The 144179-nt window shown below is 36.1% G+C and overlaps 6 protein-coding genes and 1 non-coding gene across 7 annotated transcripts; 2 read left to right on the top strand and 5 right to left on the bottom strand.

Moving 5' to 3' along the window:
- The first annotated feature begins 22418 nt into the window (after positions 1-22418).
- On the top strand, positions 22419-37577 carry LOC131150586 (FRIGIDA-like protein 4a). The gene is made up of 3 exons (XM_058101401.1): positions 22419-23340; positions 35929-36104; positions 36642-37577. The coding sequence occupies exons 1-3, from the start codon at positions 22500-22502 to the stop codon at positions 37248-37250; spliced, it is 1626 nt and encodes a 541-aa protein (XP_057957384.1). The 5' UTR covers positions 22419-22499; the 3' UTR covers positions 37251-37577.
- Positions 37578-38959: 1382 nt separating this feature from the next.
- On the bottom strand, positions 38960-41738 carry LOC131150584 (putative pentatricopeptide repeat-containing protein At3g15130). The gene has a single exon (XM_058101399.1). The coding sequence runs from the start codon at positions 41736-41738 to the stop codon at positions 39657-39659; it is 2082 nt and encodes a 693-aa protein (XP_057957382.1). The 3' UTR covers positions 38960-39656.
- Positions 41739-42069: 331 nt separating this feature from the next.
- Positions 42070-43749, top strand: LOC131150585 (pentatricopeptide repeat-containing protein At2g20540). Its single transcript, XM_058101400.1, has one exon. The coding sequence runs from the start codon at positions 42070-42072 to the stop codon at positions 43702-43704; it is 1635 nt and encodes a 544-aa protein (XP_057957383.1). The 3' UTR covers positions 43705-43749.
- A 1037-nt stretch (positions 43750-44786) lies between these two features.
- Positions 44787-57823, bottom strand: LOC131150583 (uncharacterized). The gene is made up of 2 exons (XM_058101398.1): positions 57444-57823; positions 44787-45723 (listed from the first exon to the last, which is right to left on the bottom strand). Exons 1-2 carry the CDS (start codon positions 57628-57630, stop codon positions 45044-45046), a joined length of 867 nt encoding a protein of 288 aa, XP_057957381.1. The 5' UTR covers positions 57631-57823; the 3' UTR covers positions 44787-45043.
- Positions 57824-76336: 18513 nt separating this feature from the next.
- Positions 76337-76420, bottom strand: TRNAL-CAA (transfer RNA leucine (anticodon CAA)). Its single transcript has one exon. It is a non-coding gene; the product is annotated as a tRNA-Leu (tRNA).
- A 1179-nt stretch (positions 76421-77599) lies between these two features.
- On the bottom strand, positions 77600-86322 carry LOC131150582 (DDT domain-containing protein DDR4). The gene is made up of 11 exons (XM_058101397.1): positions 85883-86322; positions 85643-85753; positions 84662-84748; positions 84534-84571; positions 84344-84425; positions 80703-80809; positions 80459-80621; positions 80295-80387; positions 80025-80148; positions 78971-79013; positions 77600-78469 (listed from the first exon to the last, which is right to left on the bottom strand). The coding sequence occupies exons 1-11, from the start codon at positions 86027-86029 to the stop codon at positions 77872-77874; spliced, it is 1593 nt and encodes a 530-aa protein (XP_057957380.1). The 5' UTR covers positions 86030-86322; the 3' UTR covers positions 77600-77871.
- Positions 86323-102578: 16256 nt separating this feature from the next.
- Positions 102579-134168, bottom strand: LOC131150581 (aspartate aminotransferase, cytoplasmic-like). The gene is made up of 12 exons (XM_058101396.1): positions 133754-134168; positions 132933-133004; positions 125603-125664; positions 125440-125523; positions 122590-122689; positions 122388-122508; positions 121742-121905; positions 121466-121603; positions 121236-121357; positions 120827-120921; positions 104225-104345; positions 102579-102890 (listed from the first exon to the last, which is right to left on the bottom strand). Exons 1-12 carry the CDS (start codon positions 133943-133945, stop codon positions 102806-102808), a joined length of 1356 nt encoding a protein of 451 aa, XP_057957379.1. The 5' UTR covers positions 133946-134168; the 3' UTR covers positions 102579-102805.
- Between the last annotated feature and the right edge of the window lie 10011 nt (positions 134169-144179).

The raw sequence follows: 144179 nt of genomic DNA, 5'->3' as shown, positions 1-144179 counted from the left end.
GGGTGATTACCCGCCCATACAAGTAGCACCTACCTGCTTTGATACCTTAACCAACCTACGGTCACAACTAAAGCATATCAGGACACTTACCTTACTCAATAAGCCCTCAGGCGGTTAGTTTATCTCGTACTCAAACATTCACACAAAGGTTTATCGACCAAAGTTCCCGAGAATATGGAAGATTACCCACCTATACAAGTAGCTTCCCTCTGCCCTAACACATTATGCAGCTTAATATAGCTACATCTGATACCTATCAGGGCACTCGCCTTTCTCAGCAAGCCTTCGGGCGAAGAGTATACCCCGCCCCAAATACATGTAATACTTGTAATGACCTGATTTTTCATGCCATTTTTTTCCCAAATATAAACTGTAAAGCTGTAAAATTTCACTGCTCTGATACCTTTCAATATAAAAACCAAACCATCATCACAAACCAGATAGGGACCGTGGAATTTGGGACTTCATGAACTACCTATGCAGCGGAAAGAAGAATACATATAACCACATCAATATATACAATACCCGAGTGTCAGAATTTTCCCCAAAATATGCATACACAACCATTCTCAAAATACCCTTATCTGAACCTGGGGACTACTAAAAAATGACTTCCCAAAAACACTCACCCTACAGATAGGGCAGGACTGTATTCCCCTTTATCTGCGAGCCTAATCTGCTCGCCTAGCTGGATCGCCTGAAAAATGTTAAATCGCTGGGATGAGACAATGCTTAATAAGACGAAATATGCTATTGCTAGTGTGTGGTAGGTGAGTTTACATATTTGTAAAATCTGATTTAGAAATACCATAAATAATTGAATCTGAGAAAACACGTATAAATAATGTACAGTATAGCTCATACCTATGTTACTTAACATAAACTATTTTTCTGAATTTTCTATTCATAATACTTCTAATATTCATAGGCATATCTACGGTTTTTATAAATCTGGATATATATAATAACTGAGAAAAATTCCCTAGATGGATAACTAAAAGTAATGATTTAACCCCTCATGATAGGGTTGTGTGGCCAGCAGGCAGGACCTATCACTGGTTGGCCAACCAGGATAAGTCAACTGAACTTTGAAAGTCAGATTGACCTCCTCAACCCTAACTGAGGGGGAGCCTGTCCACAACATAGGCACGATTGATTGTTGAAAATCCTTATACTATCTAAGTTATATGGTTGCACTCTGAACTGAAAATAGCTATGGTACCATGCTCTGTTGACTGAATCTGGTCCATCAGGGTCTGATACTATATAGATATGTAACTGATATGTCTATATTAGTGTATTACCATGATTTTAAAATAACTATAACACTGTAAAACTGATTTGAATAATTTGAAAATTTGATTATCTGACTGAATATATATTTTCTATATATTTGAATATCTGTCTAAATAACTGAGTGTTTAGGTGTTATGGTTATGAAATCATGGTATTCTGAAAATGCTGAAAATATATGTTTCTATACGTATACTGTAAATCATAGTATCTTGGAAATACTATAAATCATGTTTCTGAATATTCTGTAAAATTCCTATCTGGATGTGTACTGAAAATTCATCATTCGATAGAACATGTATATTCCATGATATTTTCTATCTAATATACTTAAAACATGGTATTTGTAAACTGTATAAATACTATACTAATCTGTTACAAGCTCATGCCACACAATTAAACATTAAATTCTCCTACTTTAAAATCTGTATTTTCTGTTATACTAATATTTTATGATCTGAATAATAATATGGTAAAACATATATTATTACTGATAATCATACTAAAACTTCCTAGCATTGCATATTTCCCTTACCTGATAATTTAGGCTCGCCTACTAACGTTCTAAATCACACCTCTGGCATTTTATAATTCCATAACCCTGAAAATAGTATATATATATATATATATAGTCAACCAACTAAATACCCAGAAGTTTCTTCATTTTTTTTCTATTTTTGGAATTATAAACTATTCATCATATACCTGGGCTTCCGAAAAGATGTCCACTGGGATCCTCAACCCACTCCCGTAGGGTCCTCAACACACCCTATTCCTAAAAATATTACACATTGATTTTATTTCACAAAACTCCAGTATATTCTTATATAATACAAAATCTAGGCTTAAATGAACTTGGTAATACTAGAAATACTCAAATAATTCACTTACCTTGGTTTTGAGATGGTTCCCAAACTTCTCAAATCAATATTTCGCTCCGGCTATGTTGTAGAGAATCTCCCCAAAATCACCGTGGTGGCTTCTGATCGTCGAATCGGGAAGAGATGGAGCCGGAAACTTAGAAAGAAGTGAGAGGATGCATTTTCTAGAGAGAGAGAGTGAGCTGAGTTTGAAATTCCCGTAGGAAAAATAATTTTCAGCCTTATATAGAAAGCTTGTCTATGTGAACTCGTCGACAAGACACGTCGCCTTGTCGACGAGTCAATGAAGGGAGCTTATTGAGGAACACCTTCTCCTCGTTGATGAATTTTAGGTTCTGAAAGCGGTCCGCTCAGTAATTTCTCATCGACGAGACATGCATCCCCATTGACGAGCCTAATAGCCTACTCGATGACGAGCACTTCTACTCTCGTCGACGAGGCCCTGCTGAACCTTTTTATAAAATTCCTTTTCTCTCATTTATTTTATTATTTAATTACTATATTTCTTCGGGTCTCTACATTCTCCCCTCCTTATAAAATTTCATTCTCGAAATTTGTTATCTGAATTGAACACCATTCTTAAGATAAAATGAACTACTTATTTTAATACTAACCCTCACTTATGGCGGAGGAATACCGTGGTTACATAAGTAGTTCTGGGAGATTACAAATATACTCATAAAAGAAAATTCTCCCAAAACTAAAATACTACCTATCCTATATTCTGCATTACAATTACACATTCATTACACTGTACTAAACAAAATAAAACTGTCATCATTTGATCTTTACAATCACTACTGTACCCTGCCACCGCGTGATTCCTCCACAAGACTTTTACTAGTGGTATTTTCTTACTGCGCAATTCTTGTTCCTTCCTGTCTAAGATATGTACTGGATTTTCCTCATAAGTTAGAGCATCACTGAATTCCAATTCTACATAACTGATGACATGGGAAGGATCTGAGATGTATTTCCTTAAAATAGAAACATGAAATACGTTATGTATTCTGAATAGAGCTGGTGGTAAAGTTAGCCGATAGGCAACTGACCCAATCTTCTCAAGTATCTCAAACGGGCCAATAAGCCTAGAGCTCAACTTATCCTTCTTTCCAAACCTCATGACTCCCTTCAATGGTACTATTTTCAAAAACACATGGTCACCCACTTTAAATTCCAATTCTCGGTGGCAAGTATTTGTGTAGCTTTTCTGCCGACTCTGAGTTGTACTGATTTTATCTCGAATAAGCCAGATTTTATCATATTCCTGTTGCACTATTTATGGCCCCAAAACTCACCTCTCACTAATCTTATCCTAGTATAGAGGAGAACGACACCTCTTACCATAAAGCGCCTCAGAAGGTGTCATGCCGATGCTGGCATGAAAGCTGTTATTATAGGCAAATTTAACCATCGACAAATATTGGGTCTAGCTACCCCCAAAATCCAATACACATGCTCGCAACATATTCTCAAGTACCTGGATTGTCCTTTCTATCTGACCATCTATTTGAGGATGAAAAGCAGTGCTGCATGCTAACTGAGACCCCAAAGCCTCCTGCAAGCTCTTCTAAAATTGTGATGTGAAGTATGGGCCACGATTCGAGACTATAGATACTGACACTCCATGGGGTCAAACAATCTCCTGAATGTAGTTCTTTGTCAAATGGTTAATAGAGTAGCTAACTTTAATAGGTAGAAAGTGAGTTGTTGTCATTAGCCAATCAATAACTACCCAGACAGCATTCTGACCATGCGGCACCGACGGTAGACCTTTCACAAAATCCATAGAGATGTGGTCCCACTTCCATTTCGGTATGAAAAGTGGCTGCAATTGTCCTACCGACCTCTAGTGCTCAGCCTTAACCCGCTGGCACGTCAAGCACTGCTGCACAAATTCGGTAATCTCTTTCTTCATGCCACTCTACTAGAAATACTCTTGCAGATCCCTATAGATTTTAGTACTACCAGGATAAACTGTGTATAGAGATCTGTGAGCCTCCTCTAAAATTTTTCTCTTGATATCATCATCTACAGGCACACACAACTTGGTGCGAAACCTTAGAGCTCCATCATCAAAAATGCTAAACTCCTCTCCCGGACCATCCTGTACTCTGGCTATTACGTCTACTAATTCTAGGTCCTCTCCCTGAGCGGCTTTAATCTTTTCATGTAGGGTAGGCTGAACAACTAGGCTATCAATAAATGCCTAGTGACCATCCTCCACTAACTCCACGCCAAGCTTTTCCAAGTCCATCTAAATTGGGTGCTGAATTACTGTTGTTAATTGCATTGTACCCTCTGATTCACGGCTTAGTGCATCAGCCACCACATTTGCTTTACTTGGGTGGTAGCTGATGGTGCAATCATAATCCTTGATGAGCTCTAACCATCTCCTTTGACCCATATTCAACTCTTTTTGCTTAAATAAGTACTTTAAACTTTTGTGATTAGAGAATATCTCGCATCTCTCACCGTACAAGTAATGCCTCCAAATCTTTAACACATGTACCACTGCAGCTAATTCTAGATCGTGGGTAGGGTAGTTCTTTTCATACTCTTTCAACTGTAGGGATGCATAAGCTACAACCCTACCATGTTGTATCAACACATAACCAAGTCCTTTCAAAGACGCGTCACCATAAATTACATAGCCATCACCTCCAGATGGAATCATCAGTATTAGTGTAATGACAAGCCATTGTTTTAATTCTTGGAAGCTTTACTCGTATTCATCATCCCATGAAAATTTGGCATTCTTCCTGGTTAGTCGCGTCAAAGGCCCTAATAGTCCTGAGAATCCCTCTACAAACTAACGGTAATATCTCGCTAGTCCTAAGAAACTCCTAATTTCCTGAACATTCCTCAGCCTTTCCCAATTTACCACTACCTCTATCTTACTGGGATCTACTGAAATTCCATCCCCTGATATAACATGCCCTCAAAACGCAACTTTCTCTAACCAGAATTCACATTTACTAAATTTGGCATACAGTTTCTTTTCCCTGAGCATTTGAAGTACCAGCCGTAAATGTGCCTCATGCTCCTTAAAACTCCTCAAGTAGGCCAGTATATCATTAATGAAAACCACAACGAACTAGTCTAAATATTGATGAAACACCCTATTCATTAAATCCATAAATACTATTGGTGCATTAGTCAACCCGAACGGTATCACCCAAAAGTCATAGTATCTGTATTTGGTTCGGAAAACTGTCTTAGAGATGTCTTCCGCTTTAACCTTCACCTGATGATAGCCTGATCTGAGATCAACCTTAGAATAGACCAGTGTACCTTGAAGCTGATCAAATAAATTATCTATACGGGGTGGAGGATATCTGTTCTTAATGGTTACCTTGTTTATTTCTCTGTAATCTATGCACATCCTCATAGACTCGTCTTTTTTCTTTACGGATAGCACTGGCGCTTTCCAAGGCGATACGCTAGGTCTGATAAACCCTTTATTCAATAACTCCTACAACTGGTCTTTTAATTCTCCCAATTTAGATGGAGCCATACGGTAAGGAGCCATAGAGATCGCCACTTTCCCTGGAGGTAAATCTATAGCAAAATCTCCCTTGCGATCGGGAGGCAACCCAGGTAGCTCTTCTAGAAAAAAATCTAGAAATTCCCTTACCACTGGTGTACTGTAAAGTTTCGATTCATTTTTTGACACCTCCTTTACAAAAGCCATAAACCCCTGACATCCGTCCAAGAGCAGTTAGCTTGCCTGCATGGCTGACAATAATTGTGGCGAGGCACGCACACGTAAAACAAAAAATCTGTATTCTTGCTCACCAGGGGGTCTAAAAATTACTTCTTTCTGATGGCAGTCAATATTGGCGTGATTAGCTGCTAGCCAATCCATACCCAGTATTATATCAAACCCCTGCATGTCTAATATCACAAGATCAGCTGGTAATACTTTCCTTTGAATGGCTACTAGAAAATTCCTAAGTACCTTCCTGCATCTCATAGTAGATAAAGTCAGCATGGCTACACCTAACTCAACATCTAACAACCGTGCTTCAATCCCATTTAACTTAGCATACCCCGATGAGACAAAAGAATGGGTGGCACCTGTGTCAAATAAAACAATAGTTTGATACAGAAAAGCTTTAAAGATACCTGTAACGACATCTCCAGCTACCTCAGCGTCTCCTAGAGTCAATGCATATACCCTCACCAGGGCTACATTCCTCTGCAGGCCCCCATGAGGTGGCTGATAATCTCCCCGGTAGGGTCTGGGACTTGGGACCTGAATCGGCGATCCTAGGCAAGCTTGTGCCATGTGTCTGGGTCTCCCACAATGATAACAGATGTCTCTCCCTGCTTGGCACTCTCCCTGATGTCGTCTCTCGCATGTCTGACACACAGGGTAGGTCTGCACACCTTGATTCTCATGAGGTCCTGTCAACTGCCTCCGACCACCACTATAATGGTCTCCTCTCCATGGGCCCCGATTGGAACCTACCTGAAAACCCTGAGGTGTGAGCCTTATTTTCTGACTCTAAGCTACAATGCCTCTCTGCATGCCACTCTCAATAACTGCAGCTCTATCCACGACCTCTACAAATGTCTGAGCCTGGAAACCGATAATTTGTTCAAGCAAGTCCTGCCTCAGGCCTTCTTCAAACTTTCTTGCCTTTTCTCCTCGTTTGGTGCCAAATATGGAGCAAACCGAGACAACTCCAATGCAAGCCAACTATCTTAAGTACCCACACTAATCCCTTATGCATGGTTGCATTGTACTGCCAGCATCGGAACCGTGCTTATAATAGTTTAGAGTATTTTTCAACCCCATCACTGAAGTTTTTTCAACTTCTTTTGGTAGCAAGTTGTGTTTCCATATATCATACATACCATTTATAATGAAAACATAATAACCTGTGCAGTTCTAGTATTTTTACAAACTCATTCAATCACTTCGTGTATAAACCGACACACACTCTCTCGGTTTACCCTTTTTAGGTATAAAGCTCGGTATATAACCGACACCTATTTTCCACATTTCAGTATAGCAAAATGAAACTCCAATTCCTATGACTCATATACATTGTATAAAACATTCCCACATACCATTTCAATACATATGTCACACTAGTTTAATCCAAAGATCCGCTAAATGATAAAAATCCAGTAAATACCATTTAAATGAAAAAGTGAAAGATTCAAGCATCTCCCACTACAGTATAAATGCAAATAAGTGATTTTTGTAAAATTTGGAGATCATATGCCACAATCCTCATTTTTACCAAAAATCGTAAAATCGTAAAATCGTAAAACCGACATTTCTACTCGGTGGAATTTAGCAAATAAGCAGTCAAATCATACATATAAGCATAAACTAACTTTTTAGCAATTTAGTTTTTCCAAAAATATTGTTGTAACCAAATTCCCTTTACCTTAAACCCAAAACGAAACTACGTACAAAAATGGTCCAACCGACAACCCGGGATCCTCGAAACCTAAAAACCACCGAACATAACCTTACTATAATTTTGAATACTAACCAAATATTCAATCGAAATTGAAATCAAATCCTTAACTCGATTTTTGGGAAAACCCAAAAATCCCCCAAACAACGATTCAATCCACTAAAGTTGTAGAACTTCCTCCTCTGATCCACGTAGGAACCTCCATTTTTAGAAACGGACGTCGAACGAAGAAAAATATTAAAGAGAGAGAGGATTTTCTAAGAAACCGAAATGGATATTTATAAAGTCTTTGACCGAGTCAAACTCGTCGACGAGGTGGCATCTTTGTCAACGAATCCACCACATAGATCGTCGACGAAGCCATACATTTGTCACTGAGCCCAATTTAGATATTTCCTTACACCCGCTTAGTATTTGCTCGTCGATGAGGTCTGAATTTCGTGGACGAGGCTTTGAAGGACTTCGTCGATGAACGTGACCCCTTCGTCAACGAACCCAGCTTATACGGTTTTGGGTCTCTACAGTCTCCCCTCCTTATAAGAATTTCGTCCTCGAATTTTACTAACCATTGCTAAACATAATCTTTTCTTATAATTCCACTCTACAAAAGAGTCGACAGTTACCTACAAAGCGACTTTGGCCCAAATTCATTACATATCCTCACATATGGTGGAGCAATACCATGGTTACATAAAATATACTTCATAAGATTACATACATAAACCAAACTTTCTCGAAGATCGTGCTATTTAGTCTAAACTATCTACCCTACTATATACCTACGTACTATCAAATAAATGCGGGTACTTCTGGTGTATTTCAGATTATAATTCCCATGAAACTTCTTCCATTGAATGGTTACGCCATAATACCTTCACGAGAGGTATTTCCTTAGTCCGTAACTGCTGCACCTTTCGATCCAATACCTGCACTGGTACTTCCTCATATGATAAGGCATCACTGATCTCTAGAGGTTCGTAACTTAGTACGTGCAATGGATTTGGTACATACTTCCTTAGTACAGACACGTGAAATACATCATGGACTCTGGATAACGCTGGAGGTAAAGCAACTCGATAAGCAATCGAATCTATCCTTTCAAGGATCTCAAAAGGCCCGATATACCGAGGACTTAACTTTCCCTTCTTCCCGAACCTCATCACCCCTTTCATCGGAGCGATTCTCAGGAATACCATATCTCCTACCTCAAATTCCAACTCTCGTCAATGTGTATCAGCATGACTCTTCTGTCGACTCTAAGCTATATTGATTCTTTCCCTTTTCAACTCGACCTTTGCAGAGGTCTGCTGAACTAGTTCTAGACCCAATATCTGTCGCTCACCTACCTGATCCCAGTACAACAGAGATCGACATCGATGACCATACAAAGTCTCATAAGGTGCCATCTCTATGCTAGCCTGGTAACTGTTGTTATATGCAAACTCAGCAAGCGGTAAATATCGTATCCAACTATCACCGAAATCCAGTACACAAGCCCGCAACATATCCTCTAACGTATGAATAGCCCTCTCCGATTGTCCATCCGTTTGCAAGTGAAATGACGTACTTAATGTCAGTCGTGATCCCAAGGCATCCTGTAAACTTTTCCAGAAACGATATGTAAAACGCAGATCCTGATCTGAAACAATAGAAATAGGGACACCATGGAGTCGTACCACCTCCTGCAGATAAAGTTCTACCAGCCTATTCAGAGAGTAGCTGACTCTGATTGGATTGAAATGTGCAGTCTTCGTCAGTCGATCCACTATAACCCATATAGCATTCTGCCCATGCACCGCCGTAGGTAAACCTTTCACAAAATCCATCAAAACGTGCTCCCACTTCCACTCAGGGATGTCAAGTGGCTAAAGTGGTCCTATCAGTCTCTGATGTTCTGCTTTGATCCGCTGACATGACAGGCACTACTCTACAAAATGGGCGATCTCTTTTTTCATGTTGGACCACCAGAAAGATTCCCTTAAATCCCGGTACATTTTTGTACTACCATGATGTACAGTGTAAAGTGAACGATGTGCCTCCTCCAGAATGACCCATTTAATCACAGCATCATTTAGTACACAAACCTTGCCGCGAAATCTCAATATTCCATCGTCAAAGACACTGAAATATGGCTTCAACCCCTTCTGAATTCCTTCCATAACCTCAACCAACTCGGGATCCTCCTTCTGCGCCACACGGATCCTCTTCTGCAAGGTTGGCTGTACCACCAAGCTAGCAAGGATAGCCTGATGGTTTCCTTCTACCACCTCCAAACTCAACCTTTCAAGGTCCATACAAATTTGATGCTGAACCTCCACTGCCGAGACAGACGCATCCACAGACTTTCGACTCAGGGCATCGACTACCACATTAGCCTTTGCTGGGTGATAGCTAATAATACATTCGTAGTCTTTAATCAATTCAAGCCATCTGCATTGTCTCATGTTGAGTTCTTTATGGGTGAAAAAGTATTTAAGACTTTTATGGTTGGTAAAAATCTCACATCTTTCACCGTACAAGTAGTGCCTCCAAATTTTCAGTGCAAACACTATCGCTGATAATTTCATATCATGCGTTAGGTAGTTCTTCTCATATTCTTTGAGTTGACGAGAAGCGTGAGCAACTACTTTGCCCTGCTGCATTAGAACACAGCCGAGACCCTTTTTCGAAACATCACTGTAAATAACAAAGCTACTATTACTGGATGGAAGAGTCAGAACTGGAGCAATGACCAGTTGCCGTTTTAGCTCCTGGAAACTCAGCTCACACTCATCCGTCCAATCATACCTCACGTTCTTCCATGTGAGTCTCGTCAAAGGATTTGCTAAATTGGAGAACCCTTCCACAAACCAACGGTAGTACCCTGCAAGACTCAGAAAACTTCTGACCTCCTGAACATTCTTCGGTCTTGGCCAGTCCACTACTGCTTCAATCTTACTCGGGTCCACGGATACACCTTCTTTAGACACCACGTGCCCTAAAAATGCAATCTAATCAAGCCAAAACTCGCCCTTCTTTAGTTTAGCATACAACCTTTTATTCTTAAGCATTTGAAACACCAACCTCAAATGAACTTCATGCTCCGCAGTACTCCTAGAATACATTAGAATATCATCAATAAATACCACAATGAACTGGTCTAGATATTCGTGGAAGACCTTGTTCATCAAATCCATAAATGCTATAGGTGCATTAGTCAAATCAAAAGGCATAACCATAAATTCAAAATGGCCACACCGGGTTTGAAATTCAATTTTCGGGATGTCCTCCGCTTTCACCTTCAGCTGATGATACCTAAACCATAGGTCAATCTTGGAGACGACCTGCGTGCCCTGGAGTTGATCAAACAAATCATCGATCCTGGGTGGTGGATATTTATTCTTTATCGTCACCTTATTTAGTTCTCTATAGTCGATGCACATTCTCATCGACCCATCCTTTTTCTTCACAAATAACACCGGTGCTCCCCAGGGGGAAACACTGGGTTGAATATATCCCTTGTCTAGTAGCTCCTGAAGCTGTTCTTTCAACTCTCTCAATTCGACTGGAGCCATACGATACGGAGCTTTTGAATATTGGCTCCGTACCTGTATCTAATTCTATGACAAATTCCACTTCACGATCTGGAGGTAAACCTGGCAAGTCCTCTAGAAATACGTCAGGGAACTCGCACACTACTACAATCCTCTCTAGATCTCGTTCCTTTGCTGGTGTGTCTTTCACGAATGCTAGATAACCCTGGCACCCTCTAAGGAGTAACCTTCTAGCTTGCATAGCAGAAAGGATCCGTGGTGCAGAACACACACATGACCCTAAAAACTGGAATTCATGCTCTTTTAGTGGTCTGAACAACACCTCCCTCCTGTGGCAATCGATACTGGCATAAATGGCCGACAACCAGTCCATCCCAAAGATGATATCAAAGCCAAGCATGTCATACACCACAAGGTCGACTGGTAGCATCCTCCCTTGTATTTCAACCAGGAAGTCACAGAATACACTACTACACATGACCGCAGACCTGAAAGGTGTAACTACTTCCAGTTCATAATCTAGCAATCGCACCTCTAATCCACACAGTTTAACAAATCCACGGGAAATAAACGAATGCGTTGCCCCAAAATCAAATAATACAATAGCTTTATGAGAAAGCATGTAAATGATACCTGTGACAACATCACCCGCGTTCTGAGCATCGGCTGGAGTCAGAGAATACACCCTAGCTTGGGCCGTACCCCTTTGCTAACCACTCTGCTGTGCCTGAGTATTACCACTATATGGCTGCTGCGAGGTTCCATTGTTTCTCTACACATGAAAGTCTTTCATCTGATGCCCTTGTTTACCACACCACATACAAGCCCTCGTAGACAACCAACACTGTCCAGGGTGTTTCTTACCATACAAAGAACAATGTTGAACATGTGCGGTGTTTTGGGACGTACCGCCACTATTCTTCTTCTAGCTACCCTGTCTTGCCCCAGATGAAGAACTAGGAGGTGCTGGCCTCTTCTTTGGGACCTGAATCTCTGCGTCCTCCGGCAAAATCTCCTCTGCCATAGTGGCTTTGTCAACCAATGTAGCAAAGTCCTGCAACTACAAGATCGCCATCTGCCTACTGATCTCCTTCCTCAGACCCCTCTGAAATTTCCAGGCCTTCTTTGTTTCATCCGGTATCACATCAGGACAGCTCTTGGAATTTGGCAGCATACTTCTGCACTATTAGTGACTCTTGCGTCAGATTCATGAATTCCTCCATCTTCACGTTTCTAACCATGGCCGGAAAATAACATTCAAAGAAGAGCTCTTTGAACTGGGCCCACATCAACGCTATTGGTATCGGTCGGTGCTCCTCCATCTTCTTTACAAACATCCACCATCTCTCAACCTCTCCAGCCAACTTGAACGTAGCAAAGGTGACCTTCTGCCTCTTTGTGCAGTTCAAAACATCCAGGATCTTCTCGATCTCCTGGATCCAATTCTCAGCATAAACTGGATCTGCACTGCCCACAAAGATTGAGGGCTTCAACATGGTGAATTGCTCAATGGAGCAACCCTACTTTGTCATAGGACGATCTTGCCCCCTATTCGTTCGCACTACCTCAACCATAAGCTGCTGTGCAAACTCCCGCAATACTCTAGTAGAGTCGTTACTAGCCTCAGGGCCAGCACCCTCACTACTACTAACTCCCACGTTGGCAGTAATATCCCTGGATTCCATCCTAAAAACAATTACGAGAACCCATTAGAAAGGTAAAAGCCTAAGAATCGACTGGTACTATCATGCTATAGACTCAATCCCTTAAATTCATATTCCCGATATTGACATACTCCATTAATTAGACATTATCATTCTAACTCGAATTCAGCCCTTCTACTAGGAAACGAAATCATCGATGGATTGCCATGATTTTCTGAACCTTTTATTGATCCAGAAAAACACAGAAGTCTATCAATGAATTTCCATCTCCAGATATACAAAGCAAAACCCAATGTCTTACCCTTGTCATATACTCTGGTATATTCTAGACTATGGAACTAGAAACTCCTAAGTCTTGAACATATCCCTAACCAAACAGCATGCATCAAAATACACTTCCGACTGGTTAAGGGCTCTGATACCAACTGTAATGACTCAACCCGTTATACGGACCAGAATCGTTAACCCAAATACAGAACACCTGTACCTGATAGACATACAGAGACAACCAGCCCTAAACAGGGATATACGGGTGTAAATCATACATGATTAGGATGTAAATGTTGCGGAAAAACATAAACATCCATTGAGATTTCTACTAGACTTATACCAGAGTTTACCTGTCAAGGTTATAATTACAAACATTTACCTAACTCATATCCAATACTTACAACCTACAAAAAAAACATTCCAACTAAGTTCAAAACATCGTCAAAACACTTACGTAGACCACACCCAAAAATACAACCTCCCGAGTCCCTCTAGCTACTAGGACCAACGTCCTGATGGACTTGAAAATAAAGGGTAATTAAGGGGTGAGACACTTCTCAATAAGGAAGAAGATATTATAACAGTGTGTGACTGCATACGCATATTCTCATAAAAACCCATATATATGTATATATAGAACATTTCTTTATAACATTGTAACATAAAAAATTTATTTGCACATTCTAGTCTTTAAATCATACATATGAATATTAGAACGACTATCATCTTGGTATGACATGTTTGCCTGTTTACCCCCGTGGCACGGGTTGTGCACCGATACCTCTGATAATGTCCTGTTCGTACAGACACTGTCGAGCATCTACTATAGTCCGACCGCTCCCTAGTTTATTTTTACTAGCAATTACAATTCCAACGCAAGCCGACTATCTTAAGTACCCACACTGATCCCTCATGTATGGTTGCACTATATTGCCAGCATCAGAACCGTGCTTATAATAGTTTAGAGTATTTTTCAACCCCATCACTGAAGTTTTTTTCAACTTCTTTTGGTAGCAAGCTGTGTTTCCATATATCATATATGCCATTTATAATGAAAACATAATAACCTGTGCAGTTCCAGTATTTTCACAAACTTATTCAATCACTTCGGGTATAAACTGGCACACACTTTCTCGATTTACCCTTTTTAGGTATAAAGTTCGGTATATAACCGACACCTGTTTTCCACATTTCAGTATAGCAAAATGGAACTCCAGTTCCTAAAATTCACATACATCGTATAAAAGATTCTCACATACCATTTCAATACATATGTCACACGAGTTTAATCCAAAGATCCACTAAATGATAAAAATCTAGTAAACACCATTTAAATGAAAAAGTGAAAGATTCAAACATCTCCTACTACAATATAAATGTAAATAAGTGATTTTCGTAAAATTTGGAGATCATACGCCAAAATCCTCGTGTTTACCAAAAATCGTAAAATCGTAAAATCAGCATTTCTATTCGGTGGAATTTAGCAAATAAATTGTCAAATCATATATATAAGCATAAACTAACTTTTTAGCGGTTTAGTTTTTTCAAAAATATTGTTATAACCAAATTCTCCTTACCTTAAACCTGAAACGAAACTACGTACAAAAACGGTCCAAACCGACAACCCGGGATCCTCAAAACCTAAAAACCACCGAACATAACCTTACTATAATTTCGACTACTATTCAAATATTCAATCGAAATCGAAATTAGATCCTTATCTCGATTTTTGAAAAAACCTAAAAATCCCCAAAACAATGATCCGATTCGCTAAAGTTATAGACCTTCCTCCTCTAATCCACGCAGAAACCTCCGTTTTTAGAAACGAACATCGAACGGAGAAAAAATTGAGAGAGAGAAAGGATTTTCGCTGGTTTAGAGAGAGAGTGTGTTTGGAGAGAAACTTAGCCTCTAAGCAACAAAAATGGATATTTATAGAGCCTTTGACTGAGTCAAACTCGTTGACGAGGTGGCGTTTTCGTCGACAAATCCACCACACAGATCGGCGATGAAGCCATACATTCTTCGCCAAGCCCAATTCAGATATTTCCTCAAACTCGCTCGGTATTTGCTCGTCGATGAGGCTCTGAATTTCGTCGATGAGGCCTTGAAGGACTTCGTCGACGAACGTGATCCCTTCGTTGACTAACCCAGCTTATACAGTTTTGGGTCTCTACATGAGGTATGCCAAGTCCCCCCTTCTATATGCACATATTCTAACTTGCAAGTCTATCACAAATTGTCCAACTACACTCGCAACTTAAAACATTTGTCCCCCCAAACCACATAGGTGTACAATGTATATATGGGTCCTTGTTTTTGTTAAGCTTCGTCTAGACATTAGGAGATATTGAACCTTTGTACTTATTCAAAGTATCTCTCTTTGTGTGCAATCTTGACATCAATCTACACCTAACCATCTTTAACATGGATGGTATATACTTCCCTTGCATCTAAAATGCATTTGCTAAAGCATGTGCACAATTAAGGAACATAACATACTTTGAGAGTGGAGAAGTGGAATCTAGACCTAGTTTAAGGAAGCCTACTGCAAGCAAGTTATAACCCTCTTTTAAAACGCTGGAATTTCATTCATCCATTTCTAAAACTCCATAACATGTGTAGCTTTATAGTAAATTTTGAGTGTCTTATGTGGGTGATCCTTCTCAAAGTTTGTGTACATGTCTTGCACAAAAAATCTATACTTTGCACCATGGTTTTAGAACCTAGATGGAACCAACTATTCTAAATGAGTTGGATCAAAATTGGGTTCATGGGTAGCCTAGGTGATGGCAAAAAACACAAAATTGGAAGAACTAAAATCAATCCTATCAGAACTAGGTGACTCGGACTAACCTAGTGAGCCAACTAGGTTGACTCGACAACTTATAGTCCTTATGCAATATTTTTTTAAAGAAATAAGAGGAAAAGAAAGAGATAAAATGAGGAGAAGAGGGAGCTTGAACCCATTTGCTCTAGAAACACTTAGAAGCTTGCTAATGATCAAACCAACTTACTTTTGTTGTAACAATTTACAAAGTTAGTAAGTATATAAAATTCCCAATTTCTTTTATGAGTTTTTGTGCATATGGCCCATGATAAATAATTTTAAATTAAATTAAATAATTATTTTAGAATTTTTAATAAAAATAATTTTCAAAAATATTTTAATAGTAAAAAAACTAATACAATTGTTTTTTGATTTTATATCTTGTTATTGATTTTTTTACTAATATAATTTATAAGTAGTATATATGTATGTACCCACGGACACATTAGATGCGATCTCATGGACAATGCATATGTGTTCAATAACTCCCTCTTTTTGGAAAGAGTTGAAATTATGTAGTTTATTGGGGTGCAAAAGGAGATAATAGGAGAAGTGAAAATGTTTTAAAATTTTAAATAGATTAGTCAAGTGCCCAAAGGGCCTCGAACACCATTGTTTAAAAAAAAAACTTATATATCCATGTTTGTAAATTTTTTAAATAAATAATTTGTAAGATTGAAGATATTTTAGGAATAATGAGGAGAAAAAATGGCGAATAAAAATTGCCTATACTTCTAATATATATATTACCAGTTTGACCCCTAGTTCTACCCATTTAGTGGCTTCATTGGGTTGATCACTTGTTTAGGTTTTAAAACCATGCTTTGCACCAAGAAAAAAGCTCCTTTCAAACAACACCAAATGCTGCAAAGAAAATAATGATTAAATGGACCCAACAAGTAACCAAATTTAATACAGAAGTATGGCAAAACAAGTAAAATTGATTTACATTGCTTTCTGCCTATCATTTATAGAATCCCATGAATGAATAGTTTTAATCCCAAGATCATATGATAACAATGATAAAAGCCAGCCCTAGGAATCTTGCACTCCACCTTAACAACACCAAATATAAGCAATTGGAAAGATGCAGTGATTTGCATCTATGCCAACAAATGATAAAAGATGTCCAATCTATCTGTCCTTAGAAAATGACCACGTAAGTTAATCACACGCTTGAAACCAATAAGGAAACCTTTTTTCAATGCATCAATACAAACCATAATATTGCTAAAAAACTAATTAAGTGGTTCAACTTTTGAATTCTTATGCTCCTAGCTTCATCCCAAGCTTATGCAAAACCATGGTCATCTCCAAGATTTTTCTTTAAAGATATAAGCAACCAAGTCCTTGCAGATAATATCTTATAGTCCACCCACTAACCAATTATGATTTGACCTATATTGTTCCAGATATTTTTTAGAAAACCACGTATACGTGCCCATTTTTAAAGCGCTTATTATATGTATGCGTATTCATAGGACTTCACTTGTTTTTTCTTCTCTTTTGCAGGTATGAAGCTTTAGTTGTCCATAGACATCCCCTCTTGCACACAACCCTTGCCTTCTATTGCCATTTTTTGGGAACTTAATCTTACCATATCTATTTGTGATAACATACTATTTAACAACTTTCTTGAATTTCATGGGCTGACTTAAATATCATCCCTACTTTGAATTGTGGGTTAGGCATGCCAACCTTAAGATGAACTCTAAAAAACTTTGCCATTTATTATTGGAATCAGTGTCTAAATCAATATTAAGTTCATCAGATTGAGCATAATCTAATTAATATCATCATTACCACTTACAACCTGTTAGCTTTGGTGTATTCCCAAGAGGAGGGACGAATTGGAATTTTAAAATTTATTCCTAGGTTCAACCAATCTAACAGCAGTATATTTGCAACTTAGGGTCTGTCTATATAGTTCCAAATGTGCAAATAAATATAACGTGCGTAAATTAAAATTATGCGCAGCATTCACCAACTATAACATACATGTGCAGAAATAAAATTGCAGAAAGATAAACAGTGCGCACAAGATATGTTATCAGGATTCGGCCAACTGTGCCTACATCCTTGCCTCTAACTCGCAAGCCCAAGAATTCCACTAAAGGCTTACTTAAGGGGTGGAGCGGGATTGATTACAACCAGGTCAATTCAAGGGGCTGATCTCAACCAACAAGCCTTACCAGGATGGCGAACCTAATTTTCCTAACTGGGTCTAAGCCAGTCCGAGACTATTTACCAGGGATAGTCTCCCTCTTCAGGCCTATGCTTGGAATACAACAGATTTGAAATAATATTTTTGTGCATAATGAAATGCTTCTTACACTAAACTGATATGTACCAATATGATCAATCACATACACTACCAAATGATAAGATATGATAAGTTTAGTGTAGCCTTAGTGTCTACTCTCAAGGATTTGTGCAAATATTGCAATTAGTATGTGAGAGTGTAAGTGATATGATCTTTGTATCACACAATATATTCAATCACAATGCTCAAACAAAAATATTAGTCACACTTCAGATATCTCAACAGGTGATTTCTCTCAACGTATAAAGCTCAAGAGATGTATAGATTTTGTTTGCAAAAAGGATTTGATCTTTTTGTTCGACAAATAATATTACTCAAGAATATTGCAACAAAGATCTTTAGCACATAAACAATTATCTCTTCAAAGATTTCTCAAAATGAAACACACTAGATATTTGAAAATGATTTGAAAGTATTTTAGCAACCAAAATCAAATAAGAACTTCTTAAGATATTGCACTAATAGTACAATACTCAGAAACTCAAGTGAAGTCTTATTAGAAAAGACTTATTAATAAAGTCTCCTAAGAAAACTTGAGGTCTTGCTCTCAAACAAAATAATATCAAATAAGCACAAATTGAGAGAGCAGACCTATAGAACAAGAATACTCAAAGCACACTTACAAAGCTATTTGAGCAATAAAATCTGGTAAGAATGAGTGTTTGAGGCTCAAAAATGAGTATTATAGATTTTTGAATTTCAAAGAATTTTTCCTAATTAAGATTGCTAATTCGATGCTGATTATTCCAAATGAGGGGGTATATATAGACTTCCCCAAAAATATGACCATTCATGACTTATATGGAATTATTAGGAAATTTTTAATATATTTTAATATGATTAACCCCGTTTAAAAATATTAACCACAGTAAAAATAATGGGGCAACCTGAGAGCACACATCGATCGAAGGAAGTTCGATTGACCGAGTTGCTTTAAGTTCAGTCGACCGGGCATTAATTGAACTACAAGTTCGGTCAACCGGACATGGAGGTTCTAGGGCGATTTTCCATTTTAGTGCTGTTCGATCGATCGGGAGAATTTGAACTTCGTAGTTTGGTTGACCGGACAGTTGAGTTCTCACACATGGGAACTCGGTTGACTAGGGCGTTGTTATTCATTTTGGGCTCAGTCAACCAGATGGTCAATTTGTTGACTCCTAAGGAGTTCGGTCGACTGGGGTGAGAATGAACTGGGTAAGTTTGGTCGACCGAGCTGGGGTCAAAGTGTTGACCCGACACCGGTTCGGTCGATCGAGAGGAATTTGTACTTGAGTGTACGATCGACCGAACATGTATTTTTCATACATTTCGGTTCTTTTTAATTATGCAATCACCCTAGTCATATGACCATATATATATATATATATATATATATATATATGCACGTGTGAGTGTCCTAGGGTTATTCTAGGCCTTCTTTAGGATATCGAAAAAATCCGGTGTCGGTTGACCGAAGGGTGTTCCCTAAGGTTCAACTACGGTCTTGAGCTTATCCTTCCTACCATGCAAGTGATGCATATGATTTTTACAATCCAGACCCTATTTACTATTACAGACTTATAATGAATAAAGAATTTAAGTACAACATAAATAGGATCTTTAAGTGCCTTCAACTTTTACTCCTTGTGCCATCATTTTGTCCTACCAACAGTACACTTGCACATATCCTCAAGCATGCATCAAATTGAACAGATATTTGTCATTATCAAAACCGGGCATGACCTATAAGGTCAACACAACCTACATACCGTACGTACCATTTGACCCTTTAAAATTACCCTCTCCCCAACCGTGGATCATGCCTCTCTCAATCCTATATATATATATATATATATATATATATATATATATATATATATATATATATATATATATATATATATTTATACAAGTTATCATCATCCTCAACATTGTAATCACTGTCTATAAAATCAAAATATCCCTTAGATTCTTGCACATCATGATCATTAAATTCCTCTAGTACTTACATCCTATGTAGTAATTAGGATCTAGAAATGAAATGGAGCAAAAGTATGAGAAACACAACATAAATACAAAAAAAATGAAGAAAACTTTGTATTTAGAACAAATGCAAAGTGTTAGTCTCTAGGTTCCATCAACCTATTTTTTATGATAACAAACTATTATGAACTAATGGTTTTGTGTTTAAGTTGTTTTCTATAGGATTAAAGTCATTGAAGTTTGAGAATTGAGGGAAGAATTTGAAGACTTCAATTGATTTGTTTATATTATTCTTCTATTAATTATAATACACTTTAATTTGTAAATTTATGAACAAACATAAGGCATAACATTAAAGGACTTAAATTGGAAAATTGGGATCAAATGAAAGATTGAGCCTCTGCATTGTGCTAGAGGTAGTCAACCATCACCAAGGGGCGGTCGAATGATCGGAGTAAAGGCTATAGGCAGTTGAATGGTCCTTAAAAGTGGTCTACTGGTCTAGTAGATCTTGCTTGTAAAAGTCTTCTTCTTGTCTCTAATGACTAGTAAGCAATTGACCAAACCCTATAAGTTGTCAACCAGTTTGACAAGCCAAAAGGTTCCAATGAGTAGAAAATGGCTAGTCTTGATCTAATATCTATATATATGCCCTCTTAAGCCTTGAGAATATTAGAGAACAAACTTATACTGAATATTCAAGTGCTTTTACTTTCATTCTCTCACAGTCTCTCTTTATACTTTATTTTGCTCATCCTTGACATATAGTCTAGAAGATTCTTGTATCATTATTTTGATTATTCGTTGAGGGTTTATTTTGTGAGCTTGAATTGTAAATCGTCTTCGTGAGGACTTTTCTTTTGTAAGCTTTATTTTATTGGTTCCTTAGTTTCTGTAGAAAAAGAAGGATTGTGTTTTGGTTGCCTTTCTATGTTAAAACAAGGGATTGTAACTTGGTTTCCTTAATCTCCAAAAAACAAGAGGTGCAAATTGATTTCTTGGGCTTGGTTTCCTTAATCTCCAAAAAACGAGAGGTGCAAATTGATTTCTTAGTCTTTGTTAAAATGAGGAATAGTGGAACCTCAAGACAATTAGTTTTGAGAGAGTAGACGTAGGCGAGGATAGCCAAACCACTATAAAAGTAATTTGCAATCTCTCTTCTCTTCTCTCTTTAAATTTCTTACGTATTGTGTGTTTTGCATGGTGTGTTTTATTTGCTTTTCACCCTGCCTCTTGGGTTACCACTTAGGCTAACACAAAGAGGAATAATACAAACCAAATGAAATGTGGAGTAAAAAGGAATACAAATCTAATATGAACCAAACAACACATACAACACAAATGTATTGGAGTAAACAATGAAATTATATAATACACAATGTAATAAACTTAAGAGACTAGGATAAAAAAACATGTATATGAATAAAAGCAACCATGCAAACAGGGTTAGCCCTAGATAGCAAAAACTGTAGAATAAGAGATAGAGGGAGAGAGGAAATGTGATGTTCAACAACGAATAAAAAAATTGACAAATAATAGACAACAATGCATGAAGAGATTACACCTACTATGTAACCATTTAAAACAAGCACCCAGACCCTAAACATCGATATTTCCCCAATGACGAATATGAATTGGAATCCCTGAGATTTTGAATACAGGATAGGTTTCATACCATTATTTATCATTATTCTTTAATTCTTCCATAGAAGCATAGTTTTGAACACATTTGAAAATGTGAAGAGTCTAAGAACCAAACTGTTGATCTTGCACATATATAGAGTTGGAAATCATATGACTTGTTGTCTAAAAGTTCTTACTTACATTAACAAAAACACTGAATTACAATAAAATTTAAGAAGTTGAAAATTGAATAAATTAAAATTGGGGAACTAGAATGTGAGAAGGGCCATAGTTTGGGCATTGATAGCGCAATTAACCTTGATTAATTAAACAATACTAAGCCTCATTGACTCAAACTAAGCCATGGGAGGAAAATGGGTGAAGCCAAATGGGCTTCACCTGCTTGATCAATAATGTTTTGCCGCCTGAACTCGTAATAGTCAACAGTGCTTATAAATAACATTATTTAATTACAACGGGCCACCAGGGGAAACAAAAGTGCACTTAAACCTTGTTTGGCAAAAGGACGTAATAACGATTTTTGTCGCTGCATTTCGAAGCGCCGTCCAAACGGTACCACAGGGATAACAGTCAAACAGAGACTACTCCCTTTCTCTAGTTTGGGTCAGTCGGGTTTCGTTTAGGGTTTTGCAGAGTTACGGTTGCAGAAACCAAACCAAGCATGGCGACCGATGTCATCCAGGCGGACAGAATAAGCACTCTCTTCAACGAGCTCGAAGCACGCAAATCTCTCCTGACAACATGCACGGACCTATACAAGTCTCTCTCCAATCACTTCGAAACGTTGCAGCAAACCCATCATCAGAAATCGGCAGACCTGGATTCTAGAATCGAAGCTCTCGAGTCCCAGACCAAAAAAACTCTAGAATTGTTAGATCAACGTGAGAGCACGATCCCCGAGCGCGAATCCGCGGCAGCCGCGCGCATTGAAGAGCTGAAGGAGTCGGCGATAGCAGAGCTCCAGAATTCGGTTGCCAAGGATGGGGAATTTTCTGACAATTTGAGATCGTATTGTAGGAAGATGGATATGAATGGCTTGTTGAAGTTCTTGTTATCGAAGAGGAAAGAATCGGTGGCATTGAGGTCGGAGATTGCAGCAGCGGTGGAGGAGGCAGTGGATGCTCAGAGGCTGGTGCTGGATGCAGTGGAGGAGTTTGTGAGTGCGAAGTTCGGGAAGGGAGGGGTCGCGGATCGAAGGTGGGCATGTGGGGTGTTGATACAGGCTGTCTTTCCAGTGACGGAGTTGGCACCGGGGAAAAAAGCTGTAGCAGGCAGCATGGCCCAGAGGGCGCTGGAAGTTGCGGAGAAGTGGAGGGGAGTGATGGGTGGGGAGGGTGGTGTTGGGGCGGGGGAGGCCGCAATGTTTTTGCATATGGTGAGTGGTTTTGGGTTGAGGGAGAAGTTTGAGGAGGAGTTCTTGAGGAAGTTGGTGGTGGAGCATGCGGCAAGAAGGGATATGGCAAAGATTGCATTGGCCTTGGGGCTTGGGGAGAAAATGGGAGGTTTGTATGCTTGTTCATTACTTATTGATACATGTATGTACTTGGAATCAAACGTGTGCTTGTGCGAACACAAATACATGCTCATCCTTGAATGTACATGCATTTATGTGTATACTTGTGGGGTAAGACAAAACTTCATTCATAAACAAAAATAAAGTAATACAAGTATACCTGAGTGCCCAAACATCATCATGACGGAAGCAAATGACGGGGTGGGAAAACTGTATTCCAGAAGTTAAATCCATCATAAGAATGCCCGAAATTAGCTAAACAATCAACTGTTCTATTTGCTTCCCTTTGTACGTGATGGATATGAACTCTGTTAAACTGACTGAGCAACCAGCTGATATCTTTATTGAAGTTTCCATCAAACTGTACGCTTATTCGGGATACAATTAGTGATAATCTAGGAATCTCCTCTTGAATATTCGCCAGACCCTTCTCTTTTGCAGCAATTAATCATTTTTCCCAAAGCTTTGCACTCTATCAAAATTAAGTTAAGAAAATAAGTCATTAGGCGGCTCCCATTTAATAGAAATCTGGTTTGTAATTTCAGAATTATCTGTCATCGGGATTGGCTAGCTTTAAGCCTAATGGCTATTTCTTATATTATTGTTTTATTTCATTTTCTTTTTGTTTAGGAGATTTTCTTATGAATGAGAGATTTTCTTATGAATGGTAAGGTTGTTGCCGTGTGACTTGGAGGTTACAGGTTCAAGGCATGGAAATAGCCTCTTGCAAAAATGTAAGGTAAGATTGTGTACTATAGACCCATTGTGGTCCGCCCCTTCCCGGACCCCATATACGCGATAGATTTGTGCACGAGGCTGCCCTTTTAGATTTTATTATCATCCTCTTTGTATGTGCTTTCTATTCTAATGAAATTCATCTTATTTTGTTATAAAAAAAAAAAATTTGGTTCATTAACCTAGTACGTCAGCGTGTTCATGTTCCCCAACTCTTCATCTGTTATAAACTAGTTAAAATAGTCTGGAAAAAACTTAGAAGAGCAACTAAGAACCAAGTAGGCATCCAACTTCTTTGGTAGAGATCATTGTTTCTTTGCCCCCAAATATTTCAAAGAACCACTTCCTATTTCAAGTGGACTGTCATAGTTAGGGTTCAATTGTTCCCACTCATAATGCCACCAATGTTACTACTAGGAATAGGGCTCACTTTTGAGACACAAAGCCATATACCTCTTGTGTAAGAGTCGTGCAATATACGATACACTTTAAAGTTTCAATGTCAGTACATAAGGCACAATCCAAATCCTTGCCTACCACATGTTTTAAAATTTTATCCCAACTGGGAAGTCTCCCATGGTTGCCACATGAGATAAGTTTAAATAACACATTAAGAGTCTAAATCCTATTGAAGAGTCTGGAAAACCTTAGAGCACCCACCCAACCAACCCCACCCAAAAAAAAAAAAAAAAAAAATACAAAAAAGAAAAGAAAAAAACTCACAATTAGCTGGCTGATACAATAAAAGCATCATTAGATTACACTCCCAAAGTCCTAAGCAAAGCTAGTCTGCCCATCACACAAAGGTGAAGGAATAGTTTTAATAATATAAAAAAATATTACAGGGTGGCAAGGGATGGAGTTTTGGAACATACACCAATTTCTATAGAGGCAATAAAATCATTATTCTTAAGTTCCATCAAATGCAACAAATTTTCAAGAATAACCAATAAGAATTGTTGGTTAGAAAACTTAGAACAACACCAATAACCACCAAGCCTTAAAGTCCCACTAGGTGGTTTGGCTACATGAATCCTCTTTTGTCGCTCCCATGATCTAGGACAATATCCCCCAAGAGGCTGTCAAATCCCTTATCAGTATCTCAGTCTTTGTTATTCCAAGTGTAGCCCTCCTTGTCCTATTGCCACTGTTGAGAATTCCACTTGTGAGCTTGTCTCACATTGGAAAATTAGAGTGGATGATGGGTGCTTATATACATGGTTGGGCCTAAGACCCAATAGACTTAAACTTTTGGGTCAAGTTGGTGCTCACCCATGGGCTCCTTCGATCCTAACAAGTGGTTTTAGAGCACGGTTTCGATTGGGTGCAGATATGATAGATCATATTAGATCGAAAGAAATTTTTTGGATTGGAAATTTTTTCCGCGGGAGTGCTCAAGATTAGAGCGGTTTGTTCAAATCTGATTGAGGTACGCGAAGATTCAGATCAGGTGCCAGAAAATTATTCCAGAAATTTTCAATTGTAGGAGGATCATTTTTCAATTGAAGGTGTGAAAAAAAAAATCCAAAAGGAAAAAAAAATTTCGCGAATGAAGAACATGATGAACAGTGTCAGAATTGGGTGACAGACCCGGATTTAGGATCGAGTCGGGTCGGGTCGGAGTGCAGGTCGAGGCGCGAATCCTCCCCGTAGAGCACTGACGTCACACTGACGCAGGCGTTGCTAACGTCACTGCTGACATCAAAGGAGAGAAATTTTTTTTTTCTTTTCTTTTAATGGCAAGTACTTCGACGGCCAAGTTCGAGGTGGAGCCCTTTAATGGGAAAAATAATTTCAGTTTGTGGCAGAGCACTGTGAAGGATGTGTTGGTTCAACAGGGATTGATTAAGACACTATATGGGAAAGACAAGAAGCCAGAGATCATGTCAGATGATCAGTGGGAAGAGCTGGAAATGAAAGTGGTAAGTACCATTCGCTTAAGTTTAGCTTCACAAATTAAATACAGTGTGTTGAACGGGCTTTGGAAAAAATTGGAGAATATTTATATGTCCAAGTCCCTAGTTAATAGATTTTATTTGAAGAAATAGTTGTATCTGTTGAGGATGACTGAGGGCATAGAAGTCAGAAACCACCTCAATTATTTCAATAAGATAATCACGCAGTTGTTGAGTATTGAGGTAGAAATTGAGGAGGAAGATAAAGCACTGATTCTGTTGTATTTGCTTTCTAGTTCCCTTGATACTTTGAAAACCATACTACTGCTAGGTAAGGAGATTTTTACAATTGATAAGGTGACTACTGCCATTCTGGAGAGTGAGAATTTTCAAGTTCATCTCGGACATGGAGAAGGGTTGGTGGCTAAGGGTGAGTCTAGCCAATAGCGGGGCAGAAGTTCTAGTAGGGGTAATTGGAATCGAGGGAAATCTTGATCCAAGTCCAGGGGTACTAGAGGAGTTGTTGTTTTTATTGTGGGAAAGAAGACATATGAAGAAGGATTGTCTAAGGAGAAAAAGAGATTTAGAGGAAAAGAACAGGAAGAAGACTGAGCAGGCTATTGTAGTGGAGAACAGTTCATCAGTTTTTGATGGGGCTCTTTTGGCTGTTACTACAGGCTCCAGTTACTTAGCCGATACCTGGACTTTGGATTCGGCGTGCTCATATCATATGTGTCCATACAGGGACTGGTTTGACTCCTATGAACTAATCTCTGGAGGGACGGTGTTGATGGGTAATGATGCTTCCTGTGGTATTCTTGGTATTGGAACAGTCAGAATCAAGATGTTTGATGGTGAAGTTAGAACCGTCAAGGATGTGAGGCATGTTCTAGATCTGAAAAAGAATCTGTTTTCCTTGAGTTCTTTGGATAGTAATGGTTTCTCTTTTTTAGTTAGGGATGGTGTGCTGAAAGTGGCTAGAGGTTCACTAGTAGTAATGAAGGGTCGTCTAAGGAATAGTTTGTACACTCTAGTGGATAGCACAGTGATAGGTGGAGCTGCAGCTAGTACCTCTTCAGATACAGATACAGATAGAGATTATGCTACTCTGTGACATATGAGGTTGGGTCACATGAGTGAGCGTGGTTTGCAGGAGCTGTACAGATGAAACTTATTGGGAGGTAATTCTTGTTGCAAGCTTAAGTTCTGTAAATATTGTTTGTTTGGTAAACAATGCAGGGTGAGTTTTAGAACAGGAAAGCATACGAGCAAGGAGGTGCTGGAGTACATTCATTCAGATGTTTGGGGTCCAGTACAAGTACAGTCTCACAGTGGTGCTATTTAATTTGTCTCATTTATTGATGACTTTTCTAGGATAGTTTGGGTGTATTTTTAGAAGCACAGGAGTGAGGTATTTAGTAAGTTCAGGGAATGGAAAGCTCAGGTAGAGAAGCAAACATGGAAACATGTGGAAGTTTTTGAGATCTGACAATGGACTGGAGTACAAAAACAGCTAGTTCATTGACTTCTGTAAGGAAGAGGGGATCACTAGGCACTATACAGTTCCATATGGGCCACAGCAGAATGGGGTGGCTAAAAGGATGAACAGAACATTACTAGAGAGGGCGAGGTGTATGAGGATTCAGGCTAATCTGCCTAAGTCATCTAGACAGATCAGTGAGTATGGCATACTACCTAGTAAACAGGTCTCCTTCTGCAGCTATTGACGCAAAGGTTCTTGAGGAGGTATAGACAGGTAAGCCAGTAGATTACTCTGTGTTGAGAATGTTTGGTTGTCCATCGTATGTGCATGTGTAGGAACAGGGCAGATCAAAGTTGGACTCTAAGTCCAAACCGTGCGTATTTCTTGGTTTCCAAGAAAGAGTGAAGGGATACCAGTTGTGGGACCCTATAGCACGGAAGGTGGTCATTAGCAAGGATGTGGTCTTCGATGAGGAAGCCATGTTGAAGGAGAATACTGATCAGAAGGTGAAGTCTGATTCAGCGGGAGTACCTATTCAGGTGGAGCTGGACATTATTCATAATTCAGGTATGGGTAATACTCAGACTACTGTTGTTGATTCTGTTGCACAGGATACAGTGAGACAGGCTACAGTTCCTCAGGAAATTCCTCAGACAGGTGATAGATATGAGCCTATAAGGCTAGTCACTGGCAGAAAAAAGGAGGAATGTTAAGCCTTCGGTCAGGTATGGGTTTGAGGACTTAGTTGCTCGTTGCATTTGCTCTGATTACTAGTAGTGGAGATCCTTCTGATTTTCAGGAAGCAGTTCAGAGTTCTGAACGAGATAGTTGGCTTGGAGCCATGGTTGAGGAGATGGAGTCTCTTAATAAGAATGACACTTGGGGTGTTGGTTTAGAAGCCCAAGGACAGGAAGTTGATTGGTTGTAAATAGGTTTTTCAGAAAGAAAGAACCTACTTCAGAATCAAAAGGAATAAAATATAAGGCCAGGTTAGTAGCAAAAGGATACAAAGTATAAATTATAATGAAATCTTTTCTCCTGTTGTTAAGCATGCTTCTATTAGATCTTTGTTAGCATTGGTTGTCATGCATGATTTAGATCTGGAACAGATGGATGTAAGGACAGCTTTCTTTCATAGTGAGTTGGAGGAAGATATCTTTATGGAGCAACTGGAGGGGTTTGTGGAACAAGGTAAAGAGCACCTGGTATGTAAGTTGAATAGGTCTCTTTATGGTTTAAAGCAATTCCCTAGGCAATGGTATAAGAGGTTTGATTCTTATATGTTGAGGATTGGGTATGTTAGAAGTAGTTATGACAACTGTGTTTACTTCAGATTGCTTAACAGTGGTGTATATGTGATCCTTATGTTATATGTGGATGACATGTTGATTGCCTCTAACAGTACTGATGAGTTGAATGTGTTGAAAGCCAGGTTACAGGATGAGTTTGAGATGAAGGATCTTGGTGCAGCTAAAAAGATCTTTGGCATGGAAATAAGGAGGGACAGACAACAGAAGAAGCTGTGGTTGTCACAGGGTAAGTATATTGAGAAGGTGTTGGAAAGGTTTAACATGGATAAGGCTAAACCGGTAAATACACCTCTAGCTGCTCATTTTCAGTTGTTTGCTAAATTGTGTCCTTCTACTGATGAGGATAAGTTCCACAGGGTAAGTATATTGAGAAGGTGTTGGAAAGGTTTAACATGGATAAGGCTAAACCGATAAATACACCTCTAGCTGCTCATTTTCAGTTGTTTGCTAAACTGTGTCCTTCTACTGATGAGGATAAGTTGGATATGGCTAGTGTGTCTTATGCCAGTGTAGTAGGGAGTCTGATGTATGCTATGGTATCCAGTAGACTAGACTTGTCATATGCAGTTAGTTTGGTAAGCAAATATATGGCTAATCCAGGTAGAATGCATTGGAATGCGGTGAAATGATTTTTCAGATATTTGCGTGGCACTTCTAATTATGGTATCTTGTTTGAAAGTACTGATGATTGTAATGTTCAAGGTTATGTGGACTCCGATTATGGAGGTGATTTGGATAAGAGGAGGTCTACTTTTGGCTTCATTTTTACCATGGCTGGTGGTTCCATTAGTTGGAAAGCTATGTTGCAACCTACTATAGCTTTGTCTACTACAGAAGCTGAACACATAGCTTTGGCAGAGGTAGGTAAGGAGGCTTTGTGGTTAACTGGATTGATTTAGGAACTTGGTGTTATTCAGGATAGGTTACGCATATTCTGTGATAGTCAGATTGCAATCCACTTTGCAAAGAATTAGGTCTACCACTCTCGCACGAAGCATATTGACGTGCGGTACCATGCAGTTAGAGGTCAGGTTGACAGGTTGTAAGTTCCAGTTATTGAAGATCCACACAGATGGAAATGCTGCAGATATGTTCACGAAACCTGTTACATTAGCTAAGTTCAAGCGCTGTTTGGACTTAATTAATGTAGTCTTTTGTTGATCGTTGACAGAGCATTCCAGAGCGTGGGGATGGAATGTTGTGCTTGGCTGTGATTAAAAACCAAGGTGGAGATTGTTAAAAAATATGTTTATTTTTTATTTATTTATTGTGGCTTTTATCACATTCGTTGGATGGTCTCTAAATCCAACAGTTGTGTGGTGTTATATATATGTTTGTAAGCCATGAGAAAATATAGGGATTGCTTTGCAAGTAGAGCTAGAAGAGGGGGGGGGTGTTCTCTCTAAAAAGAACTTTTCTTGAACGAGTTAAAGGTGAAGGGGTGTATAGGGGATCTGGGATTGGGGAGAGACTGATCAGATTTTGTACTGTCATTGTTTTATAGTGGATTTTTCTCCAGGTGCACGCTCCGTGGACGTAGGCAACCTTGCTGAACCATGTAAAATTTCTCTTCTCCATTTTTATGTGAATGTTCTTTGTGTGATTTATTTTGTTGATCGGAAGATTAAAATTGTTGCGCATCAACAAGTAGTATCAGAGTCGACGGTTCGTAACTCTGAGTCAACGACATCGTAAAACTCGAGACGTGAAGCTATTTCTCCTGACGCGCTAACAGTTGGAGGACCAAGTGTGTGATCGAGGCCCATAAGGATCATCTAGGCCTGGGATGGATCCGAATAGGGTCAAGACGTGGGAGGTAGGATTGATTCGGAGGCACGTGGAATGCAATCTGAGACACGTAAGGCACCAGTGGTAAGGCCCACTTAAGCAACTGTTAGGGAATTGGGTTTACTTCCATAATGGATATGATTTCCGTTTAAGGGGGAGCGGTTGGAACTCACAAGTGAGGGGAGATTGTTGAGAATTCCACTTGTGAGTTTATCCCACATTGGAAAGTTAGAGTGGATGATGAGTGCTTATATACATGGTTGGGCCTAAGACCTAATAGACTTAAGCTTTTGGGTCAAGTTGATATTTACCCATGTGTATCAAGCCCACCCATGGGATCCTCCGGTCCTAACAACCGCTAACACTAACTAGCTTGTTTCTCCTCATTGATGCATTATTTGACCTATGTTTTATTTTATTTTATTTTGGGTATCCTAGAACTTGTGGATGAGCCCCTTGAACCTCCTATAACCCATCCATGTCCACTTGAGTCAACCCTTGGGAGCACATTGCAAGTGCCCAAACAATCTTAATTGCCTTTCCTCTATATCATACAGGTACTATGACGATCCTACTGTGAATGTGTGTGATCATTAATTTATCTATAGCTTGTTTTATAGCCATCAATTTTAACAATACGTCCAAACACTTCTCCATTTTACCTAATGTGCTTCAACTATATCTATTACATCTTTTTCAAGTTCCCCTTCAACATAACAGATACTAGGTAATAGGTATCTAAATCTACTATCAAGTTTAAAATTTTCTCCAACATTCATCCTAAATGACTAACATTATATTTCATGTATTTTGTCTTATTTCTACTTTCCTTAAACCTTTAGGTTCTAAAGCTTATCTCTATAGTTCCAATTTTACTCAACTTCAAGTTTCTCCAATGATGACAATATCATTCATTTTGGATATTCGTGCAAGTTCACCTTTCAATAAGGTTAAAAGATAAGGACTTGAAGTAGACACCCTTGATATAACTTACTGTGATTTTAACTTATTGTCATTGCTCTATCATACATATACTTATGGACATTTGCATACCAATTACATACTCCTTTTTCTTTCATTAGAAGTCAAAGTTTCCTAGTTATTCTATTATAGGCTTTATCTTGATTAATAAAAATCATGTGCAAGCCCCTATTCTTTTTCCTTAACCTTTTCCTTAATTTCTTAATAGATATATACCTTTCGTAGATCTCCAAAGCATAAAACAATTTATTTTCTAATCTTATTCTTTGTTCAATTACCCTTTTTTCAAAGTTTCATTGTGTGTCTCATGAGTATTCGTGATAGTTATTATAGCATCAATCAGTGTTTTAAAAGGCGAAGGCATAAGGCGAGACGTTTTACCCTCCTTGAGGCAAGGCGTAAGCCTCAAGGTGTTGAGGCGTAAGCATTTTGGGACTATATATTTTTTTAAATAATTAATAAATAAAATCAATTTATATATAGTAAAAAAATGAGAAAATTTTTAGAATAATGGGAAAAAAAAAATATAATTTTTAAATATTATATAAGCATGAGGCACATTACTAAAAGAAAGAAAACCCAAATTAAAGCATCCTCCACTAATTTCTAAATGACCAAAGTTCAGAGGCAGATCAAATTGGAATCCACGACTCGTTGGAGAGAGACGAGAAGCTTGGAGGTATCGTCAGAGAGGGAGAAGGAGATGGAGGAAAGCTGGGAAGCTTCATCGAGTCGTTGGAGAGGGAGAAGGAGCTGGAGGAAAGCTTCGTCGAGTCATCGGAGAGGGAAAAGGAGTTGGAGGAAAGCTTTTTCGAGTCGTCAGAGAGGGAGAAGGAGCTGGAGGAACCGTGGGAGAGCTACGAAAGTTTCGTCGAGAGAGGGAGGGAATAAGTTTCATCGAGGGGTTTTGACGCTCCAAAAATGCGTACGCCTTCCCCTCTGAGGTGTGAAATGCACGTTTTTCTGCCTGAGGCGTACGCCTTTTCCCCTAACATGCATTTTAGGCTTTACGCCTTTCCTCTTACGCCTTAGGGCTTTTTATGCTGAAAACGCCTTAAGAATGCCTTTTAAAACATTGGTATCAATATCTCTTTTAGTTTTGTATATAGGTATTAAAGTGCTCATTTTCTTATTTCTTGTAATTGCGTTTAATAATTCAGTTAACCATGTTATTCTATTATCACCTAAGCATTTCTTAACTTCAATTGGGATGTCATTGTATCCTATAGGAGCTTTTCCAATTTCCATCTTCTTTAATGCAAACTTAAGTTGATTGACTCAAGGTTTGTGGTTAAATCTCAAATTATTTTTTTTTAGCATTTTCCTCATTTGTCAATTCTAAGTTTAAGCCATCTACTTGGTTGTCATTAAAGAGCTTAATTATTTGCTATCTTATCATCTTCATTTTTTTAATACATCTGATAGTTCCTAAGACTTTGCTGTTTCTTTCTCTAGCGCTCAAGTTTAAATAGTCTAGTATATAAATTATTATATGCTCTATGTTCAGCTTCACTGATAAATTTTTTTTTTTTTCATTTTTCTTGCTTCTTTATGCTTTTGAAAAATTTCCATATCTCTACATTTTTGTGAGATCTTAAACAACATTCTCTTTTGTTTTAAATAGCTATTTGGCAACTCTCTTGAAGAGTCATGCATCTTCTTCTAGATTCACCTAAAACCTTTTTTACTATGTTTTTGACAAGATCATAGTACTAGCTACGTATTCCGAAGAGTGTTTGTTGATAGGTTTTCTGGTATTGTCCCAATCACCATCTTCTATAATTTTATCTTTAAATTTTATTATAGTTTCTCCCCTCCCCTTAGGTTCCTCTACCTAGTTCTCTTACATTGATCTATATTACCTTTTTCCTTCCATTTTCAATGCATATCTAACATTCCTAGGGTAATTTCGCCTAGGAATTTATATTGTGTAGTTAAAATTTCACCTAGGCTAATTTTACAACTCTTGCATGATAAATGATCTACACTCCTAGTTAAGAAAAAATCTATTTGACTTTTATTTTTCCCATTCTTGAATGTTATGAAATAATATTTTTTTTATTGTTTCTTCATTTGAAACAAAATTCAAAGTGGACTCATATCCTATTTTTGTATTCTTATTTAGTGCCATGATCTCTTTTTAAAGCATGCATTCATTGTCATAAGATCATATGACATAGGGAGGCCCAATGTCATGTCACTGGACTCATCTATGTCTCCACATCCACGTTCTATCCTTTCATGACCTTATTGTCCTTTCCAATGTGATTTATTATGATTATTTTACTCCCTGCCTTGCATAATAGTATTCACGTCTTCCCAAAATTGTCTTTTAAGATTTTCCATTGAGTCTATTTGAGGAGCATAGGCGCTAATGAAATTTATCATCTCTTGTCCTAAGCCCATATTGATTTTTATAATTCTATCTTCTCATCTTGTAACATGTACGTCACTATCTTTCAGTTCTTTGTCTATAATGATGCCTACTCCATTATTATGTTTTTTCTTTTCTGTATATCAAAGTTTAAATCCTAATTTTTCAATTTCTTTAGCTTTATCCCTTACCCGCTTAGTTTCTTGAAGACAAATTATGCTAATTTTTTTCATCTAATCATAGTGTCAACTACTTTTGCCTTTACTAATAAGGGCCCCTATATCCCAAGCTGCTAATCTAATCATAATTTCATGGACTAGCTCTCTTGTTTCTCTTATGTCGAGCTTGATTTGGGAACCCTCATATATTTGACACTGACCAAGTGCCAACATAGCATGTGGCTATGGGGCCACGCGCTAGCTCACCCTTGCTTGTTTTTCACTAAGGTTTGGGCAGTAAAACTTGTAGGATTTTCCAAACTAATAATCGGTGAGGATTCATTTCATAGAAGTTTTATGTTATCTACCAACTACCTAATATAATCCTCATCCTCTACACATGCTTGGGGCTGCTGTCTGAGATGTATTAAGACACTAATTTCATTGCACAAAGATGAGCAAAATAGGGGAAAGAGGGCCTCCTGCCTTGATCCTTTTGAAAGATGTATGTACTTTTAGCTCTATTGACAAAGTCAAGAACAAACTAAGATACTGTGTGTAAGCACTTCCTAATCCAATTAATCCACCTACAACAAAAACCAAATTCAGAAAGCACTTTAAATACAAAAACCCCATTCATTTCTACTGTGTGCTTTTATATCTAACTAAAGAGCCCTATGACCAGTTTTTCCATGTTTCAATTTAAAATCTGTGAGAATTTCACGCAATGATATTAGCAAAAATAATCATTCCCCAGACAAAAGCAATCTTATTTGGACTAATAATTTTGCAGAATATTTCCCACCAAATAACCATGACGTTTGCACTCACTTTATGAATAACATTGCAAAGACTAAGTACTTGTTCGAAGCTAGCATTAGCAAAGACCTAAATTATTGTTGAATTTTTTTTTTTGCGGGAGAAAAAATGATGGCTGTTTGATGAATTATGTTTACTTGTTTGAGGTGTTTGGATACTTTGGAAATCAAATTAGTTTTCTTCATCTTTACACAGCATTTGCAGAAAGAAGTTGGCAATATAGTCTCTAAACATCATTATAACAGTATAAGTTGTACATAAATGATACAATTTATTGATATTATGGAATGCCTTTCTTTTAAGCAACTGTTAAGCAAATTCATCTGACAAAGATGACATACTTCAAAGATTCCAATAATTAGGTGCAAATTGCGTTATTTATGTCTTGCATATGTCTTGCCAAAATTAAATAAACCTATTCCATTTTTCATGCATTTAATTTGCTGAATGGTTATTTAAAAGTTGAATGCAATTTGCAGGACATAAATAGTCAATTGCACTTGTATTTTCCCCATTAAAAAATCATAATGTGCTTGCTCTTTTTCAACTTTTTTGAAGATGATAAAATCGAGCTCCTTAGGTCCAAGCATGTGTTGGGCATGGGGTTTATGTCAATGAGTGGACTTAAATTTACTGACAGGTAAAGAGTCTTACATGTTAAAGCTACTTGATGCTTTCACTGGCACGTGTTCCCAGAACATGTCCTACTGTGCTAAGGTCTATCCACTTGATTGCAAAGGATGATAGAAAAACAAGTTAAATTAGTCATTATTGACAGCTAGTTATGCCTTCATTTTGTGTATTGCAGTCTTAAGAATATTTTGAAGCATGTAATTATCTATCCACAAAATTGAATTTTTTTTATTAGCTGATAGAACTTCTTTAGTTATAATTGATCATCAGTATGCCTTCATTTTGTGTGTTGCAGTACTAAGTTCATATTTGAGGCATGTAATTATCTATCCACAAAATTGATTGTTCTTTTTATTAGTTGATAGAATCTCTTTATGGAAGCTAATAGTTTTCTGGTCCAGATATAATTGAGGAGTTAGTCAAAAGCAGCAAGGAGATTGAGGCAGTGTATTTTGCTTTTGAGTCTGGTTTGACTGAGCAATTTCGTCCAGCTACTCTGCTTAAGTCCTATCTCAGCAATTCCAGGAAGAATGTGAATGCTGTATTGAAGAATGGCAATTCTAATGCGGCTGCAATGGTGTGTGCATGCCCCCAATGTTTTCCTGTAAAGTTATTAAAAAAAAATATCTGAATTTTGTTGGGTTAAGGATACTTCCTCTTTTTTTTTTAAAAAAATGCAGCTGCCATGGTGCAGAGTTTCTTAGAATTTCAATGTGCAGAAATCACCATATATTTTATTTACTGTTTGGCATGAGCAGTTTTGCCTTTTGAATGAGCTCCATTTCCTCCATGTATAGGAACACTAGTAGGCTATTTTGCACATTATGTTGCTTTGTCACTGCCAGCCTTTTTATGATTCCACCCTTTTTTTAAAAATAGATTAAAATTCATTTTCCAGATGAAGTTGTTCCTTGAAATGAAATTATGGTATTTAAAAAGCAGAACATAAAAAGCAGAATAGATATATATGGCACCCAAATACTTCATGAGTACCCATTTGCTTGTTTAATGGATCCTTCTTAATTGGTATCATGTGTGTGTGTGTGTGTGTGTTTTTTTTTTTTTTCCCTATTTTTATGTGCCTTCCCTCCATCTGATGCTGCTGATTTATCAGGAACAAGCCAGCGCCTTGGAGTTGAATTCCTGCAAAACTATCATAAAATGTGTGGAGGACTTCAAGCTTGAATCAGAATTCAACATTGACAGCCTAAAGAAGCGAGTGACACAGTTGGAGAAAGCTAAGGCAGAGAAGAAGAAGAATGCAGCATCTACAAATAAACCTTCAAACAAGAGAGCACGTGGGGGGAGCAACAGGGACAGTGGTCCACCTGCTTTCAGGTCTGCTAAAGCCGGGAGGTTTTCTAATTTCTCCCCTTCTTTTGGCCGCAGGAACCATCCCCAGTCACACCAAACTGCCCCTGCCAGATACCCAACACCATACAGTTATCCCAGCCAGGGTGCTTATGAGGGTCCTGGCACAGTCTCATATGGGTCTGGATATGGAGCTCCTCATGCCCAAAGCTCCACTCTTCCACAACAACAGTACTCGTATGCATCTCAAGATGTGGCTGCTGGCGGCATCCGGTCAGTGCCAGGGGCAGGAGTTGGGGTGGGAGGCTCCTACGGGGGACAGACCAATTATGGTGCCTATGATTACAGTGCTGCTGCAGCCGCAGCTGCTGCAGCAGCTCCTCCTGCTTACCCACCCTCCTACCCACAATAGAGTAGGGGTTTGGGAGGATTGAAGCAAGCAGCTGTGGATCTCTCTAGTGCTTAATATAATATTTTCAGGTTTTAGGGTAGAGATGATGGAATGCACGCTGTTGTTTTGTTTTTGTAGAAAATGATCATTACCTGGGCAGCATTTTATCTGATTTCAGATGTGGCGTCTGTTTGAGCATTGACTCTGGTTTCAGTTGTAGGGCAACCTTTAGCATTATGTCTTTTTGGATGAAGAAATACTAAATCTAATGCAATGGCTTGGGTAGGATGACATGGCGTCCAAGGAGCAGTCGTGTAGCTTTCCATCAGCCATGTTTATTTGGGTTAACCCGTTTGTTTGATTGATTGCCCCATATACATGTTTGGTTTTTGCCTTTTCTGTGCAACTGCTTTCCCAATCAAAATTTGATGTTCCCCTGTTTTTCTCTTGGCTCTGTTAGATTCTGTGGTTTTGATTATTAAAATTGCAAGATGAATGGATAGAGGAGTGATACAAAAATTGAACAGAGCTCTTACTAGTATTTTCAACAACATTCTTTTGATTGTTAAAATTGCAAGATGTATTGTTGGATGGAAGTCTTACCGGTACAAGAACAGAACAGGTATTATTAGTATTTCCATAATATTTCAAACCAAAATCTTAAATAACTGGTGTAGGAGGGTGATATAAAGAATCAGAGAGAGAGAGAGAGAGAACAGCATGACAGGAGAAGTTAGAAAAATAGAAGAGAGTAGAAGGGAGAAAATAGAAGAGAGATAGAGAGCACAAATCTGATTGTTATTAAAATATACAAAGTTCTTATACCCTTTAAAATAACTACTGACAAGGTAACCTCAAAGTACCACGGGTGAGTTTTTAACTCTTTTTTCTGTTTGAACTTTTCCTTCTGAAAAAAAGAAGTTAAACCGCAAGCTGCTATTCAACTTCTAAAGGCAATTTTTTGTTACCTTTTAAAAGTTTACAGATTAAAAATTTTTAAAAGTTAAAAGTTAATTTTCTTCCAACAATTCATTCAATTTCATTGTTGTTTTAAATTCTTTTCAAATATTATAAAACTATGAATGCATTAATTATATTCTCTAAAAATATATATATATTAATATATATATATATATATATATATATATATATTTCTATTTTAATCATTTTAATCAAAATCAATCTTTTTCTTTTCATCAACTCTTTTTTCATGGAGGCTAAACTGAACCTCCCAATCCCTTTTTTGGTTTTAACTTCTCCTTTTCAAAAATAAAAGATTGAGTGACATGTATTTAGTTTAACTCTTAAAAACTAGCTTTAAATTTTTTGGCGAAATTTTAAAAGCTACATATTTGAAACTTTTAAAAGTTAAAAGTTAACCTTTTTCCCAATAAATGATTTAATGTCATTGATATCATTAATTTTTTTTTTCAAATATTACAAAACTATCAATCCATTAATAACATTTCTTAAAAATAAATATCTAATTGTTATTTTAAATATTTTAAAAAACTTTACAAATTATTTACCAAACACTGGAAAGTCATTTTTTTTTTTTTTTTTTTTTTCAGGGGACCAAATATTTTTAAAATAATATAAAATCCTTTTCATCAGTTTCTTTTTAAAAGATTCCTTTAAAAAGTTGCAGGAAGGCCAAACTAAGCCTTAAAATAATTCCAAAATACACAAAATAATTCTAAAATTAATTAAACATCTAAAACAACAAGCGTATTTTCAAAGTAATATGAAAACCGTAATTTCTAAAGTATTAGCAATATCAGTCCTCCATTACATAGCAGATGAGCATTAAACCCATTTTTGGAGAACTTTGTGCCTTCAAATTACAGTCGATGTTAAGGAACAAGATCGGCATTGGAAATAAACACTTTTTTTTTGTCTCTTCGGATGATGCCTGCTGAGGCTAAGAGGGATCACACGATAGCTGCTATCAAGAAGTTCCAAGTTAACAGTCAGCTGTTTTTTCCATGCTCAACACAGCTGCTTGTCATGTATTGCATGATCGGAACAGAGAATCTCCTAGAGGATAGTCCAAGGTTAGAGCTTGGAACTTCTGCATTAGAAGTTTCGGGTTTAAACCTTGAGAACGTTGTCGAGTGGGCCCCCAATGGGGAAAGAATTTAAAAAAAAATAAAAAAAATAATAAAGAACAGAACTATAAACTATAGTGATTGTGTTCTGGGCATTCTTTGGGATAAAGGTGGCCACAATGAATGAGCTATGGGGACTTTGCCGAACATCTGCATATGTAGGCACAAGCTGGAGTTTTTGGAAATGTTGACAAGAGTATAGTTCAATAGCTATCTGAAAGACTAAGATCTGAATTCACTCTCCAAAAGCTTCTCAAGATTTGCATTTGAGAACAAGACTTAACAAGGCACAGTTCTGCGATGCACTGTTGAAACAGCATCACCAATAATCTCTACAGGAGCATGACCCATTTTCAAACTTGTGAAACCTGTTAGCATCTCTAACCAAAAACACCCGTTTCAAAATTTTTGACAAGCCCTTGATGAACTCGTGACAATCTCCACAAACTCTCAAGTTTTTGAAAACCCGAATCACCATTTCTCCCTTCTGCCCGCCACAAACTAATGCCAATCCAATCGCCAGCTTCTCGCTGTGAACTCTCAAACTCTCCTCCTTTGACTCCTCTTCCACATCATGCAATGCAAACTTCACTCCATAAGCATAACCCATCTCTTCTTTCATCCTACTCTCCATTTCCTTCAGGACTTCATGGATTCTATGTGTAAGGGGGTGCGCGTCATCTCCACCATAGAAAAAGTGTACCTCCTTGTCAATCTCTACCCAACTACGTCCTCCCTCCTTTTTTAGCCCCTTCCTCTTCACCAATTTTCTCAATCTCTCACATTCTTTCCAGTATCCAGCCTCAGCATAAATATTTGACATCATTACATAATTAACTGGATTATTACCATCCAATGCCAAAAGAATCTCTCCCACTTCTCTCCCTATTTCCACTTCTCCATGTACCCTACAGGCACTGAGCAATGTCTGCCATATCCCCACACTTGGTTCAAATGGCATGTTCTCTATTAGATTTTTGGCTTCTTTTAAGCGTCCAGCACGGCCAAGGAGATCAACCATGCAAGCATAATGTTCAATTCTAGGTTTGATTTGAGAATCCTTGCACAATCTCGTGAAGTATTCTTGACTTTGTTCAACAAGTCCAGAATGACTACAAGCTGATAGCAAAGCCAAGTAAGTCACCTCATCTGGCTCTATATTATCTAAAAGCATTTTGTTGAAGAGATGAATTGCTTCTTTGCCAAAACCATACTTTCCATACCCTGTGATCATAACCGTCCAAGAAACCACATTTCTCGTTGGCATTAAGCTAAAGAGTTTTTCTGCTTCCTCGGGTAATCCACATTTAAGATACATATCAACGATTGAATTGGTCACTGATGTCTCCAAACCTGATGGAAGTTTGATGGTGTGGGAATGCATTTGCTTCCCCTGCTCTACTAGAGCAAAATCCGCAAAGATACCCATTATGCTAGAGAGAACAAAGCCATCAACTTGAATGCTACTTTCTCTGAGCTGCTTAAACAAGGCCATGGCCTCAGGTAGGTTTTCTTCTTGGGCATAACCTAGAATTATTGCAGACCAGGATATGACATTCTTCTGTTCTATTTGGTCGAACACTCTCCGCGCCGCAGATAAGTTCTGGCATTTCACATAGAGATCAACAAGAGCACCTGCAACAGTTGTTCGAATGGAATATGGGAACCCACTTGTGATTAAGAAAGCATGAATTTGGCTTCCTTCCTGAATTGCTCCAAGAACACTACAAGCCTTCAAGGTGCTTGTAAAAGTGAATTCGTCTGGGAATTCCCCTTGTTCTTGCAACTTTTGGAACAGAACTAGAGATTCCTTGCTTTTTCCTTTGTGGGTGTATGCGGCTATCATGGCATTCCAACTCACAAGACTCCTAGCAGGCATTATATTAAACATCTGGTTTGCTTCCCAAATTCTCCCACATTTTGAGTACATGTCAAGGATAGAATTGCTCACCACAGGAGCCCACTCAAATCCAGTTTTGACAGACATAACATGAATCTGCATTCCATTCTCAGGAATACCCAAAATCCCACAAGCTTTAAAATTGGTCGAGTAAGTATACTCATTGGGTTTTGTACTGAAATGTCCCATTTGGCTGAAAAGAGATAATGAAGCCTTGGCATTACCCTGCTGTAAATACCCACACATGAGAGATGTCCAAGAGACAACATTCCTTTCAGGCATTCTATCAAACACAGCACGAGCCATCTCCACTCTACTGCACTTCCCATACATATCAATAAGATCATTGTTTAACATCAAATCAACACCAAGTCCCGTTTTCACTACAACAGCATGGATTTTCTGTCCTTGATCAAGCAAACAGTCCTTTGAACAACTCCTCAGGAGAGTTGCAAATTGCTGCCGCTCACTAATGAACGAAAATGAAGAGTGATTCAACATGATCAAAGAACCGGAACATCAATTCCCACCCTACTTGCAAAATTGTTGTATCTGTTGCATAATTTCAACAAAGCATTCTCAGAATGAATAGATGCTTTTTATTCGAATGTGCAACTCTCGGGTAGTTTACTTAATGAGCCCCATTTTTGGCATTCCATTTTCTGGACTCTTGATCAAGCTTTATTTTGCTTCAAGTATCATCTCCTTCAGCTCTTTCCGTAGTTGCTCTCGTCATAAGTTCTCCATTTTGGCAGTCCTTTGACCTGCAAGGACTTTAAAGTACTACAACTCAGAAGCATTATCGCAGCAGATCCCTTCCACGAAACCGTTGATGGCAACAAAACTCGGCTCCTTGATTACCAGAGAATTGGAGGATGTTTTCATTCCTGTGTTGCGTAACTGTATTAGTATGGCAGGTTTGAAGAAGATTCATGCCCAGATAATCAAATTTTCCTTATCCCAGAGCAATTTCCTGGTGACGAAGATGGTGGATGTGTGTGATGACAATGGAGACATAGATTATGCAAACCTGCTGTTCAAAGAGATGGTTGAGCCAAATATATACCTCTACAATGCCATGATCAGAACGTACACACATAACCACGTATATATAGTAGCAATCACTTTCTACAAGGAAATGCTAAGATACCCACAAGCCGAAAATCCCGTATTCCCAGACAAATTCACATTCCCATTTGTAGTAAAGTCATGCTCTGCGCTTCTGCGTCAAGATCTGGGTAAGCAAGTCCATGGTCATATCTGCAAGTTTGGGCCAAAATCGAATAATGTGACAGAGAATGCACTTATAGATATGTATGCAAAATTTGATAATTTAAAAGACGCACACATAGTGTTTGAAGATATGACTGATAGAGATGCAATTTCATGGAATAATCTCATTTCTGGGCATGCTAGATTGGGTCAGCTGCGTAGGGCAAAATCAATCTTTGATGAGATGCCCAATAAGACAATTGTTTCTTGGACATCAATGATATCTGGGTATGCTAGAATTGGGTGCTATGCCGATGCCTTAGGAGTTTTTCGGCAAATGCAAAAGGTTGGTATTAAACCAGATGAGATCAGTATTGTTGCTGTCTTGCCTGCTTGTGCACACACCGGAGCTCTTGAACTAGGGAAATGGATTCACATTTACGCAGATAAAAATAGATTTTTGCAGAAGACCTACATTTGCAATGCACTCATTGAAATGTATGCAAAATGTGGAAGCATAAATCAAGCCTTCCAAGTCTTTGATCAAATGTCTCAGAGAGATGTGATTTCTTGGAGTACCATGATTGGAGGTTTGGCAAGTCATGGAAAAGCTAGCGAAGCTGTTGAACTGTTTCGTGAAATGCAAAAAGCAAAGGTTGAACCAAACGCTATTACCTTTCTTGGCCTCTTATCAGCCTGTGCCCATGCTGGATTTCTGAACGAGGGACTAAACTACTTCGATTCCATGAGCAAAGACTATCATATAGAGCCAGAAGTTGAGCATTATGGCTGTCTGGTGGACCTTCTTGGGCGCTCCGGGTGCCTTGACCGGGCTTTTGACCTTGTGAAGATGATGCCAATGAAACCAGATGCAGCAATTTGGGGTTCTTTATTAAGTTCTTGCAGAGCTCATTGCAATCTCGAATTTGCCAACACTGCCATGGAGCACCTCCTAGAGCTTGAACCAGATGACACTGGAAACTATGTTTTGCTTTCAAATATTTATGCTGATCTTGGTAAGTGGGAAGGTGTGTCAAAGATGAGGAAACTCATAAGGAGCAAAAGCATGAAGAAAATGCCAGGATGCAGTTCAATTGAGGTGGATAGCAAGGTCGAAGAATTTTTATCATGGGATGATTCAAAACCATTTTTACAAGATATCAATTGGATCCTAGAGCTACTAGCTTTGCATCAGAGCAAAACTGTTGATGCAATTGAAACTTTTCCCGAGGATAGGAGTCAGTTTCTGTCCTAAAAACAAGACCAACTCCTGGTGATGAATCTTGGCAAGACTCCAGCAAAAATACCAAAATCTTAGAAACTGTATTTTCAGAGAACAGCTTTTACCCTTCAAAGGAAAAAAAAAAATAGCGTGGTTGCATGAATGTCTTTTCCACCATAAGAAGGAATATGACAATTTAGAAGCTCAAAAAAGTCTCACCAATTTTTGACTGCAACCATCTCTACCAGGGCCCATGATCTGGTGATCCTCTTCTGAAGTGAAAGGAGAAAGATAATTGAATTTGCTGACGAGCACTAGACTACTGCTCCAAAAGAAGCTTTTAACAGCAACACAATCATTTTTTGTATGGTCAGCATTGTTGCTGGTGAGTGATTGCTTAGTCCGCATCATTCTTCAATTAAGATTTGTATGAATGCAATCTTCATTTCTCCAAAATTTTCTTTTCTAATCCCAGTTTAAAGCAGCCTTAAAATTTGTTTGGAGAGTGGTTAGTTCATACCTTGCGAGCTACTCTAATATCACATGTACTTGAGCAAAACATAATAGTATGCCATTTCATTTACTTTGGAGTTCATCATTTTGTATCTGTTACATCTCTGGATCCTCATGTGCACTTGCATTCACCTTATCAAACTCTGTGCAGCTTGAAACTCTTTTTTTTTGTTTCCATCCTGCTTACTCCAGTTCTAACTCACATTTCGTGGTTTCTTAAAGCTAACTCATCGTAAGTGCTTTCTTAATGTCGTTAGTCTTCCCATCAGTCCTTGTGCCATCTCTTGGATATTGTACCTTTGCACATTGTGTTGCCCCACTGCTACTTTCTTGGAATAAGGGTGGGAACTGGTGCGTTTCTAGACCTTTCTATCAATTGTCACTGTCGTTCTCCAATTGTCATTGCTTCTCTATCTGTTTTCTGTTGAAGTCAACTTCAGCAGATCAGATCCAAGCGATGTTTTGCTCCCTCTTGTTGCATTTTATATTAAGAAATGTTGTCCGGCTTAGGATTATTTGCTGGAAATTTAGGGCATCTTCAGACTTGATTTCATCAAAATTATGCTTTAGTAATGATAAATATGTTTCTTTGGCATCACCCCTTTCTAAATTGCCCTTAAAACAGACAGCGACAATCAATAAGAAAGCAGACCACTAACCATTGTCATAAGCGTCAGATTAGATTACAGGTAAAAAAATTAAGAGGGCAGTACACAATGGAACTGTACTGTGTCAAAATTGGAGACAAAGAAAGGGATGTATAGCCAAATTAGCAAAGATCACTTAGGCCAAATCATAACCCCCAAAAAATTATGGGTTTATACATTATTAAAAAAAAAAAAGAAAAAAGAAATAACCATCAGCTGAATTTCGTCAAGAGTGAGAGGCCACATATGACAACCATCACATATACACTGCAATCCATGAACACTGTGTCAACGATCTTCTGAAAAACCAATCCAACCTCTAACACCTGACCGATTTGTTCAGCCCAACCATATCCATCTTCAGAACTAACCTTGCTTGCTCCTTTCTCTGCCCGATCTAAGCCTTTTTGTTTCTCAAAAAGTTGTGCAAGCACAATTGTCAAATTGGTCAGCAAAACTAAAAACAGTGGCCTGGAGAATATGAAGGTCTTCATGAAGTTGCTCCCTAGAAGTGGGAATCCTAGATGGGAAAGAACCCCTAAAGCAGCCACTATTACAGAACAAAATATCCGAGTACTCTCAGAAGCCGTGATGGCAAAACTTATTTGTTTTGGGTTGAAAAATCGATGATAAGGAATCTGTTTTTCTGGTTGTTGCTCAGTGCCAGAAGGGGAAATAGTTTTTTCAGAAGCTGACGAGAGTATGGATGAATGTACTTTGTCACTGACTTCTGAAGCAGGGTGTCTTACGGCTTCAATGCTTGCTTCACCTTTGCCTAAATGAGGTTCTACCCTTGTTCCACCATTGTTGATATCAACCAAGCCCGATTCTGAATCGGAATCATGCTTCAGCAACATAGAACCAGAGTCCTTGTCCAAAACATGGGAAGAAACTGCAATAACAGGGGACCCATGAGCAACAAGCAATAACCGGCACTTCAAATGCACAGGAATGCAGAATACTAGGACATTTAACCTATAGTAAAAAGTGGCCCCATGAGCAACAAGCAATAATAACTGGTACTTCAAATCCACACAAATGCAGAAAACTAGGGCATTTAACCTATAGTAACATGTGAAAATAGATACAACTAAATAAATAAAATTCAATGTACTGAAACCAAATCACCAGTGCACAACAAATTCTAGCTCACCCTTATTACCATGTGTTCCTCACTGCGTAAGATCCACAGCACAGATAATTTAAATTTCAATGCATTAAAAAAGAAAAGAAAAGAAAAGAAAGAGAAAAAGAAAAGAGAGAGCATAACATGGTTTCACTATTATGTCATCCAAGAGGGATTAAATAGTTCTTATGGTTGTCCTCCAGCGCCGCCACCCCCTCCCCCTCCCCCAAAAAACAAAGACAACAAAACCTCTTTTTTCCTCTTTTCCCCTCTTCTGTTTCCTCCACATCCTCCCACAAGTCAATATACAATAAAATTGAACCATAGAGAACTGCAACAGTATTTTTTTTAAAGAGAGAGAGAGAGAATAAAAGAAATTTTCAAAATTCTATGAAGTAAAATCCACACTTGGTAAATTTGATTCTTGAAGAGTTGCAATGCAGCCACATAAGAGCTTAAAGTTTAAACCCCATTGCATTGTTCACATTGTAAGACCAAGTTTAAACCCCTATAATGTTGTTCACTACATTTTGAAACTTCTCTTTCTATTGTGGCCACCCATATTTATACCCATTTCTCTTCCCCCAATGAAGTACCTGCATTTTATTTTTCTAAGATATCCCTGTAAAATTATTAGTTAAATAGAAAAATTAATGAAAATTTAGGAAAATACTACTAATGTAGAACAGCAACAGACAGAAACAGAGAGAATTGAGGGGGAGCAAAAGAGAGGAGAAAGAATAAAGGAGAAAAAAGAGAAACAGATGCAGGACATAAGGGAGTTAGAAACAGAATAGAAAATACAACAGAGCAGAGAGAAAAACAGACAGGAGATGGGAAGGAGAAAGGAGAAGAAAGGAGGAGGAAGAAGAAAGGAGAGGGAATAAGAATGGGGAGTAAGAGAGAGAGAGACATGAGAGAGAGGGAGAGAGGGACCGCTGTAAGAGAAACTAACATGAAACTCAATTAATAATTAAAAAAAGTGCTTATTCTTACATTGTAAGCCTAAATAAATGTACAACTAAGAAACTCTAAAGATAAAATTATTAAAAATTACAAAATAACCCCAAAACAATCAAAAATCATAAAATAACCCCCCCCCCCCCCCCAAAAATAGTAATTAAAAATTACTGAAAAATAAACAAATATCTCAAACTATTATAAAATCCCTAATTTTAAAATCTTCAAACAAAATATGATGGCCTATAACAATCTGCAAGCAATCCCCCATCAAACTCCCCTTGTTAGAGAGAATTCAACAATGAGATTTACAATAGCGCAACAAGAGCAGGGATATATATATCCATGAGCCTTTCAACTTTTAAATTCGCATTGTCCATTTTCAGCTGACATGAAAATATCAACAACAAAATTTATTGAAATCTTCCTTTAGATTCCCATTCCCAATAAAGTCTGTTAGGGGGAAAATTATCAGATTTTGGAAGATGATTCAAGGCTTGGGACTTATGCATCACAAACTTATCACAACATTCAACGAGTTCATACCCAAAAAGCTCTTGCTTTTAATTGAATTGCCAATTTCAACATTGAATTTTGTTGCCTGCTCCTAGGAGTTAAGACCCTTCTACAGCTTGAACATTTTGTTCCATTGCAATTGCTTGCTTTTCTATGATGGCATCATGTGGAATACTGTCCACACAATCAATATATCTTTCATTTCTACATTCATAATCCCCAACAACAATAAATTAAGGTTCACTTGCAATTTCCTCTTTTCTGTTCCATAACAAGAAGAATTTTTCTATTTCATCTTTGATAGGCTATTATGCTGAAGATTGGATCTTTAGCTCATAGTCATAAGAACTCTTTCTTCTATTAACATAGAAGATGATCTCAACATTGCAGCTCAAGAAAATATTTTATCTTTATAAACTTTTCATTCTAAGCCAAAAGAAGCTTTGAGTTTTACCTTGTCTTATGGAGTAATGTATTCTAATCCACCAGACCACAAGCTTATAAGATGCAAATCTTGTCCTTGTTTTCAGTGTCCCATTGTATTCAAAATAAATAACAAGATAAAAAAAAATATGGATGAGATTTGCACCTTCTTGTTTTCGGTGTCTCATCTTGTCCTCCTTGTTTTCAGTGTATCATTGTTTTCCTCATTAGTATTCTGAAAATCTCACAGCGAATCTTCAATATTGTGATCAGATCCAATCTCTTCAATATTCTTGAAAAGCTCACAACTATATTCCAATTTTCTTTGCACACAATCAAAATATTGCAGTTGCAGTCAAAATATCACTCTCAGGATTTAAAATATCCGCACGCCAGATACTAATATTTCAATAGTAGTCAAATCCTCTTCCCACTGATCAAAATAACTAGGCTTGGGCCACTGGGTATGGGTGGTTGAGTTGGACAGTGCGAGTGTAAATGGGCTTGAGGAAATCAGGCCAAGGAACAGAGAAAACAAAGGATTGGGAATTAGCAACTTAAGTAGAGAGATTGTAAATAGAAGGGCAAAAGTAGAACAAGGGGGCTTAGGGCTTTTGGTAACCTGCAACTGGAAAGTTGTGACGATGGAAGGGGCTGCAACATTTGAGGCTGTGAAGGGGGAAGGATTTCTGGAAGGATAGCCAGTGATGCATGGTGAATCAATGGCTGGAAGAAGGGTCTATGCAGGGCAGATTTCAGTCATGCAAAGGAGATGCTGTTGGTGGTTGATGGCTCTGATGAAGAATTTGGTAGGTCTGTAGGGTTTGGAATGAAGAACTTAAAACCTTCTTTTCCAGTGAGAATGTTGAACTAGCAGCAGCAGCAGCACTCACTACTATCTCTTTTTTCTCCCTCCTTTTCTTTTGTTTTTGAACTTTGGATAATTTTATTTCTCTTTTTCCTGCTTCAGCAATGGCTGCTAGAGTTCTCTCTTAAAAGCACCTATGAATAACCCTTTTTTTTTTTTCAATGCTTCTGCTGCTGTCTTCTTCCACAGCAACACTTTTACTGGAGAGGAAAAGAGTTGAGGCTCGTTTGGTGAAGGATTCAAAAAAATAGTTTCTGTACTGATGTTTTAGAAAGTGAAGATAAGGTATTGTATAGTTGTATCATGTATTTTTTTTATTCAAAAGCGTGTTTGGCTGGCTGTTTTTGAATTTGTTTCTGGAATTGAGTGGAAATGCATTAGGTTAAGGTTGATCCAAGTGGCAATTTTTTAATAAAATAATATAATTAAATATTATTATTAAAAAGTGGCTTCATACCCCACATCTGTGTTTCACTGTACCTGGAAAATTGCATTTGGAAACACATTAAACACCTTAAAATAGTTTGTGAAAACATGTATTTTTTAGGGGTGTTTTTTTGGATATGTTTTTGGAAACGGTTTTTTGAAAATACAAAACCAAATGACAATTTTGTGTATCCTTTGTATCCCGCATTTCCAAGTAGAGAAAACTATATCCAAAACCTTAACCAAACGAGCCCTTAGGGCTTAATTTACGGGGGCTTTGCTATAGGGGAAAAGACTTAGGGTTCTGTTTTCTGGGGGTTTTTCTAAAGGGGTTTGTATGCAGGATTATTGCTGTATTTAGAAGGCAACTACTGAGCTTTGACGGAAGTGGTTGCAATGTGGAAGAAGAAAAGGAGGAGGAAGAAGAGAACGTGAGGAAGGACAAAGAGAATAGACGCAAGGAAGGGGAAAGAAAGACCACTGCTGTGAGAGAGATTTTTAAAAATAAATAACACAATATTATTAAATAAACTAAAAACCTGAGTACTTGAGTTTAGAGGACAAGGAGACCTCAGAAAAGTAGGAAAGCAGGATGAAATAATACTACAGCAAAGAAAACTGGAGGGAAATAAAACAAAAGAAAAAATCTCAACAGTAGCCATTACAAAAGCAGTCTCCAGTCTCTTATGAGGTCCGACAGTGATAACTCCAAAAGAATCCTAAAGACGCCCCAAAAGAGGCTAAGAAGTGCGCTCTATCCCATAAAAAGCTCTGAACAGGTTGATCAGCCTTTAAAGATCCTAGCATTCCTCTCCATCCACAAGGACTAAAGAATAGTGAAAACATTGCACCCGAAAGAGCTCTATCATTTCTACTCTTTCCAAAACCCCTAAAGTTAACCAAAAGCAGCCCTCCCACCTTTCCTGGAGCCACCCACTCTTCCCCTGCCACTGAAAACAGCACAATCCAAAGTGTCACTGGCCGAATATTTCACACCATTGTGAAAGGACCGTGCGGTGCTAGGTAAAGCACTCTTGTTTGACTAGTCAACCTAACGTTTACCACAATTCACCAACAGAACACTTTCATTGTCATTCAAGCAAATATAAGCAATAAGCAACTTATGAAAGCAATGGCACGCAAGTAGTAAATATTGAAGCAACGTAATTCATTATCAACACTCTATTAACAACGTGTGTCTGGCGAGGGGGGCAAGTAGGCTAAACACGTTTACAATAGCCAGTGAGTTTTAAACCTTGATGAAAACTCACCCTCCCCTAAAAACCTTTCTCTGCTATTCTCGCTTTTGCACTAGGAAACATCAATATGACTGAGGAGTCATATTCCCCCTTTTCAGCCTAGGGAAAAACTATTTCTGAAAAATAACCTTACATTAGTATTTACATGATGGAAACTCATTCCAAACGCACAAGACAAGCAGTCATTGGCAAGCATAATGCCCTAAACAAGTTCAGATTGTGACGCTCCCACACTTATGCGGTCGACGTCCTCGTAGAATTTGATGCTAGGTACACTTCAACTTTGTCCACGAACAGTTACATATCTTCCGCAGAAACCCAGCTAATTTCTTTGTCACCGAGGCCTTTCCACTTCACTAAGAACTCCTAGCACTTCTTCATTGAGGATGTGAACTCTTTGTCTGCAAGGATGTTTTCAACTTCTCATCTGTCGGGTTGCACTGTCTTCAATTTTGCTCTGGTTGATTGACTTTTGCTTGAATCTTCAGTGTCGGCGTTGAAAGGCTTAAGGAAACTAACATGAAACACGGGATGCACTTTCATCCAAGTCGGAGGGTCACTTCTGTAAGAGGCCTTCCCAACTTAGGCCAATATGGGGACAGGTCCTTCATATTTATGAAGTAATCTCCTATCTTGTCCTCGTAATGACCTGATATGTTCAGGATTGAGCTTAGTAAACACCAAGTCACCTATGTTAAAGTACTGCGATCTTCTCCCCTAATCTGCCCACTACTTCATTCGCTTAGAAGCTTCCTATCGATAGGCTCGGGCAATCTCTACATTTTGTCTCCATTCTTTGGTAAAGATGTACACTCTAGGACTCTTTCCACTGTACAACTTGTCCACTGTGTGAGGTAACGGTGGTTGCTAGCCTATAACAAACTCAAAAGAACTCTTGTTGGTTGTTGAGCTCTTTTGGGCATTAAAACAGAACTGAGCCACATAAAGTAGTTGCACCCAATTCTTTTGGTTGGCGTTGATGAAATGGCACGAGTACTCTTCTAGTAGCCCATTGAATTTGTCCGTTTGTCTGTCAATCTGTGGATGATAGCTCAAAGAGATGTCAAGCTGTGAGCCAAGGGTTCAGAAAAGTTTGGTCCATAAGTTGGCAGTGAATCTTGAGTCTCGGTCACTGATGATATATTGAGGAACACCCCAATACTTCACAATATTCTTAAAGAATAATTGTGTCGCCTCCTCTGTCAAATAGTACTTCGGTGCGACTATAAATGTACTATACTTCAAAAACCTGTCTATAACCACAAGTATAGACTCTACATCTCTCACTTTGGGCAGGTTTGTGATGAAGTCCAGTGAGACACTTTCCCACAGTCTAGATGGTACTGGTAGGGGCTCCAACAACCCTACAATTTTCTTCTGCTCCACCTTGTCTTGTTGGCAGGTGAGACAAGTTCGAGTATATTCAACCACATCATCATGCATGTCCAACTAAAAATACCTCTACTTCACTAATGCCAAAATGCACTGCCATCTTGGATGTCCGACCTACATGGTATCATGACACTCTCAACAGTGTCTTCCTCAAATCTCTAGCTCATGACACAAAGATCTGGCTAGCATTGGTCATTAGCAATCCATCTTCCATCTAGAACTAATGTGTTTTCCCCTCTTCTGCCAGCTTCATGAGGTTCTACGCAACTGGATCTTTGACTAAATTCTCTTTGATATGCTCCCGCATCATCGTAGTAACGATACTCAGCATCAGGTGTGTTACCATATGTAAGGCCGCCAACTCAGCCTTCCTGCTTAGTGCATCAGCAACTTGGTTCATCCACCCTCTCTTGTACTCAAATGAGAAATCAAATTCTGCCAAAAACTCTTGTCATTAGCTTTGCTTGGGTGACAACTTTGGTTGTGTGAAGAAGTGGCCAACACCCGAGTTATCCATTTTCACCACGAACCTTGAAACAAGTAGATAATGCCTCGACACGTGAAGGCAATGGATCACCGCTAGCATCTCTTTCTCCTAAGTTGTGCACTTCCGTTTTGCTTCACTAAGCTTACGACTCTTGTACGCACATTACGTCCCTCCTGTAACAAGGCTCCTCCAAGGGCATAGTCCAATGCATCTGTGTGTACGTCGCAGGGTTTCATCATATCCGAAAGAGCAAGTACCATATCTCTCATCATGACATCCTTCAAGTCATCAAAAGCTCCCTGAGATTTCTCTGTCCAGTACCACCCCTGACCCTTCTTCAACAGTTCTATCAAAGGAGCAATTCTCCTTAAGTACCCCTCTATGAACTTCCCGTAATAGTTGGCAAAATCAAGAAAAGAATGCAACTCCTTCAATATCGTTGAGATCTTCCATTCTTGAATAGCTCTCACCTTCTCCATATCCATCCTAATATGACCTTGCTTAATCACATGACCAAGGAATTTGATGCTCCATTGAACAAATGAACACTTCTCTTTCTTTACATACAGACTGTTCTCCTTCAGCCTGCCGAACACCTTCCATAGATGCTCTTTATGTTCCTCTAGAGTGAAACTGTAGACAACAATATCATCCACGAACACCACGACAAACTTGTTAAGGTACTCACGAAATACCTGGTTTATCAAAGTACAAAAATGTCGCAGGCGCATTCGTCAACTCGAATGGCATTACCAAGAACTCATATGCCCCATATCGCATCATACAAGTTGTCTTTGGCTCATTCCCATCAGCAATTCTCATCTGATAGTAGTCTGACCTCAAGTCCAGTTTAGTGAAGTACTTGGCATGACTCAGCCGATCAAACAGATTGACAATCAACAAAATAGGATACTTGTTGTGCACTATCACCTTGTTGAGCACACGGTAGTCTACACACATCCGCATGCTCCCATCATATTTCCTCCGAAACAACATCGGTGCTCCGAATAGTGCTTTGGAAGGCCGAATATATCCCACTTCCAACAAATCATCAAGTTGTTTTCACAACTCTGCTAGCTCCAAAGGCACAATCCGATATGGCCCCTTAGTAGGTCGCTTCACTCCTAAGTACAACTTGATCTCATGCTCCACACCCCGTTGTGAAGGCAAGTTGTGAGGTAGCTTATCCGACATCACCTTTTTGTATTCATCCAACACAGTTTGGATGGTCGTAGGCACCAACTCTTGGCCTAGTTCTTCCTTTACCACCACCGTAGCGAGCTACGTCTTTTCACACCTTCTCAATCCCTTCTTGAGTTGCATAACTAAAAGGAACTTCTTAACATCTCCTTTCTTTGCAACAACTTGCACCATGCAAGGGTAATCCCTCATCAGACACAGAAAACTAGTAAAAGGCATCAGCACTGTCATCTTCCTCAAGAATTCTATTCCTAAAATGACTTCGAAGTCATCCAACGGCACCATTGTAAAATTCGCATGACTTGTCCACTAACTAAGCTTCACAGTGATTTGCTTGGCTACTCCCAACATAAGCTAGGCTACAGAATTCACCGCTTCCATGAGTCCTGAATCCTTATCCAAGGATAAGTTGAGTTTCCAAGCCTTTGAAACAAAATTATGGGTAGCCCTGGTATCTACCATAGCACAGGTATTCTTCCCATTGATCCTCAAGTCCACAAACATCAATCCTTTCACCTATGTAATTTTAGGTGTTTTCATTTGCTTCTCCAATGCATTCACTAGCCACATTGCACCCATTCTCAGGGTTCCTCTTCTTCATCATTCTCCAATGCCCCCTCTGCGATGGAAGCTTGTAAGGCATTAAGTGACGACTTGTGAGGGCATTCAACAACTCTGTGAGGGCCACAACATAAGCAGCATGAAATTTTACCCTTTCCATTAGTTGTGTTGAACACTTCCATCGCAGAGGGGGCATTGGAGAATGATGAAGAAGAGGAACCCTGAGAATGGGTGCAATGTGGCTAGTGATGACTTGTGAGGGCATTCAACAACTCTGTGAGGGCCACGACATAAGTAGCATGAAATTTTACCCTTTCCATTTGTTGTTTTGAATGCTTAAGATGATAAAGCTTCTTTTGAAGTTGACGCCTTATTGTCGGCTCCCCCATTTTTGGGTTTGCCTTCTTGAAAGACTTTTCACTATTTTCACTCACACCACTCTCTTTGGATGAAGCAATATTATCACTAGTGTAGTCAATCAAACATTCCACGATAGCTTATGCAGTAGACAAGTCTTGAACTTGTTGTCTATGAAGTTTTGTCCTTGCCCACGGTTTTAACCCCTCTAGAAAATAATACAAATTGTCCTTTTTCGACATGTCCTCGACAACATCAAAGAAGAAATTTTTTTCACATATTACCTAGTTGACCCAATATGTTTGAGGTCTCTTAGCTTTCTTTTAGCATTATACTCAACATTCTGAGGAAAGAATTAGGCCTTGAGCTCTCTCTTCAAGCCTACCAAACAATCAACCACATAGGGTCCATTCTCAATTTCATCATACTTGGTACGTCACCATAGTTTTGCGTCACCAACCAAGTACATAGTCGCACTATTCACTTTCACCTGTTCTGAGTCCGTCCTCAAAGCGCAAAAGTACTGCTCCATTTCAAACAAGAAGTTCTCCAACTCCTTGGCATCACGGGCACCCCCATATGTCTTGAATTCTAGTACCTTGGTCTTGCTAAACCTTGGAGTGTAAGAGTTTTCTATAGCAAGAACCATCACATTCATCTTCGCAATTAGATAAGCTATCTGAGCTGGCAAGGTTTCTACAATGTGTTGAAAGTCCTCTCACATTTTCACCATCAAACTTTATAGATGTCTTTGCGATCCCTCCAATTCATCAACACATTCTATTAATTAGGTCATCTTTACAGCCATATTGTTGGCTGCCATCTCAGCTTGTGCTTCTAGCACATCAATACTCTGGGTGTTGGTCGACAATGTCATTTACCAAAAAATTACCAATCCCACAATGAAAGTAATTGAATTTACGTAACAAATAACCGAGCTCTGATACCAGGAGGCATGGACCGAACATTTTATATTTTTGTGAAAGGACCATGCAGCGCTAGCTAAAGCATTCTTGTTTAACTAGTCAGCCTAGTGTCTACCACAATTCACCAAAAGAACACTTTAATTATCATTCAAGCAAATATAAGCAGAAGCAATAAGCAACTTATGAAAGCAACGACACACAAGCAGTAAAAATTGAAGCAATGTAATTCATTATCAACACCTCCATTAACAATGTGTGTCTAGGGAGGGAGGCAAATAAGCTTAACACATTTACAATAGCTAGTAAATTTTATAAGTTGATGAACACTCACCTTATCCTAAAGAGCTTTCTATGCTATTCTCATTGTGGCACTAGGGAACATCAATATGACCGAGAAGTCATACTCCCTTTTTTTGGCTTAGGGAAAGACTATCTCTAAAAAATAACCTTACACCAGTATTTATATGATGGAAATCCATCCCAAACGCATGAGACAAGCAATCATAGGCAAGTATAATGCCCTGAACAAGCTCAGCTTGTGATGCTGCGAAGCCACTCAGCAATGCACTAAGAGATGGGCATTCATTTCGTTGCTTTCACAACACATAATTCACATGTAAGGACTAAAAGCCTTCTACGGCCTTATCCTCTAGATAAAATCATGCATGTTAATCCTTCCCAAGATCACAGTCCAAATAGAAACCCGAATCTTCCCGGGCACTCTTGCCCTCCAAAGGATGTGGTTTCAAGGAAAAAAAGTTTTGGGGGGAGGGGTTTCAAAAGGTGAGAGCGAAAATATTTAGAAAGGAAGAAACCCAAAGAATCACCCTCCCACACTCTCTCATCCTCACTAATAGAAGGATTATGTTGGTCCAACAAAGAGGGAAGGTTAGTGAGCTCATCAATCTTCCTTCCATTGAGATTCCTAAAGAAGTAGATATACAAAGAAGAACCCCCCCCCCCTCTTTGAAGAAATGGAAGAGGTGAAGAGAGCGTTACGAAATAATGAAAACTTAAAAATAAACAAGGAGCTTTCACCTCCATCAAAGACTCCCCACACACACATCCTCCTTGAAACGAACTTTTCTACAGTGGCTTGCTTTGAAGCAGAAAAGGCAAAAGAATTTACTAGCAACTTGGAACACAGATTTTCTAGGGAGGATACGCATAAGAGATTGCCACTGCTTGTCTCCCAACAATTCATCTTGATACTATACTTGATCTTTATCACTTTATGCCATAGGGAATCCATTTCCAGAGGGAATCCCAAAGCAACTTGCCTATACGGGGGATAATTTTTATACCATATTCCCAATGCCTCCCTCCCCTAAACTCCGAAAAGGCTTACACCTCAATGCCTTGAGACTTATGTCTCGCCTTGTCAGGGGTAAAACACCTCACGACCCTTGCCTTACACCTTCCCCTTTTAAAACCCTGACTTTGTTAACATATTAAATGAAAACATATTGCTGAGCATTGCGTGTGTTGTGTGTTCAATGGCTAATAGATGTTATAAATATATCCTCTAGCAACAAACCAACCACTTACATGATCCCAACAAAAATAGGTCAACCATGATTCACAAGACCCTAAGAAATGGTTTTCTTGGGTACCTTTATACAGCAGTTAATATGATTTTTTTCAAAAAAGGAACAATCTTAAAACATTCATAATTCTAAGAAATTTCAACACACAATTAAGCACAGAAACGCAAATATTATCCATACCCATAAAAGTACTTTCAACAGCAAGAAAAAGAGCTTTCTAGAATAGTCACAAAAAAAAAAAAAAAAAGAAGCGCGTGCGCACATCCATTTAAATTGCAAAAAACGAATAGCACGCATGAGTGTAAATCACAAAACAAAAGTTTACAACTAAAGAAATGATCTATAAGTTACTAGGTCATGAAATACTAATCCTCTTGTTACAATTGGCTAAAGAAAATAAACCAGTAAAATAGACAAAAGCACAATAAATCTTCTTTTTTTCTTTTCCCCACAGAAAAGAGTTGGCCACAAAGAAAATCTGCGCAGAAGAAAAAGTTCCTAAGAATTTTCCTTTACGCGTACACACAGCCCCCACACGCACACAAACACAGACAAGAGGGATACCGGAGCTCTGATCTGTGAGATGGGAAGTCAAAGGCGTAGATGAGAGGGCGGGAAGCGAATCGTGCGGTGGGGAAGAGATGGTTGAGGGAGAAGGTAGGCTTTGGATACGACCGGTGATGAGAGCAAGACGGTCGGAGCTTCTCTCCATGATCTTCCTTCGACGCGCTTCTCGGCTGCTGGTCGCCATGCCCACTTCCCTGTATTATGATTGTTCGCTCGGATTTCTGATTTCTCCTTTCGAAGGAGTCAAAACCCACTTCGCCGATCGGGTTAGGTTTTTCGTTTTCCTTGTTTTTTATTTTTCTTTCTTGGTTGCCGGTTTACTCCCGCGAATGGCCCGTCAATTGGCTCCTATCGGAATCAAAATCAAAATTCACAATAATCCAGATGTCAGTATTATATTATCGTATTTGATCAAAAATAAATTTAATTATATACTTAATTATAATTTGCATATTGTATTTTATTTTATTTTAATATTATTATTATTTTGTTTTAACTAAATATTTTTATATTTTATAAGTATTATTTTTTAATATGTAATTTATTAAATGTAAATAAAAATTTCATGTATTATAACACTATAACATTATTTATTATTTAATATAAGATAACAATATAATAAAACAACTACCATATAATTATATTTTATTATTTTTATTCTTTTTTATATATATTATATTATTAAAATTTATTATTATATATTTTTATTAATGATATTAATAACTAATATTTTATTTTATTTTAAGGTTATACAATAATATCATAGTATTCTATAATTTAATACTATTCTATTACTTTTTATTTGTTATAATATTATTATATATAATATAAATATAAAATATTAGTAATAATGATCAAAATATTTTACATTAAAAATATTATTATACATTTATATGCAATGATGTTATAATAATAATATTATTTTTTAGATTTATGTAATATATTATATTATAATAAATGTGCACGTATTAAATATTTTTCTATGCTATCTTAGTATTAAATTTTATTATTATAATATATTTATAATTGATGATAATAAATATTAATTTAATTTTATATATTTTAAGATTAAAAATAATAATATAGTAAATCAATAATTATATTACAAGTATATCATAATATTTAACATTTAATATTGCTCTATTAATATTTATATGTTATAACATTATATTATATATACTAAAAAATATTGATACTGATGATTTAATATTTATACTAAAATATATTATAATATTTTAAATATTAATAATGATATCATAATATTAGTATTATTTTTTAAAAAATTATAAAATATATACTACATTATATTAATATAAATCATCATATTATAATAAATACTATGCTTCCCAAAATGAGATTTGATTTTAGAGCAAAAGTTAGGAATCAAAATGTAGGTAAAAGGGTTATCTCATTCTTTCTTTCTTTTTGATATACCAGGTTTCCTGAGCTTACGCGTCAAACTAATCACACGCCTACGCCAGCCGTACCCTCAGCCAACACGTAGGAGGTAAATCGCGGATATGCGCTGCAGGAGGTAGGATTTGAACCCCAGACTTCACATTTGTCCAAAACCGTCTGGTAAATCTTCTTACCACCTGGACTTATGCTCGGGGGTAGGTAAATCTTCTTACCACCTGGACTTATGCTCGGGGGTAGGGAGAATCTCATTCTTGCATGGAATGATTTAGGTTGGATCTTGAATTTTAGCAGACCATGGTGTTCGGCGAGGCAAAAAAAAAAAAGAGGCATGATTAGCCGGCCATGATGGTCGGCAAGGCAGAGAGATAAGGATTTTAGTCTACCATGATTTTCGACGAGGCACATAAAATGAAACACAGTTAGTCGGCCATGGTGGTCACCGAGGCAAAGAAGATGAAACACAGTCAATTGGCCATGGTGGTCAGTGAGGCAGAGAAGATTATAAATTAAATATATAGGATGACAAAGAAATAATATAAACATTTTTTATTTATTTTAGTATTAAAATATTTAAAAAATTAATATTCAGAGTATTTTATTTAAAAATTAAATATTTTTATAATCTTTAAAATCAAATTCACAAAGATGTGTAAAATCTAACAATTGGTTTGTTGGTCAATCAAATGAATGGTGTTGGTTTAAATAATGGAATGAATTGATTGAAGTAATTAAACAAAGGAATCCAGCTGAAAGGTGTGGAAAAAACACACAAGAAGAATTTGGGAAACACATAAGATGCAATCTGTTCACCACAAAATACTTGGAAATATATATATATATATATATATATATATATATATATATATAAATGGTAAAACTCAGGGGATCAGTTGTACACATATCACTCGGTGGTAGTCTGTCATCCAAATTATGTTCTTACAGGCAGCTCAACCTATCCATTGATTCTGTAATATTTTGGAGGATATAGTTTTAAAGGGTCAGCCCAAAAACTTAATTAGATGTGATAATCAGACCAGATGAAGGCCTACTCTTCATCAATCATCGTCCATCAATGTATCCCTGCCTTCCAAAATGACAAATATAAAAATTACCAACCATCCACTGTTAATGTTGCTGATTGACATATGGAAACTTTGGCACACATAGAATGCTCAAATTTCTCAGCCAATTACAAGAGGACAGTATAAAATTTTAAAATTTGTTGGGCCAATCAATTGCCTATTTGGGGTGTCAAACAAAAATGGTGCGAAAAGAGGTCAGTCGACTGCCTCTTGCTGGGTTTTTTTTTTTTTTTTTTTTTTGAGGGGGGGGGGGGGGGGGCGCATTTTGACCTAATTTTTTGCATATGTTCAACTCAATCTTTGTTTTATTGGATAAAAAAGGACTACCGACAACACGCATGCATTTAGTATGCAAAATCACATCGTATCCAATATGCATGCATGAACATGCGCACCAACAACGACAATAACAAGCTTTAAATCTCACTAGGTGATGTTAGTTATATGAATCTTTTTTTACCAATTCATTTTTCTATATTAGAGTAAGAGTTATTAAATCTTTTATCACTATCTCATTTCAAGTTATTTTAAGTCTACTATGCTCCCTTTCATGCCAAAAACAATAAGTATCTCACGCCCCCTCACAAGTGCTCTACTAGGCCTGCATTTTAGATTCCCGAACTACTTAAATTGCCTCTTCCTTATCTTACTTTCAATCGGTGCTATGTCTAAATAATTGTATATATGTTCATTGCTTACTTTATTTTTTAATGTTAAACCACTCATCCGCCTTAACATACGCATTTCAACTTTTGCGTTTTGTACAGGCTACTTTTTAGTTGCCTAACATTCTGAACAATAAAACATAGTTCGCCTTATAACCGTCTTATATATAAAACTTTCCTTTTAATTTTAAGGGTATTTTACGATTACACAACACACCTGACGCATTCCTCCATTTTATACAACCTATTTTGATTCTATGTACTACATCTTTTTAAATTTCCCCATCTAAATCTATTAGTGCTATTAATTTCTTGATTATCAAGTTTAATCTTTTCTCCATTGCTACTCTTTATATTACTAAAATTACATTTTATATATTCTGTCTTATTCCTACTTATCTTAAGCCTTTTAGACTCTAATGTGACTCTCTAAAGTTTTAGCTTTAATTCTACTCCGCTCTTGCTATCATCAATTAACACAATATCATCTACAAACAACATACACCAAATGATTTGATTTTGGATATTCTTAACAAGTTCATCAAAACTAAAACAAAAAAGATAAAGACTTAAAGTAGAACCTTGATGTACATCTATTGTGATTTGAAAATCTCTAGATTCTCCTCCTATAGTCCCAACGCTAGTCACTACTCTATCATACATATCCTTAACGACCTTAGCGTATTTACTACAAAACCTTTTTTTATTCCCTTGTTACTCTATCACATGTTTTTTTTTAGGTCAATAAAAACCATATGCAAGTCCCTCTTCTTTTCCTAAACTTTTCCATTAAACTTCTTAAAAGATAAACATCATAAAACCAAATTGATTTTCTGAAATATTTATGTTTAATTTTATTTTATGTTCAATTACCCTTTTCTATAATTTCATTTTATAACTCATAATCTTAATTCCAAAATAGTTATAATTTTGAATATCGCCTTTGTTTTTGTATAAAGGTCCTAACGTACTTTTCATCAATTCTTCTGACATTTTCTTAATTTTTATAATAGTATTGAATAAATAAGTTAACCAAATATTTCCTTTATCCTCTGAACATTTCCAAACTTCAATTGGCATTTTATCTAGTCCTATAGAATAAATTAGTTTTTGTATAAAGGTGCTAACGTACTTTTCTTCTATTCTTCTGACATTTTCTTGATATTTATAATAGTATTAAATAGATTAGTTAACCAAATATTTCTTTTATCCCCTAAACAGTCCCAAACTTCAATTGACATTTTATCTAATCCTATAGATTTCTCACTTTTCATTTTCTTAATGTCATCTTAACTTCAAGAACTCTAATTTTGTGAATAAATTTCCTATTTTTAGTCATCTCCTTATTTGTTACTTCCAAGTTCAATCTTTAATTTTGATTTTCATAAAGCAACTTATCAAAATATTTTCGCAACCTCTCTTTTATGTCTTCCTCGCTAATTAAAATATTTTTATTATTGTTCTTTATACATTTTACATCACTTAAATCTTTGCATTTTCTTTCTCTAATTTTAGCAATTTTATAAATGTTTTTTCTCCTTCTTTTGTATCTAGTTTATTATAAAAAGTATCATAAGCTCTATGTTTAGTTTCACTAATAGTTTTTTTTTTTTGCATTTTTTATCACTTCTTTATATTTTTCAAGATTTTCTATATTTCTACAATTTTGTCATATTTTATACTAATTTCTTTTTGTCTTAACGATTTTTTGGACTTCTTGATCCTATCACCAACTTTTTTTAGTAACCAAGTATCTTCCTATGGACTCACCTAAAATTTTTTTTGTTATCCTTATGATAGAATTAGTCATTTATTGCCAAATAGTATTTACATCTACCTTACCCCTTATTGTTCGATCATACTTTTTTTTTTTATTATTTTATCTTGGACTTTTACTATATTATCTCCTTTTAAATTTCACCGTCTAATTCTCTTGTCTCAATTTACGTTACTCTTTCTCTTCGTATTTTATATATATATATATATTGTGTAGTCAAACTTTCAACTATGATAACTTTACAATCCTTACAAGATTGACAATTCCCTTTCTTAGTTAAGAAGATATCTATTTGGCTTTTATTATATCCACTCTTAAAAGTTATTAATGGTTCTTCTCTTTTTATAAAACAAGTATTCAATAAAGTCAAATTGTAAAACATGACAAAATCTAAAATTGTATTACTGACTTCATTTTTACATCTATATCCATGGTCTCTTTGTATCCTAGCATATCCTCTATTATCATTTCCCATGTGACTATTATAAACTCCTCAATTTTTTGTTTATAGATTTAATATATATATATTTATTTTCTTTCTCATTTTCCCTGATAACCAAACATGAAAATGAGGATTTCATGATATTTTTCTTTCTTTTTTGTAATATTTTTCTGAGTTCCAAACAAAGCCTTAGTTTTTATGTCTGGAAATCGGCATGCTAAAATCCCAATACGGGGCATCCCAAGTAGAATCTGGTGTTCTGATATTGTATGGTATTTATGGTTGTATGATTTATGTTTCCGCTGCGTAGGTATAAATATTGTGTATAGGAGTACCCCAGTGCCTTTTGAGGCCTGACATTTCATAGTAGGGTATCAGAGTAGTACGTATGCATTTATATATAAAAAAAAATGAAAAATGATTTAAATTTTGAGGTTGTTACACTATGTCCCCGCCTTGGCTCACCAGCACAAAGATTACACTATAGGCTCACTTAACAAGTGGAACGACACCTAATACAACCAGGTCAATTTGCACAGGGCTGACGTCAACCTTCACAAACCAATCCTTCCAGACTGGATTAACGCCCCCTTAGGCCACGCTTAGAATATAATAGATTCTCAATATAAACTGGGTACAGTGATTATGCTTCCCAATCAAGCAGATATGTACCAATGATAATCAATCAACCACACATCAACAGTATAGGTATTGTAAGCTCGATGATGTGATTTTGTGAAAACAACACATAGCAATGTATGATCTCAAATATGCTCAAGAGTGTACAAACAAGCTAATCTTTGAAACAAGATATAACAAATCTCAATATTCAAATTAGGGCTTCAGAGATGCTGGTAAAAATATTCAAACAAACTCAAAAGATTTTCCTCAGTGAAATAAGTACAAGAGTTGTTTGAAATATAGCTTGTAAAATTTTTTGCACACAAAAATTATTACTTTAGGAAATCTTTCAATGACAATGCTAAGATCTTCAAGTTAATGAGTTTTCCAACACAAGATTTATCAAGTTAAATCTGTGGGTTAACTCTTGCTTAACTCTCCAAAATCAAACACAATCACAATAGTTCAAATGAGGGTTTTAAGCAATTTACAATAAAGCACTAGCACAATAGGAACTCTCACAATGCTTGGATGATCAAAGAAAATAGTGTATGAGAGTATTTGGGATAGTATTTGGCAAAATAGGCTTTTTAAGTTTGAGAGGATTTCTTGCTAATGATTTTGCTAATCTCTTCTTAATCTTCACAAATTAGTCCCTATATATAGAAGTAGGTCAAATTATAACCGTTAAGGCCTCATAGGGCATGATTAAAATTGTTTTAAAAACAATTAGAAATATTAACCCTTTTTAACAGTGCTTAATCACAGTAAAAATAAAACAACCCGAGAGTTTTTGGGTGCCCAATCCACTGTTCGGTTGCCTGAGCCTATTTTGAACGTGAAGTTCGGGGCTGCCGAGTTGATGGGAAAGGTCAAAGTTATGGTTCGGTCGCCCAAGGATGATGTGATTATTTAAGTTCGGTCATCTAAAACCAAGTCAACATTCTGACCGATCAGTGGTTCGGTCGCCCGAAGTGTTTTGAACACTAAGGGTTCAGTCACCCGACCTCTCACAGATTTGGCATTTATGTCCGATTCACTTTAATTGATTCCTCTGATAATGCAAGTGATTTAGGGGACTATCTTAAGCGTATGTGCAAGGACCTACAGTCAGTCTATGATCTAGGTTTTTTTATTAAACCTAAAAACCTAGCGTCGATCGACCGAATGGTGCCCTAATGACATTCGGTTCCCTATGGTTAATCTATGGTCATGTTGAGCTTACAATTACCTACATGCATGACATGCAGAGATTATTATAGACCGATATAAATTATTATAGACCCAAATATAATAAATGCATTTACAAATGAAGCATAAGCAGGTCTTCTTCTTTTACCCTTCTTTTTCCCATTGAATATGCCAAGAGTATGATCTTTAAGACTTTTAGGCTTCCATCAATCCTTTCTCATGTGTGTGCACTAAATTAATGACCTGTTCAAGTACTAGACACACAATTAGTAATATGTAGTTTATCATAATTAAAACCAGAGATCAGACTCAAAAAGTCAACATGATGGGAATCAGCAGGCCTTACCCCTTTCCTTTGCTGACAAGGTGACACGTGGACGGCCTCCATATGTCCAATTTGGTTTGTAACTCTTTTGTAGGAACATGGAGTATCTTGAAGACTTTCAGTGCAAGAAGACCCGAGTTGATATGCCGTAGCAAGTCTGAGTTCAAGACCCATGTGGGCCCCACACAGATTGGGCCTCCCTTTGACTTCTGTTTTGTATTTAATGTAATATTGCAAGACAACTTGCTTGAATGTGAGAATGTTAGTAAGTTATGTTAAGATTTAAATGTGTTAGTAAGTTGTGTGTGTTTAATAGTAAGTTTCCCCATGTGTGTTTTCCCATGCCTTGTTCCCCCCATGCTTGTGTAAGAGTTATTGTCGTATCCCTTTATGTTAAGTCTTTATATGCATGGTAAGAACTACGTTAGCAGCATATATTGATATTCAAATGGAATTCCTTTTGTTGAAGCTTTTTAGCACCTAATCTTTGCGTTCTCTCCAGAGATCAGGTGATGGGACACCACTATCTATCCAGAAACTCTATTGCTATCTCTTCCCTCTCACCCCACATCACTTTTATATTCACACAGCAGTTCACTTCGTCATTTTATTCAAAGCTCGTTCCAGGGAATTTTCTGGTGTGATCAGAGTTTGTGGTGAACCATATCAAGTTATCCAACGATTTTCTCTAGTAAGATTGATATTTTCATAAGCCCTTAACTAGTTGTGAACTATTGTTGGAAGCCCATAGTCCTAGTAGAAAATAGCCCTTGAATTCCCACATTTTATTCAAAACCTGTAGGAGTTTAGGCGATTGAACTCGTTGGCTCAGTCAACTGAACCGCTATTGCCCATTTGGAATTCTACTCCTAAATTCTTCAGGCTACTGACCCTAAAGTCTAGGCGTTTGAAGTCACTCGGAACCTTTAAACCTCAATAAATTTACACTTACTCTTGTTAATTGTGGGAATATTACTATGCTAGCATAAAACTTATGTTCTTAAATATTTGAAATAGCATCTTTACATCATATAACTTGATTCCTTTGTGAAATAACCATTGGAATTGAATTTCTGGACAAACTATACATCTTTTCAAAATTCTTTAAACGTGTGAAACATAGTCTAATTTATATTGTTTATTTTGGTTGTTTCAATTCTCAATTTAAAGTGTTTCTGGTATATGCGTTGGCATGAGGGTTACTAGTAGGACTAGGTCACCCCTCCCCGTCCTACATCACTTCTGAACTCAACATATGTTTCCTTTCTTCTCTTTCCTTGTGTTTTGAACTTGAATTTGCTCCCCCCCCCCCCCCCTCCCCACTCCACGACCCTATTCTAACTCTCTTTTTTAAGAATGACCCCGCCCTCTCCTCCCCACCTCCCCCCCCCCGGCGGCCTTTTGCCTAAACCCTTCCCTAGCCTCCTTATTTGTATATAAAAAAGAAAGTCTATGGTTTAGTAGTCCCTCTTCCAAGAGTACCTTAGAGGTAGGAAAATCACCACCTTATCCTTTAGGGTGTTTGGAACTTGACAAAACCTATTCTAAGCATAATATTTAGGATGGATTAAGGATTACTATGAATCTCACAAAATTGACACTCATATCTCATCCATTATGGAATTAAAGGTTAAACATGTCCCAAAAAGAGCTCCCTTACAAGCACAAGTTGTCCCAAATTTATAAGCAAAAACCAAATTAGAAGAATACCTAGTAAAAAAATGGGCATCAAAAATCAAATTTCTAGTATATATAAACTTTTAGGTGTCATTTGACTTTGAAGATAAAAAATGTTCCCCTAGAATGACATTTTCAGTCAAGATCACATTCTTGGGAATATGATGCTTCTCATTAGAATATCTTTGTTTGAGTCTCATTATAAACGTCATATCAATGCTTGATTCAATATAGGAATCTTGATAGATAATTCAAAAGGATTACTACTATACAACGTACATACAAATAATATTACTTTTAGTTTTTATTATTTTTTATTTTTAATATTATAATAATAATTAGGAAAAAAGACACTGACATCTCCTAAGCTTTGTCAAAAAGGTAATGATCTCCCCTAAGGTTTCAAAAATTCAAGAGACCACCCCTAAAGTTTTAAAATTTTTAGGAACATCTCCTAAGGTTTGTTAAAAAGACAAAAACACCATCTTATATTTTATAGAAAGACAAGTTTTTTTAGGGGAAGTCTATCTTTTTAGTAAATTTCAGGAGAGATTTATGACATTTTTGAAACTTCAAGGGAAGTCTCTGTCTTTTTGCTAAACCTTAAAAAAGTGAGTGTCTTTTGCCTAAATAATTGTCATAAATATAATAATAGTGTGTCGTAATACTCTATTATGGGTGCATTAATATCTCGACCGAAATAGTGAGAAAAGTTCCAAAAATAGGTTGTCGTTGGAATGAATTCTCTAAAAGATATCAGGCCATGAGGCAGTCTAGGAATGAACTTCATGTTCTATGAAAATCTTTAAGAAATATAAAATTATCATCAAAAAATGGGATGTCATTAACATCATATTCTAAAAAATGTTCACATAGACCAAATGACCATTTATAATGATCAAGCTAGAGAAGATACTTGGAGATGAGGTGTTGTTCTTCTAGAAGTTGAAATAGAAAAGCACTACATTTGCATGTACAGAAAAAATATATCTTTACAAAGGGGTCAAAGTCAAACATGTGCTACCTGTGCAAAATTTGCATTCATCTACTCATTGTTCAAATGCATCACTGATAGAGTTTTAAAAAATAATTTAAACATAAATTAAAATTTCATTCTTTGAAATTTTACTCGATTGTGGTTTGATTTTGCAATGTTCTAACCTTGACATTGAATTGCTTGAAAGCTTGCAATCTAATTATAACAATATTTTGGGCAAAATTTATAGTTGTTTTTTAGGAGACATCCTGACAATTAGAATTTGAGACTTCTATGTTGGAGGTTTTAGGATTCATATATTAAGAGGGGATGAGAAGAAATACAAAATAGAACATGAATAATCTCTAGTTATGTAATCCAAATATTTTAATATATATATATTTTTAATTGTCAAAATTGACATGGTTTGTCAAATGGGTAAATACTGATAATAATACATAAAACAAAAGCTTTTCCTATGTTTTTAGGGTGTTCATGATAGGAATCAACATGTTTTAACCATTTCTTTTGCAGATATGGTGACACGTGAACGACCTCCCGATGTACCTTATTGTTCATAATTGTTTTGTATGTACACATGAGATAACTTGAAGAACATCTACTATTTGGATGGAAGACTTTGTTGAAGACTTTATTATTACGTTGGATTTATGTCTTGCTTGGATATTTTATTTTAAGACTATTAGGTACTTGAAGACCCAAGTGAAGCGTTGAAGCAAGATCCACCTCAAGACCCATGTGGACCCCACATAATTTTGGCTTCCTTTTTGACACATATTGTCATGCCCCAAACCCAATAGTGGGGCCTAGGGGTATATTAGTAACCTAACCTATCCTTGTATCATACAAAATCAAAGATACATCACAAGGAATGAGGGTCCGACCTTGTGGGATTCCCAGGCACCCTATACACATTTACATACATAACAGATACACAGTGGAAGAAAAGTCTTTCTATACATATTCTGTACCATACCAGAGTTTATATGAAAGGAGTTTAAGCTCCATAAAATATAACACAAACTTGGGTGTCAGCCAAAACCACAAAAGACAACCCAGTACAGTCTTAGTACTTACCTAAGTACCTCTCATAGTACACCGACCACTACGCTCTCAACACAAGGACACTAGTTCCGGTTACTCAAATGACCTGAAAAATATGTTCGTACAGTAAGGGTGAGACATCTCTCAATAAGGCAGATCTAGATTATATCGGTGTGTGGCATTTGAGTGTTATCATGACACAAAACATACACAGTTAAATGCAATTCTAATATTTTCACAAAATAGTTCCAGTATAGTGCATACACGCACACACACATGATTACGCAACTCGGTGTCGTCACACCCTTTGGCTCAAAGCTGGCCCGCATTATACGGCATCCCCAACACATGGCATAGTCCTAGGCTCCCATGGCATCGTACTCATACAACTGGTGGATCCACACCCTTCGGTGATCAACCAGTAAGGCTCATGCCCTCAGATATAGAGCCGGACACTCTTGCCACACATGGCAGGCAATATTTTATGCCCTCGAATATAGAGTCGGACACTCTTTCAGTACCTGGAACAATTCAGAACCCAGTTCCTATTGCATTTCATCAAAATACAACCATGAATGCTCATATAACCAAACAAACCACACCCATTTGGTAATCTAAAAATCATGATTTTCCAAACACATACAGTTTAAACAAGTCAAGGCACGACCATCCCTATTACATAATATATATCACAATATATTTACAGTTTTCCAAGAAAACCATGGATGCAACCCAATACCCCCTTTTTCCCAAAACTGTAACATGAAAAATCCATAATTTTACTCGTCAGATTCCCCCAAATGAGTAACCAAGACGCACACAAGACCGTGAACCACAGTTCTACTGAGTCTAATTTCAAAAATAACTGACATAAACTAAAGCCCCTTACCTTTCCTCGAAAATCCAAACCCGCGCTCTATGGCCCCTAAACCGCAAACCGAGTTCCCAACACCTACAAACCACAGTATGGAACATGCTCACAATTCCATTTTCTACACAACTACTGGAACAAAATTGAAAACTGAGTCTTACCTCGATTTTGAGCTAAAACCCGAAAACATCCGAAACGAAGATCCGATCCGTAAATCTTGTAGAGAATCCTTCCCTGATCCTTGTAGTAACATCGGATCAACGATTCCCGCAACGTACAATGAAGAAATCTAGAGAGAGAGAGACAGAGAGAGAGTGTGTGTTTTGAGTTCCTAAAGAAAGAGAGTGTGTGTTTTAAGTTCCTAGAGAGAGAGAGAGAGAGATTTTTTAGCTTTCTTAGTGATTAAGTAATGAAAAATGGATATTTATAACCCTTTAACTCGGCCGCCCTTGTCGACGAGATGACATCTTCGTCAACGAGGCACTGAAGATAATTTGTTGACGAGATGGTGACCTCTTTGATGAGCCTGAGATTTCCGGATTCTCAAAACCTCTCAGCTTCTCCTCATCGACGAGCTCCTGCATTTCATCGTCGAGCAACCTGAGGCCTTCGTCGAAAAACTCTGGCTTCGTCGACGAAGCCTACTCAATTACCATTTTATCCTTCTCTTAATAAATTAAATCCATATATCACGGTTCGGGTTCTTACACATGTCTCACATTTAATTTGTAATAATGCAAGACAACTAAGTTTGCATGTGTGTTTAATAAGTTGGAGAGTATTTAATATGTTTGTCTCCCACGCTTGTGTGGGAATTGTAAGATTGTTAATGTCTTGTTCCCCCCATGCTAGCTTTATATCTTTTCATTGTAAGAACACAAAAAGAAGCTTATGATTGAATATGGAAAAGAAAATCTTTGTCCACTCACTTGATTGTGTAGTGTGAGACTACGATGTTCTCTGTGGAGATCAAGTGGTGAGAGACCACTCTATCCAGTGATACCATCACCCCTCCTCCCTCTCATCCATACGACCTTCCCTCATTATACACCCACACGGCCACCTCCTCTACACTCCATAGTTGCGTTCATCTTAGTGTTTCAAAGCTTGTACAAATGACTTACGGTGTGGTCTAAACTCGTGTTGAACAACATCAAGTCATCCAACAAATTTCTTGGTAAATTCTTACTTGTTTGAATCTTTACTTTATTTTGCGAACCATTGCTAGTAGCTTAAAATCCCATATCTGAATAACCCATTTGAATCCATAGATTGCAATATTGACACTTTTTAGCTAAATTCAATTGTGAGAATATTAGTTTGTTAACTTAGAACTTGCAATCTTGGCTTTGAAATTAAAATCTTTCCGCATAAAGTTTGATTCCTTGATAAGGAACCGATGTGACTTATTTTATGGAAAAAATCATACACCTTTTCAAAATTTGGACAACATGTGAAATGTCACATAGTTTATGGTGTTTATGTTTGGTTAATTAAATTCTTAAATCAAAGTGTTTGAATGTATGTGCTTGTGTGAGGGTTAAACCATAGGACTAGGCCGACCATACCCGTCCTACATCAGTTCACGTGACTAGTTTTCTCTTCTCTTTTTTGCTTTTTGATTATGTCATCCTCGTACAACTCCCAAAAATGTGATAGTGATCGTTCAATTAAGATAGCCATCGTAGAAAAGAACTCTCTAAGGCAAGGTGAATCACATGTTGTCTAGTTAGCGAAGTGACTAAGTGGAGAATCTCCTAAAGGAGGCATAAGTCAAACACTATAGGCAAGTCACAAATGGCCTAAGGGATGGAATTACTTATTACCTAAGTGAAATTGGAATAGCTTTCCCAAGAGGGGGGTGAATTGAGATTTAAAAATTTTATTCCTCCTTATTTTTTATTTTAAGAATTTATATCCCTTTGTAATACTTTTGATATTTATAACAATAATCAGTACTCAAAACACAATCACAAAGTTAATTCAGAGTTATCACAACAAAAACAAGATAATCAATCACTTATTCCTTGTACTCAATAGCCCTGTATCAATATCAAACTTTGCTGAACTTGTATAAGCCCTGTGTCAATAATCACAAACTCACTTCTTCCCAATGTTCAGCTTTTAAATAAACTTTTAGATTAATAAGTTAAGGATGATCAACCAACGTAGTCCCTTTCGGTTTCCGCAATCAATGCTGATCAAACTAAAACAAATTACCTTCCGATCTATTTAACAACCAAACACTTAGAATTCATAATTTAATAAAGCATCCACACAATTTATAAACTTTGCTGAAAAGTAAAGAGTAGGGAAGAAAGAAGAACACAAAGTTTTACGAGGTTCGGCTTCAACACAGCCTACGTCCTCGCCCTTGGCAAAACCACCAAAGGATTCACTATCACGTTCCTTTACCAGGCGGAACAATACCGATTACAACACTCCTTGGTTAAGGCTAGAGCCTGCCTTCTCCAAACAATATCCCCTTATTTGGTCAACGATTCAACTCTCGAACCGTCCATCAATCTATTACAAAGATTTAAAACAAGGCATACAAGAACTTGTTCCTCAAGAGCTGATTAGTACATATTGAAAATTATATACTTCAGTAAATTCACCATAAGAAATTCAAATTGAAGCTCTAGAATTTTATCACCGTAGGAACCTTTCAATAGATGAAAGAATTAACAATTGAAGCGCAATATCAGTGAGACAATCAGCAGAGCTTTTGAGAATTTCGTGAATGGTGTGAGCAGCAAAGGGCTTTCAGAATTTCAGAATACTTTGAGAGAGAGTTTGATTGCTGAATTGATTTCTTGGTGTATAAAATCAATGTATCTTGAGGGTATCTATAGATGTAGAAAAGTTTCTTTCTTGTTCCCCAAGTTTACTTGGAGTAGGGTCCAAGTTTTAAAAATAATTTGGGCTTCAAGTAATTTAAATTTCAAAAATATGCCCATTGAGTTATTTGAAATTTACCGCAAGCCAAACGACTGTGGACTCTCTGGCGGTCATCTATCCATGTATTTCAAAGACAATTTTCACAAACAGAAAGGTGGCAGTTGGCTGTCCTCTGGGTGGCAATCGTCTGTCACTAAACAACTCAGTTTTTAAATTAAGTTCAGAATGGTGGCAGTCGGCTGGAAAAGCACACGTAAACGTCTCATTTGTCACCAACAGTCGTTTGTCAAGAACTTGACAATTGTCTGTCCAGCTTCTGTCTTTTTAAATAAAGTTCCTTAAACTTGCTAATCGTTTGTCCATAGACAGACAATCGTCTGTCTAGCAGAATTTTCCTTCTTTTAAAAACATTTTTATCTCTCTCATTTTTGCTTAATCAATCTTGGAATATAAACTGGTTTAACTTTGAAAAACATGTTTCAAGACTTAAACTAAGGTCTTTAAGTCTCTTTGCCTAATGAGCTTCAAAATGAATAATCATATTTGAATTAACTTGAAGTACTTACAAAGCTTTGTTCTAAAAACAAATTTGACACTTTCTTTGTTTTGAGACACTTCTTTGTTTTGAGTTCTTTGTGTCACTAATATTGGATCTTTCAAACTTCTCTAAGCTTTCATTATGGATCATTTTATGTGATGTTCTTCTTGTTCCTTGATCCTTGTAAGCTTTTAAGATATGGCATTTGTAGTTTGAGCAAATCATCTTTGTTTGAAATAGTATCACTTGGAAACACATTCGATAACCTTACTTTATTATCATCAAAATCAAGAGTTGTAAGTCTAACTAGTCCAACACTAAGTGACAAAAAACATAGAGTCAACATGCAACGATGGTTGCATATGTCATCAACCGAAGTTTGTCCAAAATATTTAGTGTGATGGTCACCTAACCAATCAAGCAAAAGTTGCCCACTGTGAAGTGACAAGTCAGATAAGCAGTGAGCAAGCATATAATCTATAATAATTTGAACCTTTAACATTATATAATAGTCTCAATTTATGATTAGGTTTAAAATGTTTTATAAGCTTCCTTTGTTATTATAATTCATTATTTTGTATTTATGCTTGTAACGGTAGAACTAATATAGATTTGATCCCGAAAGGGTATAAATACGTATAATGGTTATTGTAAGGGAATCTCCAACTTAACTCAACAAACATCTTGTAACAGTCTGATGCTAAATAGGTCCTAGTATCTTTTATTCTTTTTTATATCTCTCTTACTCTCTTATCGCCTTAGTCTTTTCCCTTTCTATCTCTCCTTACCTCTTATAATCTAAATATTTTCACCTCGACCCTTTTCTCCCTCCTCTAATTTCTACAATCCTTACCATCCTTCTTTTTGCACCTCTAACAAGGGCATAACGAGTCCATCGACCATTTATCCATCTAAAGTCACACCATCTCTTAAAAGGTACTTAATTTTTTTTTCAAACACTTTTCAACGTCAGATGTCTAGATGCGGTAAGAGACAAGAATGACAATGAACAAAAATATAAAAAGAAAATTCCTCAATTCCTCAATACAAAATGAAATTGGCCTTGAAACTTTAAAGAGATTAGAAATTTTAACCTCCTGCGAAAGAAAAATTACATATCAAATTAAAAAGAAGAAGAGGGATATTACATGTTAGGAAGGTGTTCTTCTCCCCCACATATGTAATCTAATGCCTGCCCTAGCTAGCCTTGCAACTAGAACACTGCATGACTCCCCAAAACTCCCTCACATTTGATAAGAAAGCTTCTTTGTGCTTTCCAAAAAAGTTTAGTGCATAGGAATGTAAGGATGAGGGTCCCCATGTCTTTCCTGCATTTCTTAACATTAATTATTTTTAATATCTCAAATTGGTATTTGATAATTAATGTCTAAATGATTTTCCTTTTTCCGTAAGATTTAGATTTTTATTAAATCATTTTTTAAAAAATACTAGTGATGGAGCCCGTGATATGCACATGCCCTACTTGATTTTAATATAAATAATGATAAAATTATTGCTTTTGTATTTGATTATGGATAAAAGTATGAGACAGAGTTACAAAAAAAAAAAAAAATATCAAAGATGACAAATGAACTAGTATTGCGAGATCGAGCTTCTTAAATATTAACCGTAATCGAGCCTATTTCATTTAATAGTAAAATTATAATTTACATGAATGCATATACTTGCGTGGTGTTGAGTTTTATTATATAGCTCCACATGTTTTATTTTAATTAAAAAATTATTGCAGATATAAATTTCAAGTATCACTTTTGAATTTTTGTGACTTTTGGTGGAATTAAATACAATAAAAATAAAAAATTCAAGTGTTAGGTTTCCAATTACATGGTCAACTAATAAAATTATTAGTGATCGAAGGAGAAAAAAATTTAAAATGGAAAAGCCTTCTTGTGCAAAATTTTAGAACATTTTCTTCAAATTAATGACTGGCTCAAGAAAAAGAAAATAAATTTAATTAATTTGTATGATGTTTACAACTTTATGCATCCATCACACATGCTTGTTGACCTGAGTTTTCACTTGCATTGATCTTTCATTTCATCTTCATGTAAAATCATTAGGGGTGTAATTAGTTTGGTTCGGTTATGGGTCAAATCGAAAACTGAACCAAACCTTGCGGTTTTTGGCATGCCCGAACCGAAACCAAAACCAAAACCAAACCAAATTTATTCTCTCATGGAGAACCAAACATTCAACGGTTCGGTTACGATTTTTTTAGTTTTTGACTGATTTTATAAATATTCAACAATTAATTTTCACAAGGGTTGTTGAGAATCTATTGGGCATTTTGATTTTTTATAATGTTTCATTATTTTAACATAATTAAACCTGTTAAATAGTTTAGAGAACTGAGAACGTGTTGGTCTTGTTGGACCGATTCTTTTTGTTCCTAATTCCTACTAACTTAGTAGCTTAGTAGCTCCTACAAATCATCATAATGCAAATTAAACATCAATTAACCAAAATTAAGTAATCTGGATTAATTTATTATATGAACCAATCATAATTTAGTAATCATATTAATTTTTATATATAATTTAAATTAAAATCAATGTTTCAGATCATTTATACTTTGAAAATCAAAATCAAAACTAAATACCGAAAAACTGAACCGCTTGTGATTTCGGTCTGATTTTCGATTTTTTGGTAATTTTTGTGCACCCCTAACTATCATATTCCTCAAATTTTATGAATTTTTTGAATAATTTTATAAGTTTTTACAATATTTTTTTTTAATTTTATGATATTTTTACAATTTATGAATATTGTAGGATTTTGGAATTTTCTAATTTGATAATTATTATTATTAGTATTTTTATTGTTTATGGATTTTCTAGAAACATATTTTAGCTTTCTTAATTTTCATAGAATATATGGAATTTTTAAAATATTTTTGAATCTTTGAGTTGAAATTTTTAGGAAAAAATTAATTTTATTTTTGAATTATTTTATCAATTTTTTTGGGTTTTGTAAAACTTTATGATATTTATGAACGACTTTTTTATGAAAATTTTGCATTTTTTTTTTCTTTTTTATGATATTTTTGAAAAAAAAAATCAATATTATGGTATCTGCTAAAATTTTATTACATTTTCAATATTTAAAAATTTTAGAATATTTTGATTTTTTATGAAAATTTCTAAATTTTGTAATTTTTATGAAATTTATAAATCTTCATATAATTTTTAAATCAAAATATAATTATTTTTTTAAATTGGTAAGTGAAATTTTAAAATTTATGAAAAGTTTCTAATTTTTTTTCAGAATATTTGAATCTACACAAATTACTGTAAAAATTACTGCAAAAATTACAAACAGATGTCAGAAGTGGGATTTGAACCCACGCCCTCTCTCGAGGACCAGAACTTGAGTCTGGCGCCTTAGACCACTCGGCCATCCTGACTTTTGTTGTTGGATTGATTTAAGTAATATTAATTGTTTTCTTCGATAAACCAAAACCATTTAATATTCTACAACCATACAATGCGAGCACGAAAAGAAAAGGATTAAAAACAATTATGGCTAATTTAGATCAAGATTCCGTCTAGAGAAAAGAAAAATAATAATAATAATAAAATTATTTTTCATTATATTTTCTCTTTATATTAAATGACATTATTTGTTCTGATATGATTAAACATTAAGAAATATTAAATGTTAAGGACGTGTAAAATCAAAAAAATTTTAATTAATTTATAAAATATTTTTCACTTTCTTTTTCACTTTTCTTGATAACCAAACATGAAAAAGTAAAATTTTTCCTATTTTCCCCTCTCCTTTCCTAAATATTTTTCAAGCTTCAAGTAGGCCTTTAAGTATGCATGAAGAATTTATGGTCACGTCCTCTATTTAAAAAAAAAAAACAAAATTTGTTTAACTGCTGAATTAGGATGGCTGCATGGGACTATCTACCATAAAATCTATTATAAGAATTTTACAGGTTTCATGATTTGTTAGAGTTAAATGTGTACGGTTAAGGAGTAAAAAAAATTGAGTGGAAATTGAGTACTTGTACATATGGTTGGATCCAATACTTAAATGACTTAAGCTTTTGAGTCATGGTGATCTTCAATGCAACAATGAGCTGATGGCTTTGAAAATGCAGAGTTACTGTTGATGATTGTGCTTTTTCTGCTGATATCTGAAAAAAATAATAATAATGTTGGGAATTTGTAGTTATTAATGGAGGCAGAACAAGAGAAAAGCTGGATGCAAATGCACTTCAGCACAAAGGTTTGGTTTGCAGGCTAGAAGAGATGCTTCAGTTCTGACGTAGCTTCTCATTCATGGTGTAAAAAGAGCTGCAAAATTTTCATTTCGTTCACAAACTAAAATGAAAGGATAGATGGGGCTTTCTAGGGGTTGAGAAGTTTTACCAGGAGGTTCTGTTTTGTTAAACCAAATTTGAAGATCTCAGCATTCTCAACCCAACAGTTATCCGGGGCAGTGCCCCCCAAATCAACAGGGTCAGATACTACATTCATGCAAATGTAGTGTCCTGTGTGGTGGAAAAATATTTTTCCAAGATGCTCCACAGGGCTGTGTGACAAATGGACAAGGAAAAAAATATTCAACAAGCATAGGATGAAGCTTGACTAACTTAATCAAAGCAATTTTCTAATTTCAAAAAATGCAGGAGTCATCCTCCATTCAAACAACACGATTCTCAGAAACTGTGCAACAGAAAACAAACTCCAGTTTCTGGTTCCAAGAGATAATTAAGAACAAAAGCAATTTCCACATTGCATTTACATAGGTGAGTCTCGCATCTTTCCTTGCTGTAAGACAAAATCCAAGGAAAAGTATTTTAATTGTGGATCGATTTGCATTTTTGTCCCCCCTAGAAGCTTTTTCTTATTGATTTCTGTTGATCTCTTCAAGATCGTGACCCAAAGATGGGCTGTCATGATCCACACTCCTGCTGCTGATATTTTCTGATGAATCTCCATCTTCTGAATCAAGAACAATAGACTCGAGGGCAGTATTTCGAATTGGTCTTTGCCTCAACCTATTCTTTGCACCCACGTTTCCATTTTGCATAACTGGATGGCTAGGGATCCCAGCAGCTAATCTCCTGCTCCAGCGCATCCCCTTTGGCCTGGTGGCAAGGTGAGCTGCTTGCTTTGAAGAATGAAGTGAAGCATTCCTCCTATTGCTAGAATTCTCATATTCTTTGTCAGAATTACTAGCATCAGAATTGCTAGCATCACTCTGACCAGCATTGTTACTGTCCCATTTGTCATCATAATCATCATCACTGTCGTCATCATTACTGCCACCTTCAAGCTTGTCATTGTCAGAGTAACCTTCCCTGGAGCTTTCTTTTCCTACTGAACTATCTCCTATGTGGATGTCTGAGTCTGAGCCCCCGTTGAATGCAACTTGAATCCCTTTTTTAGGCTCACCATCCTTGCCTACATCCATTTGCTCTACTTCACCAGTCTTCCTTTTCCTGAAGCACAAAACAGTCACAGCCAATAAGATTTTTTCCTTACTCTAGTTATGAAACTATGAAAACATCAGGCTTTAATACTGGCTGATGTGAGGGCATCTTAGTTGGTTATTGTAAGAAAGCTAACAAAAGAAACATGCTCCTATCTGAAACAGGAGAAGAAGCATCAAGTTGAAGACAAGTTCAGTTTTTTCAATATGAAGCAAAATGACCATGTTTTTTGTGGTGAGTAATTTTCCAATAAGTGAAAGCATGGGTAGTGATGCCAAGTGCAGAAAGATTCTAGAAGAGCCATATCAATCTGAACTTCCGCTTAAGTCTCAGCATGCTATCATGTGTTCCACTTGACTGAATCTCTAGAAGGTACTGATCTCCATTACTTGATAAAGGTTTTTTGCAAATGAGAGAGCATATTTACATCACATCACATGAACAGAGTGTAAGCAACAAAGATAGATAAGTCATCGTAAAAGTGTAATTTGGTGTCGAAGCAGTCCTTACATCGTTACTTGTATAGCCTCCTTAATGGCCCTATCATACTCATCTGCACGGAAATTCTGAAATTAAGAGCTGCTTTCTTAGAATAAGCAGAATAAAAGCATTAAAAAAATTTCAAGGTGTATCATGATCAATGCACGGGGAGAACACTACAAGATTGAAATATTCTTGATCTAATCCATAATTTTGCTCCTATAAAAATTGTGCTTCACAAATTGTGAAATGCATGTAAAACATACTTTTTGTTACGCATTTGTGAAGTCAAAACAGCCATAAAACTTGGAACTGTTCTAAAACAAAACTAGTGCGCAAAACTTAGATCCCAGGAGACATAATTTTTTTTTTTTTTGGAAGGCAGGGGCAAACATTCTTACTAATCTAGAAACAGGATCGATGACATAAGTACATAACCTACGGTTGTTCATTGACAATAATACAACTTAATTACTATTTCAAGTGCACAATTTTGTGGCCCAATGAAGTAGATATTTTAGATATTGAGCATACAAAATAAATATATCACACCAAGGATGATCCAAAGGCAGGAATGTTTTACATAAATGGGCTAGCCCTTCTACCCCCAATAAAACAAATTAAAAAAAAAAAAATCATTAAGATCTTAAATTTTGATTTTATTGGATTTGGTATTTTCAATTTTTTGATGAGTGATTGTGATGGAAATTTAACAATCCCAGAAATATTGATTTAATTCTTGTTTTACTTTCAATTGGCAATTACATTATAAAACAACTAACTTGTTTTACAGAGCCACAAAATAATAATTTCTATGGCGACTTTTTTAACATTTGCAAATATTAACTATCCAAAATGAATAAAATCATATCAATTGCATAAATTATACAAGGGAATTTTACTAAATGCATAAAATCTTATAAGATGTCGTAAACATTTAGGGCAAGTCCTGGAGGTTGATCTTATATATGCAAAGACCAGTACCCTGTTATATACACGTTCGTATTTTGCTTTAAGACAACCAAAAGGTATAAATATTGCACAACCAAATATGATGTATACAAGCAAAAATTTCACGCCATACCATATGTGTAATTAACAGGCCTACGATTGCGACAGCTACGAGTAAACCCTGTTCCACAGGAATTTTGGAAACCATTTAAAAGCATCTCCCGTCTTTGTTGACGTTTCAGTGCTAGTTCTTTTTTCTGTTGAAGGCAGCAAGCATGGATACATCAAAAACAACAATTTAATGATGAATAAATTTAACAAAGGATTGCAGGGTATTTTGACAGCCACCTGTGCCAGCACAAAATTAAATTTATGCAATTAAAAGTGAAGTACAATGACATACCTTCTGAAGTTTCTCAAGAACAGGGATGGCATCATTTTCAATGCTCTTACCAACAGCAACTTCCATTATGTCCTTGCTTGATGAGAACTCATCCTGCCATTACCAGGGGGAGACGATGTAAGTGAGAGTTCTAGTCCCAAAACAAACAAGAGTCGTGGCCTTACCGAAACTTTATGAAATTCCTCAAGATTGGTGGCAAGTGTTTCCCATTGATAATGACATATCTTTTGAAGAGGTAAACATTCTCCATTCTTACTTTTTCGAAGAGATTTGAACTTTTTAACTTCCCTATACAATCTATGACCAGTGACTGCATTTCCATCATACCTAACCCAAATAAAGCAGAAATTATCAGTATTAATCATGCAAGTGTGTGATTTTTGCTCAGAATACATCGAACAAAATTACCAGAACATAGTTCCATTTTCATCTCCCCCAATCTTATCTTTGCGGAAACAAGAAATATGAGTTCCACTTTTAAGTCGATCATTGATGTAGGATACTAAATCATCTTGCTGCAGACAATAGGAACAGGTTATTTTGGTAAATAAGTTTTTGAAAGATAAAAACAGTGGGACCTTTTCTGTGGTGTGGGGAGGGGGGGGGGGGACAAAGAAGTACTTAACAAGAAGAGATGGATGGGACTTCTGATGTAAGAAAATTTGTAGTCATGCATATATTAGACACCATATTTAAAAAAAAAAAATCATCGAAGAATACCACAACAATGTCGAACAATCTACCAGTCTAAATGTACAACAACAACAACAAAACCAAGCCTTAGTCCCACTAAGTGGGGTCGGCTATATGAATCATTTTCCGCCAATTTATGCGATCATGGACCATTTCTTTTGATAAATTCAAAGATATTAAATCCTTACTCACTATCTCTTCCCAAGTAAATTTAGGTCTACCCCTACCCCTTCTACTGCCCCCCACAGTAACTAAGTCACTCTTCCTCACAAGTGCACTATAAGGCCTACATTGCAAGTGTCCATACCATCTGAGTTGTCCCTCCCTTATCTTATCTTCTATAGGAGCTACACCAAACTTACCACAAATATGTTCATTCCTTAATTTATCTTTTAATGTTATATCACTCATCCATCTAAGCATTCTCATCTCGGCAACTTTTACTTTTTCGATATTATATTTCTTCGTCGCCCAACATTCCTATCCATATAGCATAGCTGGTCTTATAACTGTCCTATAAAACTTCCCTTTCAATTTTAACAGTATTCTACGATCACATAGCACACTTGAAGCACTTCTCCATTTTACCCAACCTGCTTTAACTCTATGCATTACATCATCTTCAATTTCTCCTTCAACTTGCATAGTAAATCCAAGGTATCGAAATCTACAAGTGCTATTTATTTCTTCATCAAGTTTAATTGTCTCCAATATTCCTCCTATCATTACTAAAATTACGTTTCATATATTCTGTTTTATATCTAACTCTAGATTCCAAAGCTTCTCTCCATAATTCTAACTCAGTCTCTACTTTGTCCCTAATTTCGTCAATTAATACAATATCATCTGCAAACAACATACACCATGGAACCTTCTTTTGAATACTCTTAGTCAATTGGTTCATCACTAAAGCAAAAGGATAAGGACTCAAAGCAAATCATTGATGTACACCTATGGTAATTGAAAATTCTCTAGTTTCTCCATTTGTAGTCTTTACACTAGTCATTACTTCATCGTACATATCCTTAATGACATCGGTATACCTACAACATACACCTTTTTTTTCTAAAATCCACCATAGAACTTCCCTAGCTATCCTATCATATGCTTTCTTAAGGTCAATAAATATTATACGCAAGTCCCTCTTCTTTTTCCTAAACTTTTCCATTAATCTTCTTAAAAGATAAATAACTTCTGTGGTAGATCTTCCGGGCATAAAACCAAATTGATTTTCTGAAATCTTCGTTTATAACCTTAATCTTTGTTCAACTACCCTTTCCCATAGTTTTATCATATGACTCATAAGTTTAATTTCACGATAGTTATTATAATTTTGAATATCTCCTTTATTTTTGTATACAGGTATTAAAGTATTTTTCCTCCATTCATCTGACATTTTCTTAGTTTATACAATTGTATTAAATAAATTAGTTAACCATACAATTCCGTTATCACCCAAGCATTTCCAAACTTCAATTGGAACGTTATCTGGTCCCATAGTTTTTCCATTTTTCATCTTTTTTAGTACAAACTTAACTTCGTTAACTCTAATTTTGTAAATAAATTTTATATTTTTAGTCTTTTCCTCATTTGATAATTTTAAATTTAAGCCTTCTATTTGGTTTTCGTTAAACAACTTACTAAAGTAATTTCGCCATCTTTCTTTAATATCTTCGTCCTTAACCAAGACAATATCATCCTGACTTTTTATACATTTTACATTTCCTAAGTCCTTACTCTTCCTTTCTCTAACTTTAGCAAGTTTAAATATATCTCTCTCCTCTTCTTTTGTACCTAATCTATCATACAAACTATTAAATGATTTATATTTAGATTCACTAACAGTCTTTTTAGCATCTTTTCTTGCCTCCTTATATTTTTCAAAGTTATCTCTGTTTCTACATTTTTGCCACATTTTATACCAAATTCTTGTTGTCTTTATGATTTGTTGTACATCTTTATCCCACCACCAACTTTCTTTGCTATTCGAGAATCTTCCCCTTGATTCACCTAAAATTTCTTTTGCTATCTTTTTAATAGAGTTAGCTAATCTATTCCAAAGAGTATTTGTATCTATCTCATCCTCTAAGGTCCAATCCCCATCTTTGATCATTTATCTATAAAGTTTATTATATTTTCTCCTTTTATGTTCCACCATCTAGTTCCCCTACATTAGTTTATTTTATTCTTTTTCTTACACTTTTTTAGTACATATATCTAACACTAAGACTCTATGTTGTGTGGTTAGACTTTCACTTGGAATAACTTTACAATCCTTGCATGATAAACGATCTACCCTCCTAGTTAAAAAAAATCTATTTGACTTCTATTTTGTCCACTTTTAAAGGTTATTAAGTGTTCTTCTCTCTTCTTAAAGCAAGTATTCATTATACTAAAATCATATGACATAGCAAAGTCTAAGATCATCTCCCCAAACTCATTTTTGTCTCCATATCCATATCCTCTATGTATCTTCTCATAATTTTTATTATCTCTTCCAAAGTGTCCATTCATATCTCTTCTTATAAATATTTTCTCAGTCCCTGGTATGCCTTGTATAATGCTAATCATATCTTCCCAAAATTATCTCTTAAGATTTTATGCTAAGCCAACTTGAGAAGCATAAGCACTAATGATATTTATTATCTCTTGTCCTAATACCATCTTGATTTTTATAATTCTATCCCTTACTCTAGTTACATCCACAACGCTATCTTTTAAGTTTTTGTCTATAATAATGCCTACTCTATTCTTATGTTTTTCGTTTCCAGTGTACCAAAGTTTAAATCCTGATTTATCGATTTCTCTAACTTTCTCCCCCACCCACTTAATTTCTTTAAGGCAAATTATATGAATTCTTCTTCTAATCATCGTATCCACAATTTTTATGTTTTTACCCGTAAGTGTCCCTATATTCCAAGTTGCTAATCTAATCCTAGTTTCCTAAACTAACTTCTTTGCCTACCCACGTCCAGAATGATGCAGGAACCCTTGCATACCGTACCCGGATGCCGACACAGCGCGTCACTTCGGGGCGACGACCTAGCCCAAACTCGCCCACTTTTCGCTACACTCAGGTGATTCAAGTGCAATGCGTCGCTCATAAGCGACACTCCAACAAATATTCGGTAAGAATTCATATCATAGTGATCTAACAAATTTTACGTTGCCTATTAGCTACCTAACGCAACCCTCCTCCTTAACCCGAGCTTGGGATTAATTGTGTGTGAAAAAATTAGGACATTAAATGCATCACACGACATTAAGTGTCCCTATATTCCACCAGTCTAAATGTCAAACAGAAAAATACGCTACTTACAGAAAACAACAATAGAAAAAATGGATGGATTTATTACATCAGCACGAATTTCACATAGTGCTTTCAGAATCAGTAATCGAATTGTTGGATCAAGTTCTTTGTATATGGATATCTCTGCTCTGCACAAGCAATGGCACAAGAAGACGTCATATTATAGCCTCAGAAACATTTAAATTGACATATGAATGAAATATCGCCAAAGAAACTAAAGAACGCATATTTTATACCCATTAGCAACCGTGAGTGGAATCTCCCCCTCAGCAACCTGGAATAGAAGTCGACATAAGTATGCAAACTACACTAGGTAAGAGGTTAAAAACTGTACAAAGCAATTAAGCTTTAAAAAATGACCTACCCATGGCCACCACATAGCGAGTTTCTTGCAAAGTGCTGTCACCCACACATCAGAACGATTCAAAGTTTTACTTACAGGTGGTATTCCCTGGTATGCATTAACATCACATAAGAAACAATTTGTTTAGTATTTTGTCTGAGACATTAAAGTTAAAGCATGACAACAAAACTATCTGGTTTTAATTTCAATGATAGTTGAAATAAATCCATTTAGTATTTTTATAATGGTTCAGTAAGCATCTATCTCAAAACTAACTCTGAAATACTTATGTAGATTTACAGATAACTTTTTATCCAATTTGCCTTTGATCATATTGATGAGTTCATTGATGATTTTATTTTCCATCCAAATTATGTTTCTAACAACATGAACAGTGAGATTCAATAACCACATTTCAGATAAACCCAATTAAGAAACAAAACCTGCACATTGCCTTTATTTGCATCCCAACTTTGAAGTTCATCTCAGAAGTAATTTATGATCCCTTAAGATTTAAGAAACTACAATGACGAAACTAATCATTCTTCCCAATTGTCATTTCAATTACTTTGGGACCCAAAAAAAAGAAAAAAAAAAAAACATCTTTTACCACCAGCTCTCTCTAGAGCAATATACAACATTTTTTTTTTTTTTTTTTGGTCACCAATAATCATCCATAAGGGTTGCAATCATTTCTCTAAACAACTGGACTCATATTTTCCTTTTAAGTCCACCTCTGTTTCTTGACTAACACAATCGTTTCAAAGACAATAATAATGAAACTAGAAAAAACAATTACACGAGTATGCTGTATTACTTAAAGTTCCAATTTTTTTTAGTATTTCTTAATTTTGAACGGAGAGATCATATCTCTGAGCTTTTTCAACAAGTGGGGCTAACATAATTTCACGTAACCGCCCACGCGAGAATAAAAGCAGAGAGCCAATCAATTCCACTATCCACAAACCATAAACGAAAAGAAAAAAAGAAAAAAAAAACCACCTTCAACAGATTAATGTGCAAGTTAGAGAGCAAAGTGTTAGGCTTAATAAGTCCCGTTTCAATCTCTTCCGCTGAAATCTTAAAATCCATCCCAATAACAGGCTCAAAAACCTACAAACAAATAAATCAGGAAAAAAAATAAACTCAGCAACCCTTTTCTCTCTCTTCTCATAAGCAACGAAAAAAAAAACAATACAAAAAATTCAGGAAAATCGAAACCCAAACGCACACCGATCTTACATTCAAGAAATTGAGGACGGACGCTAATTCCCATCGCTCGCGAAGCCGATGCCGCGCTAGCTCTATTTCCGAGACGGCCACGGCGCCGTCGTTGCCATCAATTTGGCTTTTCACAGAAAACCCCTCTCCGCCGACAGCTTCCGCCATGGGTTCCGGAAAGGAACAGCGTAGAGAGAGAGAGAGAGAGAGAGAGAGAGAGAGAATGAGAATAGTTGGAAGCAAACGGAGAATTAGAGATGACCAGTTGGCTTTATTGGAGAGAGGGAGAAGGAGATTGAAAGCGCGGGGGTGAATGCAAGGTTTTCCCGCCTAATATTGTATCAAGCCTCCAGGAGAGAGCCATTTTTTATTTTTCTCATCTTGTGCCGATGTGAATTTTCTAGGGTTCAGTTTTTGTAGAAGGATACAGTTTAAACTTTAAACCCTCTCCAAATTTTCATACGCTTTTAGGTGGTGTTTGGTTTGTTTTTATGCCTTTCGGAAATTCAGATCTTTAGAAATCTCCACTATATAAATTCTTGAAAATATAATTTTTTTAATATTTGATTTATGAGAATTCGTAAAGGTGGTGATGAAATAATTTTAAATTTTAAATTTATATTAAATTTAGATAATATGTAATATAAAATTACATTGAAATTTATAATCTCAAATAAAAGATGAAAAAATTTTAAGTTATACATTAAATTAGGGAAAAGACTTGTGGGCCATATTTTAGTACAAATATCAACATATAAAATAAAATATAAAAAAATTACTCCACTCATTGAAAACATAATATAAAATTAATAATTAGAAGAAGATTATAAATTACTACATAATTGAAAAGCCAATTTAATAACAAAATTATTAATAATAATGATGACGACAACAATATTTATAAATATGTAACTTCATACAAAATGAATGTAAAAAAGTTATATTGTTTAACCATATGTAGTTGGGCTATTAAAAAAATTTGAAAATCAAATTGATCTGAAAATTCGATCTGATCCAAACTGAAATTTTGGTTAACCAATTTGTTCAGTTGGACTTCGGGTCTTATTTTTTATATATAGTCTTTAGATATCGATTTTTATGTTCATGAGCTGATGATAATTTGAACCAAAATTACATATGTATTTATTTACAATATATATTATTTATATTGTACATCATTATATATAATATATAATATATCTTAAAGTTACAAAATAGTATGTACAACTATTTTTGGGGTGATTAATTTATATAAATAAAGTGTACAAGTAAATACTAAATCAGAATCTAAGTAAAATATATATTGGATGAAAACAATCGGTGCTCTGATACCAATTGTTGAAATTAAAAACAATTGACACTCTGATACCAATTGTTGTTCCCGAGTGTGCGCAACGGAAGACTTCAAACAAACTCACTAAACAATCAATGGAACAAGCAATGCAATCACTCAAAGATGAACTATACTAAAGAAGCAATTACTCATCAATGAGAATAAATGAAAGTAACAATCAAAAATACAAGAATTTACGTAATTCGGCAATTTGCCTACGTCCACAGGAGCAGCAGTTGTTTTTCTCAATCACAATGTGAAGCTTGCATCAAGCTTACCCAACTAGGGTTACATAATATGATTAAATATTAATCCTATGAGTATAAAAGACTTCTACCATATCTAAAACACTTTTGTAGCAATCCCCTTGAAGGAAAATTCTTCAAAAACTTCCAATCTACTGATCTCCGATTTGAAAATTCGTGATGTCCACGAGCGTAACCGTTGGCGGTTTAGGTCAAATTGTTGACGATTTAAAGCCTAGAAGAATTATCTGCAGCACTCCCTAAAATCGTCGACGGTTACACCCCGAACCATCGATGGTTTACCTCTTGCATCCTTCTCTCATTGGTCCTCGCTTCACAATGCTTTCCCCCGGTACATGTGTTCCATTTAAAATATAAGTCACGTCCCCAACAATCTCCACCTTGGCGAATATTTACCACTTAGAAGAAATTCGAAGCATAACCCCACTGCTCCACCTAGGCTAGTAGATTGGGACTGCCTCCCGTCTAACACATGGAGATGTAAACCAAGTCCAAACGATGCTTGAACTTGTCTGTGGTAACAGGAACTTCACCCAATTGAACACCTAACTCCTTAGACAATCATTTAAACCACAATGCTACCTTGGCAAGCCTCGGCCATTGCCAAGAACTTTGATCTAGTTATAACTAGTGCAACCTGAGACTATACCCTAGACTTCCAACAATTAGGCCTTCCCACAACAAATCCTATTGTAGGCTTCCTGTCATCCAAGTCTCTTGTGTAGTCTCCATCCATGAATCTCACAACTAACGGATCACTTTGTTGCCCACCGAAGCACCCCACTGCATTGGCATAGGAAACCTTTGACATGCCCCGAACATCACCATTCGTCCTTGAGTACTGAGTGGTAAACTACTTACTTTGATTCGCCATTAATGGGGTACCAGTGGCTGATTTAACATTAACTATGTTAAACCCTTCCAACACCTAATTCACAAAACCACCATTAGATAACCACAATCTCCTTATAGTTTTGTCTACACAAGCACCCTTAAGATAATCCCAATCTCCCTGCATCTTTATCCTTGCGAATCTTCAACCCAAGAATCCTCTTGGCAGCACCTAAAACCTTCATGTCAACTTCCTTTTTCAATAAAGTCTCTGACTGATTTACCTTAATCAGAACCTTTCCAGAAATATGCATGTCACTCACAAAACATAAAAAAATAATTGCCCACTTGCATCATATCTCCCTTTCCCCCTCTCGGAGCTCCACTAACCCCCACATCTGATTCTTATACAATAACTCTATCTCCTCCATTATGACACCTATTCACCTACCCTTCTGTTGGTCGTGCACTACCTCTTGAAAGGTAGTAGGATCCTTCTTAATAGTAATGGATGCATAAGACATTAGAACATAAGATTTATACTTGGGCAATAGTCGCATAATGCCTTTTAGCCCATTGTGATCCTACTGGTCTCCTGAGCTTGAACTCCCTGCATTATGACCAATCTCATCTCTGCCCTAAGTTTGCAAGTCCACCTGCATCACAATCTCCTTTATGCTCCAGTTTATACTATGATACCGCAAGTCTCATGAGTTAGATTTCCCTACACTTCTTCTTTAAGCCTCCAACTCCACCTGCACAATATGCTCGTTCATACTGCAGCTTTTTGACACCCGTTTCTCTTCATCTACTTGAGTACGCTGTCACATGACTTCAACACCTAAAACCATCTCTTTACCAATCGTTACCCTATTTGGCACTAGATCACCCATTTTGAACCCATTTTTCGTATATCCCAAAAAGATGTACCATCCGGACATACCACCAAACTTAGATCCCACCTCACTAGAAATGTGCATGGCTAGACCTCCAAACTCTCTCAAACAAGATAAGTCTACCGTATGACCTGTTCAAGCCTCTCATGCAACTCTCCCATCTAGTGATACCTTTGGCGATCGATTAATTGAGAAACTCGTCATACTCGCTAACTTTAACAAGAAGTTCCTTGCAAACCCTGCATACACCATGCCCTGCTAACAAAACTCCTTGAACATCGGCATATTCAGCTCCAATGTCTGACACAAGGAACTCTCTCGCGGTCTGGTACTCCACCTCAGCCACACAAGTTAAACCTGAAAAACATCTCCAATTTGTGATGCATAAGATACCCCTAAACCTTTTTCGTAATAACCTCACAAAGCACCTATGTCTAACCCGTGATGCTACCATCACCTGTCCCCAAAAATCCATAACAATGTAGTTAAGAATAACCTCCTTTTTGTGTGTGGTTGTGTTATACAAAATGGCATTATTTGATTCAAAACTTTCAGCTACAGCTCCACCTACAACTATGTTACCCAGCAGTGTATAGAAATTTCCTGATATCCTATATCCCTTCATCACCGTCAAGATGCCTTCACACACCATTATTGTCCCTCATTCAGACTTGTAACTATACTCGTTACAATCCAAAGTGCCAAATGATATTACATTCTTCTATAAATCAGGTACATACCTTACCCCCACATAACATCCTTACCCCATCATCATATATCTTGATTTTGATATCCCCTATTCCAAAAACTTTGCAAACCACATTGTTTCCCATCAAAATGGAACCAGAACTCACCAATCTGTAAGTGGTGAACCAGACTTTATTGGCCGTCATGTGAAAAGAGCATCCTGAGTCTAGAATCCAAGAATCCATGAGGCATTTTGAACTTGATGAAACAAAAAGCATCTCACAATCACTGCTCATTGAGTCTCATTTTTTTCACTACGTTCATGCATTTTGACAAACTCTCTTGAGTTTTTACTTTCCCATTCTCCCACTCTAAAAACTTCAATTTTATGAGCCCTATTTTCCCACACTTAAAACATCGAACATCCTTTCGTCTTGTGGACAACGATTGAGTTTTATTATCACTCAATCTGCTCCAGGACTTGCCTTTCCCACGATCCTGATTACCCTTTGCCATGAGCACTTCACCATGTGATCCCTCATCGCTAGCCTTCCTCCTCTAATGGAATCCCAACAATGCATTCGTGATGTCCTCCAACTCTAGGGTTTCTTTCCCCCAAGTCAACGTCGTAGCCAGATTCTCGTATGTAGGCGATGTAGGTAGGGAATTTAGCAGCATCAACGCTTTGTCCTCTTCCTCGAACTTCACATCAATTCGCCCCAAATCACTAATGATCTGATTAAATGTGTTGATGTGCTGATTAAATGTGTTGATGTGCCGAGTCAAGTCCGAACCCTCTACCATCTTAAGCCAATATAATTTTTGCTTAAGATACAACTTATTCTTCAATAACTTGGACATTAACTGACGCTCTAGTTTCAGCCAAACCACTGCCGACGATTCCTTATCCATGACATTATATAACATGTCATCGGCCAGATATAACTTGATAGTGGACACAACTCTCGCTTCCAACTCCTTCCAACTAATGTTGTCCATGCCTTTTGACTTCTTTTCGTATAAACCCTTCACCATCATTTGCTACACTAGCAAGTCCTTCACCCTCCTCTACCAAAATTCGAAATTCCTAGTTCCATCGAACTTATTAACATCAAACTTTATCGAAGAGACCCCAGCCATTGCTAACCAATAACTTTGATACCAATTGTTGGATGAAAACAATCAGCGCTCTGATACCAATTGTTGAAATAGAAAACAATCGGCACTCTGATGCCAATTGTTGTTCCTGAGTTTGCTCGGCGGAAGACCTCGCACATGCTTACTAAACAATCAAGGGAACAAGCGATGCAATCACTCAATGATAAACTATACTAAATAAGCAATCACTTAACAATGAGAATAAACGAAAGCAACAATCAAAGACACAAGAATTTACGTGGTTCAACAATTTGCCTATGTCCACAGAAGCAGTGACTGTTTTTCACTATCACAATGTGAAGCTTACAAAGCTTTGTGAAGTTGCATCAAACTTACCTAACTATAATATGATTAAATGCTAATCCTATGTGTACAAAATACTTCTATTATATCTAAAATACTTATGTAGTAATTCCTAACAAGAAAATCCTCCAAAAACTCTCAATGTACTGATCTCTGATTTGATAATCTGTGACATTTGCAAGTATAACTGTCGATGGTTTAGGTCAAACCATAGACGATTTGAAGTTGAGAAGAATTCCCTGCAACACTGCTTGAAATCGTCGACAGTTAAACTCAAACCATCGTGGTTTACCTCCTGTATCCTTCTCCTGCTGTTCTTCACTTCACGATTCTTTTCCCTGGTGCATGCATTCCACTCAAAATATGAGTCACATCCCCAATAATATCTATTTTATTTTAAAAAGATATTATAATAGTTTGAAAATTGAGTCAGATCCGTTAATTGAACCGAACGGTCAATTAACTGGACCATCGGATTACCGAAGGGCTCTGGTTAGTTTCGACTAAAAAATATCAAACTGAAACTTGTAATTCGGTTCGATTTCTAGAGGTTCGGTTAGGTTCGGTTTAGATAATTAAACCATAAACAGTCCTGATATGTAGGTCACTTTATGAAATCATTTTTTTGTTTTTTTTGTTTTAAGATTTTCCTAATTTGCGTGCAAGCATTTAAGCAAGTAAACCAATATGCAGACAGGCAGCATGCAAGCGGGGTAGCACTCTGTAGAGGGGCAATTCCCTACTCGACTGCTTTCTCCCACATTGAAACTTTGCAACGTGGGAGAGCCTCCCCACCTTTATAATTTTCACTTCACTAAATTGAAAAATATAGTATTTTTAATATTGAAGTGAAGATAATGTATCATGATTAATATATATATATAAAATGAGTATACAATGAGATCTTAACATACATATATTCTACAATTACTACATGTATTACTTATTAATTTAATTTTTTTTCCTTTTCAGTTTTGTTTTGGGTTAAAAATCAAAACTAAATTCAAAATCTAATTTTTTTTTTTGTTCTTGAATCGAAATCAAAAACCAAAAAATCGAGTTGAAACTTATTTTGATATGGGTTTGGTTTGATTTTTGATTGTACTATAAATTTTTGTACGCCTTTAATTCCAAGTTCTTTCATTGTCACATTTGGCATGATATCTATTTATCGCAGTTTCCCTACAATAATAATTCAATTGATTTTTTTTTTCATGAATGTAGCCGAAGAAAAAATGTGGTTGATTATCGAGGGGTTTTTTTAGCCTAGTAAATGATCTTCATATGTAAAAGAAACGAAGGACCAATAGTCGGCACAAAGAACATCCTTTTCTTTGTCTCGGAGATTGGAAGGAGCTAGAGAGTCATGGTCCTTTGAATTTTTAAGGAGTATGAGCTCTTGTCATGTAACACGAGGAAGCTAGTGCATGAGATCATGAACTCAAGAGAGCAAACCTTGGAGTTGTTTGTGGTTGGGGACTCATTAGTTGGATTTGTGATATTTTCTCCTTTGTTTAATCTTCATCATAGATCTCTTAATTAACAAGTCACCATTTTTACTACAAATTGGTTTACTCAGATGAACCCTTTTTAGGAAGTAATCTCCAACTGTAATAGGTGCCCTTATGATTTATATCGTAGAAGATCAACCATGATCCTCAATTACAGTCATTTGAGCCCTTGGTTTCTTTCGTCTCTTTTGCTTTGAGAGAGAGTGTGATTTTATATTTTTGTTTTGTCTCTTCAAAGAAGTATGTCTTGATTTGGTAGGACTTGGCTTCCTTGTCTTACAAGGTGTTGCCAAAATCCACCCCCTTTTTCATCTTGTTAACTCATTGTCATCATTATATTAGTGCGATATGCCTTCCTATTAATATTAAATTATTAGGTTGAAGCGTCCTGAGCTAAATAAGTTGGAGGCTTGATACAAAAGTTATGTTTTGTTGTCATAAATTAAAGGACATGAAGACATATGGTTTGTAGCCCCCAAGGACTAGTAGCATGATTAGAATCAACTACATCATTAAGATTTATGTTAATTTTTTTTGGTTTTTTAGCAAACTTCATAATGAGCTCCTTAAGGACAAGGCATTTTCAGCTAGGGTGACCAAGAATCTATTGGTATTTGTTGTAGTTTGGAATGTTTACCTTAGTCATTTGCATTTTGAAATCTCAATGAGTACTTTTCAATAGTTGATCTATTGTGTGCAAGATATCTAAATCTAGGAACTAGTACTATTTCTCCTTCCTCTCATTTATGCTAATGCATCATCTCCCAGTAGTTTGGCAATAATTAAACGCTCTCTTTTCCTTCTTGCTCTCCATTGGTACATTGATGGGTGTGGTCTTCATGACCATTTTATTTGTAGTCAAGTTTTTTAAGGTTTTACAATTCTTCTTCACTACTTCTTTTCTTTTCTTTGCTAAACCATGAGAGGATTTTGATTTTGTGTCTTGTTCGACAAACAAGTTGTTTGACGAGAAGACCATCATGGTGCTGACATTCTTGTAAGTTTTGGAAAAATGACAATGCGTTGTTTTGGGTTGAATTTCCTACAGAATTGGTTGAATTTCGGAGGTTGATATTGATCATATGACATCTTTATATTATTGATGTGTTGTATCATGACTTTGAATGCATAAGAGAGCTTTGGAAAGGAGCATTGTATTGAGCTCTGATTGTGTTTGTTATTATGTTCCATAGTTGTTGGATCTAATGAGGGAAATGAGGTGGATTGATTTTTATGAGAAGGTTATAGGACTTCTTTCCTTTCCTTGGTTTTACTGATTATGATGTTAGGAGTTTTGAGGATGAATTCTCTAACAGAGTAAAACCAAGAAAATATGCAGGATCTTGACTCAATTTAGCGTATTTTGTACTTCAAAATTGTTCAAAAGTGAGGTAGCCCAAAAATCTTTATCTTTGACTATCTTGATAAAAAAAAATACAATCTTTATTTCTATTTATGTGATGTTTTCCTCCAAGGGAGTAGTGACGACTACCATTGGCATGATGACATGGTCAATAGTTCAACTATATGGATGAGATCTCCACCTTAGACTTTGAGGCAATGATCTAGAGTATGAGTTATTGGAAGGGTAAAAATATGTTTTATTATTGGGGGTATTGTCCCTAGTCTTAGAGTGTTTCAAGATTGGTGATACCTTCATATTTTAGATTTTCTTATAGTGAGGAGATTGAGCATTATTGTAGGTTTAGGCTCAATCTCCTTGATTTATCAAGGCCTGCCAAGCCAAGGACTTCAAAATTGCTGTGAGTGATTATAAGACCCTCAAATATTGGATTGCAATGGGATTTGATATCACCTTTTGTAGATCTAGAAACCAAGAAGGTATTATTAAATTCTTGTTGGTTGATTCTTCATGCAGGCCATTGGATTTGATGGTGCTGAGTTAAGAACTTATGTAAAAGAAAAAGAGATAATAGTTAAAGATGTCCCACTGTTTGTTAGAAATTGGTATCTATAAATTTCGTGCTTTTGAAAATCAAGACAAGAAATTGGAACAAATATTTAGTTTTGTAAAAGCTTCAATTTTCTAATAGCATATGCAACTTCCATGTAGTCTTTACAAAGAAAAATAAATATTCTTTGATTCAACCTCCTTAATTGACAAGATTTTCTAATACAAAAGGTTCAAAAAAGTATATTTTTGAATGAGATGGTAATGGATCTTCCAAGATGACTTATTTGACAATTTGTCAAAAAATAAATTTGTATTTGATCTTTATATGGGTGTGAGCATGATTATAAAGGACGAACGTTCAAATGAAGAACAAATTTCGTAAGAATGATCGGTAACTTGATGCTCTTTGATCACCAATTAATTTTCATTGTGTGTAGGTAACTCATATTTGATGATCTACCAAAAGATAGATTTGTATTCAATCTCCATGGGCACAAGCTTGATCATAAAGGATGGATGTTCAAGTGAAGAACGGATTGCAAAGACTCGATCATGATCAATCTTCATGCTTTATAGGCGACTCTAGTTTTGAGAGAGTCTCCAAATAATAGAGGTTAGGGTTTTCTTCACAAGTTGATAATGCGTGTCTTCCCTTTCTGGTTGAAAGCTTTTCATTTTAGAGAGACAAATGAGAGCTTTTACAAAGAAGAACCGGGGTTAAGTGAAAGCCTTGACATGTGTATATATACTGGAAGCTTGCTAACTCTATTTAACAAGTTAGACCCATGTTTTATTGTTGAATTCAAAGCCTATTTTTATTAATGATGCCCAACACGCCTATTTTATCAATCAAACCCTTTTAAATAATTAGTTAAATACATTTCGTTTCGTTTTATTTTGACTAATCAAATTATGATGTAGGAATTAGTAAATTCATAATCCATGCAAAGGTTATGATGAATAAATTCCATTGCAGGAGCACAATTGAAAAGCAAAATTGTGGCATTTACTTGTTTTTTTTAATCAAACAAAATTGTTCTTCTATAAAAAATAATAGTAATGAAATCGATTAGCTCATGATAAAAACTTCAACGTTAAAAAAATAAAATAAAATAAAAAATTCCAACATTTTAATCCTTAATATGATCAACATAAAATAAAGGCAAAAAGTTTTCATCAAGCATCAAAGGTTTCAATAATTATATAATTGCTAAACCTAGAGTCGAATAGTTTTCATCAAGCATCGATTATACGTAGTTATCCCCAAACGTATTTGGCAGCCCCTCGCGCCACCTCCAACTCTTTGCAGGACTGCTAGAAATTCTTTGGTATACCATCATGGTGAAGTTGATGGCTTGGCCAAACTCAAATTTAATGGTGTTGGGCCAAACTCAGACCGTACTTCCATTGCTTCTCCGGGCGCATCCTCCGCTCCAACTTCATCGATGACTTTAGCAAAGCTCTCGATCCAATTGCTGCTCAAGACATCCTGCCTGCCTTGACAAGGCCGCCCAATCTATCTCCATGAACTCCAGCGAGAGAGCCTTGCCGAACAATGATTTCCACGTCGTCGCTCACTAACCGCCCATGTGCTCTGACAGGATTAACCATCTACCGTTGTGTGAATGTCCCTTCGAGAGGGACGCTTCCTCCCTTGCCATCGTCGACGTCACCAAATTTTCGAGGACATGCAAACGCAACGTCACCCAATTGAAGAACTCTCTCCTAATAGGCGACAGCTTCCATGGCATCAACACATATTGCGCTCTTCAATGCCAGCGGCTCTGTTAGCAAACAGTTCGGCTCGATTGCCGTTGATTCTGGATCGATTGTTGTTGATAACTGCTGAACGAGAATGTGTCGCTGCTTTTTATTTCAAAGATAATCCCAAGGCAATGACGCATTTTAAGCTTAGGTTGAGGAAGGTCACTTACATATCTAACCCAAATGGTTGTATTATTATGTTTTTTATGGCTACTGTCAAGTTTCTAATGAAACAGAAAACTGAAGCAGAAAAATGAGAATGAAAATGAATTTTACTTAATGAATTAATTAGGTATAAAGAGGTATTTATAGAGTTAAAGTGCAATAACAGAAAGAATAACTAATTTTCTTCATGTTTGCCTACTTTGACACATGCTTCTTTAGATTTTAATTCCATTTTCTCAATTTGTGAGGCTATACTCCAACACCCCCCTCAAGATGAACATGTATATTAAGGATGTTCATCTTGCGAAGAGTGTGGTGAAACTGAAGAGAACCTAAAGGCTTTGTGAATATATCAGCTAGTTGCAATCTTGAAGGAATATAAAAGAGTTTAATAATGTTATGCTGTAGCTTTTCTCTAACAAGGTGGCAGTCAATTTGAATGTGCTTTATTCTCTCATGCTGGACTGGGTTGGTAGCAATAGATAATGCTGATTTATTATCTATATAAAGTAGTGTTGGTTATAGGTAGCTGATATGTAAATCTTGTAAGGCAAAAAGGAGCCACTGAATTTCACATGTTGTTGTAGCAAGGGCTCAATATTTGGCTTCTGCAGAAGATCTGCTAATGGTAGCCTGCTTTTTACTTTTCCATGAGATCAAAGAGTTGCCTAAGAAAATGGCAAAACCTGTTACACTCCTTCTAGTATTAATACACCCTGCCCAGTCACTATCTGAGAAGGCCTTTAGCTGCAATTCTGATGAAGAGGAGAATAAAGACCTTGTCTAGGTGTAGCCTTTAGATATCTGAGGACTCTAATTGCTACCTGATAATGACTAACAACTGGTTTGGCAAGAAATTGACTTAGAATTTGAAGTGAGTATGCAAGATCAGGTCTAGTGATCGTTAGGTACAATAATCTTCCAATCATCCTTCTATAAGCTGAATGATCTTCATAGAGATTAGAATCTGTTGCTGTAAGTTTAAGATTTGAATCCATTGGAAAAGTAGCAGGTTTAGCACCAAAAATTCCAGTGTCTTGAAGTATATCTAAGGCATACTTTCTTTGACAGATTGATATGTCCTTTTTAGACCTCACCACTTCCAAGCCAAGAAAATATTTGAGTTCCCCCAAATCTTTAATTGTGAACTTGTCATGTAGGAAATTTTTTAAGCAAGTCAATCTCTAGTAAACTGTCACTGACCAGTAAAACATCATCAACATATACTAGGAGTACTATAAAAGAGGATTCAAGTTTCTTAATGAACAAAGAACAATCTGATTTTCCTTGAGTAAAACCATAATCAAGTAGAGCAGTGGATAGTTTTGCAAACCATTGTCTAGAGGTCTGTTTTAAACCATGAAGGCTTTTGAGAAGTTTGCAAACTTTGTGTTCTCCTTTGACAGCCAATGCAGGGGGCAATTCCATATAAACTTCTTCATGTAAGTCACCATGCAAAAAAGCATTATTTACATCTAGTTGGTGAATATGCTAATTTTTAATTGCTGCTATAGCAAGAATCAACCTTATAGATGGGATCTTGGCTACTAGAGAAAATGTATCAAAAAAATCTAAGCCTTCTTGTTGAGTGTAGCCTTTAGCCACTAATTTGGCTTTGTACCTTTCAATAGTGCCATCTGCTTTGTATTTAATTCAAAATACCCATTTGCAGCCAATGGTTTGTTTGATTTTAGGAAGAGTAACAAGTTCCCAAGTTTTGTTTAACTCTAAGGCATTTAACTCATTTTGCATAGTAACTTGCCATTCAAGTATTTGGGCAGCTTGTTTGTAGGTTTTGGGTTCTTGGGAGGCTGAAATGGATGCTAGAAAGGCTTTCTGATATGTGGATAATCAATTGACAGAAAGAAAATCAGAAATAGGATAGAGAGTACGTGGATTAACAGAACAACCAGTAGAAGCAAATGATGAAATTGTATTTGAAACAGTAGAAACATTACCACAATAATAGTCCTGCGAGAAAGCCGGTCGTTGTTTAATTCTTGAAGATTTTCTTAGTTGCTGTGTGTTAGGGACATATTGGTAGGATTAAGGAATATTAGAACAATCCTGACTATTTGGGAAAAAAGATGACTGAGAATTTAAAATTGAGTCATTAGAAGCTAGATTATGATTTGTTTGAATTAGAGAATGAGAAGTTTGATTATTTTTGACCTGATAAAAAAAGAAAGTTGAAGTAGAATTGCTTGGAGGAAATAGAAACGAGTGTGTCTGAGAATATGAAATAGGTGGAAGAGCTTTGAAAGGAAAACTATTTTCATAGAAAACTACATTTCTGGAGATGAATATCTTGTTTGTATTGAGGTCCATTAGCTTATAGCCTTTTATATTAGAGGGGTAGCCTAAGAAAAGACATTTTGTGGCTCTTGGATCAAATTTATGTCTGTGATTTGTAAGTGTTGAGGCAAAACAAAGACAACCAAAAACTTTGAGATGGGATTTGTTAAAAAGCATTTCAAATGGTGTTTTATTTCTTAGGAAAGGGGGGGGGGGTCGGAATTCTGTTTATAATGTGTGCAGCAGTCAACACACAATCACTCCAAAAAGTTAAAGGTATATTTGATTTGAACATTAAGGCTCTAGCAGTGTTTAATGTGTGCAGCAGTTAACACACAATCACTCCAAAAAGTTAAAGGTATATTTGATTGAAACATTAAGGCTCTAGCAGTGTTTAACAAATGTTGATGCTTCCTCTCCATAATTCCATTTTGTTGTGGAGTTTCCACACAACTTCTTTGATGTATGATGCCATGATCATTATAGAATTGAGTTAAAGAAAATTCTGGTCCATTATCTGATCTTAATGTTTTGATAGAAACATTAAATTGTGTTTCTACCATTTTATAAAAATATTTGAGTATAGAAGGAACTTCAAATTTTGTTTTGAGCATATAAACCCTAGTGCATCTTGTGAAGTCATCAACAATAGTGAGAAAAAACTTATAACCAGAATATGAAATAATACCAAAAGGACCCCATATGTCACAATGAATCAAATTAAACATTTTATTAGAAAAAGATTGAGATGTAGGAAAAAAAAGTTTCTTTGCTTTGCTAAATGACATATATTACAAACATCTGAAGGACCAAGAGAAATGGATGATTCTAATTGTTGAAGAAAAGGTAATCTTGATGTAGAAACATGTCCTAATCTGTAATGCCATAGATCTAATTGACGTTGATTAATAACTAAAACAAAAAATGAAGAATTAAACTGTTGTAGATTGCAGGTAGCCTTTTTGAGGTAGTTGAAGATAAATGGTAAAGTCCATGCTTTTCAAATGCAATCGCAACCATCTTCTTTATTGATTGGTCCTGTAAAAGACAATAAGAATAAATAAAAAAAATATAGAGAGATTAGATTCTTTTGTTAATTTGGAAACAGATAGCAAATTGAATGAAAAACTTGGAACACACAACACATTATCAAAAATAATGTTTTCGAGAGGCAGACAGTACCTATATGAGTAGCTGGGACAGAAATGTCATTAGGAAAATTAATGGAAGTATTAATTTGCTTGGGTGTAGAAGAATATAAGAGGGGTGAACAGATCATGTGATCTGTTGCACCAGTATCCAAGATCCAAGAGAAATTATGTTGAGAAGTTGATGAAACTGAATAACAGAATATAATAATTTGCCAGAGGATTGAGAAGTAGCAAGATTCACAACTAGTGTAATTGATGGATTTGAATTTGCAAGTGCTAGTAGTTTAGTAAATTCCTCATAAGTTAAAGAAAACCTTTTATTCTCATTACTGTTTTGAATGTAAACTTCTCCAGATGAAATGGCAGCATGGGCAGTAGGAAGATTTCGCTTTCCTTTAGGTCCAGTCCAACTAAGAGGATGGTTGGAAGCATTGTCCGTTGTATGTCCATTATATAGTCACAGTGAGTGTAGTGTAAAGAGGATTTCTGCTTGTCTTTGGAGACCTTTGTCTGAGAAAATAGTTTTGACTAACAGGCATGGGTTTCATGACATACTGAATTTGTTAGTTGTCTTTGACTTTCCTCTTGAAGCAATAAATAAATAACTTTAGCCATGCTTGGCAATGGGAAAGCAAGAAGTAATTGACTCCTAATTGAAGCATAGGAATCATTTAACCCAATCAAGAACTTTAACACATAGTCAGATTGCTGGCGAAGTAGTGGGAAATCAAAAAGATTGCAGGTGCATGATGCCATTTTTCCACAGGTGTAAGTTGGCAATGGCCTGTAGCTAACATACTCATAGCACTAAAGTATTCAGTGATTGATGAAGAACCCTGAGTTATGGAACTTAAAGATTTTTCAAGATGAAAAATCCTTGGGCCATCACTTCTCAAATATCTTGTTTTCAATTCATTCTAGAGATCTACAGCAGATGCTACATAAAGCAAACTATTTCTAATATCCTTAGAAATAGAATTTATGAGCCAAGAAAGAACCAAATTATTGGCACGAAGTCAAGCAGTATGATGAACATGCTGATTTGCAGGAGGGGCAAAAATCAAACCATCAATGAAAACTATTTTGTTCTTGACAGTTAGAGCCATAGTAATCGATCGACTCCAAGCAATGTAGTTGTCTCCCACAAAAACTTCTGAGACCAATAGAGAACCTGGATTATCACCGGAATGAAGATAATATGGGCTTGAAGAATCATATGAAGGATTTACAGGGGAATCAGCTGATAAACGAGAAGAATTTAAAGAATTTGGAGGATTTGATTCAGCCATTTTTCAAGAAAATTCTTGAATTGCAGGAGGCTGATTGTAGAATCAGAAAATACAAGAATCAGGAAATTATTGAATTGCAGAATTCAAGAACAAAATTCCAGAGTAAAAAGTTTGAATTGAAAAAAAAAAAATTCAGATCAAAATGTATGCAAGAATTGTAGGAGCAGAAAATTCTGTAGGAAAGAAGAAGAAAAAAAAAATTTCGGAGCAGGATAGAAAGAAAAGAAAAATATGTGTGCGGAAGCAAGAATTCAGAAATCTTGCTTCTAATGAAATAGAAAACTGAAGCAGAAAACTGAGAATGAAAATGAATTTTACTAAATAAATTAATTAGGTACAAAGAGGTATTTATAGAGCTAAAATACAATAACAGAAAGAATAACTATTTTTCTTCACGTTTGCCTATTTTGACACATATGCTTCTTTAGATTTTAACTCTATTTTTATGAGGCTATAGGCCAACAGCTACCACACATATTCATCAGCATAGCAGAAGTTTCGGCAGCACCTCACCTGCTCCTTGCCGGCCAACTAGTTGTCGAACGCTGTGAAGACGGTGTTCGTAGATGCGTTTGCTTTGTTGGCCGCATCACGGCGTAGACGTTTCCGGCAATTGTGCTCCTTTGTTGATGCTTGATAGGAGATTGAAGACGTCAGGAATGGACATACTATAAAGCAGTGAGGTCACAATGACATTATGTCCGCTAAAATTTTTAATTTGCCACATCTCACCAGGTTGGGTTGAGTAAAATTCTCCTTGAAGGTTGAAAATGAAGCATGGGAAGGAAAAAAGATAGTCCTCTTTATTTGGCAGGGTAAAAAATGAAAATAGATATTAAAAACTATTTTACCAGTCTATGAGAAATTTGAAAAATAAATATTTAAAAATTATTTTTACTCCTCGTATGAGAAATTCTGAGTTAAAAATTGATTTATTTTGAGAATCTATTTTACTAGTTATATAAGAATTTTTTTTTAATACTTTTTGAAAACCCAAGTTGAAAATTAATGATTGTCCACTATTTGATTTATTTTGAGAATCCCACAATAATTTTGAAGATAGATTGATTTCATATACATACATAAATAATGTAATAATTATTTTATAAATAGAGGATGGAAGCAAGGATATGTAAAAGTTGAGGAATAGGGCTCATACAATATTTATTATTATTAATAAAAAATTCCTCAAAATCCAGGAATGGTTGTGCTCACGTTTTTGGGTTTGGACGTGTACAGGTATAGAGGATATTTTTCATTTTCCTTCAATTTATTTTACAACAAAGACAGAAAGCACAGAACTGTCGACAGTGCCTGCGCAAGGAAAACCAGAGAGACGGCTCCCAACAACAACAAATAAAATAAAATAAATTGAGTGTTTTAGAGGGCACGAGTGACAGCAGCGTGTATTGCATCCGCAAGATGGGCAACTCTCTTGGAGCTCAGACCTGCCATGCTAATCCTCCTGCCAAAAATTTAAAACGCCACCACAAACGCCCATATGATTAACACATGGATGGTATGTTTGAATCAAAATTTTACTAGAAAAAAAAAAATTAAAAACTTATTTTTCATTATACTCTCTCTATATATCAAATATTATAAAAAATAAAAAATATTTTAATTTAATTAAGGATTAAAAAAATCAAATGCCAATGATATTTAAAATCATATATAAAGCATACTTTTTATTTATTTTATTTCTCATTTTCCTCAACAAAAAATTAAAATTTTAGTATTTACCTTTCCCCTTTTCAATATTTTCCCAAGTCTAAGTCCTGCTTCCTATAATATTTACTTTGCTGACATTTGTTCTTGACATTTGACAAAAGGTCCCTTAAATTTTTATCAAAGCATAGGGTCAACGTCTTTTACTAAATATTTATAATGTAGCTCATACCATGGTTCAAAACTCAACCCTAGCTATCACATTTACTTAAAAGCAAAAATTACATCATGAGGGTAGGGCAATTCTCTAATAAATAAATAAAAAATGGTAACCCTGTCTCTCTCTCTCTAATTTTCGCACTTAACTTTTAGGGTGACAAAATGAATTAGCGAATCGAGTTTGAAAGGATCATAAACAGATAGGGCTTAAACAGATTTAGGTTCATATTGACTCGTTTATTAACGAGTGATTAACATATAAACCCAAACTTGTCCGTTTAATAAACGGATCATAAACAGGTACCATTAAAAATCCATTTAAAAATAGAATTTATTTATTTTTAAGTTTTTAAAACTGACATAATTTTTTTTTTTTTAAATAACACTTTACTTTATTTATTAATATCTTAACAAAAAAATATAAAATGTAGAACATCTCTTTGATTAATATATTTCTTAATGTAATATACATATATATCAAATTAAATGAGTTACCGACGGGTACCCAATCCAAACCCACCTAACCCGTTCATTAAATGAGTTGAATTTGAATTGACCTGTTTATAAACAAATCGCTAAACCCAAATCCAATTTAAACGGATGGATTACAGATCATCCATCAAATTTCGACCTGGCTTGCCACCCCTACTAACTTTGCCAAGCACAATCAAAATTTATGGCTGGCTAACACAATCCAAGGCTTTCAAAAGTGATTTTCATCGAAGATCTCTGTGGGAAACTGCATCATGTGAAGGTCTTCCTATTTGCATAGGAATGAGCTTGAGGAATTCAATATATAAGGAATGAGAAGAAGTTTTGAGGCAATTTTGTTTTATCATACGCTCCACACATGAGGAATTAAAAAAACAAAAAAAGGGTTTAAAAAAAATAGTGAGAAATAAATCACATTACCCGTCAGATGTCATGTAGATGTGGTACTCTTTCGTCATGAAGGCAACTTGCTCTGGGTTCAGTCCAGTGAAAGTGAACATTCCAATCTGCTTGATAATGTGGCTCCAATCGCCAGGTGTACCTGTATAAGAATTCAGTCAGAACTAACCCAACGCTTGTTGCTACATTAGTGTGGAAAGGACTAAAAAATTATATAGAAAAATGTAAATTTATAAAGACTAATTTCATTTAATTCCATTCCAATATTATTAACAAACAAATCATGAAGATATTTGAGTGCTGATATGGACAGCTGTGATAAATGGTCTAATTGGTTTTAAAAAAAATTTGCACTGCCATGGACAGTCGTGATAAAGGAATGTAATCGGTTTCATTTGGTTGGTTCCGAAGACTTTTTATGCACAAACCAATTTTTTCCCCACTTATTTGAATTGTGGAAAACAAATTGAACTGAATTGGCAAGAAAATTGAGCCATTCAGATCTGTCCGTAGCAGCACTCAAATATCTAGCTAGTTTGTTGAGGGGGATTTTAATTCCAAGTTTTTTCATAAGATTCGCTAACTGGAGACGTAGGAAAATAAAAGAGGTGATTGCAGATTTTTATAGAAAATTATATGCAGAAGACAGTCTGCAAAGATTGATGATACTCAAAATGGTGTCTCATTGTAGACTCAGAGAGCGAGATAAAGTTACAGGACTGGTGTTTGAGATGAAGAAAGGGAATGGTGTTTGAGATTGAGAGAGAAAAAGCTGCAGGATGCAATGGTTCTACAATTGGTTCCCCCCCCTCTTTTCTTTTCCAGAATAGTTGGGAGGTTGTTCAAGAGGATATAATGAGGTTTTTCAATGAGTTTCATCTCGGTGGGGAGGTGGGCAGAAGCGTGAACTCTATTTTTATTTTATTTTTTCAAATAAGAGAAAAAAAATTATATTATCAACAAACCAAAAGTACAATTATTATGTCCTCCCAAGGACAAAACAAAAAGAAACCAGAAAAATTACATGAGTGCTGCCTGCCAATCCCTAACAAGATCAGACATCAGCAGAAACCCCTAAAGAATCCCAAAGAACAGGTCCAGAGAGAGGCTAAGTAGACAGCTTTATCACAGCACAAATCCAGAGGGGATATGCAATCACTGCCAGTATCTCATTCTCGATCCATAAGGTCCACATAATAGCAAATACCGCATCCAATGCCACATCACTTCTCCCTTCCTGCTCCTTCCAAAACCACAATATTTCATGAGTGAAAAATTGCCCACAGCTGCAGGGCTTCACCAAAGCAAGAAGAGAGCGCTCCAGATTGCAACCTTGAATGTGGGAAGACTGGAGCACTCTTCTCATTGGACTCGTGGCACATCACACACATGTTAGGATTGAAGAGTCTTGTAAGGCCTTCTGCCTTAAAAGTCTGGATAAAGTCCAAATCTTGAAGGGACCTCTAGCCTTCCAAATGATAAGGCTCCAAGGGGAAAAGACTGGGTGTGGGAGATATTGTGAGATGAAAAAAGAAAGATTTGGTGGAAAAAATACCTGACTAATTGCTCTCGCACAATCTTTCATCTCCACCCCCCTCCACCCCCATTTGGGTTAAACAACCTCCTAGCGCTAAGGTAATATCTCCTATTCTCCTCAAAATCCGACCACATAAAATCAAGCATCATCCTCTCAAAGGCATTAGAGAGGGCAGCAATAATGAGCCCACGGAAAAGTACTCCCTTCTCCACCCTTCCAACCTCCTCCCAACTCTCTATTGTAGGACCACCAAAAGCCACAAAATTAGGGATCCTTCCAATAGGGGAGGCCCTGATGGGATAGTAGCAATTAACTAGCCATGGCATTAAACCTCTCCAGATCCCTGCTTCCATTTATGATTGCTACCGCTCTCTTGGACGAGTTGACCTTTAATCCCAAAATCCTTTTGAAGATTTTTTTAACAAGAAAATAGCTTTCGGAATTTCTCAGTAGTGTCCTTGAAAAACATCATAATTTCATCGGCAAATTGGAGACGAGAAGCCTTGATGGAGACAATCTACATCCCCTAGGCCACCCATTCAGCACACGTATTTTAGGCAGGTTAAAGAAGGTTCAAGAAATAGTGTATATGGAGGACCTCTTTGTATTTCTTTTAGTGATTTCCTTTAGTCCTTTGAAATTATGTGTTTAGTTGGGTCATATTTGTAAATATGTGTTAGTTGTAGTAGTAGTTTAAGTGCTGGACATGCAAGTTGATGTATGGTTATTGATTTGAATTCAGACTACTGCAGTTTCCCTCTCTGTCTCTGTCTCTCTCTCTCTTTCTCCCGCAGGTTCCTGCATTCTTCTTCCTTCTTTCTTCTTCTTCCAAGCTCTATTTCTGATCCTGTCTCCATCTTCATAGTGACGTACGATTATTGATTTGAATTCTGGCTACTGCAGTTTTCCTCTCGGCCTCTCTCTCTCCCGCAGGTCCCTGCATTCTTCTTCTTCGTCCTTCTTCTTTCTTCTTCTTCTTCCTTCGCAAACTCTATTCCTGGTTCTCTCTATCTAAATCTTAATATTTGTCCTACATCACACCACCTCCTCCCTACCAACAACTAGTCCCCTAATCAACCTAAGTCCTACTCGACAGAGATCAGCCTACTCCGTACATCCGTCACTAGGATAAACAAAAAATAAGGACAGCAAATCTCCTTGCCTAAGCCCTCTAAAGGCTCTATACCACTCTCTAGGTTACACATTGACAACATAAATGTTGGTTGAGCCTAGGCACCCTTTTATCCATATCCTCCACAAATCCTCGAAAACTTTCCTACACATTACGTTATCCAGAAAACACTAGTTCATCCTATCATAAGCCTTCTCGAAGTCCAGGTATAAGATAAGCCCCCTTCTGCCTCTCCTCCTATCATTATCTATTTACCTCGTTGGCCACCAATACTGCATCCAAGATCTGTCTATTTTTAATGAATGCAGATCAAGACAAAGTCACCATCTTCGAAAATCTCTCTTAGCATCTTAGGTAGGACCTTTGACAGAAATCTTAGAAGGACTAGTGACCAAGCTGATACGCCTGAAATCCTTCACCCTCGATGATCTCTCTTTCATTGGGATGAGGGTTAAGAAAGTAGAGTTCACACTATAATATCCTCTTGCAGACTCTCCTAATTCTCCTGAAAAAAAGGCCATTGTAAAACTGTTGTGGGCTTTCTCCTACACTTCTCATTCTCTTTACACATGTAAAACAATGTTTAGACTTCAACTTAAAAGGGCCTCTTGAGCCACTGAGCAGAGGTAGTATCTATGGACTCCAATCCAACACCACCAACCCTAGTATACTCAGGCAATCCTCAGCAAATTGGTCTTTAGAGAAGTTCGTAATCTCCCTCCAAGCCAGCATATGGCTCTTGGCCCCAAATATAATTTTAGGCCCTCAATAATTTTTAAAGCTTGATATACATTATTAGCCCACAACCTAACAGCTTAAGCTCTTAGGTAACGTGGTAATATAACATGGTTTCACAGCTGATTACCAGACGGTCTATGGTTCTAATCTTGTTGCCTGTGTTTATTGTGTGGTGTTTAACAAAATTATTGTATTCCATGTAATGGGCATTACCTACCGTGTATTTATCTCTCCATGCACTGTTGGGATGCATGGACGGGGAGTGTTGAAGCTTGATAATACATTGTTGGCCCACAACCTAACAGCCTGAGCTTTTAGTTAAAATTGTAATCTAACAATAATATTCTTCCTCCTCCCATTAGCCAACCTATGAAAGAATCCCGTGTTGCATTCTTATCTTGTGACCCGCCCACACAAGCAAACCAAAGATTCTATTTTCAGCCTGCTTAACATTCCCAAACACCCCTTTACTCCATTGCTCAGCTTCATCTTCATGTGCTTCAGTTTTTTCATCAGTTTAAATCCCTCCCATCCCTGGACCAGTCATTTGACCCTCACACACACCCTAAACAAAAGGTCTGTCGACCACATGTTCTCAAATCTAAATGGCGTGGGACCCCATTGCATTGGAGTTAGAATCAAGCAGCACCACCCCCTTGCAAGTCTCTTGCATAACATATGGAAAGACACCTTACCGCGTGTTGGCAAATAGAAATCTACCAATACATGAGGAAGCATGCTAGCGGAGCTGGAAGGAGTGAACTTCATGGTGATCTATCAATATAGGGAAAGCAATAGTGTGACTGATTTTCTCACTAAAGAAGGAGAAATGGAAAACAATGTCAATTACAAAGAACATCTTTTACCACATTCTCTGAAAGGTATACTTCAGATGGATAGATTGGGTCTCACTTCCTTTCGTCTTTAGTTCAATTCTCGAGTTTTGTTTGGTAGATATAGATTTGTTTAAAGTTTTTTTGATTTTATCTGGGCCTGTTTAGACTCGTTTCTTAGTTAGCATTGTTTGGATTTGTTGTCTTGGTTTGATTGGTTGTTGGTGTTGTTTTTGAGAGGGTTTTAATTTCATTATCTGTAATCTCCTAATTGCTTGTCTTGTAATCACGATATTCCTCCGCCAAAAGTGAGGGCATATCAATAAAGATTTTCAATTTTGTTAAAAAAAAAGAAAGAAAGTAGACAGCCTGTGCTAAGAGGAATATCCCTTCACCCATAGTCCCAAATTAAAAAAAGAGATCCTCCTCATTCTACCAACCTTTGGAATTAGGAATAACATTGAAATTGCCCCAAACCACCAACTTTGGGCTAACAAACTAAAAATGCTATCTTGCTCCTTAAACAAAAGACCCATTGAGAGGCGGAAATTGGAGCATAAACAGATGTGGACCATCATTACCCAGAACCCCTACAATCAAACAAGAACAAAAGAGAGAAGGACAATAGTTCTACTAAAAAAACCTTGTAGAGGCTCCCATTGAGTCCCAACTTATGATTTGACTCCTTGGCACACTTGAGGAGGGGAGAACGAACCAATTTTTTCCCTCTTGATTCCCAAATGTCATGAATCAAAAAAGTGTCAACTTCATGAAGTTTAGTCTCCTAGAGGAATAGGATGTCGGCTTAGTTCCTTAATCATTCTTCTTTTAAACCCCTAACATTCCATGGCAAGATCTTCATTTGGCACACTTAAGAGACCTTGGAGGACCTACCATGATTAACTGAAGACGCAAATCTCTTGAACTTCCTACTCAGCTTCTCAGCTTTCTCCCTTAGCATTAGGCTCCTACAACCTTAGCCTAGCTCTCTCCCCACTAGAGTTCACTATAGACCAACCTAACTTATCTAGGAGATCTAGGCATCTTGGTTTCCTCTCGTCATCTAAAAGGTCCACTATTTTGGAAGAAACCTGTGGTAGACTCCTTGTGCCATAAAGGTGATTAAAAAAATTTGTTTGGAGAAACATCAAATCTAGGAGAATATTCTCAAAAGAGATTTTGTTTACTTGATGAGCCTTAAGAAGATCATTGCCCTGGCGCCTTGACTTAAAAAATACTTGGGAGGTGGGAATCATGGACAAATCAAAAAATGATTGCATGAAAAATGGGCTCTTGATGGAAAGAAGGCCTTGTTTTTCTCGATTCAAAAGATCATCTTGACTTGTACCTCCCTCAACATAATTACCATCATCTTTGTTCCCTTATGGACATCCCAACTTCAGTTTCTAAGACAGCCTTTGAGTCGCTTTCCATATGTTTTGGTTCATCTTTCTTAGGTGTCCCATCATTCTTATGCACATGCTTGACTGCAGTCCTTCATTTTCAGGTTCAATTAAGGACTTAACTGTTGAAGTCTGAAGAGTATGCTTCTCCATCCACCTCCAAAATCTGCTTCCCTTTGTGTCTTGCAAATTGATCGCCTACCTCTACCTTCGACTTCACCTTCTTGTAAGCCTCTGGCAATCCTTATGATCTCTTACAATTCTACCCAAATCTAACTCCAAATCTTGAATAAAACTGTTCCTATGTCTCCCATTAGCCATCTTAAGAAACAAACTAAAATTACAACCCCCCTCCTTCCCAATTAACCCTTAACTTTTGTGTTGCCAACTAATATCCTCTTCAAAACAGTCAAATCCAAATCATCACTAAGAAGGGTTCTTTCTATCCCTATCCTCCTTATTCCTACGAAAGAACAGTCCAAGAAGATGAAAGATTTCTGGCCAATTAGTTTGGTTACTCGTCTTTATAAGATCTTAACAGAAGAGACTAAGAGAAACTTTTGGTGGATACTGTGGCTTTGTCTAGTTTGCTTTTGTTAAAAATAGATTTTAGACATAGTGCCCATAACCAATGAGGTGGTTGAAGATGTGAATAGGAGGGGGGGCAGGGGTGTGTCAGCATGAGCTGCATGTATGGTGTAATTATTAGATTGATTTTGCAATTAATCCTAGGAATCTGTTCAGTTAACCAATCTTGTGTATTAAATATAGAAATACTTAGTTTCCCTAGAATAGGAATGTTTCCTGCTTTATAGGATGTAATTGTATCTATATATTACCTCCGACTTAAAATTAAATAAATATACAAGTAGAATTATCCATAGACACCATTGTTCAACATGGTAATAAATCCCCCAACAAAAGATGTAATCCTTACTTTTAGTTCCCCATCTCCCAAATCTTGAACCACGAGTCTTTGGTTGTACTGTATATGTTCACATCCCAAAAAATTTATGAAATAAACTTAATCCATGTGTGAAGCGATGTGTTTTTGTTGGCAATTCTAATTTTTAGAAAGGATATAGGTGGTATGACCCTCAAACCCTAAAATTACATGTGACCTTGGATGCTTCTTTTCAAGAATTAGAGCCTTATTATGTAGGGGGTGTCTTTGGGCCTTTTCTTCAGGGGGAAGAGCTCTAGTGAAGAGAATGTATTACAAGAAGGTGGCGGAGGAGATGAGCTTATAGCGTTACAAGAAGTGAATGAACCTTTTAGGAAAAGTGTTCAACAAAGTAGTGATAGTATTCCTAAATTGAGAGTGAGTTGTTAGTTCCTCCCAGAAATGAATAAGGTGCTCCCGACATATCAGAATCACTGATGTCCTCAGAATTGCCCATGTCTATACCATTAACTAAAGAATCAACCCAGAATGTTCTTCCTCAGGTAATCTTGAACTATGTCTGATGAGTCCCATGAAACACATGTTCCTGCAGAAAATATAGCTCCTAGATATCCACAAAGACCGAATAAGGGAGTCCTAAAGAAACAATATGAACCTGATCCTAAAGCCAAGATCAAATACCCAATTAGCAACTATGTGTCCTCCCATAGATTCTATGAATAATATGCACTCACTATTAATCAATTATTCAATGTATCTATTACTAGTAGTGTGCAGGATGCATTGACAGATCCGAAATGGACAAAGGCAATGGACGAAGAAGTGGAGGCTCTACAAAAGAATGCCACTTGGGAACTTGTTCCATTACCCGAAGGAAAGAAGACGATTGGACGTAGATGGGTATTCACGATGAAACTCAAAAGCAAATGGTAGTATTGATAGATGTAAAGCAAAATTAGTTGCAAAGGAGTATACACAAAGGTATGGGGTGGATAATCAAAAGACTTTTGCGCCAGTAGCCAAGATCAATACAATTCGCATTCTTATATCTATAGTAGCAAATCGGGATTGGCTTCTGCAACAATTTGATGTTAAAAATGCTTTCCTCAATGGGGATTTAGAGGAAGAGGTCTACACAGAGTTGCCACCCATAGTTAAACGTAGCTTTTCATGTAGAAGTGAAGTTTGTAAATTGAGGAAGTCATTATATGGGCTAAAACAGTCACCTAGAGCTTGGGTTGGGAGGTTCTCTTCTACAGTGAAAGCATTTGGTTATAAGCAAAGTAATTTAGACCATACTTTGTTTATAAAACACAAAGAAGGGAAGGTAACAACTTTAATCGTGTATGTCTATGATATGGTCTTGACAAGAAATGACATATGCGAAATGAAAGCATTACAAAAGTATCTGGATGCTTAATTCAAAATGAAGGATTTGAGGCAACTTAAATATTTCTTGGGGATTGAGGTAGCAAAATCAAAATAGGTGATTTTCTTTTCGCAATAGAAATATGTGCTAGATCTTTTATTCGAAACTAGAATGCTTGCTTGCAAACCAGTAGAAACACCCATAAAAATGAATCATAAGCTAGGAATTTTTCTAGATCAAGTTCCAACAGACAAGGGTCGTTATCACTGGTTGGTTGGGAGATTAATCTATTTTTCACACACAAGGCCGAATATAGCTTATGTTGTGAGCATCGTAAACCAGTTCATGCATGCACCAAGTGAAGAGCATATGAATTCCATGTATCGAATCTTAAGATACTTGAACAGTGCTCCGGGCAAAGGTTTGTTGTTCACAAAAAATGGTGTCTAACATTGAAGGATACACGGATTCTGATTAGGCAGGTGATCAAACAACTAGAAGGTCCAAGTTTGGTTATTTTACTTTCATGGAAGGTAATCTTGTCACTTGGAGAAGCAAGAAGCAGAAGGTCGTGGCAAGATCAAGTGCAGAAGCTAAATTCCGAGGTATGGCTCATGGTATATGCAAATTGCTGTGGATTAGGAGTGTTCTAAAAGATTTGGGGATTGAAAATGCAAAACCTATGAATCTTCATTGTGGTAATAAGGCAGCCATAGAGATTGCACAAAATCTTGTACAACATAAGAATCTTGATCAAAAGATTATACAATTTCCATTTGTCCAATCTAAAAGCCAGTTAGTTGATATGCTCATGAAAGAAGTTTCAGGAAAGGTGTTCCATGGTATGATAGACAAGTTGGGCATGATAAATATCTATGTTGCAACTTGAGGGGGAATGTCAGCATGAGTTGTATGTGTGGTGTAATTATTAGATTGATTTTGTAATTAAACCTAGTAATCTAGTTAGTTGACCAATCTTGTGTATTAAATATAGGAATATTTAGTTTCCCTAAGAATAAGATTGTTTCCTGCTTTATAAGATAAGATGTAATTGTATTTATATATTGCCTGTGCCTTGAAAAAAATATACAAATAGAATTATCCACAGACACCATTGTTCAACAAAGTGTCATCCTAAAAGTGGGTTTTGATAAAAGTTGACGTAGTGAGTTGCACATTTTTTGGATAAGGTGTTGGATAAGAAGGGTTTTGGATAGCCCACAAACAAAGGCAAACGTAGCCCCTCTTTCCCTTTTTGTTTACCTTGGTGATTAATGGGTTGAGTAGAATACTTATGCAAAGAATCTGGGTGTGATTAGAGGTCTTAACGTAACTAATAAGGAGGTGGAGGTGTCTCACCTTCAATTTGCATTGCAAATGATATTAATTTTTTTTCTTCTGTGTGATAAATTTTGAGTTGTTTTAATGTGTGGAAATCTTTGAAAAGATTTCAAACTGAAGCCCAACATGGCAAAGATTTTTTTTTGGGGGGGGGGGGGGGTGGGTTTGGTATTAATATGGATAATGGTATTTTGGATAGTTCCAAGGCTTCCTACTTTTGAGATTTTGGATTGACCTATATTTTTCTTAGGTCTTCCCTTAGAGGGGAACTCCACCCTCAATTGCCTCTTGGGATTCAATGGTTGAGAAAGTAGGTAGGAGATTGGAGGGGTGGAAAAGGACTTATTGTCCTTGGTAGTTTTATTAGTCCTATAAATGCTTCCTTTTAAAATATTCCTATCTATTTCTTTTTTCTCTCTTTTCAGAGTTCCTATAAGGGTAGCTAGTGTTTTAGGATGTTAATGGTAGATTTCTTAGGCTTGGTACTAGAGATATAAAAAGGGATCACCTCATTAGTTGGGATCTGGTAAGCATATTTAAGTCTAATGTGGTTCCTAAGAACATTTCTTTAGTCACAAAATGGTTGTGGAGATTCCCTTTGAAGGTGATTGTTTCAAGGCATCTTTCAAGATTTCTAGGAATATGATATGACGTATAACACGTCATTCCCATGTTTGCTTGAGCATGAGAATCTAACATGTCGGCCATGTTCACATTCTTAGAAATGAAAGGATGCTATTCCCACCTTCCCCCCATGGGTAAGTTTCATGGGATCCTATTCCCATTGAAATCCTACTTTTTGGATTATATTTTTCTCGCTATTTTGTCTTTTGGACAATAATGCCCCTATAATATAATATAACCACTCTTTATTATTATGTTCAAAACTAAAAGTAAAAATTTTAAATTAGCATAAATATTAACTATAAGTTTTAATTAAAAATTGGTTAATTTTTAATTAGGAAATAATTAAAATTTTAATTTAAAAATATTGAAATGGCAATTAAAAATATTAATTAACATAATATTAGTTAATTTGTTAATTAGAAATATTAAAAATTTCAATTACAAACATCAATTAGAAACTTTTAATTAATTTTTAATTAAACAATATTTAAAATGTCTATTAAGAGTGTTAATATTTATGTTAATTAACATTTTAAGCAACATTTGCAATTTATTAAATAAAAGTTATGTTAGTATTGTTTTATAAAAATTTAATATAATAGTCAATATTTAGATACTATATTGCCCTCAATTATTCTGGTTAATCAATTTTTAAGTGTAAATGTTTAAAATTTATAATTGTTGAAAAGTTTGGGATATATATATTAAATTAAATACATATTCTTAGTAGGTTTAGTGTTAAAAAATCAAGTTGTTCTGCATATATTCATTCCACACATGTCCCGGGTATAATGGTCATTTGTTTTTAAAATACCTACCAAGATTCCTATGTCGAACCAAACATCAACATGAGAATCTTGTTTACAATCTTACAACCCAAACCAAAACAAAAATATGCCAATGAGAAGACATTCCGTTCCCAAGAATGAGATTCTCGGGAATGTCATTCCATGAGAATATTTTTAATATCGTGAACCAAACCCCCCTCGAATTCCCTTTGGCACAATGTCAATAGAAGTATAGTTTTCACTGGGATGGTTAGGGCACCAAAGGAGTGGCAGTGTTCCTCATGCAAGTTCCTAGAAGTTCGCTTCCCAAGTTGCTTAGTTCTTCTTTCCTCTCACTCACTCCAAAATGCGTAATGGTAATTTGATTCAACCTTGGAAGGTAGATCATAGAATGTTTGTGTTTAGTTAATTAGTTTATCGTGTGCGTTTAGTCTAATGAGTGTGTACTCAGGGTTTGGTTTGTAAATAGATGTGTGCTATAGGGGTCTCTTGTAATTTTATGTATTTTTACATGTTTATTTGTAATTTGAAGTAATTTAGGCTTCCTTGTAAATATACCATGCAAGAGTTGAGTACCAATGAATCCCCCACATCCCCTCCCCCACCCTAAAAAAAAGGGTATCTCCCTTCCTCCTTCCGTCCTCTACCCCTCCCATATTCACTCTTGCCTGTAATTCCTTGATGCTATTCTGCATCATCTTGGTGCCTCATCTTTTCAAATTAACTACCATTCATCATACATGATTCCTTCTTTTTATTCTTCATAAGGGGACACTCTTACTTGGGGTATCCACTTTATCAGGAACCTCGAGGAAAGAGGTTGATGAGCTTGGCACTTTGCTCAATGTATCAGAATCTTTTGTTTTCCTCATTTAAGGGGTGATCCAGGGCTTGGTTAGGGAATTCTTCAGGTTCCTTTTAAAAATCCAGGTGTCCATTTGGACTTTTGACCCTAAACAAGATTAATATAAATCACTTGTGGCAGGTAAGGAAGCCTTATAAGGGGCTATTGACACATATATTTGTATGATGTGATTACAGTCTAATGAAAACCAATGCACATCTAACCATACGTTGCTGGGTGGGAGGTAGGTGTGGCTGCTATGGACTACCTTGTTCTCCATTTTAGGTGAAACATGGGTAGCCTTGTAGCTGACTTTTTGTTGGTGCGGTACTACACAAAAAAGGTGACGGCCTTATGAAAGTGTGCAGTTTATGTTATTCTTCAATGCTCAGACTAAAGTATTTTGTTTTTTTTCATTTCTTGGGCACACACTGTTAATTTTTTCAGAGGATTTCATTGCCTGACCCACTACAAAGGGCAGCACTTCTGTAGTTGTTTCGGCTGAGTACTGGAGAATATCCAAAGATTTTATTATAGTTTATGTTTATTTTTTTAATGAATGAACTTTTCTTATAAAAAAATAAATACCCTCTGAAAATTATTAAGCACCTAGAAAGTCTTTTCACTTTTCATTTTCGAGACTTGAATGATCTACTTAGTTACTTATGTGCATAAAGAAAAAAGATAAATCTAAAACCTAATTTGTCAGGATTTGTATCTGCCTGCGGAGGAAATTCAACTATAGTAATTCATTGAATTGGTACCTTATGAAAATTATTTAGTACCTTGAAGTTCTTTCTGCTTTTCATTTCAAGACTTGAATGATCTACATATGTGCATTAGACAAGATCCTAGTATAAATCTAGAACCTAATTTGTTAGGATTTGGGATTGCCTACTGTAGAATCCAACTATAGTAATTCAGTGTAATTGTATATTGGTAAGGCGGTAAGAGAGTAAGAGCCCTTTTCAGGTCATCCATGGTTTCTCCGACTTGGCAACCCACCTGATGCCCATTCCTATATTTCAGCTGAGTTTTTTGCCTAGCACATTTGAGACCTCTATGCTAATATGAGACAAAAGATTGTTGTAAGTACTCACAATATAAATTCTGATACATGACGGCGAGCTTAGCCTCGTGTGATTGGGCCACTCTCTCTCTCACGAAATGACTCTCATCCTCACTCGAAATCAAACATGGCCGTGCAAATAGCAGATGTTAAGACACTCAAAGCAGATCAAAGTTAAGTCCTTCAATCTGAGTTTGGAGGAGGGGGAGACCCTTTTTTTGTGTGTGTTCGAGAACATCATCTCTAAAAATTGGTCAGTTAAACTCTCAAAGGAGGTAGCTTTTGTGGGTTGCCAATGGCTTATCTAACTTCATTTGGTTGGGTAGGGGTTCCGGAAACGCTCATAAGGGAAGCCATCTATGTTGGTTGGCTAATTGGACAAGGGTGGGTAAGTTTTTGGGGCCAGGTTTGAGGAAGAAAGGGAACAACTTTCTAGTTTCTTTTCCCTGGATGTGTAAAAGGTAATTGATGGCAAATGTTCGTGGATGAGTTCTGAGAGTTTGTGAAGGAGTTTCATCTTGTTCTTGAAGAAGTTGGTGCAGCAAGCTCTTCACATCCCAGGTCGTGGAGTAAGGTGGTGCTCGAAGGTAAATCAGGCGAAGGCAACGTAAGTTGTTTGAAATCAGATCATTTATGTTTTTGGTGTGCGGAGCATGCAATTGAAGGATTCTGGACTGACAGTTCCAGATAAATTCACATCATGCCGGGAGGAGAACATCCAAAAGGTGAAAATCAATAGGGCTCCAGTGGCCGCTGCAAGTGTCGCAGAGGCATATAGGGTTGTTGTCGGGGAAGAAGAGGGCACAAAGGCAGGGCTGGGTCAGCTGGTCCTCATCTTGAACTCAGGCCGGGCATGTGAGAAAGGAACTTCTTCTTTCTTATTAAAACTGGGCCATTTAATAGAACAGGCCCAAGGTTTAAATAATAATTCTTTGGGCCTTTCTATGGGTCCCAAAGAGCATTCTTCTCAACAGGGGTTTTCTCAGTTGGGTCTCACTTCTAGAAAGGCCGATTGTGAGGATATGGGTGACCAAGCTCATCTCATGTTCGATCCAATCAGTGATCAGGTCCATTCCCCGGGCCAAAATTCACAGAAGTCAGAAAAGGGAGAAGGAAGCAGTCAGATAATTGTTAACGAAGTCAAAGGCCTCTCTCCAATTATATAAGAAAATTTTAGAGTGGATAAACATTCAGCGTGTTATTAGGAAGATTTAGCTCGGTTTCGAAAATCATTTGGGAAAAAATGATGATATTTATAGGAATGTCAGATTGGTTGTTGATTTCGGTTTTGCAGAAGGGTTAGAGGCTGGCACATACAGAAGTAATGGAAAAAAAGATGCTGGTTTGGGTACAAAATCTGAACCTTCAGGTTTTAAATCTGAAAAATCTAAGGGCCCGAAGTTGTATGCTTGTCGGAAGGCTGCTCTTATGAGTGCAGAAATGAGGAAAATATATGATGTGAAGAGAGTATTCCGGTGAGATAAGGTCAAATATTTAAAGAAGAGATTCTGTAGGTAGTTTGAGTATCGTGGAAGATGCACTTGCAGGATGAAGGATATAGGAAGTCATGGAACTAGCAAAGAAAATGAGGTAAAGAAATGGGGAGATTTTTCAGATTTAAAACCGGAGATTCAGGGAACAACATGGTTATGTTTCTGAATCCTGTGATGATCTTGGGGACCTCTTATATGTTCATCCAGCACCTTTGGAAGGATTGGAGGTGGTTTGTATTTTTGATAATAAGGGGTTGGAGAACAAAATGCAGTGCAATGATGGAAAGCCCAAGAGATAATGGATAAATTGGATCTGAAAATGAGCGATGCTGGAGGAAAGGAAGTGCATTTATTGGGATAAATTCAAAGTGAAGAAGGGTCGAAGAGAGCTAGCAAGTCTGAAGTGCTCGGTGAAATATGATGGGAAGGGTTTGAAAAGGGGTTTCCTTGGTTAATTGGTCTTTATGATTATTGTCTTTTTTAATTTTGCTTTATTTTTTCTTTCTTTTCTTTTTTGCTTTTTCTGTTCTTTATTTTTTTCAGGTGGACTTCTTGTCCCCTCAGTTTGTAACTTCTCTCTCTCAATCTAATATACCTCCTTTTATTATCTAAAAAAAATGAACTCACAATATAAACTTAACAAAGATGACTGTGATAGTACATATATGTCATAAGCACCAAGAATTCTTTTATGAAATTGCATGTCCATGCTTCAGGCGAAGAATTTTGGACAGGATGGAGACCAGAGTTAATGACTAGGTACCTATTGATCCAATTCACAACCAGGTCAAAACAACATTTCACGATCTCAATGTGAAGTCAAATACAACCAATCAACTTGTCTTATGCTCATTCGAATTTATGATATGTGAATCTAATTTCTAGTAGTATTTCTAGAAAGTTCAATTATCACTTCCTGCAATTTTTAGGAATTTAAATCCCTAATAATTTAATCAGAGTCAAAATTAAGAACAACTTTGGAAGTAGAATGCTAAACAAAATAATACAAATTAAATAAAAAAAGATAAAAAGATAAAATATGTGAGAGTTGGAATTGGAAATAGCAGAGGGGAAGAGGCATCAAGTCAATCGACGTTTATTGTTCAAAGGCAAAAAGATACTCAAGAACATCTTCAGCACCAAGAATGCTAGTTAGATATGAAAATGTACAAACAAAATTCTCAATGGCTCTCCTTATGCTTTCTCTCACCATCCTCCCTCTATTATGCTTTCATAACAGTTGTGATTGATTATGATGAGAATGGGATCTCCAGAATGTCACCCAGATTGAAGGCAAGGACTTCAAGCCATGTCTGGTGAGAGATGGTGTATGGGAATTTGTTCATTTTGTGAATAATCTGAGATGGAATCGTTGGGTCAGGGTTTCATTGTAGGTGGAGGTGGATATGTAAAATTCTCCCGTTTTTTCACTTTTGGAGTGCTTTGATTGATAGGGTGGTTGTTCAATCTACTTGTGTTGATAGGTTTCTTGATGTGTGGGTTTGACATTAAATAGCAGGGGTTTGTCAATCTTCATTCAAGGGGGTTGAATGGGGAGAACTTGAGATTATTTCAAGGGGCTCTAAGCATGGTGGGTAATTCTTTCAATAGGGTCTGACAAGGCAGGTATCTGATTGAGGGTATTATCTACTCGTGCTGCAAAGCAGCAAAATTTTTAGAACGAAAGGTCTAATCCAGAATTATGTATGATGGCAGGAATAGTGATGCGATTTTTACGCTTGTGGATAGTCCAATTGTCACACAGAGAGTTTTCGTGTATATGGGTTGTAATGGTGGACATCTAGTGAAAGGCAACCACATGGATAATATGTCAGATGATGATAATTACGTTTTTGAGTGTGATATAGATTTATGATTGAATGATAGTCATGCTCAGTTAGGCTGCAATTCAGACTCTTCCCCCAGTGAAGCATCCCATTTTTCAGAGACTCATACACTTGATTTTCAGAAGTAGACTCATTTAAGGATGAGAGCATTAACTTATGGACAGTGATCAGCCAAACATGGAAAACAAGACTGTTTTGAAAGGGGTGACACTCTTATCAGCTCGTATCTTGCCAGCAAAGGATTTCAGTGGGAAGGATAATGAAGTTCAGGATAAGATGGGTTTGTGATTAACTGGAGGGTAGGAAATGAGGATGGATTGTGGGAAAATTAAGAAGAAAAAGAGCCAAATATAGAACAGTTAATGTTCCATTAATCATGATGGGAAGGGTTTGAAGAAAGGCATTTTGAATAAATTGTCTAAATTTTATTTTTCCTTTTTATTTGCTTTTTTAAAGTTTTGAGCAAGCTTTTTGTCCTCCTTTAGATTGTATTCTCTTCTCTCTCTCTCTCTCTCTCAAAATAAGTTTTCTTTTTGCTGTCAAAAAAAAAATTGTACAGAATTGCAAACTCAAAACCATGAATGCTTAAACTGCTTTAGAAAAGAAAGAAATAAAAACCAGGAAAAAAATAAATAATAAGATAAACAAACAAAATGAAACAGCCAGCACCATATGAAGGGAGCTCCAGATTGGTTTACCTCTAACATGTAAAGCATCAAAGAGCTGCTGGCGCATGCTGATAATACGGTCAGCCATTCCCTTCAGCTCCACAGTCCATTCATTGTACAAATCTCTGCAGGAAAAGCAAAGGCAAGGGGTATTTTTTGGAGAAAAAATTATTACATTTATGAAAAAAATGAAGCTCATAAACAGAAGAGAACTAAATGAGAAAAAGATGATGTCCTTTTTTTGTTTGTTTGTTTGGCTTTTTTTTTTTTGGTGAGTTCTCTGTTTCAGAAGTCTACCTTTTGCAATTAGAAAGAAAACATAATATCCAGTTATTCAACACTTCTAGTCAATTTTGATAATATACATGAGTTCTTACATGCAAAAACCTTTCTTGCAATTCCACAAAAAATTCAATTTCCCTTGGTGAAGATTTGGTACCTGTCCTTGAGGATAGTAGCCACAATAGATGCACCATGAATGGGTGGGTTTGAATACATGGGCCTGATCACAAGTTTCAGCTGGCTCTCAACCTTGCTTGCCACATCAGCTGTCTTGCAAACCTATAAAAACAAATACAGCAGCAGCCATAGATAAGAGTGTAATTTTTGAAAGGATTCAGATGGAAAATGTCACAATAAGCACTTTAAAAGTCGGGCTTCGAGCCTTACAATGCTCAAGGCACCAACACGTTCCCCATAGAGCCCCATATTTTTTGCATAACTTTGAGCTGCGAGGCATTCCCCACCATCTGCAACAAACATGCGAACAGACTGTGCATCCGCATCCAGACTACCACTTGCAAAACCCTTGAATGAGAAGTATCCATCAGTTCCATAAATATGGAATAGTGCTGAATGAATAATAATCATTATCCACATGATTCCATTTTGGATAAATGCAGATCAAAGATTTTTAAGTACTAGACTAAATTCAGAGTGATCTACCTGATAAGCACTATCAAAGAAAGGTAACAACCCTTTCGATCTCATCAACTGCCTGATCTGCTCCCACTGCTGAATGGTAGGATCAACGCCAGTGGGATTATGAGCACATGCATGAAGCAGCACAATTGCACCAAGTGGTGCAGAACCAAGATCTTCAACTAAACCTGTTAGGAAAGACAACACCATAAAAGATCTATGTAAGCAGGCCACAGACACCTGTAATTCTAACATTACCCACAAGAAAAAGAAATAAATAAAATGTCTAAGATCATTGAATAAAACAAAGGAATTCTGACTACAGATATATAGTCCAATATTAACTAAAATCATCCAAGTAAATCTCTCGTAAAAATATAGTGGGAAATGTCAATTAGGACCAAAGGTTTACTGAAAAACCTATGTAAGCAGGGCACAGACACCTATAATTCTAACATTACTTGGAAGAAAAAGAAAAAAAACAGTCTAAGATCATTAGATAAAACAAAGGAATTCTGACTGAAGATATATAGTCAAATATCAACTAAAATCATCTGAGTACATCTCTTGTAAAAATATAGTGGGAAATGTCAATTATGACCAAAGTTTTACTGAACGTCACATCAGAATTTCAAAAAGGTCTGCTTATACATTAAGGATGTTTCCAAACCTTGGAAGTCCAGCCCACGTGTTGCTGGATCATAGTAGCGATATGTCTTCACGGACAACCCTGCTAGAGTGAAAACCTTTGGGTGGTTTCCCCATGTGGGTTGGGGGATGTATATTGTGTGCTGCAGAATAGGATAGTATCAGTGTGGTTTCACATGATAATCATTAACAATCACTAACAGTGTGAGGGGCAGGTACTCTACTTGGTGATAATGTTTTGCCAAAAACTCAGCACCAACCCTCAGGGAGCCAGTACCAGACAAGCCCTGGACAGTAGTAATCCTGTTCTCTTGAATAACAGGGCTGTTTCCAAGCAAACAAAGCAAGCATCAGCTTAAGACCAACCATGAAATTAAAAATAGATGTAATAATAAATTGCATTGCCCTGTGAAAAAAAAAAAGGATAAGGGAAGGATAAGGGATAATTTGGAACCACTTGCTGAGAAGTAAGGGATAATTTGGAACCACTTACTGAGAAGTGCTTGTCTGATAAATTGCTGAATTTAGTAATTGCTGATTGAAATGAAAATGCGCTGAAGGTTATAAGTGTTGTTTAGTTGTGTTTAAAAGTACTGATTATAAGTGATGGAGCTGGTTAAACAAGTCGTATTTGGATACTCACATTTATCATAAGTGTTGTATGAATCTATTATAATAGTTACATTATCATATTTCAAAATATGATCAATATATTATAATATTATAAATTTACAATATATAACTAGCCATGGGCACGCACTATATGCATGCACCAGACTCTATTTTAAAAAATAAATAAATAAAAATTATAAAGAAAATAACAAAAAATTAAATAGTATAAAGATATTTTGGGATAGTGGTAGATAGTTACATGGATATTTTGGGATAATTATGAGTAGTTATAGGGATAAATTTAATATAATTATAAGAGTATTTTAAGATAGTTATAGATAGTTAAAGGAGTATTTTTGGAATAATCATTGAAAGTTATAGAGATAAATTGACATTTTTGAAAGATGACACCGAATGGAGAATCCCCTTATAGTATTACAAAATTAGAGAAAACTTAAAAAAAACTATAAAGAAAATAACAAAAAAGTACATTTTGGGATAGTTATAGATAGTTATAGGGGTATTTTGGAATAATTATGAGTAGTTATAAGGACAAATTTAATATAATTATACGGGTATTTTGAGATAGTTGTGGGTAGTTAAAGGAATATTTTGGAATAATTATTGGTAGCTATAAGGATAAATTTGACATTTTTGAAAGATGACACCAAAGGGAGAATCCTCTTTATAGTATTAGAGAAAAAATAATATATGATTATTAAATTATTTTAATAGTATTATTAGATAAATTAACATCTATTATTGATATTTTTAATTAATTTTAAATATTCTTAACTGGAAATTTAATTAATATTTATTTTAGTTAAATTTTTTAATATTTTATTTTAAATAAAATAATAAGTAACTATTATTTTATAAATTAAAAATAATATTATTAATTTTTGCTTATGTTTATAATGTTATTAGTTCTATAATATTTTAAATTCATCATTAATTATAATCAGTACAATAAAAAAATATTTTTTTGGGGTGTTTGGGGGGGGCAAAATCCTGGCAGCTTAGAGCAGCACTAGACGACTTGCAGAGGAGGATGTGGTGGCACAAGGAGGAGGTGAGAGCTCTGGCATTCAGAGGAGAGATGCCAGTGGCATTCAGCGGCAAAGGCGGCATTAGGCTAAGAGGCACAGGTCACTCAAGAAAGGGAGAGAGAGGAAAAGAGAGGGAGTTTCTGAAATTACAAATGCACCCCCATAACTTGTAAACATAAAATATTGCCACAATAGCTAGTAGACACTTATAAATGATCAAAAAGCCATACCACATTGCTTCTCAAAATTCAATTTAAAAGTGATTCTCAAAAGTACTTCTTTACAGGAAGTACTTATTTTTTGTGCAAGCCAAATATTGTTTTTTATATAAGTCGTTGCTTCTCAAAATTTACTTTAAAAGTGGTTCTCAAAATACTTCTTCACAGCAAGTACTTATTTTTTGTGCAAGCCAAGTATCATTTTTTATGTAAGTACTTATTTTTAAGTGATAAGAGCTATAAGCAGTTTTTTAAGTGCTGCCAAACAGTATCAAGTAACCTTAAACAAATTAATAAGATGATTTCCACTGATTATAGAAAACACAAATAGTCTTACTACCATTCTTGCCACAAAAGAAACATTGATCAACACTTGGTGCAAGAGTGATCGACGATTGTGATGCTTACATTAAGCTCATGATGGTCCTCGATTCTGACGCTTGATGGTAAATATTCTTTTTGGAAAACAAAAAATAAGAAAAAAAGAATTGCTGATCTTAATTGTGAGAACGAGAGAATTCAATGCTGAGAGGTGTATACTAAGCGCAGCTTGTGCATCCGTGACATTTGTGGCGAAGAGTGACCTTGCTCAACCTTTTGGCAAAGACCAGGTGTTCAAGACTGATTGAATAAGGACAGTAAATAATCTGGAATCTGTGCTTGATAATTTTCTTTTTCATTTGCTCGGGCATGATAACTTCAGTTTTTAAGGGCTATGTTGTGCTGCCTGTGCACCAGGAATGCATTGGATAAAAATCTTATTTCACCACTGTCACGTTGGAATTGCTCTGCCCTCAATGGCATTTTCAACAAGAAGATATTGTGGAGAATATAATGGCTTAGCCATAAAACTAGTAGAAAACAATCAGACTTTCTCTCCCAAGACTAGACCATCATTAATGATCATCACCAGAGGAATTTGAAGCAATGCATGCATCTTTGGTAAAAAGTAAGGAAGGTTTCACCTATATGCATGAGGGTATCATAATTTAATGTAAATTTTAATTTACAATAATAATTTCTTACTATGGATATCAATATATCATAACTATTTTCTCAATACCACGTTACAATTCTTTGAAATATTACAATAGAAATGTAGAACCCTTACTATACTACACAGACATTGGTATATTATTACTTATCAGAAGGTATTGGAATTAAACATATCAGGTAGAGTGCTGGATATTCGTACCTATCAGCACCAAAAATGAGCTTAGCACTCAATTTATTGAATTCTGCTAGCCCAGTAATAGGAAGATATTCCTTGACACGAGATCTGAAAATTATGTAAGTTGGAGCTCACTCACAAATTCATTCAAAGTTGCAATTTCTATAGAAACAAAGAAACAGCTTACTTGTCATTAACAAGATGCTGCTCTGCTCGTCTGACCACATTCAGCACAAGAGGTTTCCCTTCCTGTTATGGCATCAATAACAATGATATAGAAAACTTTTCCTTGGCAAGTAAAAGCTATGGTGTGTGAATACATGCCTCCCTAAGTTCAGCCTCTCTAAATTAACCATTTTCTTGCTTTAGGTCTGTTAATAGAGTTTAGTAGAACTGAAGAACTAATGCAGCTATAGGTCTCCCTCTCAATATATCTCATGTAGATCATAGTGGCCTCATACATCCATACCTTCATTTAACTCACACTCGCTAACATAAGTTAACAAAGCTATCTGGTAGCACTCCTCCTCAAGTTGGAGGATAGATATCATATGCACCTAGGTTGTTAAAAAATAATTTAACCCAGGCACCCCCAAAGATTTAGTGAACAAGTTTGTGCACATGGGCCATTGCTAAAACCTTTTGCGCAAGTTTCTACCAAATAAATAACAATCAAAATTAAAGTGTTCCATCCTTTGATGAGAGACTAGATTAGAGTAATATGATACAACTTGATTATCACACATCAACTCCATAGGCTTGGAATGCAGAAAATCAAGCTCTTCAAACATGTGCTTCATCCAAACCATGCTACACGTAATATTAGCCACGACCCTAGACTCAAACTTAGCAATTTCCGTGCAACCACAGCTTGTTTTTAACTTTTCCATGATATCAGGTCACTATCAACAAGCACATGGTACCTGATTTGCATAAGTGCAATAATGCAAGACACAAATAACAATAACCCAGTAACTTGTTTGAGGGGAGAGACCACACTTGGTGAAAGATATGTTTGACCGAGTGACTGTGAGCTAGTTTTAACTTCCCAACAAGTTTCTTCTACCAAGGATCAACAAGTTACCCATGTTTGCCAACAATTTGCTGTTAGGATCCATAGGTGCTCCAACAAGTTTGGACCCCTACAACCCAGTCTCATCTAAATGGTCTAGAACATACTTCCTCTGCAACAAGATAATTTCAATATGAGATTTGGATAGTTTTGTACCCAAGAAGTATTTCAACAATCCTAATTTTTTTAGTTTGGAACCTTTTCTCTAGAAAGTTTCTTTAGATGCCGCATACCCTCACTACCATCATCCATAACTAGTAGTAACAATATCATGATCACCAAGTAGGCAATTATCAAAATCATACTAACAAGTAGCAATATGGCAGTTAAATACAACGTGATCTAGCACATTGACCAAACTCAAGCACTACTTCATTGAGCATACCAAACCATGCTCCAAGAGACTGCTTCAAGCCATATAAGGATTTTGTTTTTTATTTATTTTGACAATGCACCAAATGGTAACTCCACTTGAACAAGTAACCTAGGTGGTTGCTCCATATAGACTTTGTTCTGAAGATCACCAAGAAGACATTCTTCACATGACTAAAACAAAGGCAAAGACACATGGATAAAGATAAAAAAATATGAAACAATCTTAGTTGAATATATCCTTTGGCAACAAGATTGGACCTCAAACAAGCCATAGAACCATCAGCTTGACTTTCATGTCCCAATGACATCCAAGCATAGACTTCCAAGTAGGAAGAGGCGCAAACTCCAAGTATCATTTGCAAAGCAAGCACCACTAATAGGATAAGGCTTCAAATGTAAACTTGGAAAGAAAACAGAGAATATAGTATTAAAATAGTAGTATGAGTATGAAAAAATAAATCATATGAGACAAAGTTAAGAGATCGGAATGTGCATGTGCATTTAAACTTTCCAAACAACAATTGCATGTTTAAACTTTCCAAACAACAAAATGAAGGTCAACATCATAGGACACAGATCATAAGACAACAAAACCGAAAGTGCAACATTAGGAAATGATGGAAGCTCTCCTCCCAGTCCCTTGAGTTGTTGTCGTATGTATGTCAGCAAATTAGGATGATCCAAACTACTAGAAGGACAAGTCACTCAACTTAGATGAAGACTCATAGGATAAGGATGACTAGGCAGAGTTAATAGGTCCCAATCCAAAAGACTAGGTAAGGAAAAGACTTATCAAGATCACGTCATGTACCCACAATTAACTAATATAAAAGGACACACATCCAAATACGGGGAGGTAGTGAGAACAATGCAGCATCAAGGAAAAGAATAGATATATTCACCACCAAGGACAAAAGATGGTATTCCATATCAACAAAACAAGTAATGTACACGGCATCCCTCTAAAAGGATTCAGGGATATTTCATTTGGTAAAACTGGAGTGGATTCATGAATAGCTCTGTTTTTCCAATCTGTGGCTCCATTTTGTTGTGGAGTGTGGGCACAATATGACTCGTGAATTGTTTCAGATTGTAGGTAGTGAATTGGGTGTTGAAGTACTCCTCAACATTATTACTAATTGAACAAAGTCTTTATTTCAGAATAACAAAAAAAAAAAAAAATTAAAATCACTCAAATTGATCCTTTATCAAAGTCAAGTCATCCTTGAGGAGTCATCACAAATGTAACAAACCATCTTCAACTCAATTGAATGACAACACAGCTATACCCCAAACATCAAAATGAAACCAATATAAAAGGGCTTACAACTCTTTTATTGACTTGGGACGCAAACAGAACACCATGGTCCCAAGTGATAAAACTCGCCCCCCAAACTAGATAGAACTCAAATCAAGAACCAGTTGCTTTAACTTATCCAATGAAGGATCACTGAGACTGATGGATTTTAAACAGTGTGGCAGCATTAGTATGATTGTTGATTGGTAGAAGGAGATGGCAAGTCAATTCAAAAAAGTCAACTACCCTCATGTCCTTTGCACATCATGTCCCTCATCTTCAAGTCCTAAATAACAATGGAATGAGGAAAGAAGATTATGGAACAATTCATTATGGACACGAGATTAAAGCGGAATCTAGGAATATACAAAGCACAAGAGAGAGATAGGCAAAGGGAGTAGGATTCAATGTCCCTATTACCCCAATGTATTGGCCCATTGGCAAGGGTAACACTTGTGAAAATACTGGAGGGTGGGAAAAAATTGGTTATACTTTTCATACGGTCAGTGGTAGTAGAATCTATGATCCAAGACAGATACTAGATGACAAACAAACAAGTTGTAGGGTTACCTATTTGCGCAAGGGATGCAATAGGAAGAGATGTTTCTTGTAGCGCTTGATACTGTATGAACTTTGAGTACTCCTCTGATACAGATATAATGCGCTCTTTTTCTGTAGTTAAAAAAGGAGGGGTGGAATTGGCGGTTACATTGGCAACATATTGGGGCTAACCATGGAGATCCCAACACTGCTCAATTGTGTGGCCCCCTTGTCCACAATGAGTATACTTATTTGGGGTATTTCTACCACGTCTCAACCTCCCTCCACGATTACCAAAACCACCCCAAGAGCCTCTGCTACCACCAAGCTAATTGCCAGAACCACCTTGTGTGACAAATGCAGACTTCTTGGAACCCAAAGTTGGGAATCCTGAACTAGGAGCCAAGGAATGAGGGCAAAAGGAGGCACAAATTTCATGAGTAAACTTCAGCAAAAGATGGCAACTCTGCGCTACAAAGAATCTGAGATCGGATGGGTTCAAACTCTGGCTTCAAACCAGCTAGGACTCGAAGAACCATCATTTGCTCCCTCTGCTTTTGTATCTCACAGACACCAGCTGTTATAGGTTGCAAAATCTTGAGTTCCTCATGAATACGCTTCACCTCACCAAAGTACTCAATGACACTCCTATCTCCCTATTGCAACTGAAAGTACTCCATGAACAGGTCATACATATGAGTTAAATTACCGAGCATATAAGTTTAACAAAGTCCCCAATCTCCTTACACACATCAAGATGCATACACATCCAGGCAATCCATGATTGGATTGAGTTCCACAGCAATGAGACAATCAATGCGTCTTCTTGAATCCATATTTCCTTTTGCTTGTCATCATTGGGTCCAAACTAAAATAGGTGTTCCAACTTGCCTAAGTCTATCAAATAGATCATTATAGCTTTAAACCACTGCAAATAACTATTTTCATTAAATTTCTCAGTTGTAATATGCGGCAACAATGAGGGGATCAAACTTCTGGGATTCATTGACTTATCCCAACAAAAAAAAAAAAAAAAACTAACAATAAACAAGTTGTTGGATTTCTAGATTAGGAAATTCTATTTTTTGAATAAAATCTAAAAATACTATTTCAGATTCTAGTAGTTTCAGTTTCCTGTTTTCTAGCCTAGAGATTTGGTGATTTGATTTGCTGATTTTTTGTGATTTAATTTTCTGATTTTGTGGTCTTCCTAATTTGGTGGCCTTCCTCTACTATTTATCTTGTAATCGTGTCTCTTGAACTTTAATAAGAATGGTTATTCTTCTTCTAAAAAATCCTTCACAAGTCAAACAACAAGGTTGAATCACAAACACAATAACATAGCAACTGTTACAACAACCAATTACCTCAACCACACTAACAAATAGCTTCCAAAGGTACAGCACACTCAATAATGAAGTGCTTGGTTGATAATGAGCGAAAAATTAAAAAGGATGGAACTTTGGGCTAGAAACCATAGCCGCTGACTAGGAAGATAGCCATGGGAAATCAAATCATCGCAAAAGTAAGCTTTTATGGAGCCTCATGCATCAGTACATGGCATTAGATCTGTCAACCTTCAGCTGGCAAGTGGGACGCCGCAAACAATGAGCTTTTAGGCATCCGTAGATCAGCATCATCTATGGGCAACAATGGCATTGGTTTTCCAAAAAATTGAAGATATTTGATGGTTCCGAAGATAAATGGAGTTGATTCAACTTCATGGTGGACAGCCCTCCTAAGGTGATAGAGAGGCAGAGGTCGAAGTGGTAGACCGCAATGGTACTATGAAGACAAAAGACGTTCCCCTTTGAGGCACAGGGGTCCGGAGGCAATGCCCCCAGTGGGGAGTATGCCCCCCAGATGACGGGGTCTAGGGACCAGCCTATCCAGCATGAACGGTGGGCACAGTAGGTGGGCAACGGCTACCAATGTGAACGGCAGCCGCGGTTGGTGAATGATGGTCAATGATGGCCACCAATGTCAATGATGGCTATGGTAGGTGAGCCGCCACCACCTACCATGGTAGGTGAGCCGCCCATGTGTTTCTTCCATGGACCAAAGGTTATAAATAAGACCCCCCCCCCCCAACCGGAGCAGCACACAGTCCTTTTCTGTTTTTCTATTTGTTGTCCGTTCACCATTGAAGCTCATCTAGTGAGTGCATGGTTGGACATATTGTTGTAATCCGATTGTTGTAATAAAACTTTTTATTATCTCTTCAATCATTTCTTCAAAGCAGATCTTGGTGTTGTTATTTTACAAAGGGCTGAAGGATTTTGGTTTGGTGTGGAGCTTGGCATTAAGGGCGGCTTTTTAAGGTTTCAAGCCTGGGGACCATGCTCTGATACTGTGTTAATATAGTAAAATTGGAGAAACTAATACAGTCCATGCATAATATATCTAATGTACACCATAATGACCATCATATCGTCATTAACTCACACTCACTAACATACAGTAATAACATTGAGTCATAAAGTAACCGAAAAGAAAATCGTTAGCTCAATAAGACAATGCAAACATGGGCAGGCCACATAATAACATGGTTGCATGCTACTGTCATCACAATTAAAATAAGTAATAAGTGAATTACAAAGATGCCACAAGCTTTTTACATGAATAGCTGCAGTGCCTGCATATCATGGTACAGCATGAGGTGAAGGGTGGCAAGCAAGAAACTTGGGATAGTTGAGACCAAGCCTGTGGCAGTACATCATAGGCGGAGTTCTGCCTGTAAAACAAGCATCTCTCAAGTGACATCTTCTACGCTCCATTGGTTGGACCAAAACTACTACCAAAGTTACTTTTCACAAATAAAAATTTCTGCTGAATTTATTTTCTGCAGAAAACTAACTTTTGTGCAAAAAATCTCCACTGTTTGGTTGGCATTTTAAATTTTACTTAAGAGTTACACAAATAAAGATAATATATAAATTTTCATTGAGTTTTTTTTTTTTTTTTGACATCATATAAATTTTGATGAAAAATGGTTCAACAGAAACTAAGGGCTCGTTAGTTGTGGAAAACATTTCCCATTTTCTATTTTTTAATTTCCCAAAAAATTATAAAAACTTTAGCTTATTTTTTAGTTTTTCAAGATTCTAATTAAAAAGGTAAAAAATAAATAAAGAGTTTGTTTAAATGTGCAAAACAATTGCTCTTTATTTATTTCTAGGTTCTAAAATAATTACAAAAAAGGCAATTTGTTTTCCAATTTTCCAAAAATTATATAAGGTAGTACTTGGAAACATAGATTTTGAAGCTTGAACTTGGATCTGTATGGATTTTAATGAGCTCCATAAATAATCAACATAATTTAAAGTCCAAGATTTGAATTCAATATTCCAATGTGCAAAGTATTAAAAAAAAATGTTTTCCTTGGAAAATAGAAAAATAAAGTGGCATTTTTGGAATTATTTTAAAAATTAGAAATAGAAAATAAACTTATTTGCCAAGCAAATAGTGACAAAAATAGTTATTATTATTCATGACAAAAATAGTTATTATTATTCATGGTGATCCATTAATATAGGAAAGACAATAGTGTGACTGATTTTCTCGCTAGAGAAGGAGAAATGGGAAACAATATCATTTATGAAGAACATCATCTTTTATCACGTTCTCTAAAAGGTATTCTTTGAATGGATAGGTTGGGTCTCATTTCCCTTCATCATTAGTTCATCCTCGATTTTTGTTTGGTTAGTTTAGATTTTTTTGATTTTAGTATTTTTATTTTTGCTAGGCCTATTTAGATTTGTTCCTTATTTAACTTTGTTTGAATTTGTAGTCTTATTTTGGTTGGTTGTTGGTGTTGTTTTTGGGCAGTTTTTAATGTCTTTTTTATCTGTAATCTCCCAATACTTGTCATGTAACCACGGTATGCTTCCGCCAAAAGTGAGAGTATATCAATAAATAATTGGAGGTACCGTCCTTTTGTTGGAAAAAAAAAAAAATATCATACAAATGTTGTAAAAATGGAAAATTAAATAATTTTTTGTAAAACTAAAATGGAAAACTATCATTGTTTTCTACAACTAAATGGGCCTTAATTTTTGGTAGAAAAATAATTTAGTCAAACATACAACAAAGAAAATATTTTCCTCCCAACCAAATGGAGAGCCAAGAAGAATGCACCTACATTTAATGTTCTAAATGTGTCCATATTACTGCTTGTGCTTATGCTATAACACTGGTCCATAAATGCTAGTCAAGGTAGTGAAAAATACCCACCTCCGTTCTATAAGCACCAACACCCAAGTTCAACTTCACCGGGCTTGAATCTTTATTATATGCAACAGTCACCTGTTTATTAAAACAAAACAATAGAATACATAAACAAACGAACTTGAAAAGGTCCAGGCATCAAAACCAAAGAACATATAGTTGAAATTTTTTTTTTTTAAAGCTGCTTAGAAGAGGGGTAAGATTCAACATAGAACAGCCAATTTATAGTGGTTCAAATTAAGTTCGTCCAGAGTACGAATACTGTTGTTGTTCTCCAAATAGAATAGATTATCAAAGCATGCACCAACATAGAATTCCTCTAAATGAACACTTTCTCTACCAAATCTTGTTCAAATGTTCATCAATAACACATCAAAATTTAATAAAACAAAATTTAATAAAAAGAAAAAGAAAAGAAAAACAGAGACTCCAGTCATATCCGGATGAACTGTTCAGGTCTTGGTCATGGATGAGGGTCGAGGGAGGTTTAAACGAACCCACTGAACAAACCTCTGCTAAATCCACCATCAACTCTTTTGCTATCTGTGACTCACTGAAGCATCCTTTTTGGGTTACGATCACAAATTCAAGTCATCGTGTTTCTACACAATCGTTCATTGAGAACATGAAACACAACAGAACCTTCAAAATTAAAATCGGAACAAAAAAAAATGATGAATCAATGATTATCATCCGTCGCACAAGCAATTACCACAATAAAACTGAATCGTCACCAAAGTTTAAGACTCTATCGATCCACGAAGCACAAATTATATCAGACTCAACAGAATTCCAGAGAGAGAGAGAGAGAGAGAGAGAGAGAGTACTCCTAGAATGGGATCCTCGGGAGCACGAACAAGGTGAGCAAACACAGAGTCGCCATAATAGCCCGAAGTAAGAGAGGCAGATATCGTCTGGTTAGGGTTCTGAGAAGCCATGGATGACGCAGGGGATCCCTCAAGGTGTCTCGCCAGAGCACTTAACCTCCGATGGAAGGGTGACTGCAACTCCGGGTGCATTTTAGACTTCTTATTCGTTCCACGCTTAGGCTACGCCTCGCCCGGCCGTTCGCCATTGACCGAGATACTCCTTTATAAAAGGTCGGTTCAAGCTGACGTGGCGAGCCGCGGAAGCCGTTATGCGGTGACGTAGATTCGGAGAGAACGTTGCGGTTGCGATAACGCCGATAACTTTCGTGTCCGCCAGAGGTTCACGAGGGTCGAGATGGGTTATATGGTCACCAACAGGTCACTTTAGTTTCTCCAGAAGACATGCTCAGTTAAGACACGTGGACTTCGAGCGGCACGTCTATCCCGATACGATACACGTGGCAAAAAATTCTGCTGCTTGCGTGGGGACGGTGTGGGCCAAGGCTCGGACAAGAGGCCCAACGTGACGTGGTTGGGCTACGACCCGACCCATTGTTTGTGAGGTGTTCAGTGTTCTCAACTTTGTTTCATTAGGCTTTTTTTTGTTATAAAAGGGACTTTAATTCGTCTTTATATGATTTAAATTGCGTGATAGATTTTGTATTAGTTCTATGTGTGAAATCAATACGATAAAATTATGAAAAAAATTTATTTATGTTTAGGAAAAGGTCACCCAAAAATATTAGAAAAAAATTTTGATTAGACAACAACTAATCAAATGCCTTTTCGATTCGATCCAAATACGAAAAATTCACTCGGCCCACCAACTAGCTAACCTTAAATCAATCTGAGTAATTATTTGAACGCGTCATATGTCAAATTGACATTCATCAAATTTAATTTTAAAATAAGGGATGTAAATATGTATAGATTATATAGATCTTACGATTTTATTTGAAATTTATTTATCTTTATAAGATTAAATTTTTTTAAAAAATATTTTTATCCATAATTGCACAGCTTTTACTTTATGCTTGTTAACTGGGAAAATATGTTTTTTCATATTTGATTATCAAGAAAAGTGAGAATACATATAGCAAGTTAATGAATAGAATTTTAATTTTACACATCATTAATATTTTCTTTTTCTTAATTTTTAATTATATTAGAATAAATATTTATTTTTAATAATATTTAATAAATGAAATAAATATAATAAAAAATAAATTTTCTTTTGTATTTCTTTCTTTTCTCCGAATAAAATCCTTTATACAAATGAATCCTTAATTCTTAAATCCATACATTTTTAAATTAATTTATCCATTATAATGGTTACAAAAATTAAACAACTTTATGAAACAATTTAATGAATATTAATCATCTAATTATGTAATTTAATATTTGCTATTCTTTTATGGTTGTATATAGACATATCTTGCGGGTAATATTATATATCTCTTCGCCTCTTAAAAATATATTATCTATATGAGTTGTCACATGTCATAAATTCTTTTTAGTATTTTTCTAAATTTATTTAGGATGTTTATCCCCTCCATTTCTGTATTGATAATAAGAGATAAAAGCTAAATACACCTTACTTATTATTATTATTATTATTATTATTATTATTATTATTATTACATAGAAACTCCAGTCACTAACGAGCCATTTGGATTCCCTGGTGGTACCAAACCTACGAATCAGCGTCCTCCATCCCCAGGTTTCACTGATCAGGGCAAAGTCCGGATGCGGACACGGCTTCCGTGCATCAGTTGGACGTTCGGCCAACTCGACTCCCGGGACACATCTCCATTACCATCCACAGTTCCCGCTGACTCACAGAAAACTCTCACCATCTATGGTCCTCGCTGGCTCACAGAACAAACTCTCACCATCTCCTATCCCCATCGGCTCATAAAGTAAACTCTCACCATCCATGTAATAATCCAAAAAAAAAAAAATGTAAAATTATAATAATGGTCATTTACTTAGCATCAAAATAAAAATATTTTTCTATTAGGATCCTTGATTTCATGTTTGATGTCTAAGAAAGACCTTATCTAACCGAGTGCTCAGAGACCATTGTGGCTTAGTCGCTCCTTGGAGGTCGATCTGGTCAAAATGAAATTTCATAGGATAAAATATGATAGACACTGTTTGTATACATAAATAAGTACATAAAATAATATTTTGACTGATATAATTTGTAAAAATATATGATAAAATAATAATAATATAAGTATCCTATGCGGGCCCCAAAATACTATGTGGGGCCCACATGAGTCTCGAAGCCGTGTGGGGGTCCACATAAGTCTCAAGGCTGTGTCGGCTTAATAAAATCATGTGAGAACTATTAGAGTTACGTAGGACCCACTTAGGTCTTGAAGTTGTGTGAATCTCACAAGACCAGGTGGAGTCCACATGAGTTTTCGAAATTCAAATTTAATCCTTTAAAAAAAAAACTAAAACATGACTTAAAAATAATAATAATAATAATAATAATTTTAAAAAATAATTAAAAAAAAATAATTAATTAATTAAAAAATAATTAAATGAGAGTGGTAGCAAACACTCTCACATGGCCTCCATCCTCATCCTATACTTAACCCATACCTAGCCGATCCCTTACCCATTCTTTAATTTCCCCACACTTTTACAAATTCAATTTCTTCCCCAAAGTTTTCCTATAAATATGAAGTTCTCAACCTTCATTTTTCACAAAAAAATTTCAAAGGAAGAGAATGATTAGTGAGTAAAAGAATTAGTGGTGGAGAAAAAATTTTTGAGTAAGTTCTCACTCACCCACTCTTTCCGATCTCATTTCTGAGAGATAGTCATTGTGTTCGTAGCGCAAGATAAAAGAAGAGGTAAGTAAATTTGATTATGTTAGATTTTTTTTATTTAAAATTCATACCTGAATTTATTTGTAAGTAAATTTGATTATGTTATGATTTTTATTTAAAATTTATACCCGAATTTATTGTAAGTAAATTTCGATTATGTTAGTTAGTTTCATAAAATTCCTCTGAGTTTATTTTTACACGTATTTAATTATACCATTTTTATTTTTAATAAAATTGCATTTATTTTTGTGTTAAGAAATGTTCTAAACCACTCGGGTAAATTTTCAGCATTTCTTTCTATTAAAAAAAGTTATATATATTTTTAACACAAAAATTGTATGGCATGAGTTTATTTCTACGTTACATTTTTATGAAAATATGAGTAAAGATGAAATTTTCACGAGATTGTTTTAAATTGCATAAATTATAATAAGATGATTTTTAAAACCCCTCATGGCAAAAGAAGTTTAAAGTTACAGATGTTCGGTACCGCAGTTTAAAGTTTAAATGGATCAGAGTGCACCCACATTGTTTACAGAGTGATTATTTATGTTAGTGGATTTCTCCTGAATGTATACCTGGTTCCGGACTAGGACTTAATAAGGAAAATTTTACTTAATGTTTACATACGCTGATTTAGTTTGGTCGACCAGCCAGCTAAATCCAGTCTTCGGACCGCACAACCCAGTCATGGGGGTAAACATGACTTACGGCAAACAGACCTAAGGTGGTTTTTACAAAATATATTTATACATATTTAATTACGTGTACAGAGTTATTAATGATTTGAAGGAAAATTATAAGTTTATCTGAAAAAGGCTATTCTGGTGTCCAAATGACGATTTAAAGGAAACATATAAGGAGAAGTATATGTATGTATATGATTAAATATTTTTATAGTTTTAAAATTAAAAGTTTAATTTAACGGCCACAGTATATGGTTATTAAATTTTACTGTTATAGTTGATGGTAAAAGTTTTATGCAGAAATTTTTTAAATTTACATTTATTTTAGAAACAGTTTTGAAGTTATAGTATTACATATTGTTTTACGAAATTTTTAAAAGCTTATTTTTGGTCACACACTAATAATAATCTTATTTACTTACTGAGCGTTGTCTCATCCTAATCATATTTGACATTTCAGATGACTCTGAAGGGCATATTGGAAATCGGGCATAGCAAGCATACGGGTGGGATAGAAAAATATAAGGATTTATTATAAATATTAGTATGATATCAGATGATTATCTATTGTGTAATTTTTTCTTTTTTCTTTTTAAAATAAATTATTGTAATATGGTTAATTAGCGCTCTGATTTAATAATAATTGACTTTATTTACTTCTACTATAAATTAATGGTAAAAAGTAAATATCTCAAACCCTTCAGGGTTGGGGTATTACAATCCACTCTCACCTTGTTTATTATCTTTGAACTAATAATAAAGTCATCAAAACCTACAAATAAAAAAAAAAAGGTTAAATGTTTAAAAGTATAAATTTCAAACTTTAAATTTGAATTTGTGCAAATTTGGCCAAAACTTAATATAATTTCATATTACATCTTATCCAAATTAATACAAATTCAAATCTAAAGTCTCTCTCAAACATAGAACTAGAATTTTTGTTCGGCTTGTTTAAGCTATTTGTGGCTAGTTGGTTCGATTGGATTATATGCTATGTCATTCTTTGACTAAACTAAACAATAACCGGGTTGAAGAAAGTAAAATTTGAAAAAAAAAAAAAAGTGATGAAGAGAAAGCAAAGTTTTTCACTAGGTAGTCAACTAACCTCTTTCCCTCCACCTCTATTACTTGGTGTAACCAATAGGCATTCGAGGCTCATTCATATGATTGACCGGTCCCAATAAAATTTAAAATTTAAAATTTAAAATTATTTTCTTGTAATTGGTTGAGGAATTTGGCGTGACATATGTCCTAAGGTTGTCACATGTCAAGTAACGACATTGACAATTGATGGTTGATAGTTAATTTTGAATTTGAATTTTCACAATTCAAATTGAAAAAAGGTTTTTCCCTTCATTCCATTGGAGGTTTGTATAAGGACCTTTGGAAGAGAGAAAAGGTGTGGTTCAGGTGGTAGTACGGGTTGCAGGAGTGCCTTTCACGAGATCAAGTGTTCAAACCCTTCTGGACTCGTTTCCGCCTCTGGACTCCTAAATTTACCCTCCCTTTGGAGTTGTGGGGTCAACTTCAAGGGACGCAAGATTAGTCACGTGGACCGTAAAACGGATGCGTGGATACCCGGTGCGTATTCCAAAAAAAAAAAGGAGAGGATTTCCAAAACTTTTCGTAGGGTCAAAAGGGATTTTTATTAAAGAAGAAAGAAATGAGAGTAAATCACATATCTCTTCATTTGTTTTGGGTTTTTGGGAAGCAAACTGAAGTGAGAGTGGCATCTACTTGATTTACAAACGACTATTCTTTAATAAGGGTAATGTCTAACCCTCTACTTTATCCATTTCCATTTGTTTTATGAGTTTTTGTATATTGAAACATGTTAATATTTCTTTTGTGTTTACATTCAATGTTTCATAATTTTTCCATTAATTTATATAAATAATGCATATTAGAATTATAAATACTTGTTTTATCTAATATGTATAGAAAAAAACATGTTCAAAAATCAAGAATTGCATGTTCTAAGATCAAGAATTACATGTTTTATGGAAGTGTACTTGTAAGCGGTTGACCGGTTCACTTAGGCAATTGACCGCTCCCAAGTTTACATGAAAAAGCAATCGGGTTGACTGCTCCCAAGTTTACTTGAAAAAGCAATAGTTGGCTACTAGACGATTGTCTTATTCTTGAAAGTACTCGATTGTCAAATTTCCAAAAAAAAGTATAATTTTTGTATTTTTTTTTCTTAATTTTCTTTGAGATTTTAAGTATTTTTGGGTATCCACGCTCTGTAAAGTAATTTTGGTCAAATTTGAATCCTAGTTTACTAGAAGTTTTCATGATTTCTTTGTAAATAAAACTAATTTTTATCAATAGATGATTTTATGTGAAGTTTCTACAAAAGCTTTTATGTTTTTATAAAAGTCTCTAATACTTGGTGTCATACATCCATTATATTGCTTTTGGACATTCTTCAAGTCTTTTCTAAATAAGATTTCAATATAGGTTTTCTGCACAAATACCCAAGATAAATACGATAACCATTCATATAATGAGTGTCATGGAGAATCAATTCTTTGAATTCTAATAAAAATGAATTTAAGCAATTATCTTCTGTATTTACAAAGTACTCCCAAATCTTATCTCTTTCAACAAATATTTTTTTTTTATTTTACCTTTTCAAAACTAAAATAAAGTGGTGACTTCATTTTCTAAAATAAATAAGCAAATTAGAAAATCAGTGGATGCTGCCAAAGGGAGTGTCGATGTCATACGTTAAAAGGAGGATCAGTGGTCTGGTTATTTATACTTATCTGATTTGTAACCGATTACCAAAATATTGACAATCAAAATAGACTTTCTAAAAATTTTCTTCCCCAAAATTTTCCTATAAATAGGAAGCGCTCTCAACCTTCATTTTTCACAAAAAAATTTCAAAGAAAGAGAAGAATTAGTGAGTAAAAGAATTAGTGGTGGAAGGAGAATTTTGTATTATAATTAAATTCTCATTCACCCACTCTTTTTGATCTCATTTTTAAAAAAAATAATTGTTGTGATCGTAGTACAATGTTAAGTAAGAGGTAAGTAAATTTGAATATGTTAGATTTTTATTTAAAATTCATACCTGAGTTTATTTGTAAGTAAATTTCGATTATGTTAGTTAGCTTCATAAAATTCTTTTGAGTTTATTTTTACGCATATTTAATTATATTAGTTTTATCTTTAATATACTTACATTTATTTTTGAGTTAAGAAATGTTCTAAACCCCTCGAGTATTTTACATTATTAATTTCTATTTAAAAAAATGTACGTTGCATATTTCGCGAAAATATGAGCAAAGATTACATGAGTTGATTTTTTTTTTTGGTGTTGTGTATTTCACGAAAATATGAGTAAAAATGAGATTTTCATGATATTATTTTAATTGTACAAATTATATAATAAAAATATTTTTAAAACCCCTTATGGCTCAGACAATACAGAAAATTATCAATGCTCGGTACCGTAACTTAAAGTTTAAACGGATCAGAGTGCACCTACACTGTTTATAGAGTGGTTATGTATGGTAGTGGATTTCTCCTGAGTGTATACCTAGTTCCGGATCAGGACTTAATAAGGAAAATCTCACTTAATGACGATGTACGTTAGTTTGGCCGGCAAGCCAGCTAAGTTTAGTCTTTGGATCGCACAACTTAGTCATAGGGGTAAACATGACTTACGATTAATAGGCCTAAGGGTGGTTTTTTTACAATATGTCTATATACATATTTAATTACGTAAACAGAATTATTGATGCATTGAAGGAAAAAAAATATGTTTATATGAACAGGGTCATTCTTGTGCTTAAATGATGATTTAAAGGAAACGTATAAGGAAAAATATATATATACGTATATAATTAAATATTATAGTTACAGTTTTAAAATTAAAAGTTTAATTTAACAGTTTCAATATATGATTATAAAATTTTACTGTTACAGTTGATGGTAAAAGTTTTATATATAAATTTTTAAATTTACATTTATTTTTAAAACAGTTTTGAAGTTATACTATTAAATATTATTTTACGAAATTAAAATATTATGAAAGCTCATTTTGACCACATACTAATAATAATCTTATTACTTACTGAGCGTCGTCTCACCCCAATCATTATTTTGTATTTCAGATCATTTTTGAAGAGTGTACCAGAAATGTGAAGCCCCAATTTTCGTACAATTTTTTTTCCCAATAATAAATGAATTTTCACTCGTCATAAACAACATTCATAAATCGGTCACGTCAACAACCTTACTACCTTTCATACAACTCGACTCGTATTGGGTACCAGGTAAAAAGTCATTTTATTTATAAAACCTAACAACGGAAGATAATATATACTTAACAAACATAATATAATACCCATAGTGTCGAGATAGACATATACAAATACATCACTATCCCATACTCAAAAACAATTCAACACTAAAGGAATTACACCTCCCTTAGTCCAAAACTCACCCTGTGTGTCAGGGTCTCAGCTCCCTAAGGTCTTGGAGCTCTATCACCTGGCCTATCTCTGTCTCCTGAAAAATTTAGATAATTTGAGTGAGACACATCTTAAGAAGAAGGAATAAATTATTTACAATATATGACCATATGAGTTCAGTTATAACATACTTTACTTTTCAAAATAACATTTCACCTAAGAAAATACATTGACAAATATATTCTCATAGTCATAAAGATATACAACACAAGCTTTTATAAATTTAAAATCATTTCTCAAAATCAATCATTCCAACATATTTTTACCTGCGAAGTTCTTGAGAATAGGGAAGATTACCCGCCTATACAGGTAGCTTCCCTCTGCCCTAACACGTTATGCAGCCACGTATGACCACATTTGATACCTTTTAGGACACTCACCTTACTTAGTAAGCCCTCAAACTGAGAGTTTTACTTCGCCTCAAATATGTATATTATTAACTCACACGGTTTCATTTCTTAATTTTATCATTCTTTATTTCTTAATTTCCATTGTTATTTTCATTTCTCATTTTAGCCAATTTTATCGTTCTTTCACTTTTTGTTTCCATTTTACTTTCTGGCTCATGAGTATCATTGGTATCAAATACCAACATCGCGTCTGTAACTTATGGCCACCTTGAGGATCTTTCTATCCACGCTATGCTTCCTCCCATGGTCAAGGTTGTGCGGCCCGAAGGCTGGATCTAATTGCTGTTGGCTGACCTAGTTAGATCAAATATTATATCACATATCACGTCTGTAGTACAATTGGCTGGCCTATAGCCCTGATCCAGACTCAGGGGGCCCAACAATCCTACAAAATGACTCAGTCAACTGTCACGCCACGCGCTCCAAGAGTCTGTGTGGTTGTACTAACACCACTAGCAACAGCACCGTGCTCAATGTCATAACCATCCATCAGGGTTCACTACCATATATCCGCAATCATTATGCGGTATTGGCATTTCATCAATCATATTCCAGTATATCACAATTCAGTTCAATATAAATATTCTCATAATTTTCTGTGCATATTTCATCATCTCGTAATAACATATATCATATTTCACGTATTTTTCACATTTTCCCAAAATACTCATATCAATAATTTGTACAAACTCATTTCTCATGCAAATAATTTCCACTCACATATAAATACCACATTTCATTATTTTTCACTAATCACATCAATCATTCTCATTTCAATATATTCTCAGAAAATGCCCATTGTTATATTTCACATTTTTCAACACATGTCATGTGCCACACAGTTTTCATCTAATATTCATAATATATTAATTTCAGACTCCAAAACATCACAAATTATTATTACTCAAATGCCACACAATTTATCTGATATTTATATCATTATAATTTTTAGGCAAAATACAATATGCTCATTTTCATATATTAATTCAAACAGTAATTCTAAAAATACTGTTATAATTTATTCCACTTACATGACTTACTGAGAGTCTTGTTAGGTCCCAAATCCTACGCCCTTGGCGCCCGAAATTCAACTCCTGCAATTTACATTTTTCCCAGATTAATTAATTCATTTTCCCAAAATACTACCCATCTAGCCTTTCTTAGGCCCTATGTACCCCAAATTAACATTTAAACCAATATTTGACACCCTCACTTAATTTTCTAAATTTTACCTGCGGGTCTCAAAATTATACCCGTGACACTCACCCAGACCCTAAATTCCGAAAATTCTATTTCAACTCCGGATGCTCAACATCTTAACATTTCCAAATTAATCCTAATTAATTAAAAATAAACTCCTTAATAACCCTTGTACCCCAAATTTGGGGTTTTGCCCACGACGACCCCACAAGAATTCCATCCTACTAAACTTGTAGAGAATCATCCCTAGATTCTCATGGTGGTATTCGTTCGTCAATTGGGCTTATAATTTGTAAGAAATTAAAGAAAAAAAAGGGAAATTGACTTACCTCAGGAGATAAGTTTACGCCACTCCTACCACCGATCCACCCTGGTAGAAATGACGATAGCGGAGAATGGAGCTCAACGGTATCCTTTGATTTTCGATTGGACGAAAATCCGTCACGAAACTGGGGAGAGAGGGAGAGAGAACGAGAGGAGTGAGAAAGAGTACATGGGATGATGTTGCTTCTGCTGAAGAAGAAGAAGAAGAAGAGAAGCTTCCAAAGAAGCTTCACGAGAGTAATAATAATAATAATAATAATAATAATAATATATTTAATTATTATTAATAATAATATATTTTGTTAATAAAAATTAAAATAAATTTTAATTATTTTTTTTATTTTTTTAAATCCAATTAATTAATTAATTAATTATTATTTTTTATTTTTTTAGAATCACTCCACCAATCTTGTATAACCCTTTTTGGGGTTATTACA

The sequence above is a fragment of the Malania oleifera genome, chromosome 3, assembly GCF_029873635.1.
Source record: "Malania oleifera isolate guangnan ecotype guangnan chromosome 3, ASM2987363v1, whole genome shotgun sequence".
Classification (NCBI taxonomy): domain Eukaryota; kingdom Viridiplantae; phylum Streptophyta; class Magnoliopsida; order Santalales; family Ximeniaceae; genus Malania; species Malania oleifera.
This window is presented reverse-complemented; position numbering and strand designations above follow the sequence as displayed.

Excerpts from the sequence above, each read along its gene's own strand:
- LOC131150583 (XM_058101398.1), bottom strand. The coding sequence starts at position 57,630 with ATGGCGACCAGCAGCCGAGAAGCGCGTCGAAGGAAGATCATGGAGAGA. Across the intron at positions 45,724-57,443 it reads TCTCACAGATCAGAGCTCCG|TTTCTTCCCATGTTTTGGAC; the intron begins GTATCCCTCTTG and ends CTGTTATTGCAG.
- LOC131150586 (XM_058101401.1), top strand. The coding sequence starts at position 22,500 with ATGGCGACCGATGTCATCCAGGCGGACAGAATAAGCACTCTCTTCAAC. Across the intron at positions 23,341-35,928 it reads GCTTGGGGAGAAAATGGGAG|ATATAATTGAGGAGTTAGTC; the intron begins GTTTGTATGCTT and ends TTTCTGGTCCAG. Across the intron at positions 36,105-36,641 it reads ATTCTAATGCGGCTGCAATG|GAACAAGCCAGCGCCTTGGA; the intron begins GTGTGTGCATGC and ends CTGATTTATCAG.
- LOC131150585 (XM_058101400.1), top strand. The coding sequence starts at position 42,070 with ATGGCAACAAAACTCGGCTCCTTGATTACCAGAGAATTGGAGGATGTT.
- LOC131150584 (XM_058101399.1), bottom strand. The coding sequence starts at position 41,738 with ATGTTGAATCACTCTTCATTTTCGTTCATTAGTGAGCGGCAGCAATTT.
- LOC131150581 (XM_058101396.1), bottom strand. The coding sequence starts at position 133,945 with ATGCACCCGGAGTTGCAGTCACCCTTCCATCGGAGGTTAAGTGCTCTG. Across the intron at positions 122,690-125,439 it reads CTCATTTTTGGTGCTGATAG|CCCTGTTATTCAAGAGAACA; the intron begins GTACGAATATCC and ends GCTTGGAAACAG. Across the intron at positions 121,358-121,465 it reads GTGTTGGTGCCTTGAGCATT|GTTTGCAAGACAGCTGATGT; the intron begins GTAAGGCTCGAA and ends TTGTTTTTATAG.
- LOC131150582 (XM_058101397.1), bottom strand. The coding sequence starts at position 86,029 with ATGGCGGAAGCTGTCGGCGGAGAGGGGTTTTCTGTGAAAAGCCAAATT. Across the intron at positions 84,426-84,533 it reads CCACTCACGGTTGCTAATGG|AGCAGAGATATCCATATACA; the intron begins GTATAAAATATG and ends TTGCTTGTGCAG. Across the intron at positions 78,470-78,970 it reads GAGGCTATACAAGTAACGAT|GAAAAGGAAGACTGGTGAAG; the intron begins GTAAGGACTGCT and ends TTTGTGCTTCAG.